Source organism: Zootoca vivipara, chromosome 3 (genome assembly GCF_963506605.1).
Source record: "Zootoca vivipara chromosome 3, rZooViv1.1, whole genome shotgun sequence".
Lineage (NCBI taxonomy): Eukaryota > Metazoa > Chordata > Lepidosauria > Squamata > Lacertidae > Zootoca > Zootoca vivipara.
The window spans coordinates 6,155,759-6,296,668 of record NC_083278.1 but is presented as its reverse complement, the minus strand read 5'-3'; the positions used below and the strand labels follow the sequence as shown (position 1 = coordinate 6,296,668).

General features: G+C 43.2%; 5 protein-coding genes across 7 annotated transcripts; 1 reads left to right on the top strand and 4 right to left on the bottom strand.

The window, feature by feature from the left end:
• Window positions 1-23: 23 nt before the first annotated feature.
• Window positions 24-12,526, bottom strand: LOC132591873 (dynein axonemal assembly factor 10-like). Its single transcript, XM_060272370.1, has 5 exons — window positions 12,219-12,526; window positions 8,236-8,336; window positions 6,660-6,790; window positions 2,775-2,876; window positions 24-2,288 (listed from the first exon to the last, which is right to left on the bottom strand). Exons 1-5 carry the CDS (start codon window positions 12,411-12,413, stop codon window positions 2,080-2,082), a joined length of 738 nt encoding a protein of 245 aa, XP_060128353.1. The 5' UTR covers window positions 12,414-12,526; the 3' UTR covers window positions 24-2,079.
• Window positions 12,527-19,684: 7,158 nt separating this feature from the next.
• DNAAF10 (dynein axonemal assembly factor 10) lies at window positions 19,685-35,831 on the bottom strand. 2 transcript variants are annotated; one of them, XM_035110284.2, is made up of 8 exons: window positions 35,530-35,831; window positions 31,547-31,647; window positions 29,971-30,101; window positions 26,086-26,187; window positions 25,484-25,599; window positions 23,172-23,306; window positions 21,872-21,969; window positions 19,685-20,376 (listed from the first exon to the last, which is right to left on the bottom strand). In XM_035110284.2, exons 1-8 carry the CDS (start codon window positions 35,722-35,724, stop codon window positions 20,169-20,171), a joined length of 1,086 nt encoding a protein of 361 aa, XP_034966175.1. In that variant the 5' UTR covers window positions 35,725-35,831; the 3' UTR covers window positions 19,685-20,168. The 2 variants fall into 2 exon arrangements, with proteins under 2 accessions (XP_034966175.1, XP_034966176.1); XM_035110285.2 differs by having other exon boundaries at window positions 35,639-35,831.
• Window positions 35,832-37,393: 1,562 nt separating this feature from the next.
• Window positions 37,394-50,453, top strand: PNO1 (partner of NOB1 homolog). Its single transcript, XM_035110286.2, has 7 exons — window positions 37,394-37,656; window positions 46,007-46,156; window positions 47,222-47,305; window positions 48,156-48,216; window positions 48,726-48,843; window positions 49,420-49,490; window positions 50,189-50,453. The coding sequence occupies exons 1-7, from the start codon at window positions 37,429-37,431 to the stop codon at window positions 50,254-50,256; spliced, it is 780 nt and encodes a 259-aa protein (XP_034966177.2). The 5' UTR covers window positions 37,394-37,428; the 3' UTR covers window positions 50,257-50,453.
• Window positions 50,454-51,503: 1,050 nt separating this feature from the next.
• On the bottom strand, window positions 51,504-94,327 carry PPP3R1 (protein phosphatase 3 regulatory subunit B, alpha). 2 transcript variants are annotated; one of them, XM_035110288.1, is made up of 6 exons: window positions 93,907-94,327; window positions 62,887-62,926; window positions 59,597-59,773; window positions 56,494-56,553; window positions 54,852-55,036; window positions 51,504-53,651 (listed from the first exon to the last, which is right to left on the bottom strand). In XM_035110288.1, the coding sequence occupies exons 1-6, from the start codon at window positions 93,907-93,909 to the stop codon at window positions 53,604-53,606; spliced, it is 513 nt and encodes a 170-aa protein (XP_034966179.1). In that variant the 5' UTR covers window positions 93,910-94,327; the 3' UTR covers window positions 51,504-53,603. The 2 variants fall into 2 exon arrangements, with proteins under 2 accessions (XP_034966179.1, XP_034966180.1); XM_035110289.2 differs by lacking the exon at window positions 93,907-94,327 and adding an exon at window positions 78,120-85,380.
• A 26,193-nt stretch (window positions 94,328-120,520) lies between these two features.
• On the bottom strand, window positions 120,521-133,591 carry CNRIP1 (cannabinoid receptor interacting protein 1). Its single transcript, XM_035110291.2, has 3 exons — window positions 133,217-133,591; window positions 130,399-130,543; window positions 120,521-122,070 (listed from the first exon to the last, which is right to left on the bottom strand). Exons 1-3 carry the CDS (start codon window positions 133,393-133,395, stop codon window positions 121,906-121,908), a joined length of 489 nt encoding a protein of 162 aa, XP_034966182.1. The 5' UTR covers window positions 133,396-133,591; the 3' UTR covers window positions 120,521-121,905.
• Window positions 133,592-140,910: the final 7,319 nt, after the last annotated feature.

Here is a 140,910-nt window from a genome sequence, read left to right as displayed (position 1 = left end):
AGCATCAAGCAAGCAAGCATTAAGACTTCAGCAGAACTGCAGGGCAATCCTAACTCTGTTTATTTAGAAGCGGACACTGAGAAAGTGCTCAAGATGGAAGGCATGCAGCGCAATCCTATGCACATTTAGGTATGCCTGGACACAATCGCTAGAATCAAAGTGATGTTTCTGGGGTATAGTTATATATACATATTATTTATTTATTTATTCATTTCATTTATATATTGCCTTTGGTGCCAAGGCACCAAAGGCAGCTTACAATTTTAAAGGACCAAAATAAATGATACAACATGTAAAGTTGACTGGGGTGGGGTAGAGTGGGAAGACAGTCCAGCTGGAACAGGCCCTGAGTTTGTGCCTGCCCTCTTACCCTCTTCCTCCTTCTCAAAGGGGATTCACAAGTTTTGGCTGGCTGTAGCAGCCAACCCAAACTACGCAGTCTCTGGCATCCTGACCCATTTCCAAGGGTCCTTCCCCAATTGTCACAGTACAATCCAGGGTTATGGGCAATCACCTGCTACCCTCCCTGACTCTTTAAGTTTGGAATAGGGAAGAATATTCCTGAATTGTAGGGCAATTTAAGAAGCAGCCTCATAAGCCAACACAATGCTAGGATGATGCCTGCCCCATGCCTTGAATTCCAACTGTAGACCAGGCTGGGGCTTATTTTCTTCTTTAGCTTCTCAGGTGATTGGAGCAGCACAGAAGCGTAGAGGCAAGCATAACAAGTCCAGCCTTGCTCATCAGCTCAAAATGAAAAGAGGGGGGCTTGTCATTTTTTAGGTGTGCTTCTGTGCTTTCCTTTCCTACCATGGAGATTTTCACTGCGGTTGCACTGCACTCTGCACTGCACCTCCAAAATACAGTGCAACAGTAAAGACAACCTCAAGCTGTTTCTCTGGCTACACAATTGGGAATTTCTGACAGGGGGCAGCAAATACACTTGCCAAGGGAAGTGTAACTATAGACCTTGGAGCAACCCAAAAGCTTAGGCATGCCTAGTGGGATTCCTGTTAGAACAGCAGGCCTCCATGATCAACTGTAATCTGGCTTTTGAGACTACAACAGTTTCAGGAGTGGTTTGACATGTAGCATGGGGGCTTGCCATTCCAGAAACACAGGCCCAAGATCCACTGCAAGATTTTTAGGGGAAAGGAGGGAATCCCAGCCAACAGGATTGGGTACCCTGAACTCTGTATAGAACTGCACTTTTCATTTAGTGAAGTACCGTACTTTTCCGTCTATAAGACACCCCCATGTATAAGGGACCCCCCCCCATTTTTGAGACTCAGTTTTAAGAAAATAAGGAGAGATTGGCCAGAGTTGTTGAGCTTCTCCCCCCACGCAGCTGTGGGCAGGAAACACTTCCTAGATCATTTCCCGCCAGCCAGCCGGTTGGCTGGAGCGCAGCTTCCCCCGATGCTGCTGCGCATAGGAAACACTCTCTAGATCAGGCACCCCAAACTTCGGCCCTCCAGATGTTTTGGACTACAATTCCCATCTTCCCCGACCACTGGTCCTGTTAGCTAGGGATCATGAGAGTTGTAGGCCAAAACATCTGGAGGGCCGCAGTTTGGGGATGCCTGTTCTAGATCGGTTCCCACGCGCAGCAGCATTGGGGTAAGCCAGCCAACATCGGGGGAAGTTGCCAGCTGCGGGCAGGAAACACTCCCTAGATCATTTCACGCTCGCTGCAGCATCAGGGGAAGTTGCGCTCCCGCCAAACGTCTGGCTGGCGGGTGCACCGCTTCTCTCCCCCCCCCCCATGCCACTACCCATGTATTGGATGGCCCCAGTTTTTTGACACGATTTTTTTGTTAAGAAACCTCATCTAATACATGGGAAAATATGGTATATTTCTCATTCGCACTGTGTAGATCTAGATTCCTTTACAGATCCATGCCTTGTAACAAAGACATCCTTTAATGTCATTTCAAAAGCCTGAACTACAAAGTATTGAGGAACAAAGGTAAACTTAGCAACTTGTAATGACTTCTGTCATACAAAAAGCAGTATTTTGTTGCCATACCAAAAAAAAGTGAACAGAAAAAAATAACTAAATCTGCAGCTTAATTTTAATCAACTAAGCATAATTTCCAGACTAGAAGTATCTGTATTGCAAAAATAAAATAAAAAAGATGGACATTTAGACATACATTTGTGAAACATTACCCCATTCTTGATGTTGGTCTCCCACCGCAATGTCATGTTCCTAAGGTCAAACAACTTGACGTCCCCATTGTCATAGCCGGCACATACAACACGTTCCTCTTGATTATAAGCATTACCTAGTTAGAAAAAAAGAGGCACTGCTTAAAAAATCATCATATGCCCAACTATTTTTATAACAAGTCACATTTGTGCACCTATTCTGTTATAAAATAATAATGCATTTCAGGTAGAAAACCAGTCCTGGAATAACGAGTTATTACTATTCCTCAGATTCAAGAAGAGGCATTTAACAAAAGACAAGGGCAACAGCTGGAAAGATTTAGTGCAAGCTACTGCCTGTATCATTTATTTTATTTAAAATGTCAAAACTGCTTTCTTGGAGATAGAAGCACTTGAATCGGTGCTTCTGTAACAGAAAGGTAGTACCTGGAGAAGATCAAAGAGAAAAGGAAGCAGTTGGAAGCTGCATTTCCAGAAGACTCCATTTAGTATAGAGTCATTTAAACTCCATGTTATGGTACAAAAGCGACGGGAGCAAAGAGAAGTTCCATGATATATGTTTGTCTGCCATCAAAAATCAACCAGCTCAAGAGAGACCTTACCAAGTGCAACTGTCCAGCAGTCTCTCTTGCTCTCTCCTTGGGCTGGTTCCATATTGGCAACAGGAGTGTCTTTTTGTCTCGGGTCCCACACCTTCACAGTCCCTGCAAAAGTGGATAATGGATGGTTATTTTACTGATCAAATACCTGGTGGCATTTATTCTATCACTTCGGCCCCAGCAACTTGCTTAATAAAACACTATTAATGCCCCCCTTAACTCCTATTCATTTTTAATGTAGTTCAACAAAACAAATAGAAGAGTTTGTTTCAATGCTTTCACAATCTGATAGATGAGCTGTTATGTTTCATCCAATGAGCAGACTAACTGATAAATTAAAGAAGATGCAACTCAGCTAAAATACTAGCTTCCGTTTCCTGGAAGCTGTTATCTCCATTAAGAAGACAGGCCTAATAATGCCATACATTTTTACATGTAAATTATACAGATCTTTCTGCAATTGCCTTGCATTATGTTCTTCTTTTTGTGTCTTCATATATGCAGATATTCAGTTTGCTACAGCCCTCTAATGACTTATGTGGAAACCCTGTTCTATGTGGGACTCAAAATAGAACATACAGCATATGTAGATCTGATTGCAGTACCCTTGTAACCATATCATATGGCAGCTGAGGAGGAACCTAGAATGGAAAAAGGCTGGCCAAGACTGCTGTTACCAAGTATATACTCGCTGGGGGGGGGGGGAGAGAAGACAACTATGGATAAGCAGTGATAGACTGGACTAATCAGTAGATGTAGTCTTATTAATTTAAGCTGTAAGAGCGTCCTTTTCCAAGTCTTAAAAATCTCCTGACAGATTTTAGTTTTTAGATTGCTGCTTTGCTTTTTACCATATCCTGCTCATCCCACCCCGCAAAAGGGCCTGGTCCTCATTTGACATCCCTTTGAAACAGAGTAATAGAAAAAGCTTCTTTATAGTATAGGCTTATAATTCAATGTTTTAATGAAAGTTCAACATGATAAAAGACTTTTCTTATTTTCATTCTTTTTTATTCTCCTATTATACCTAAATAAACTTGATTTGCTCTGACATCTGGTGGCAATCTATTAAATCTATTAAAAACGAGAGATGTTGTGCCACTAACTTCAACAGGGCCTGGAATGTACACAAGAAATGGACTTATTTAAAACTATCAGTTAGTAGTTTATAGAATAGCTAATGTGCCCAAGCATGTGCAAACACTGTAAGACAGCCACAAATGCTCAGTAGAGATATTAGTCCTCAGGGGACCTCTTAGTTGTAGCAATGCCCATGTTGATCTACATCTCTGTAGATACTGTGGCATTTCTGCTTGCCCAATGAGATACAGCCATTGCTCCAGCTGTTCTTTTTTTAAAAAAAACACAATGCACCACCACTGACCTATCTTAAGCTAATGTACTGCACCCTCTGGAGCACCTGATATCAGACAGGATTTTAATGGTCTGCGATTGCTGCCACTCACCTCCCTGGTCAGCCCCTGCTAGAGCAATAGAACCCTCCACCTTTTTTGCTGCACATAGGCACGGCTCAAAACATCATCATCAGTATGCGGATGATACCCAACTCTACCTCTCTTTCAAATCAGAACCAGGGGAGGCAGTGAAGGTCCTGTGTGAGTACCTGGAGGCGGTTGGAGGATGGATGGCGGCTAACAGATTGAGGTTGAATCCTGACAAGACAGAAGTACTGTTTGTGGGGGACAGGAGGCGGGCAGGTGTGGAGGATTCCCTGGTCCTGAATGGGGTAACTGTGCCCCTGAAGGACCAGGTGCGCAGCCTGGGAGTCATTTTGGACTCACAGCTGTCCATGGAGGCACAGGTCAATTCTGTGTCCAGGGCAGCTGTCTATCAGCTCCATCTGGTACGCAGGCTGAGACCCTACCTGCCTGCGGACTGTCTCGCCAGAGTGGTGCATGCTCTGGTTATATCCCGCTTGGACTACTGCAATGCGCTCTACGTGGGGCTACCTTTGAAGGTGACCTGGAAACTACAACTAATCCAGAATGCGGCAGCTAGACTGATGACTGGGAGCGGCCGCCGAGACCACATAACACCGGTCTTGAAAGATCTACATTGGCTCCCAGTACGTTTCCGAGCACAGTTCAAAGTGTTGGTGCTGACCTTTAAAGCCCTAAATGGCCTCAGTCCAGTATACCTGAAGGAGCGTCTCCACCTCCATCATTCTGCCCGGACACTGAGGTCCAGCACCGAGGGCCTTCTGGCGGTTCCCTCATTGCAAGAAGCCAAGTTGCAGGGAACTAGGCAGAGGGCCTTCTCGGTGGTGGCGCCTGCCCTGTGGAACGCCCTCCCAACAGATGTCAAAGAGGAAAACAACTACCAGACTTTTAGAAGACATCTGAAGGCAGCCCTCTTCAGGGAGGCTTTTAATGTTTAATAGATTACTGTGTTTAATTTTTCTGTTGGAAGCTGCCCAGAGTGGCTGGGGAGACCCGGCCAGATGGGCGGGGTATAAATAATAGATTATTATTATTATTATTATTATTATTTTACTTTAGAACTGCTGCAATTAAGAGCTATTCACTAGTTCCCCATCCTACAAGCTGCTATGCTTGTAAAGTGATTCATGGGAGCTTGTAACTAGAAAGCTAAAGGCCACACCCCTGGCATTAAATAAAACAAGTGCAAGTGAAGACCCATCAGAAAATGAACTGCCAGTAAGATGGGGGCAGAGAGGAAGTAGATGTTCATTCCTTTGTCCTCCACAAATTCAGGCACATTCATGTTCTCCCACGTTTAGAGGGACAAACCAGTCTCCACTTGCATCTCTCTCTCCCCTTCCCTTTCCAGTAAATGAAAGAAGTATTGGCCTCCCCAACTTTCTCCACTGAGCAGCTCTGGGATCTGTTAGGCAGGAGGATGCAAGCCCATGATGCTGCCCCTAATGTCATACATCAGGTGAGCGCTCAGCCAATTCCAGTTCCCAGAAAAATACTGGGACCTTGAGTTAGCAAGGCAGGGACAATGCCCTTCTCAGCTGCTGGAGCTTAGAACCCAGTGGCCCTCAAGAAAGTGCACATGTACAACCCTTGACCATGCGATGCTTGGGACATGCAAGATGTTTTGATCTACAAGTTTTTAGCAAGAGTAGACCATCCCCCGTGATTCTCAATCCGCTCACTTTCCCATTCTCAATATCCCTATATAGTTGATCGAGTTTGAAAAGACAATGTTTTAGAATTGCCAAGGTCTCAGGAACTATCTCATGGTAAAGACAGGTGACAGAATCCTGGGCACGTTTACTTGTAAGTTCAACTGTGTTAATCAGGCTTACTCACAGGAAAGCATGCCAATCTCCACTGGGAGTAAGCCCCATTCAGCTGAACAGTAAGGTAAAGGGACCCCTGACCATTAGGTCCAGTCGTGACCGACTCTGGGGTTGCACGCTCATCTCGCATTATTGGCCAAGGGAGCCGGCGTATAGCTTCCAGGTCATGTGGCCAGCATGACAAAGCCACTTCTGGCAAACCAGAGCAGCACATGGAAACGCCGTTTACCTTCCCACTATAGCGGTTCCTATTTATCTACTTGCATTTTGATGTGCTTTTGAACTGCTAGGTTGGCAGGAGCTGGGACCGAGCAACGGGAGCTCACCCCGTCACAGGGATTCGAACTGCCAACCTTCTGATCAGCAAGCCCTAGGCTCAGTGGTTTAACCACAGCGCCACCTGGGTCCCCAAGCTGAACAGTACTTACTTCTAAGTAGGTGGAAACAACTTTTAAACTTAGATAACAGGACTAAATTGGTTCATAAGTCTAACATATGAAGACAGAAGAATGGTAATCACTGGAAGCTATTAGCTGGATTTATCCTAACCCACTTCGCTTTTCCTTCTAACCAGTGACACTGGAGTAGATCTAACTCACCATCACGACTTCCTGTCACAATTTCTGGTGCTCCTTCTCCGATTCCTAAGCCACCAACGCCATCAATACTATTGATTATTTCTTTATGTCCCTTCACAGAGTACACTGGGATTTCTGGAACTTCCAAATTCCTAAACACCGGAAAGGAACAATTATTTTTTTACAATTTCCAAAGGGGAAGCCATGTCACTCTGTTGCAGCAAAAGAAAAAGAAAAAAAGCTAAGAGTCTTACAGCAACTTACAGACAAATACAACTATCATGTCATAAGCTGATGTACCTGAGGAACTGGACTTTAATCCATAAAAACTTATGGTATAATTAGTTTGTGTTCTTTTATGGTTCTCAGTAAATTGAATTAGGGATATTTTATACCACAATGGTTAAAACAAACTATTCTCGATTCAGTTTCAAACAGCAGTGATCATTAAAATGATATGCAAAAATTTGTGAAATTTCTGATGCAAAAACCAATACAGAAGTAGTTTTAGGAGTAACAACCCATTAATCAAAATCTGAACCTGCTCAAGGCTTAAGCAGCAACATTTTTTATCATTGGTATTTGTTACAATGACAAATTTGATGCAAACATTTTTTAAAAAACTGTTCTTTCCTTTCCCACCAAAAACTGATGGAATTCCAGAGGTTCAAGAAACACCTTCACAATCCAAACTACAAAATTCAAGGTTACAATTCAACTTTTTGATTGGTATGTGAGGCCTACAAAGGCCCAATTCACATGCAGTGCTAGGTCCAGTCGTGACCAACTCTGGGGTTGCGGCGCTCATCTCGTGTTATTGGTCGAGGAAGCTTCCAGGTCATGTGGCCAGCATGACAAAGCCGCTTCTGGCAAACCAGAGCAGCGCATGGAAACACCGTTTACCTTCCCGCTGTAGCGGTATCTATTTATCTACTTGCACTTTGAGGTGCTTTCGAACTGCTAGGTTGGCAGGAGCAGGGACCGAGCAACGGGAGCTCGCCCCGTCGCGGGGATTCGAACCGCCGACCTTCTGATCGGCAAGCCCTAGGCTCTGTGGTTTAACCCACAGCGCCACTCACGTCCCTAAGCCAAATCATAGCTTAGTGCAAATAAGCAAATTTGCAGGTTCCTGGAGGATTCCCCCGCCCAGTCCTGTTGCTGCTGTGCTTGTATCTGGTACTGAATCATGTACTACATGAGAATGGGTTCAAATAGTAAGAGCTAATAAAAATGTAAAAGAAAAGGGGATAACGGAGGTTGAAATATGTCCCTTTAACTTTTTTATAGCTTTATCATAAGGTTGGGTGAAATCTTAGGGAGGGGAAATTCAAAAGCAAATAACTTTTGCCTGAGTATTAGCTGCTGACATCTAGGAACATCTGAAGTTTTCTAAAGTCACAAAACCATGCAGACAGAGGTGGCATAATGAACTACATTTTCTATATAACTGAATTAGGTTACAACTGCCTAAAACCTTTGTGATCCTAAACTAAGATGACTTAAATGAAGTGTCAATTTTGAATTAGCTGCGAACAAAAGAATAGATGAAGTATGAAATAGAGCTTTAAACAGTATTAACCAGCAAACACTTTCTTACCATATGTTTAAATTTCCACCAAAATCTCCTGTAGCTAGGTATCTTTGTTGCAGAGAAGAAGCACCAAAGGTTCCACATTTAATAGGCTTTGATTTTTCAATCTGGAAAGGGAAAAAAAACCTAGGAGGGAGGCCTAATAATTTTACATTTATTATCTTGTCCAATCTAATAGACTGGTTCTGTTAGTATTAGTGCTGGTAAATGTCAAAAGTCAGTTTCTCTTGTTTGAAGAGTTACTGCTGGTAGGCTTTAGCAAAATTCAAATATGTACCATGAAATATTGATATTAACAAAGACAAGTCACACATTTTAATCTGATTTTTGGTTATGAAATTTCATTTGTCTAAGTGAATGTGGGAGAGATTTGTCATTAATAAGTCTATTTTAAGTTGTTGTGGCTGCGATCCCATTCACATTTGCCTAGGAGTAAATTCTGCTTGAATTCAGTTGGGCTCATTCTTGGGTCGGCATCCATAGATTGAGCTGTCATTCTTCTTTCCAATTTATTTCGGAGATGTCCATAGTTAGTTAACCTAGTAATCGCTGATAGTTTGCAAACATAAAAGTAGATCGCAACTTGCCTATTATTTTCTCCTTCCCCCTTTCATATTTTTCAAATTGGCAAATATCAGAACTAGTATTATTTATAGACTACGTTTTGGGGATAGGATTGCGTAACTAAAATCAGATTATAAAAAAATTATGAGCTGCATCCACTTATGTCATCCTTCTGGCACAGAGTTCTACCTGCGCAATGAGATTCCTCTCCTCCTCCTTTCTCCGCATTGGCGGGGCACAACGAGCCACTAAGCCCTATGGCTCTGCCACCGCCGCCGCCACCTCCTTCTCCCTCGGCCGCAAGAATCCCTTGCTTGCCGAGCCGCTGTCGCCTGAGGGAGCAGTGGGAGCAGCGGTGGCGGGAGTGGCTCCCGAGGGGCCTCCTCCACGTCACCGGCGCCCGCTGCCCCACCACCACCACTCCTGGGGCACAGGCAGCGGCATGGCAACCGCCTCCTGCGCCTTGGGCCACTGGACAGCAGCGAGAGCGCCAGCAATACTTTATCTACTCCTCAATGCATAAGAAGGCCAACATTGTTCTTCTCCTACATTGCTATAGCTACAGCAACCAAAGCTGTGTGGGAAGCAAAGGGCTGTGTAGACAAGCAAAGCTAGTGGTTATCACCATGGTGATCAGCATGGTTTTCCCCATCATTATTGGTTTCTAAACTGTGCTTGATTACTGAACGTTAGTTTGCCAAATGCTGAGTAAAGCAAACATTACATTGCTTCATTTTATCCATGCCAATCCATACATGATTCTCTTATTATTTGATCCTGTTCTGGGATATGCTTACAGTTCCCTATCAATCTTCTTAATTAAAAGTTGAAACTGAAATTAGTTATCATCAACTTTTTAATATTTACAGTTCTTCACCCATCTCTAAATGTGTCTCTATTTATTATTACTGTATTTTGCATTAATATATTTATACATATCCTGTCTTTGTGCCCAACAGGGACTCAAGGTAGCTTTACCTAAGAATGTGAGTGATGAGCCCAATTCAAGTATCATGTTAGTCACAAACTAACTTAGCTGACTTAAGGCACCTCACTCACTGAATACAATTAGATTACTACCGGTACAGTACTTACAATGGCCAGAATGTGATACATGGGAGTGAAGAATGGTGACCAACTATATTAGTCATATATAGCAGGGGTCAGCAAATTTTTTCAGCAGGGAGCCGGTCCACTGTCCCTCAGACCTTGGGGGGGGGGCGGACTATATTTTGAAGGGGAGAAATGAACAAATTCCAAGGCCCGCAAATAACCCAGAGATGCATTTTAAATAAAAGCACACATTCTACTCATGTAAAAACATGCTGATTCCCGGACCATCCGCGGGCCGGATTTAGGTGATTGGGCCGGATCCGGACCCCAGGCCTTAGTTTGCCTATCCATGATCTATCTCTTCTGGACACGTTCCAGACAAGCTGGAACGTGTCCAGAGGAGGGCAACCAAAATGGTCAAAGGCCTGGAAACGATGCCTTCTGAGGAACGGCTTAGGGAGCTGGGTATGTTTAGCCTGGAGAAGAGAAGGTTAAGGGGTGATATGATAGCCATGTTCAAATATATAAAAGGATGTCATATAGAGGAGGGAGAAAGATTGTTTTCTGCTGCTCCAGAGAAGCGGACACGGAGCAATGGATTCAAACTACAAGAAAGAAGATTCCACCTAAACATTAGGAAGAACTTCCTGACAGTAAGAGCTGTTCGGCAGTGGAATTTTCTACCAAGGAGTGTGGTGGAGTCTCCTTCTTTGGAGGTCTTTAAGCAGAGGCTTGACAGGCATATGTCAGGAATGCTTTGATGGTGTTTCCTGCTTGGCAGGGGGTTGGACTGCATGACCCTTGTGGTCTCTTCCAACTCTATGATTCTATGATATATAGAATGATAGAGTTGGAAGGGTCCCTAGGGTCATCTAGTTCAACCCCCTACAATGCAGCAATCCTGCCATATCCTCTTTCAGGAATCTTTTTGTCCAACAGTGAACCTGAGATTAAGAGTCTCATGTTCTACTGACTGAGGGGCTTTACTTCTGAATAAACACGAGTAAGACTAGGTACCCTGTGACTCCCTCCCCCCATTTCCCCTTCCCTTTTTTAAATGGGGCTGAGGAGGGGTACGTCTTTGGAAAGAGAACCACAACTTACGAAAGCATGTCCAGGTATTGACTCCTGTTTCCCAGGTAATACCCTGAATTGGCATGCTTCAGTTCAGGGTGAATTGTAATTCACAAATGCATAGTTCCTAACATTTTCTGCCTTTTCCTTGTTGCTTATAAGCATGAATCCACACTATTGTCAACTCTTCATATAAATCCTGGCATGAGAAGGCAAATTGGACTTCTTCAAAGGTGGGGGAATCTGTGGCTCTCCAGATGTTTCTGGTGCGTAACTCCCATTCCCTGCCCTCTGACCATTGGTCATGTTGATGGGAGTCTGGCAACGGGTTCCCAACGCCTTTGCCAACCAGCACTTGCTAGTTCCTGAGATTATTACAAACAATGCTCTACTAGGTGGATTTTGCTCTCCTTGCATTTCTAAGCAAAACTTAAGAGGACCAGAGGGTGGCAACACAAAAACAGGCCTATTCTGCAATGGCTCCCTCCTTCTGGAATGCCCCCACCCATCCACTCGGGAGGCTCGCCTGGTGCCTTCATTACATATCTTTAAGCACCAGGTAAAAACTTTCCTCTATTAGTCCTTTGGCGAATTATCACCCTATATACCAGGGGTCAGCAACCGTCTTCAGCTGTGGGCCGGTCCACTGTCACTCAGACCATGTGCTGGGCCGCGCTATATTTTTGGGGTGGGTAATGAACGAATTCCTATGCCCCACAAATAACCCAGAGATGCATTTTAAATAAAAGGACACATTCTACTCATGTAAAAACATGCTGATTCCCGGACCGTCTGTGGTCCGGTTTAAGAAGGCGAATGGGTCGGATCTGTTGCCTACCCATGCTATATACCCTTTTAACTGGGTTTTGGGACGGGGGGATTATCAGTTTGTTTTTGTTCTTATTTTTATTATGTATTTTGTGTTTATATATATATACACACACACACACATATACAGTATATATAGTAAGTGTATGTTGTGAACCGCCCTGTAAACTACAGATGAGGGTGTAAAAATTTAATAAATAATTATTGTGAATAATAGTAATAATTTATTAAATTAGTACACCTTCATCTGTACAGGGCGGTTCACAACATGGGAGACGAGCACGATCAGAGTTGATGATGGTGGTGATTATTATTAATATTATGGCAGCCCATTCAGCTGTGATCGCGCTCGTCCCCCATGCTTCGTTCACTTTCCCTCCCCTGAATAAACACGAGGAGGACCAAATCCCCCAGGAGAAGCAGGCGAAAGGCAGCGGGAGCCCGCGCTCCGTCCGCCCGGCCTCACTCACTTCGCGGAGCAGGTGGAGGCGGCCGCCTTGCAGCTCGTAGAGCTGGACGACGCCGGTGCCCCGCGGGAAGCTGCCCAGGCAGACGAGGCGGGCGCTGCTCGGCACCCACTTGCACTCGAAGGCGGTGTAGTTCAAGCTCTGCTGCGCGTGCGCGATGATCTGCGGCTTCTCCAGGGGGCCTCCCGGAGACGACATGGCGGCAGCAGTGCCGCAACGGCTCCCCGTTCAAAGCGGACGCGTCTTCGGCTGCCCCCAACAACGGAAACATCCGGGCCACCGGGCCGCGGAGAGGAAGTGGGTTCCGCACGGAAGCACGCAGCGGGCGCAGCGCCGCCCTCCCCGCAGCTCCTCATTGGCTTCCTCATTGGCCAATAAGAGTTCCGTCAGCTGCAGGGACTCCAACTCCCGTCAGCCCCCGGGGCAGCGCGGCCTATTCTCATGGGGGACGGGCGTTGAAAGGCCGCAGCTTCCCCCAAGTAGGGCTGGGTGGGGTTTGTGTGTGTTGCCAGGTGCTTTCAAACTCAATTCGTGGAAGGCGCATTTTCTGAGTGGGAAGGGAATCGGTTTCACATAGGGGGGCAAACCACTCATGTCAGAATCACAGCATCATAGAAAAGGGAAAGCTGCATGTGTTAGACTCATACAGTTGTAGAGCTGGAAGAGTCGTCTCGTCCAACCCGCGCAATGCAGGAATCTAAACCAAAGCATCCTTGACAGGTGGCCATCGAACCCCTGTTTTAAAAACCTCCAAGGAAGGAGAATCCACCATCTTCTGAGGCAGTCCATTGCACTGTCAAACGGCTCTTGTCGTCGAAATGTTCTTTTTGGTGTTGAGTTGAAATCTCCTTTCTTGTAATTTGAAGCCATTTGTTCGAGTCCTAGCCTCCATGTGACACCCCTTGAGATATTTGGAGATTCCTATCATATCTCCTCTCAGCCCCCTCTTTTCCAGGCTAAACATCTCCAGCTCCTTCAAGCGCTCCTCTTAAGGCTTGGTTTCCAGACCCTTGATCACCTTGGTTTCCCTTGTCAACATCCTTGAACTGGACACAGTATTCCAGGTTTGGTCTGACCAAGACAGAATAGAACAGTACAATTGCCTCCCTTGATCTGGACACTATGCTTCGGTTGATGCAGCCTAGAATAGCATTAGCTTTTTTTGCTGCTGCATCACACTGTTGACTCCTGTTGAACAGGAGTCTTCCAGCCTAAGTGCAGAACTTTACATTTGTTGCAATTAATTTTGTTAGTTTGAGCCCAACTCTCTAATCTGTAAAAATCATCTTGAATCCAGATTCTGTCTTCTGCAGGATTAGCTATCTCTCCCAGTTTAGTGTCATCTGCAGATTGGATGAGCACCCCATTTGTAACCCCCCCCCCAGGATTATGACACACCATTACTGACCAATATTTGGGTTCAGTCAGTCAACCAGCTACAAATCCACCGAACAGTTACCTCAATCAGTATATATATCCCCTTTTAGATCGGCATAGAAATTGGATGTTGTTGTTAGTTAATAGCAGGCATAGGCAAACTCGGCCCTCCAGATGTTTTGGGACTACAACTCCCATCACCCCTAGCTAACAGGACCACTGCTCAGGGATGATAAGAATTGTAGTCCCAAAACGTCTGGAGGGCCGAGTTTGCCTATGCTTGGTTAATAGCTTGGTTGGTAGAGCAAGAGACTCTCAGGGTTTTTGAGCCCTACTTCGGATTCCAGATGACCATCATGGTCTCTTGGAAATGCATTGTTGTTAACACGGGGGAAGGACAGGCCACAAGACGATAGAGAGCGCGAAAGGGGACACTAGAGCGGCGGAAGTGGCGTCGCGGGCGTGATGACGTTTCCCGAGGCCGCCGCCCCGCCTCTTCCTTTCGGCGTGTCCCGCGGACTCGGCATGGAGGTATCTGCCGGCGAGAGCAGGATCGCGGAGCCCCCCGCGGCCATGGAGGCGCAGGCTGCCGGGGAGGGTGGCGGCGGCGGCGGCGGCGGCGGCGGCTTCACGCGTGTCCGGAAGCGGAAGCGGCGCGCGTGCGAGCGCCAGGAAGGCGCCATGGAGACGGCCGAGGGTCCTTCGGCCAGGAAGCGGCCCGATTTCCCCCCTCTCCGCGGAGAGGCTCTCGGGGTGAGTCAGGGAGAGGCTCTTGCTGCCAGTCGGGCCCTCCAGGCCCTGCGTGGGCGGCTTAGGGGCCAGGTCCCGCCTCTGCCGTTCTACGAGTCTGGCTTCGTTTTATTTTATTTTTTATTTCTATGACGTATTTATTTGCTACGTGTATAGGCCAGTGCTTCGTCCACGGTGCTTCGCGTGGCTTTCCTCCTCAGGGAATCCTCCCCAACCACCCTGTGAGGTTGGTCAGGCTCAGAAGTAGTGATTGGCCCCATGTCACCCAGTGAGCTTCATGGCTGGGGGGGATTCGAACCCTGCTCTCCCTAGTCCGACAGGGACTCAAGGCAGCTTTACCTAAGAATGTGTCTTCATGAGCATGGTGTTAACCATAAGTGACTGTGGAGGCCAATTCTGGATCCACATGTCCTTCCACAGTGGGGACATAGTTTTCCAGACGGGAGTTGATCACGGTGACGGTTTGCCAAATTTGCCTTCCTCTTAGCACCTTTCTCCCTTTCATCCTGAGTTTGTGTGTCTTCAAAGCCCATGGCACCTTTGGTAAAGGCTGTTCTCCGGTTGGAGCACTCACAGGCCAGTGTTTCCCAATTGTTGGTGTTTATACTACCGTTTTTCGCGGACCATAACACACACCTAGAGTCTTTAAACCTTTTTTGTTGACCACCAGCACCCTTTCAGTTCATTTTTAAGTTTGGAATAGAGTACAGTGGTACCTCTACTTATGAATAACTCTACTTACGAATGTTTCTACTTACGAACAGAACTCCGTGCACCATCTTGGATGCGGTTTAGATAGGATTTTTTCTACTTACGAATTTTTAGATAGGGTTTCTTCGACTTATGCATTTTTTCTCCCAATGCATTCCTATGAGATTCGACTTATAAATTTTTTTGACTTACGAATGTGAGTTCGGAGCGCATTAAATTCGTAAGTAGAGGTACCACTGTAGTTGCTTTGGAAGGCGACAATCAGGCATCTGCACAGCATAACCAGTCCAACAAAGTTGATGTTGAAAAATCATTGCTTCGACACAGGTGATCTTTGCTTCTTCCTGGCATTGTTTCCCTGTCTTCCCAAGTGATGTGTAAACACCATTGATGGAATCTTTCAAAGAGTTGGAAACATTAGTCACTGCAGTACACTTTCTGCATGATGATCATACAAGAAGATCTTACATCATGTTATGGGAAATCTTTGGGTATTGCAAGTCCTGGGTGAAGCTATCATTTTCAAGTGAAGTACAGTCAGTTTTTCCCACCCCACCTTGTGCCAGGAGTCATACAGGTCTGGAGGCTGGCAACACAAGAACAGGCTCCCCATCTGTGGAATTCTCTCTCCAGGGAAGTTCGCCTGGCACCTTCATTATGCATCTTTAGGCGCCAGGCAAAAACGTTCCTTTTTAACCAGGCCTTTGGTTAATTTGAGTGACATCCTATGCTCTTTTAAAATGTGGGGTTTTGTGAGGGGAAGTTATTAGGTTGTTGTTGCTTTTATTTTGATTATGTATTTTGTGGTTTTATATTTTGATTTTATTATGTGAACTGCCTTGCAACATGCAGGTATAGGGCAGTATATAAATTCAATAAATAAAATAGATGGCCCCCTGGGTACCTCCCAACTCTATAATTCTATGATTCTGTGTTTTGAGATGTAACAGGCACTTGTATCATAGTGATATACTTGACACGGGGTACTGTGATTAGACCTAGATTTGGTTCATTGCTCGAAAAAGATGTGACAATACAACTCAACACTGACATTGCTTAACAATGCTAATATTAGTCCGGTTTTATTCACTCTTGGATCTAGATTTATTTTTTTATTCATAGGTAAGGTAAAGGTAAGGGACCCAGGTGGCGCTGTGGTTAAACCATTGAGCCTAGGGCTTGCTGATCAGAAGGTCGGCGGTTCGAATCCCTGTGACGGGGTGAGCTCCCGTTGCTTGGTCCCAGCTCCTGCCAACCTAGCAGTTCGAAAGCACATCAAAATGCAAGTAGATAAATAGGGACCGCTACAGCGGGAAGGTAAACGGTGTTTCCATGTGCTGCTCTGGTTCGCCAGAAGCGGCTTTGCCATGCTGGCCACATGACCTGGAAGCTATACGCCGGCTCCCTTGGCCAATAATGTGAGATGAGCGCGCAACCCCAGAGTCGGTCACGACTGGACCTAATGGTCAGGGGTCCCTTTACCTTTTTAAGGTAAAGGTAAAGTGGCCCCTGACCATCAGGTCCAGTCGTGTCCAACTCTGGGGTTGCGGCGCTCATCTCGTTCTATAGGCCGAGGGAGCCGCCGTTTGTCCACAGACAGCTTCTGGGTCATGTGGCCAGCATGACAAAGCTGCTTCTGGCGAACCAGAGCAGCGCACGGAAACACCGTTTACCTTCCTGCCGGAGCGGTCCCTATTTATCTACTTGCACTTTGATGTGCTTTCGAACTGCTAGGTGGGCAGGAGCTGGGACCAAACAATGGGAGCTCAACCCGTCACAGGGATTCGAACCGCCGACCTTCTGATCAGCAAGCCCTAGACTCTGTGGTTTAACCCACAGCGCCACCTGGGTCCCATATGAAACACAAAAAGCAATGCATTGCAGCTACAGTGGGACCTCGACTTACAAAGTACTCGACACCCGATGCTTTCGACTTACGAGCGAAAAAAGTGGCTGCGCGTTTACGATTTTTTTCAACATACGAACGGAAAACCCGTTCGCGGCTAGACTTGACTTACAAATTTTTAGATGCGGTTTCCTCGACTTACGAGTTTTTCCGTTTCCAACGCATTCCTATGGGAAACCGCTTTTCCTATGGGAAACTCGACTTACGAAGTTTTTGACCTACGAGTGTGCATTCAGAAGGATTAAATTCGTAAGTCGAGGTCCCACTGTATTGGAATTCCCAGTGGGAGTGAAATACCCATTTTATCTTAGAGAGGGGCATTCAAGATCTAGACTTGCCTCCACACTAGGCTGCCTAATAGTTTATGCAGCTGGTCCCAGACTCATATTCACTTACATTTTCGGACACATATCTATTCTGTTTACTATGAGACATGCTGCTGGAATTTGTATGCCACATGTAATGTAACTCTTACAGGCCAGTTGGCCAAACTGGGTTGGCATTTTGTCATTTCATGCTACAAGCTTGCATAACATTGGGGTGGACATATTATGTACTAGTTTTCTGTAAGCTCGGTTTAGAGACACTTTAACATTGCAGTCCTGATCTTCATTGCAAGGGGGATGAGGACATGTTGGAAGTGCCCCTCCAGCAGCAGTGGGGGGGGGGACCTCTGCCACTGCAAAGTCCCCCACTGTGTTTAGCTGCATAGGAAACTACTGCTGGCAGTTTTCTGCAGAAAGCCCTGAAAGGAAACGATACCTATAGACTTCTTGATAGGACCTAATCCTTGGGCCCATCAGCAGAGGCAGTTCGGAGATGGCACAGTGAAAACACGAGGAACCTGTCCCCACATTCCACCCTGGCCAGTACAAGAGGCAGGGCTTGAACCGAGGCCTGCTGTTCCCCAGGTGGTTTTAGGATTTCTAGCTGTAAAATGCCTATTGTCTTTGTCCATGGAGTTTTCTTGGCAGGGATACTGGAGTGGCTTGCCAGTTCCCTTCTCCAGGTGGATCACGTTTAGTCAAAACTCTCCACTATGACCTGTCCATCTTGGGTGGCCCTGCATGGCATAGCTCATAGCTTCTCTGAGTTATTCAAGCCCCTTCGCCACGACAAGGCATTGATCCATGAAGGGGCCACCTCATGAGAAGAGAAGACTCCCTGGAAAAGACCCTGATGTTGGGAAAGATGGAGGGCACAAGGAGAAGGGGACGACAGAGGACGAGATGGTTGGACAGTGTTCTCGAAGCTACGAACATGAGTTTGACCAAACTGCAGGAGGCAGTGCAAGACAGGAGTGCCTGGCGTGCTATGGTCCATGGGGTCACGAAGAGTCGGACACGACTAAACGACTAAACAACAACAAGCTGTAAAATTGGCAGTCCTCCATATATCTTAGGATTCAGTTACTGAAACTCTCAGCTCTGCAGTGTTAAGATTAAAACAAAAAGGCTTTGAGGCACTTTAAAAGTTGACATACGTTTGTCTCGGGAGACAATGGAAGAGTGCGCCTTTGGGGTTGAAGTCAAACCGTTGGGAGAGTTACGGTGCCTGGTTGTGCTGTGGCAGATGCAACGGGTTTTTTTCCTGTGCTCCTCCCAGCGGTCATTTCTTGTCTGGAACTTCTTATGCCTGCGTGCCTATGCACATCTCACTGGGAGTACTTCCTCTTGAGTTCAGTGGAATTTATTTCTGAGTAGACATGCATGGGCTGACACTACACAGCTACAGTTCTGTGTACAATTTACTTTGTAGACCCTTTTTTAACTCAGTGGGGCTTACTTCCAAAACAAGCAAGATCCACGCTGCACAACACAGAAATCAAGATGTTTGACACAAAGTCATCAAGTAGATCATTCTATTGGCCTGGAATATGATGCAGTAATAATGTGGTCTTTTGAGAAGTTCTGGAAATCATAGTTTTACCATTCTTTTGCTTCATCTGAAACTTTGCAATACATTTCTACTGTACAATTTATTTATTTTTAATGAACATCTTCAAGACTGCGAACTATTTCACAGGACTGGTCACACATATCACTTCTACAACAGAATACTTTCTATTTATTTTTATTTATTTTAAAATTGTCCACATTTGTATCTGGTTAAAAAATATGTCCCATCACAGCTTCACACAAGGCAAGCATCCAGTTCTGGCTTGTGTGAATTTTTCCAAACTTGTGGAAAATCATGCTCAAAGTGATCCTCGGTGCACTGTATATGCATACTTTGGGAACTTAGATGTTTCTCACTTAATCAAAATAAAATTTGACTTTGAATCCCTTCAGTGATTCAGATGTAAGGCCTCTTCTGTGCTTTTAAGACCTGCCATTTTATATTATTTTCTGCTGATCTGTTAAACCTTTCAAATTATTTTGCTTTTATCGTTTATAGATTTAGATTACATTGATCTTGAAAAAGAATAAAGGCTTGTTCAAAACACTAGATGACATATTTTGATGCAAGGAATTAATTTGATTAATACAGTATTTAACTGCTTTCTAAGCACAAGCACAAAATTAGTTTAAGCCAATTTTATCTTAAAGGTAAAATGCTTGTAAATTGAGCAAAGTTTGTTTTAATATCAAAATGGAGGTGTGGTCAAACAGAAACCCATCTTTCTGGCCGGAGTATAGCGAACTAGACTCAAAATTATAGTATTATTCCATTCACGTATATATATCATATTTTAAATAAGCAGCCAATAACTGAAAAACACCACTATAAACATAAACCTTTATTACATTAAAACACAGCTATTCAAATTTTAAATGCAGAAAATAAGTGCAATCCAAGCCATTTTGGTGAACATACTAACAAATGCAGTACTTTAAAGGACAAACACTTGCTGGTTCTGGAAGTTGGTTTCTAAGATATGGTTTAGTCTTGTGGGCAACAGACACACAAAGTAATTAAAAATGATTTAAACAAATGTCAACAAATTGTTACTGCTGTACAAAAAAAAAAGACCACAACCATAAGATACTTTGAACTTAAGTGTGTCCCACACAAACAGGTCTTAATGTGCTAAAACTGAAGGCACAGGGTGTAGAAATGTATGCTACACTTCAAAGTGGTAAAAAGTACCCCAGACAAAATGTTTCACATTTTGTTCTGTAGCATGAGGTCATGAAGAGATTCCATTACATTTCTAAAAGGTTCTTGCTCTGGAACACATACATTTTTTTCTCTTTAGAAGTCCTTTGTCAAATCCTGTTCAGTTTAGTGACGATGAGTACTCTCAGAGTCTGATCAAAGGCACTACAGACACAGAGACCCATTTTGTCAGGGCTCCAGTCAAGGCTTGAAATAGGTTGTGTTGACAACGTCACATTCTGTAAAAGGCTAACCGAACCTGCTACTCCCATCTCATTTCCCTCTGAATCTTGCTTAGACCGCTGTGCAGGATACTCACTGGAAAATAGATCAAAAAAGGTATGTGAAAAGCCTGTTATAAGCACACACCACATGCTTTTTTATATATCAATATTTCCACCGAAGAGTTCAGGGTCAGTTACAACTTATGTTATCTTCACAACAATCCTGTAAGTTGGTTTAGGCTAAGAGATCGTGACTTGCCCAAGGTCACTCCATGCATCTCAACCTGGTTTCTTCACATTCAAATCCAACCCCCAGAAACTATATCATACTGACATTGGGAGAGACGGGAGATATCACAAAGGAAATTCCATAATTTTAATAATCCTAAATTACAGTACAATCCTATGCACATCTGTTCAGAAGTCCTACTGAATTCAATGGGACATAATCCCAGGCAACAGTATACTGCAGCCTTAGGCAAACCAGAGCTCAGAAGGACGTTAAAAATCAAGGCCAGGCATAGGCAAACTCGGCCCTCCAGCTGTTTTGGGACTACAACTCCCATGATCCCTAGCTAACAGGACCAGTGGTCAGGGATGATGGGAATTGTAGTCCCAAAACATCTGGAGGGCCAAGTTTGCCTGATCAAGGCTGTGTCAATAAGCTTTCTGTTCTATAAAGCTCCTTGGTAAAATATAAAATATATAAATATGTATGCTGAAATTTATTTATCAAGATGTGTATGCTACTTACAAAAAAACCTCTAGCTGGAGTAATTTTAAAAACAGTGATAAAGACGGACATTGAAAACAGAAGATGTATGCTATTCCTGAATTTTATTATATTCAGTACAGGTATGTGCTCAATATAGCCATTTAAAAGTCTCTTCTCTTGTCTGTCCCACCCAAGAGCAGAATAAGTTTGTGGTTCTGTTCAGAAGTTAGTTTTAAATGACATCTGTGCTGGAGCAAAGCACACTGCTTCTGGAGTAAGAAGGCTCATATAAACATCAAGCCAATTCACAGACTGGAAGAGCTTGGCAGCTCAGCAAAACTTTCCCCCTAAAACTCTAGTTCTAACTAGCCACCCTTTAGTAAGGGAGAATGAAAATTTGTCAGTTTATAGGAGCTAGGCAGAGAAGAAACAAAGGGCTTAAGCCATCAGACAGTGTGTTCCCTGTACAGAATTACAACCTAGAAACAAATCTGTGTTGGTTAAGTATTATTTCAGGGACTTGTTAGCATTAACATATTACAGGAGGACAGTCGCTGTTAGGAACACTAGTAAGGTACTCAATTTATGGAACAAAGGTAATATATTTTCATTTGGCAGAGGAATGTACAGCTGTGTTTAAACACAAAGTGATGGCAAAATTATTCAAGTTTCCTGCAACATATATCCGCTGCCAAATAAATGTTAGGTTGCAGATGCAAAGCTAAGCCACTTCTAATAATTCGGTCTTAACAGCAAGCTCTCCTACGACATGAAAAGCTACCATCACCGTAACTGAATGTACAGAATTAGGGCTACTCAGACAAACCTGGTCCTACACCCCTGCCCCCCACCCGGATGAACACTAAATACTTACTATTTCCAAAGGTGAAGGTTTCCAGCTCCTCCACTAGTCACAAATATATCTCTGTTCTGTGGAAGATGCCGAACTTGCCACATGGTTGATTTGTGGGCCTAACAACAAAGTTATAAAAAAATTGCACATACATTAGTCTAGTCCAGTGGTTTTCAACCCGTGTGCCATGGCACCCTGGGGTGCCTTGAAGGATGGTCAGGGGTGCCACGAGCAACACTAGCCTCTGTCCCTCTTTCCTTCCCTCCCTCCTCTGATGCCCTATCGCATCTCTGCCTCCCAAAGGCTTGTGTGATTGCTAGCTGCAGCAGTCCTGGCAAATGGTAGCTCTGGGGCTGGCCAGGGGGTGCTTCCCAGGCCCCTGTGGGGCAGTGTGAGGAGGCACCTCCTTTGGGGCAGGGTGGGGCAGCTCAGACATTTGGCACTAGCTTGGCTGGAAGAGCTGCTGGAAGGAGGCGGACAAGGCACCACCCAACCGCCTTAAGGACTGCGCTCCAAACTTAGCCGTTTCTTCTCCCAAAGATGTCCCACAATTTATTTCACAACATTTACTGTATATATGACTGGGGGCAGCACCGGTGCTAGGGCTTTTTGCGCCCTAGGCTAAATCACCTTCTGGCACCTCCCCCCGGCACATGCGTCATGACGCGTGCGTCGCGCGTCATGATGCACGCGTCATGACGCGTGCACAACGCCGCTGAGTCCCATCCATAGGCGGGAGGGCGCTGAGCTCTCATTTTGGCTCGCGTGCCTCCCGCCTATGGAGGGGACGCTGTGAGCTCTTCAGCGGCAACGGCGGCAGCGAGCGAGCGGCGGCAGGAACAGCGCCCATAGCTGAAGGCTTCAGCTACGGGCGCTGCCGCCACTCGCTCGTTGCTCCCGGCGCTGGCGGCAGCGGCGGGCAGGCTCGCCAGCACCCCCTCCATTTCAGGGGCGCAGCCAAGCAGCCACCCGCCAGGCTCCGGCGACGCGCGTGGAGGCGCCAGCAGTTGGCGGGCAGGCGGTGGGCACCAGGCAGGCTTGACAGTGCCCCCTCCATTTCGGCGCCCTAAGCCATGGCCTGACTGGGGGGGGGGGAGAACTTCATAGAAGTTTACCAAAAAAATCCCCACTGCAAAGAAGTTAGTTGACTAATGCGCCCTTAGAGTGTTCAGGGAAAAAAGTCTTCCAGAGGTTTAGGGCCCCAGTCATAGTACCCTTATGAGCATCTCTTCAACTTAAACTTTTTGCTTTGCCTCTTCCCCATGGCAAGAGTAGCATATTTTCTGTCAGAACAATGAACAGCCTGTGTTTCATACCGTACCTTCTCTGAAACTGAAGCAAAACCTTTAGTTGGATGCTGAGTCCTCATGTCAAAAACATGAAACTTTCCTTCAAGTGATGTTGCTACCAGTTTGTTCATGTTTATATCTTTCCTGTCAAATTCAACACTGCAAACCTAGGAGCATCAAGCAAGCAAGCATTAAGACTTCAGCAGAACTGCAGGGCAATCCTAACTCTGTTTATTTAGAAGCGGACACTGAGAAAGTGCTCAAGATGGAAGGCATGCAGCGCAATCCTATGCACATTTAGGTATGCCTGGACACAATCGCTAGAATCAAAGTGATGTTTCTGGGGTATAGTTATATATACATATTATTTATTTATTTATTCATTTCATTTATATATTGCCTTTGGTGCCAAGGCACCAAAGGCAGCTTACAATTTTAAAGGACCAAAATAAATGATACAACATGTAAAGTTGACTGGGGTGGGGTAGAGTGGGAAGACAGTCCAGCTGGAACAGGCCCTGAGTTTGTGCCTGCCCTCTTACCCTCTTCCTCCTTCTCAAAGGGGATTCACAAGTTTTGGCTGGCTGTAGCAGCCAACCCAAACTACGCAGTCTCTGGCATCCTGACCCATTTCCAAGGGTCCTTCCCCAATTGTCACAGTACAATCCAGGGTTATGGGCAATCACCTGCTACCCTCCCTGACTCTTTAAGTTTGGAATAGGGAAGAATATTCCTGAATTGTAGGGCAATTTAAGAAGCAGCCTCATAAGCCAACACAATGCTAGGATGATGCCTGCCCCATGCCTTGAATTCCAACTGTAGACCAGGCTGGGGCTTATTTTCTTCTTTAGCTTCTCAGGTGATTGGAGCAGCACAGAAGCGTAGAGGCAAGCATAACAAGTCCAGCCTTGCTCATCAGCTCAAAATGAAAAGAGGGGGGCTTGTCATTTTTTAGGTGTGCTTCTGTGCTTTCCTTTCCTACCATGGAGATTTTCACTGCGGTTGCACTGCACTCTGCACTGCACCTCCAAAATACAGTGCAACAGTAAAGACAACCTCAAGCTGTTTCTCTGGCTACACAATTGGGAATTTCTGACAGGGGGCAGCAAATACACTTGCCAAGGGAAGTGTAACTATAGACCTTGGAGCAACCCAAAAGCTTAGGCATGCCTAGTGGGATTCCTGTTAGAACAGCAGGCCTCCATGATCAACTGTAATCTGGCTTTTGAGACTACAACAGTTTCAGGAGTGGTTTGACATGTAGCATGGGGGCTTGCCATTCCAGAAACACAGGCCCAAGATCCACTGCAAGATTTTTAGGGGAAAGGAGGGAATCCCAGCCAACAGGATTGGGTACCCTGAACTCTGTATAGAACTGCACTTTTCATTTAGTGAAGTACCGTACTTTTCCGTCTATAAGACACCCCCATGTATAAGGGACCCCCCCCCATTTTTGAGACTCAGTTTTAAGAAAATAAGGAGAGATTGGCCAGAGTTGTTGAGCTTCTCCCCCCACGCAGCTGTGGGCAGGAAACACTTCCTAGATCATTTCCCGCCAGCCAGCCGGTTGGCTGGAGCGCAGCTTCCCCCGATGCTGCTGCGCATAGGAAACACTCTCTAGATCAGGCACCCCAAACTTCGGCCCTCCAGATGTTTTGGACTACAATTCCCATCTTCCCCGACCACTGGTCCTGTTAGCTAGGGATCATGAGAGTTGTAGGCCAAAACATCTGGAGGGCCGCAGTTTGGGGATGCCTGTTCTAGATCGGTTCCCACGCGCAGCAGCATTGGGGTAAGCCAGCCAACATCGGGGGAAGTTGCCAGCTGCGGGCAGGAAACACTCCCTAGATCATTTCACGCTCGCTGCAGCATCAGGGGAAGTTGCGCTCCCGCCAAACGTCTGGCTGGCGGGTGCACCGCTTCTCTCCCCCCCCCCCATGCCACTACCCATGTATTGGATGGCCCCAGTTTTTTGACACGATTTTTTTGTTAAGAAACCTCATCTAATACATGGGAAAATATGGTATATTTCTCATTCGCACTGTGTAGATCTAGATTCCTTTACAGATCCATGCCTTGTAACAAAGACATCCTTTAATGTCATTTCAAAAGCCTGAACTACAAAGTATTGAGGAACAAAGGTAAACTTAGCAACTTGTAATGACTTCTGTCATACAAAAAGCAGTATTTTGTTGCCATACCAAAAAAAAGTGAACAGAAAAAAATAACTAAATCTGCAGCTTAATTTTAATCAACTAAGCATAATTTCCAGACTAGAAGTATCTGTATTGCAAAAATAAAATAAAAAAGATGGACATTTAGACATACATTTGTGAAACATTACCCCATTCTTGATGTTGGTCTCCCACCGCAATGTCATGTTCCTAAGGTCAAACAACTTGACGTCCCCATTGTCATAGCCGGCACATACAACACGTTCCTCTTGATTATAAGCATTACCTAGTTAGAAAAAAAGAGGCACTGCTTAAAAAATCATCATATGCCCAACTATTTTTATAACAAGTCACATTTGTGCACCTATTCTGTTATAAAATAATAATGCATTTCAGGTAGAAAACCAGTCCTGGAATAACGAGTTATTACTATTCCTCAGATTCAAGAAGAGGCATTTAACAAAAGACAAGGGCAACAGCTGGAAAGATTTAGTGCAAGCTACTGCCTGTATCATTTATTTTATTTAAAATGTCAAAACTGCTTTCTTGGAGATAGAAGCACTTGAATCGGTGCTTCTGTAACAGAAAGGTAGTACCTGGAGAAGATCAAAGAGAAAAGGAAGCAGTTGGAAGCTGCATTTCCAGAAGACTCCATTTAGTATAGAGTCATTTAAACTCCATGTTATGGTACAAAAGCGACGGGAGCAAAGAGAAGTTCCATGATATATGTTTGTCTGCCATCAAAAATCAACCAGCTCAAGAGAGACCTTACCAAGTGCAACTGTCCAGCAGTCTCTCTTGCTCTCTCCTTGGGCTGGTTCCATATTGGCAACAGGAGTGTCTTTTTGTCTCGGGTCCCACACCTTCACAGTCCCTGCAAAAGTGGATAATGGATGGTTATTTTACTGATCAAATACCTGGTGGCATTTATTCTATCACTTCGGCCCCAGCAACTTGCTTAATAAAACACTATTAATGCCCCCCTTAACTCCTATTCATTTTTAATGTAGTTCAACAAAACAAATAGAAGAGTTTGTTTCAATGCTTTCACAATCTGATAGATGAGCTGTTATGTTTCATCCAATGAGCAGACTAACTGATAAATTAAAGAAGATGCAACTCAGCTAAAATACTAGCTTCCGTTTCCTGGAAGCTGTTATCTCCATTAAGAAGACAGGCCTAATAATGCCATACATTTTTACATGTAAATTATACAGATCTTTCTGCAATTGCCTTGCATTATGTTCTTCTTTTTGTGTCTTCATATATGCAGATATTCAGTTTGCTACAGCCCTCTAATGACTTATGTGGAAACCCTGTTCTATGTGGGACTCAAAATAGAACATACAGCATATGTAGATCTGATTGCAGTACCCTTGTAACCATATCATATGGCAGCTGAGGAGGAACCTAGAATGGAAAAAGGCTGGCCAAGACTGCTGTTACCAAGTATATACTCGCTGGGGGGGGGGGGAGAGAAGACAACTATGGATAAGCAGTGATAGACTGGACTAATCAGTAGATGTAGTCTTATTAATTTAAGCTGTAAGAGCGTCCTTTTCCAAGTCTTAAAAATCTCCTGACAGATTTTAGTTTTTAGATTGCTGCTTTGCTTTTTACCATATCCTGCTCATCCCACCCCGCAAAAGGGCCTGGTCCTCATTTGACATCCCTTTGAAACAGAGTAATAGAAAAAGCTTCTTTATAGTATAGGCTTATAATTCAATGTTTTAATGAAAGTTCAACATGATAAAAGACTTTTCTTATTTTCATTCTTTTTTATTCTCCTATTATACCTAAATAAACTTGATTTGCTCTGACATCTGGTGGCAATCTATTAAATCTATTAAAAACGAGAGATGTTGTGCCACTAACTTCAACAGGGCCTGGAATGTACACAAGAAATGGACTTATTTAAAACTATCAGTTAGTAGTTTATAGAATAGCTAATGTGCCCAAGCATGTGCAAACACTGTAAGACAGCCACAAATGCTCAGTAGAGATATTAGTCCTCAGGGGACCTCTTAGTTGTAGCAATGCCCATGTTGATCTACATCTCTGTAGATACTGTGGCATTTCTGCTTGCCCAATGAGATACAGCCATTGCTCCAGCTGTTCTTTTTTTAAAAAAAACACAATGCACCACCACTGACCTATCTTAAGCTAATGTACTGCACCCTCTGGAGCACCTGATATCAGACAGGATTTTAATGGTCTGCGATTGCTGCCACTCACCTCCCTGGTCAGCCCCTGCTAGAGCAATAGAACCCTCCACCTTTTTTGCTGCACATAGGCACGGCTCAAAACATCATCATCAGTATGCGGATGATACCCAACTCTACCTCTCTTTCAAATCAGAACCAGGGGAGGCAGTGAAGGTCCTGTGTGAGTACCTGGAGGCGGTTGGAGGATGGATGGCGGCTAACAGATTGAGGTTGAATCCTGACAAGACAGAAGTACTGTTTGTGGGGGACAGGAGGCGGGCAGGTGTGGAGGATTCCCTGGTCCTGAATGGGGTAACTGTGCCCCTGAAGGACCAGGTGCGCAGCCTGGGAGTCATTTTGGACTCACAGCTGTCCATGGAGGCACAGGTCAATTCTGTGTCCAGGGCAGCTGTCTATCAGCTCCATCTGGTACGCAGGCTGAGACCCTACCTGCCTGCGGACTGTCTCGCCAGAGTGGTGCATGCTCTGGTTATATCCCGCTTGGACTACTGCAATGCGCTCTACGTGGGGCTACCTTTGAAGGTGACCTGGAAACTACAACTAATCCAGAATGCGGCAGCTAGACTGATGACTGGGAGCGGCCGCCGAGACCACATAACACCGGTCTTGAAAGATCTACATTGGCTCCCAGTACGTTTCCGAGCACAGTTCAAAGTGTTGGTGCTGACCTTTAAAGCCCTAAATGGCCTCAGTCCAGTATACCTGAAGGAGCGTCTCCACCTCCATCATTCTGCCCGGACACTGAGGTCCAGCACCGAGGGCCTTCTGGCGGTTCCCTCATTGCAAGAAGCCAAGTTGCAGGGAACTAGGCAGAGGGCCTTCTCGGTGGTGGCGCCTGCCCTGTGGAACGCCCTCCCAACAGATGTCAAAGAGGAAAACAACTACCAGACTTTTAGAAGACATCTGAAGGCAGCCCTCTTCAGGGAGGCTTTTAATGTTTAATAGATTACTGTGTTTAATTTTTCTGTTGGAAGCTGCCCAGAGTGGCTGGGGAGACCCGGCCAGATGGGCGGGGTATAAATAATAGATTATTATTATTATTATTATTATTATTTTACTTTAGAACTGCTGCAATTAAGAGCTATTCACTAGTTCCCCATCCTACAAGCTGCTATGCTTGTAAAGTGATTCATGGGAGCTTGTAACTAGAAAGCTAAAGGCCACACCCCTGGCATTAAATAAAACAAGTGCAAGTGAAGACCCATCAGAAAATGAACTGCCAGTAAGATGGGGGCAGAGAGGAAGTAGATGTTCATTCCTTTGTCCTCCACAAATTCAGGCACATTCATGTTCTCCCACGTTTAGAGGGACAAACCAGTCTCCACTTGCATCTCTCTCTCCCCTTCCCTTTCCAGTAAATGAAAGAAGTATTGGCCTCCCCAACTTTCTCCACTGAGCAGCTCTGGGATCTGTTAGGCAGGAGGATGCAAGCCCATGATGCTGCCCCTAATGTCATACATCAGGTGAGCGCTCAGCCAATTCCAGTTCCCAGAAAAATACTGGGACCTTGAGTTAGCAAGGCAGGGACAATGCCCTTCTCAGCTGCTGGAGCTTAGAACCCAGTGGCCCTCAAGAAAGTGCACATGTACAACCCTTGACCATGCGATGCTTGGGACATGCAAGATGTTTTGATCTACAAGTTTTTAGCAAGAGTAGACCATCCCCCGTGATTCTCAATCCGCTCACTTTCCCATTCTCAATATCCCTATATAGTTGATCGAGTTTGAAAAGACAATGTTTTAGAATTGCCAAGGTCTCAGGAACTATCTCATGGTAAAGACAGGTGACAGAATCCTGGGCACGTTTACTTGTAAGTTCAACTGTGTTAATCAGGCTTACTCACAGGAAAGCATGCCAATCTCCACTGGGAGTAAGCCCCATTCAGCTGAACAGTAAGGTAAAGGGACCCCTGACCATTAGGTCCAGTCGTGACCGACTCTGGGGTTGCACGCTCATCTCGCATTATTGGCCAAGGGAGCCGGCGTATAGCTTCCAGGTCATGTGGCCAGCATGACAAAGCCACTTCTGGCAAACCAGAGCAGCACATGGAAACGCCGTTTACCTTCCCACTATAGCGGTTCCTATTTATCTACTTGCATTTTGATGTGCTTTTGAACTGCTAGGTTGGCAGGAGCTGGGACCGAGCAACGGGAGCTCACCCCGTCACAGGGATTCGAACTGCCAACCTTCTGATCAGCAAGCCCTAGGCTCAGTGGTTTAACCACAGCGCCACCTGGGTCCCCAAGCTGAACAGTACTTACTTCTAAGTAGGTGGAAACAACTTTTAAACTTAGATAACAGGACTAAATTGGTTCATAAGTCTAACATATGAAGACAGAAGAATGGTAATCACTGGAAGCTATTAGCTGGATTTATCCTAACCCACTTCGCTTTTCCTTCTAACCAGTGACACTGGAGTAGATCTAACTCACCATCACGACTTCCTGTCACAATTTCTGGTGCTCCTTCTCCGATTCCTAAGCCACCAACGCCATCAATACTATTGATTATTTCTTTATGTCCCTTCACAGAGTACACTGGGATTTCTGGAACTTCCAAATTCCTAAACACCGGAAAGGAACAATTATTTTTTTACAATTTCCAAAGGGGAAGCCATGTCACTCTGTTGCAGCAAAAGAAAAAGAAAAAAAGCTAAGAGTCTTACAGCAACTTACAGACAAATACAACTATCATGTCATAAGCTGATGTACCTGAGGAACTGGACTTTAATCCATAAAAACTTATGGTATAATTAGTTTGTGTTCTTTTATGGTTCTCAGTAAATTGAATTAGGGATATTTTATACCACAATGGTTAAAACAAACTATTCTCGATTCAGTTTCAAACAGCAGTGATCATTAAAATGATATGCAAAAATTTGTGAAATTTCTGATGCAAAAACCAATACAGAAGTAGTTTTAGGAGTAACAACCCATTAATCAAAATCTGAACCTGCTCAAGGCTTAAGCAGCAACATTTTTTATCATTGGTATTTGTTACAATGACAAATTTGATGCAAACATTTTTTAAAAAACTGTTCTTTCCTTTCCCACCAAAAACTGATGGAATTCCAGAGGTTCAAGAAACACCTTCACAATCCAAACTACAAAATTCAAGGTTACAATTCAACTTTTTGATTGGTATGTGAGGCCTACAAAGGCCCAATTCACATGCAGTGCTAGGTCCAGTCGTGACCAACTCTGGGGTTGCGGCGCTCATCTCGTGTTATTGGTCGAGGAAGCTTCCAGGTCATGTGGCCAGCATGACAAAGCCGCTTCTGGCAAACCAGAGCAGCGCATGGAAACACCGTTTACCTTCCCGCTGTAGCGGTATCTATTTATCTACTTGCACTTTGAGGTGCTTTCGAACTGCTAGGTTGGCAGGAGCAGGGACCGAGCAACGGGAGCTCGCCCCGTCGCGGGGATTCGAACCGCCGACCTTCTGATCGGCAAGCCCTAGGCTCTGTGGTTTAACCCACAGCGCCACTCACGTCCCTAAGCCAAATCATAGCTTAGTGCAAATAAGCAAATTTGCAGGTTCCTGGAGGATTCCCCCGCCCAGTCCTGTTGCTGCTGTGCTTGTATCTGGTACTGAATCATGTACTACATGAGAATGGGTTCAAATAGTAAGAGCTAATAAAAATGTAAAAGAAAAGGGGATAACGGAGGTTGAAATATGTCCCTTTAACTTTTTTATAGCTTTATCATAAGGTTGGGTGAAATCTTAGGGAGGGGAAATTCAAAAGCAAATAACTTTTGCCTGAGTATTAGCTGCTGACATCTAGGAACATCTGAAGTTTTCTAAAGTCACAAAACCATGCAGACAGAGGTGGCATAATGAACTACATTTTCTATATAACTGAATTAGGTTACAACTGCCTAAAACCTTTGTGATCCTAAACTAAGATGACTTAAATGAAGTGTCAATTTTGAATTAGCTGCGAACAAAAGAATAGATGAAGTATGAAATAGAGCTTTAAACAGTATTAACCAGCAAACACTTTCTTACCATATGTTTAAATTTCCACCAAAATCTCCTGTAGCTAGGTATCTTTGTTGCAGAGAAGAAGCACCAAAGGTTCCACATTTAATAGGCTTTGATTTTTCAATCTGGAAAGGGAAAAAAAACCTAGGAGGGAGGCCTAATAATTTTACATTTATTATCTTGTCCAATCTAATAGACTGGTTCTGTTAGTATTAGTGCTGGTAAATGTCAAAAGTCAGTTTCTCTTGTTTGAAGAGTTACTGCTGGTAGGCTTTAGCAAAATTCAAATATGTACCATGAAATATTGATATTAACAAAGACAAGTCACACATTTTAATCTGATTTTTGGTTATGAAATTTCATTTGTCTAAGTGAATGTGGGAGAGATTTGTCATTAATAAGTCTATTTTAAGTTGTTGTGGCTGCGATCCCATTCACATTTGCCTAGGAGTAAATTCTGCTTGAATTCAGTTGGGCTCATTCTTGGGTCGGCATCCATAGATTGAGCTGTCATTCTTCTTTCCAATTTATTTCGGAGATGTCCATAGTTAGTTAACCTAGTAATCGCTGATAGTTTGCAAACATAAAAGTAGATCGCAACTTGCCTATTATTTTCTCCTTCCCCCTTTCATATTTTTCAAATTGGCAAATATCAGAACTAGTATTATTTATAGACTACGTTTTGGGGATAGGATTGCGTAACTAAAATCAGATTATAAAAAAATTATGAGCTGCATCCACTTATGTCATCCTTCTGGCACAGAGTTCTACCTGCGCAATGAGATTCCTCTCCTCCTCCTTTCTCCGCATTGGCGGGGCACAACGAGCCACTAAGCCCTATGGCTCTGCCACCGCCGCCGCCACCTCCTTCTCCCTCGGCCGCAAGAATCCCTTGCTTGCCGAGCCGCTGTCGCCTGAGGGAGCAGTGGGAGCAGCGGTGGCGGGAGTGGCTCCCGAGGGGCCTCCTCCACGTCACCGGCGCCCGCTGCCCCACCACCACCACTCCTGGGGCACAGGCAGCGGCATGGCAACCGCCTCCTGCGCCTTGGGCCACTGGACAGCAGCGAGAGCGCCAGCAATACTTTATCTACTCCTCAATGCATAAGAAGGCCAACATTGTTCTTCTCCTACATTGCTATAGCTACAGCAACCAAAGCTGTGTGGGAAGCAAAGGGCTGTGTAGACAAGCAAAGCTAGTGGTTATCACCATGGTGATCAGCATGGTTTTCCCCATCATTATTGGTTTCTAAACTGTGCTTGATTACTGAACGTTAGTTTGCCAAATGCTGAGTAAAGCAAACATTACATTGCTTCATTTTATCCATGCCAATCCATACATGATTCTCTTATTATTTGATCCTGTTCTGGGATATGCTTACAGTTCCCTATCAATCTTCTTAATTAAAAGTTGAAACTGAAATTAGTTATCATCAACTTTTTAATATTTACAGTTCTTCACCCATCTCTAAATGTGTCTCTATTTATTATTACTGTATTTTGCATTAATATATTTATACATATCCTGTCTTTGTGCCCAACAGGGACTCAAGGTAGCTTTACCTAAGAATGTGAGTGATGAGCCCAATTCAAGTATCATGTTAGTCACAAACTAACTTAGCTGACTTAAGGCACCTCACTCACTGAATACAATTAGATTACTACCGGTACAGTACTTACAATGGCCAGAATGTGATACATGGGAGTGAAGAATGGTGACCAACTATATTAGTCATATATAGCAGGGGTCAGCAAATTTTTTCAGCAGGGAGCCGGTCCACTGTCCCTCAGACCTTGGGGGGGGGGCGGACTATATTTTGAAGGGGAGAAATGAACAAATTCCAAGGCCCGCAAATAACCCAGAGATGCATTTTAAATAAAAGCACACATTCTACTCATGTAAAAACATGCTGATTCCCGGACCATCCGCGGGCCGGATTTAGGTGATTGGGCCGGATCCGGACCCCAGGCCTTAGTTTGCCTATCCATGATCTATCTCTTCTGGACACGTTCCAGACAAGCTGGAACGTGTCCAGAGGAGGGCAACCAAAATGGTCAAAGGCCTGGAAACGATGCCTTCTGAGGAACGGCTTAGGGAGCTGGGTATGTTTAGCCTGGAGAAGAGAAGGTTAAGGGGTGATATGATAGCCATGTTCAAATATATAAAAGGATGTCATATAGAGGAGGGAGAAAGATTGTTTTCTGCTGCTCCAGAGAAGCGGACACGGAGCAATGGATTCAAACTACAAGAAAGAAGATTCCACCTAAACATTAGGAAGAACTTCCTGACAGTAAGAGCTGTTCGGCAGTGGAATTTTCTACCAAGGAGTGTGGTGGAGTCTCCTTCTTTGGAGGTCTTTAAGCAGAGGCTTGACAGGCATATGTCAGGAATGCTTTGATGGTGTTTCCTGCTTGGCAGGGGGTTGGACTGCATGACCCTTGTGGTCTCTTCCAACTCTATGATTCTATGATATATAGAATGATAGAGTTGGAAGGGTCCCTAGGGTCATCTAGTTCAACCCCCTACAATGCAGCAATCCTGCCATATCCTCTTTCAGGAATCTTTTTGTCCAACAGTGAACCTGAGATTAAGAGTCTCATGTTCTACTGACTGAGGGGCTTTACTTCTGAATAAACACGAGTAAGACTAGGTACCCTGTGACTCCCTCCCCCCATTTCCCCTTCCCTTTTTTAAATGGGGCTGAGGAGGGGTACGTCTTTGGAAAGAGAACCACAACTTACGAAAGCATGTCCAGGTATTGACTCCTGTTTCCCAGGTAATACCCTGAATTGGCATGCTTCAGTTCAGGGTGAATTGTAATTCACAAATGCATAGTTCCTAACATTTTCTGCCTTTTCCTTGTTGCTTATAAGCATGAATCCACACTATTGTCAACTCTTCATATAAATCCTGGCATGAGAAGGCAAATTGGACTTCTTCAAAGGTGGGGGAATCTGTGGCTCTCCAGATGTTTCTGGTGCGTAACTCCCATTCCCTGCCCTCTGACCATTGGTCATGTTGATGGGAGTCTGGCAACGGGTTCCCAACGCCTTTGCCAACCAGCACTTGCTAGTTCCTGAGATTATTACAAACAATGCTCTACTAGGTGGATTTTGCTCTCCTTGCATTTCTAAGCAAAACTTAAGAGGACCAGAGGGTGGCAACACAAAAACAGGCCTATTCTGCAATGGCTCCCTCCTTCTGGAATGCCCCCACCCATCCACTCGGGAGGCTCGCCTGGTGCCTTCATTACATATCTTTAAGCACCAGGTAAAAACTTTCCTCTATTAGTCCTTTGGCGAATTATCACCCTATATACCAGGGGTCAGCAACCGTCTTCAGCTGTGGGCCGGTCCACTGTCACTCAGACCATGTGCTGGGCCGCGCTATATTTTTGGGGTGGGTAATGAACGAATTCCTATGCCCCACAAATAACCCAGAGATGCATTTTAAATAAAAGGACACATTCTACTCATGTAAAAACATGCTGATTCCCGGACCGTCTGTGGTCCGGTTTAAGAAGGCGAATGGGTCGGATCTGTTGCCTACCCATGCTATATACCCTTTTAACTGGGTTTTGGGACGGGGGGATTATCAGTTTGTTTTTGTTCTTATTTTTATTATGTATTTTGTGTTTATATATATATACACACACACACACATATACAGTATATATAGTAAGTGTATGTTGTGAACCGCCCTGTAAACTACAGATGAGGGTGTAAAAATTTAATAAATAATTATTGTGAATAATAGTAATAATTTATTAAATTAGTACACCTTCATCTGTACAGGGCGGTTCACAACATGGGAGACGAGCACGATCAGAGTTGATGATGGTGGTGATTATTATTAATATTATGGCAGCCCATTCAGCTGTGATCGCGCTCGTCCCCCATGCTTCGTTCACTTTCCCTCCCCTGAATAAACACGAGGAGGACCAAATCCCCCAGGAGAAGCAGGCGAAAGGCAGCGGGAGCCCGCGCTCCGTCCGCCCGGCCTCACTCACTTCGCGGAGCAGGTGGAGGCGGCCGCCTTGCAGCTCGTAGAGCTGGACGACGCCGGTGCCCCGCGGGAAGCTGCCCAGGCAGACGAGGCGGGCGCTGCTCGGCACCCACTTGCACTCGAAGGCGGTGTAGTTCAAGCTCTGCTGCGCGTGCGCGATGATCTGCGGCTTCTCCAGGGGGCCTCCCGGAGACGACATGGCGGCAGCAGTGCCGCAACGGCTCCCCGTTCAAAGCGGACGCGTCTTCGGCTGCCCCCAACAACGGAAACATCCGGGCCACCGGGCCGCGGAGAGGAAGTGGGTTCCGCACGGAAGCACGCAGCGGGCGCAGCGCCGCCCTCCCCGCAGCTCCTCATTGGCTTCCTCATTGGCCAATAAGAGTTCCGTCAGCTGCAGGGACTCCAACTCCCGTCAGCCCCCGGGGCAGCGCGGCCTATTCTCATGGGGGACGGGCGTTGAAAGGCCGCAGCTTCCCCCAAGTAGGGCTGGGTGGGGTTTGTGTGTGTTGCCAGGTGCTTTCAAACTCAATTCGTGGAAGGCGCATTTTCTGAGTGGGAAGGGAATCGGTTTCACATAGGGGGGCAAACCACTCATGTCAGAATCACAGCATCATAGAAAAGGGAAAGCTGCATGTGTTAGACTCATACAGTTGTAGAGCTGGAAGAGTCGTCTCGTCCAACCCGCGCAATGCAGGAATCTAAACCAAAGCATCCTTGACAGGTGGCCATCGAACCCCTGTTTTAAAAACCTCCAAGGAAGGAGAATCCACCATCTTCTGAGGCAGTCCATTGCACTGTCAAACGGCTCTTGTCGTCGAAATGTTCTTTTTGGTGTTGAGTTGAAATCTCCTTTCTTGTAATTTGAAGCCATTTGTTCGAGTCCTAGCCTCCATGTGACACCCCTTGAGATATTTGGAGATTCCTATCATATCTCCTCTCAGCCCCCTCTTTTCCAGGCTAAACATCTCCAGCTCCTTCAAGCGCTCCTCTTAAGGCTTGGTTTCCAGACCCTTGATCACCTTGGTTTCCCTTGTCAACATCCTTGAACTGGACACAGTATTCCAGGTTTGGTCTGACCAAGACAGAATAGAACAGTACAATTGCCTCCCTTGATCTGGACACTATGCTTCGGTTGATGCAGCCTAGAATAGCATTAGCTTTTTTTGCTGCTGCATCACACTGTTGACTCCTGTTGAACAGGAGTCTTCCAGCCTAAGTGCAGAACTTTACATTTGTTGCAATTAATTTTGTTAGTTTGAGCCCAACTCTCTAATCTGTAAAAATCATCTTGAATCCAGATTCTGTCTTCTGCAGGATTAGCTATCTCTCCCAGTTTAGTGTCATCTGCAGATTGGATGAGCACCCCATTTGTAACCCCCCCCCCAGGATTATGACACACCATTACTGACCAATATTTGGGTTCAGTCAGTCAACCAGCTACAAATCCACCGAACAGTTACCTCAATCAGTATATATATCCCCTTTTAGATCGGCATAGAAATTGGATGTTGTTGTTAGTTAATAGCAGGCATAGGCAAACTCGGCCCTCCAGATGTTTTGGGACTACAACTCCCATCACCCCTAGCTAACAGGACCACTGCTCAGGGATGATAAGAATTGTAGTCCCAAAACGTCTGGAGGGCCGAGTTTGCCTATGCTTGGTTAATAGCTTGGTTGGTAGAGCAAGAGACTCTCAGGGTTTTTGAGCCCTACTTCGGATTCCAGATGACCATCATGGTCTCTTGGAAATGCATTGTTGTTAACACGGGGGAAGGACAGGCCACAAGACGATAGAGAGCGCGAAAGGGGACACTAGAGCGGCGGAAGTGGCGTCGCGGGCGTGATGACGTTTCCCGAGGCCGCCGCCCCGCCTCTTCCTTTCGGCGTGTCCCGCGGACTCGGCATGGAGGTATCTGCCGGCGAGAGCAGGATCGCGGAGCCCCCCGCGGCCATGGAGGCGCAGGCTGCCGGGGAGGGTGGCGGCGGCGGCGGCGGCGGCGGCGGCTTCACGCGTGTCCGGAAGCGGAAGCGGCGCGCGTGCGAGCGCCAGGAAGGCGCCATGGAGACGGCCGAGGGTCCTTCGGCCAGGAAGCGGCCCGATTTCCCCCCTCTCCGCGGAGAGGCTCTCGGGGTGAGTCAGGGAGAGGCTCTTGCTGCCAGTCGGGCCCTCCAGGCCCTGCGTGGGCGGCTTAGGGGCCAGGTCCCGCCTCTGCCGTTCTACGAGTCTGGCTTCGTTTTATTTTATTTTTTATTTCTATGACGTATTTATTTGCTACGTGTATAGGCCAGTGCTTCGTCCACGGTGCTTCGCGTGGCTTTCCTCCTCAGGGAATCCTCCCCAACCACCCTGTGAGGTTGGTCAGGCTCAGAAGTAGTGATTGGCCCCATGTCACCCAGTGAGCTTCATGGCTGGGGGGGATTCGAACCCTGCTCTCCCTAGTCCGACAGGGACTCAAGGCAGCTTTACCTAAGAATGTGTCTTCATGAGCATGGTGTTAACCATAAGTGACTGTGGAGGCCAATTCTGGATCCACATGTCCTTCCACAGTGGGGACATAGTTTTCCAGACGGGAGTTGATCACGGTGACGGTTTGCCAAATTTGCCTTCCTCTTAGCACCTTTCTCCCTTTCATCCTGAGTTTGTGTGTCTTCAAAGCCCATGGCACCTTTGGTAAAGGCTGTTCTCCGGTTGGAGCACTCACAGGCCAGTGTTTCCCAATTGTTGGTGTTTATACTACCGTTTTTCGCGGACCATAACACACACCTAGAGTCTTTAAACCTTTTTTGTTGACCACCAGCACCCTTTCAGTTCATTTTTAAGTTTGGAATAGAGTACAGTGGTACCTCTACTTATGAATAACTCTACTTACGAATGTTTCTACTTACGAACAGAACTCCGTGCACCATCTTGGATGCGGTTTAGATAGGATTTTTTCTACTTACGAATTTTTAGATAGGGTTTCTTCGACTTATGCATTTTTTCTCCCAATGCATTCCTATGAGATTCGACTTATAAATTTTTTTGACTTACGAATGTGAGTTCGGAGCGCATTAAATTCGTAAGTAGAGGTACCACTGTAGTTGCTTTGGAAGGCGACAATCAGGCATCTGCACAGCATAACCAGTCCAACAAAGTTGATGTTGAAAAATCATTGCTTCGACACAGGTGATCTTTGCTTCTTCCTGGCATTGTTTCCCTGTCTTCCCAAGTGATGTGTAAACACCATTGATGGAATCTTTCAAAGAGTTGGAAACATTAGTCACTGCAGTACACTTTCTGCATGATGATCATACAAGAAGATCTTACATCATGTTATGGGAAATCTTTGGGTATTGCAAGTCCTGGGTGAAGCTATCATTTTCAAGTGAAGTACAGTCAGTTTTTCCCACCCCACCTTGTGCCAGGAGTCATACAGGTCTGGAGGCTGGCAACACAAGAACAGGCTCCCCATCTGTGGAATTCTCTCTCCAGGGAAGTTCGCCTGGCACCTTCATTATGCATCTTTAGGCGCCAGGCAAAAACGTTCCTTTTTAACCAGGCCTTTGGTTAATTTGAGTGACATCCTATGCTCTTTTAAAATGTGGGGTTTTGTGAGGGGAAGTTATTAGGTTGTTGTTGCTTTTATTTTGATTATGTATTTTGTGGTTTTATATTTTGATTTTATTATGTGAACTGCCTTGCAACATGCAGGTATAGGGCAGTATATAAATTCAATAAATAAAATAGATGGCCCCCTGGGTACCTCCCAACTCTATAATTCTATGATTCTGTGTTTTGAGATGTAACAGGCACTTGTATCATAGTGATATACTTGACACGGGGTACTGTGATTAGACCTAGATTTGGTTCATTGCTCGAAATTCCTCAGGCTCCAGTTGCATTTTGCAACTGGTATGGGTCCATTTGCTCCCAACAAGTGAAGATGTCTTGTCACCAGTTTTGGCAATGGCCATCTCCATCTGGCTGGTGCGTTTTCTGCTTCAGACATGCCCCCCACATGTCCCAGCATCAAGAGACATTACTGCCAGCCTTTGGACATCTATGGAGATGTCTTGTCGTTATTTTATTGCACTGTAACAAAATCATCATGTTCTGTACATTTAGCTTCTAGAGGTTTTTCATTTTAAGATGTTAAGCTGGTTGAAAAGGGCAATGGCATTTTCATGGATCTTAAAAACCAAGTGTAGGCTCATTATTTGTTTTATTTGATGTTTTAATGTGTTGTAAAACACTTTTTTTCTCTCTTTAAAATATAAAGCAGAATAGAAATGAAATTAATAATAACAACAATGTCCATAAGCTTTAATTAGCTTGTGTTTAAGTAAACAAAGTTACCGGTCCAGTCACGCTTCCAGACGTAAATCTTCCCTTTCAGCAGAGCTTTTTAGCACAACGGCAAAGAGTAAGGTGAGTCAGCAAGAGTTAATTCAGGAACTCTGGAGCAGGTTGCAAACTCAAAAGGCTTTATTTACAAAAACGTAGCCAGGAGATAAGGCAGACATTCTTCATCTCTGGCCAAGTAAAAACTTAAACAAAACTGTGCCTCAGTGCACAAACTTGAGGCATCACTCCTACACACAGCAACCAAAACTAAGAGATAACACTACTGAGAGAAAAAACGCTCCTAAGAGAAAGAACACATCAAGGAACTGACTATTTATACAGGCTGTCTTACATTCCCGGATGCTTAATTAGGTTCAGCTGCTCAGTGTTTAGAGCGACTAGTATAACTTAACCCTTTAATACCAACACCCCCTCTCGCTCGTGACACTGAGCTGTAACAAACTTAATTCAAATTCAGACCTGAACAGAAATCTTGATGTGATTGCAAACTCAACGCTTTTGTAAAACCATCTGCGAGATTATCTTTACTCGGGCAGTACTGTAGCTTAACCAAACCTTGTTTTACACTTTGATAAACGTTTTGATAACGGATGTCAAGATGTTTCGTATGTGCCTTGAATTGTCCTGATTCAGCTAATCTAATGCAAGGTTGATTATCTTCCCATATTCTGATGGGTAGAGGACATTCCCCAAACAATTCCTGAACCAGTTGTTTATAGAACTCAAGTTCTCTGCAAACATCAGACACTGCAGTGAATTCCGATTCAGTGGAACTTAAAGCTAAGAGTGATTGCTTTCGCGATCTCCAACCAATTAATGCATCTCCAAATTTTATAGCCATTCCTAAAACTGATTTTCTATCTTGTCCAGCATCTGCCCAACTGCTATCAGCCCAGCATTCAAGTTCTGTGCTGCCCTCTGCTGACAGTTTTAGGCAAAGACTTTTGGTAGTTTGGAGATATCGCAACACTCTTTTTACTCCTTGCCAAGCATGAGTGGATGGTTTTTCAGCTTGTCTACATAACATATTCACAGCATACGTAATGTCAGGCCGAGTCCACTGTGCAATGTGGAGTAGACTGCCTATTGCTGACTGGTAAACCTCGGGGTTACTGAACTCTGCTTGTTGCTCGGCTTGAGCATCTTTTACATAACTTAGTTCCATTGGGGTTTTTACACCAGCACATTTATCCATTTTAAATCTTTCTAGTAATTGTTGGATTTTAGCCTCTTGGCTGAGCCAATAACTTCCTTTTTCATCTTGCTGTATTTTAACTCCTAGATACACGGATACAGTGCCTAGAGATTTTAGCTTAAACCTTTTCCCAAGTGTTGTGGCAAACTTTTGTGCACATTTATCATCCTTTCCACAGTACAATAGATCATCAACAAATATCAGAACCGCTTCTTGCTCACAACCAGCACTTTTTAAGTACAGACATGCGTCTGCCATGCTCTTCTTGAACCCCATGCTCTCTAGAGCATCAGATAAACAGACATTCCAGTTGCGGGCAGATTGTTTCAGCCCATAGATGGATTTGTGTAGACGCCAGACCTGGTTTGGCTTGTCTCCCTCAAAACCTGGCGGTGGCATCATATGCACTTCCTCCTGTAAATCTGCATTCAAATAAGCCACATTGACATCAAAATGAAATAGCTTGTTTCCCTTCTTAGCTGAAGAAGTTAAAAGCATTCTTAATGTCTCTGACCTCGCAGTAGGGGCATAGATTTGGGAATAGTGTATGCCTTTACGCTGCGAAAACCCTTTGGCAACTAGTCGGGCTTTGTATTGCAGCTCACCAGTGGTTGTGGGCTTTATACGATATACCCATCGACATCCCACTGCTTGTTGGCCTTTAGGAAGTTCAGTGGATGTAAACACACCAAGAGACTTCATAGAAGCCATCTCTTTCTCCATCGCTTCCTGCCACTTTGCAGCTTCTGAGCTTGAAAGCTGTTGTACCTCTGTGTAGCTTTCTGGCTCACATTGGGCTAAATTCACATATACACTTGTCACTTTAAACCTCTCTGGTGGTTTGCCCTTTGTGGTGCGTTTGGACCTACGCAATTCCACCTCTTGTTCCCCCTCTGACTGTTGGCTGTCAGAACCTTTCTCAGACTTTAAATCTGGATGCGCCTCTAGGGATAAAGACCTTCGTTTAGATAATTCCCTTGGGCTTGGCGTTGTTGGCGACCTGCTGCGCTTTTTCTGCCTGCTAGGTCTACCTGTGGGCGATGTCGGAGCACTCCTAGACTCAGGCTTCTCTGCCTTAGGAGATGTTCCTTGTGCATGGTCAGAGTCTACATCTGAACCCTGTGCACCATCATCCTGTTCTGGTTCACCACCCTCTGGATTTTCCTCTCCAGTGTGAATTCCTAAATCATCCCTCAAAATATCGGGGTTACCATGCAAGTGAGTCCAACCAGACTGCTCACAAAATTCAGCGCTCCTGCTGATGACCACTTTGGTAGTATCCCCATCTGGATTCACGAACCTCCAAGCTTTAGAGCACGGTTCGTACCCACAGAAAATGAGTTTCTTTGCTCTTGGACCTCCCTTTCTCCTTAACGCTTTTGGAATGAGAACATAGGCTGGAGATCCAAACACCCTAAAGTAATTCACTTTGGGTTTCTTGCCATATAAAGCAAAATATGGCGTGGTTTCTATAACAGAATTATAAACGCGGTTCAAAACATGAGTGGCCGTCATCCAAGCTTCCGCCCAATAACTCTGAGGTAGTTGTGCATCGTACAGCATAGAGTTTGCCAACTCTTGCAAAACTCTGTTTTTGCGTTCGGCTACGCCCCCTTCTTGGGGTGAGTAAGGGGTGGACAGACGATGCTTAATTCCCTTTTTCTTAAAGAAATTTTGCAGCACAGACCCGGTGAATTCCGTACCGCGGTCCGACTGAAAAGCAAGGACTCTAGTACCAAATTCAAGTTCTACTGCTTGAACCCAATTTTTAACTGTTTCAGCAGCATCCCCTTTTGTCTTAATTGGAAAACACCATGTGACCTTTGTCTTGTCATCTGAGAGACAAAGCGCAAACCTTGAACCTCCGAAGCTAGCAGTAGGCATCGGACCACATAAGTCCATATGCACAAGCTGAAACGCTTTGTCAGATTTCCTATCTGACCTGGGATAGCTGCACCTGTGAATTTTCGAACTTTTACAAGCAGTGCAATCCAAAAACTTTGTACATTTGTTTAGCTTACACCCTTCAGATAGTTCAGGCTGTCTCTTAACGTATTGGAAGTTAATGTGTCCGAGACGCCTATGCCAAAAATGAACGCAATAATCATGAGTGGGAGAGTTTATACAGCCAGCTTGGACCTGTTCAACTGCATCAGAATTAGTCTCAAAGCTGTATAGTCCATTCTTGCACTCCACCTGTAAAAGAGACACACCATCCTTGGAAATAGTGCAAAACCCACTTTCAAACACAGTTTTAAACCCATCTCTGTCAAGTGTTGATACAGACAAAATACACCCTTTCATCCCCTCTAGCACATAGGCATCAATTTCTGTGTTCAAACAGGTCAGGAACACTGTGCCTACGGATCCTAGAGAACGTGTGGATGAATCAGCCATCTTGACAATTTTGGGAGTTTGAAGTTGCCTGCAATTTTTCAAACGAACACTAGATGGTGCCACCAGGTGATGGGATGCACCACTGTCAATAATCCACCGTTGATCACTCTTGCAGTCACGAGCTCCCCTTAAAGCCATAGCTGAAGCTATGTGCTGTGAGCTGTGGGCTTGGCCACGCCCTCCTCCTCGTCTCCGCCGTCCTCTGGAACTCCTTATCTGGTAACTAGGGGCAACGGCTTTGAAGTTGTCCTGGCCTGCATCACGTGGACAATTCCTAATTAAGTGGGAGGGAGAACCACAGCGGTAGCAGCGTCTAACTGCAAAGGCATTCACTGTGTTCTCAGGCTCTGCACCCCCACTCCTGGGCACAGCACAGCCTCCCCTTTCATACAAGCCTTTTTCTCTTTGTCTCTTATCCTGTTCATCAGCAAGTCTAGATGAAATATATTCCAGCGTTAAGTCACTGGCTTTCATGCATTCCAGAGTCAGAGCTAGAGTCTGGTAACTTTTATCAAGAGAGGACAACAAAATATATGACTGCTGCTCCTGTGTAAAAGGAATGTTGAGTTGTCTTAATTGGTTAAAGACAGAGACCATCTTGGCAATGTGCTCTTTCACACATGCTCCCGGCTGCAGACGTAACTCAAACAGAGTCCTCGTGGCATGGATCCTGGCCCCAGCAGTGTTTCTGGAATTTAACCGCTCCAGGGTCATCCAGACCTCATGCGTGGACTGTAACTCAGCTACATAAGGCATTTGTTCCTCGCCCACCGCTAACGTTAAAAGACCTTGAGCTTTACGATCACGTCTCTTTGCAGCTGCAGCTATAGCCCTGTCTGCTGCTGAAGCGTCTTCTGCAGCCTCTACAGGAGATGCCTGTGTACAGTCCCATAACTCTTTAGCTTGCAGCCAGACCCTCACCCTGGCCTTCCAGTCCTGCAAATTTTTCCCATTCAGCCTTGCAAAGGGGACTATAAAACTTTCCTGGGGCTGTGCCATCCTCCCTGGGGTTTAGGAAAAATACTCACACACTTGTAGACTGCTTGCTTGCTTCCCAGCTAATGAGGTGGCTCCTGCAGGCGTCTTCCAGCGAGTTCAAAACTGCACAGTGCCTCTTTAAAACTTTCAGCACATTGCAGGACTCAAGCTGCTTTCTTTTGCTTTCCCCTTTGCTGGCAACCTCTTATTGGCTTCACTCCAGTCCTTTCATAAATCACTCTGGACTTCAATCCTTATCTCTTTTCACGCACTGGGCCCATAACCTGTCCATAAGCTTTAATTAGCTTGTGTTTAAGTAAACAAAGTTACCGGTCCAGTCACGCTTCCAGACGTAAATCTTCCCTTTCAGCAGAGCTTTTTAGCACAACGGCAAAGAGTAAGGTGAGTCAGCAAGAGTTAATTCAGGAACTCTGGAGCAGGTTGCAAACTCAAAAGGCTTTATTTACAAAAACGTAGCCAGGAGATAAGGCAGACATTCTTCATCTCTGGCCAAGTAAAAACTTAAACAAAACTGTGCCTCAGTGCACAAACTTGAGGCATCACTCCTACACACAGCAACCAAAACTAAGAGATAACACTACTGAGAGAAAAAACGCTCCTAAGAGAAAGAACACATCAAGGAACTGACTATTTATACAGGCTGTCTTACATTCCCGGATGCTTAATTAGGTTCAGCTGCTCAGTGTTTAGAGCGACTAGTATAACTTAACCCTTTAATACCAACAAACAATAAACCTTATTTGGGGGGGGGGGATGGCGACTAAACAGTATGTTGTGGCAACTGTAACCTGTTGATTAACTTTTATTTCTTAGTTTCTGACACTGGTTTGGTTCTGCATTCTGATGTAAATCCCGCTTTGGCCAATGCAGAGGTCACTCAATGGGTTATGATCAAAACTTAAAATTCTTGGCTAGGTTTTTGCTGCTATTCTACCTCCCCACTTCTGAATTCATGGGTGTTGCAGGGAGATAAATTATGGTTGAAAATTGTCATTTTGGAAGGATCCAGCATTCAGTATGTGAATATTCCCCAAACTTTAATCTTGGTTAGAGGTAGGGGAAGTGGTAGCATGTACTATGTGTGCTCTAAACTTGTTGTTATACAGCCTTGTTTCTCAACTGTTTGATCTTTCTGAAGAAGTTCTGTCTTCACTATACTATTATGGGATGGTTTTCCTTATGTTTCTATACTGCTTGTTAGGTCAGTATAAACTTGGTTACCAATTCTGAACAACAACAACACCTCTCAGACTTAAAGTAAATGTTTCTAGCAAAAATAAGTCAACTGGGCTTACTAGCCACAATTTTCCTAAGGTTATTGAAAGCAAAACATTAAGATAATCATTGAATTGAATACTTAGAGGAATTTTACTTGTCAAGCGATTTAGATTCTGGTGCAAAGGGATCTTATTTATTTGTACACACAGGAACTTATATACTGCATTTTTTTAAATGGTTTCTCAAGGAAGTTGCAGTTAATATAATTAAAATGCTTAAAACCAACATTTCTTTATTTCTTTTCTTTCTTTTGGTCTTTTATTATAGGGCGGAAAAGGTGAAATGAGGAAGATTTCTGTACCACCAAACAGATACACACCTCTGAAAGAAAACTGGATGAAAATTTTTACGCCTATTGTAGAACACTTACAGCTTCAAATTAGGTTTAATTTAAAAACAAGGAATGTAGAGATAAAGGTGAGCTTGTAGGATGTTTTTTCCTCGAACATATAATGGTACGCCATCGTGATCAAAGAGTGTACAGGGGCACAATGCTCATTTGTGCCTGCCCCCTCCTTCCTCCTGTGTCTCCCCTCGCCAGGAGGAATAATTGATAGGAAAGACTTGAAAACCTGACTGCTGAACTAATTCCATTCTAATTAAACTATGAGTTAAGGGACAAATTAGTCACAAGCAGGCAATTGACTGTCCCAAATTCACCAGGCCCTTTGCTGCCCAGAATGTGTTGAGCAGAATTGATGGTAGCAGAGAGGGAGGTGCTACTTACTGTACTGTATGAGGTCTTTGGCCCTGGGATGAGGAGAAGTGCTTGCAATCGAGCAGCCTCTCTTCCCATGCCATGTTATCTGGTGCTTTGTAAAGTAGGAGGACCTAGTACTTGCTATTTAATGAAAGCGTGCCCCCCCCCCAAAGCAGGGTGGGAGACAGGGTCAGCCCCTAGTTCCTAGTGAAAAAGTTCAGCAGGTAGTAGTGGAGCTGGATTTAAGCACTGTAGTCTCAGCAGGGCCATTTGGTGGCTGGCATTGGAGCAGTTGGGGGGGGGGTGGATCTCAGATGAAGCCAAATCCAGACAGGAAGGATTCTCCTGTTTAACTAGCTAAATTAAATAATGAGGCCATTGGGGCAGAGTCATTGAGGTTAGTGGACAAATCATGTCCAGAGTGCTCTGGAAGTTCCATTAATCTCAGGAGAACCTCACTTATTTCTTAGTAACACAAAGATATAACAATTTAGACCTGAGCCATTCATTGTGGAGAGTTAACTCTCAGTGTGGAATAAAACAGTTTGAAATTACCTTACAAAATCATTATGTATTGTTGCAGAGTGTTTTTTGTAAGGGTAAATATAATACAGATTTAGGAATGGGTAAAATTAAGGTGAAGACCATTAGGAGTTGTCAGTTGTGTTAATGGAACCACAGAGCTTGGTTTTTAAGTTGAATGTTGTAGAGAAGAGCATCGTGTATACTAAATCCCCCAGCGCTCCATTGCCCCAAAATTAACAACTTATTTTCTCTTCTAGACTTGTAAAGAAACAAAAGACGTAGGTGCTTTGACAAAAGCAGTTGATTTTGTGAAAGCTTTTCTACTTGGATTTCAAGTTGAGGTGAGTTGCTTGTTTTTAAACAGATTCTCTGGCATGCATAGGGTAAAGGATTTATTTTGTCTTTTGGACAATGGAGATTTAACAATCTGTTATCCAAACGAAAAAAATTGACTTTGTATTGTTGTGCTGTGTTCCAGCCATCCATGCACTGAGATTTGCATGCTCGACTTTCCTGTATAATTTCTGTTTTAGAATTTATTAAAGATGTTTTCTTTGGGGTGCTTTGTAGTCAAAAAGGGGAATATGGTATGCCATGGGTGTTTCCAGGTTTTTAAAACAAAGATGTAAAGGTGATGGTTTAAAAATAGGAGCAAAGGTACCAGATTAATATTAACTTTGGAAAGTTTTCCTTAATCTTTGCCAATATACCTTAATCCTCCTGTTGTGGAACTTGTATTTTTAAAAGCTACGAATGATAGCCAACTGTGGTGTCCTCCATGCAGTGGGCTTTTGGTAGTGTGGCATCCCTTCTTCCTCCTGCATTCTACATGCCCACCCACCCCAATACAAAATCTGTTTAAGGGTTGAGGAACCCCACAGGACAGATTGGGGGAGCAAAGGAAGAAGTCCCATCACACCTGCTGTGACATCGCCTTGCCCTTTTATATCCTGGGTTCTTCAACCCTCCGTGAGCCATTTTCACAGGACTGTCAATCACTGGATGTCACCCACGTCAGGTGACCCATTTTAGCCATGCTACAAAGGAAAATTCAGAAGCCGCTGCCAGTCAGTTCTATTTTTCTGTTCTGATTGTCATACTGTCCCTAATTAGGTTCTGTGCCTGCCCTGTAAGATTACTGTATTTCTTTGTTTCTTATACAAAATTTCAAATTCCACAACTCTCTTACAGGATGCACTTGCTCTCATCAGATTAGATGACCTTTTTTTGGAATCCTTTGAAGTAACAGATGGTGAGTCTTCCATTTTTAAGGTCTTGTTTTTTTCAAAACCTCAGAATAGGTGCATCTTTCAGTTACTGAGGGATGTGTAAGCACTTAAGTAACAAACGCTACTGCTCATTATTGAAATGAAAGGCTGTTTTAAATATCATTTTCCTCCCCTGTTAGAACAACACATAAATAAAACGATCTCACAGCCCGTGTGTCCTTAACTTTAGTTGTCTGATCTCCCTGTTAAAGCTTGCAGCCTTAGTTTTAACATTTAACAGTTCTAAGTGTTAATTTCAAATACCTTGCTTCAATTTGATTATTCATTTTGGAATAAACATTTAAAAGTATTTCATTCTCATGTGGTTCTCAGTAATCTCCTATTCAAGAGATTTAACTCGGTTCACAGCTACTGAGCATTAGTTGTGCAACATCGCATTCACCCATATCCTTCATTGAGCCCAGAACAAACTTATTTAGGACTGGGTTGGAAAAAATTGGACAATGAAGTAACATTGACCTTTTCTCTTTAGTCAAGCCATTAAAAGGAGATCACCTTTCTAGAGCAATAGGAAGAATTGCTGGGAAAGGTGGAAAAACAAAATTCACTATTGAAAATGTGACCAGAACACGAATAGTTCTTGCAGACTCGTAAGTAACTGCAACATTTTCTTGTATGAATATGAATTGGTGTACTTTCCGTGTAGCATTCTGCCTGGACAAGACTTTTTAAAAGTGATTGTAGGGGATCCTGAATAGGCAGTAAGATGCTATCTGGCTATGTCTGGCTGACGAAACCTGTAGATATATTTTCTAAACAATTTCAAATAGCTGTATGTTGTCTTGTGGCAGTTATTCCTCATGAAACAGCTGTATTGTACAGCATTAGGTCAAGAATGGATTAGCCGCCCCGCCCCCCTCGGTGTGCTACGGTAGATGGTGTGCAGCAAATTGGATCTGAAATGAAGTAGATGAGGACAGTACAACGCCATGGCTACTTTTAATGCTTAGGATTTGGGAAAAGCGGAGCATCTTGATAGATGACCAAAATCTCCCCTTATGGAGGCACAGTTCAGTCAGGTGCTGATTTTACCAATGTGAGAAGTGCTAAACAAGACTGGTCCTTTGGGGTCACTAAAATGATTCCCCCCCCCCCAATTATTAGTCAAACATTCCTAAATACAGTACACTTCACATGTAAAGTAAAACCTCTTATTTTCATTACAGGAAAGTTCATATTTTAGGGTCTTTCCAGAATATTAAAATGGCACGAACAGCAATTTGCAACCTCATCTTAGGTAAGCCTCTTTTAACAAAAGGAAATTTAAAGACCCCTGCTTTGTGCTACGACTTTTAACTGGCTTTGCTTCTATTGATGGCCGAGAAACGGCATTTCTGAGCAGAAATAATTTCTTATGACTTTAATAATCTGGAATGGTAGTAAAAGCTAGGTATAATCATTAGTACCCATATAGAAGGAAATTGGGTTCAGAGGCAGCTTTTGTACTACTTTCTACAGGGCTACACATCTCTAAATACTTGTTTGAAAGCTGCTTCTTTTATATACCGTGTTTCTCATATTATAAGACACGTCTTATATTTATTTTTTCCTCAAAAAAACACACTATGGCTTATTTTCAAGGGATGTCTTATTTTTTCCTCCTCCTCCTGCCACGGCCGGCATTGCTGCTGCGCCTATCACTATGTCTTATTTTCAGGGTATGGCTTATATTCCCTGAATGCTTAAAAATCCTGCTATGGCTTATTTTATGGGTATGTCTTAAAATATGAGAAACAGGGTATATATTGGTACTCGTGGTTATATCTATTTTAAATCATTTTTCCTATTCCTTAGTAGCATGGCTTTTGTGTGCATGTTCATCTTGTGTTTTAGGATTATTATGTCTAGTAAGATCAATATTGGTATCATTTATATTTTCATTTTAAGCTCTGAATTTCATTATAAGCAATACTAATGCTTTGCTTTCTTCTACAGGAAGTCCTCCATCAAAGGTTTATGGCAATATTAGAGCAGTGGCCAGCAGAGCAGCAGAAAGGTTTTAAGACAAACAATGCTTGATTTGAAGCTAAATGGATTTTCTGTACAATGACTCGTATACAGAAACAGTGGGACTGACGGAAAAAGCCTGTGGCAACTCTTCACTCCAACATGGGTGCAGAAAAGAGTGTAACTGTGTTCTCAAGCAGATGTCTGATGAGCATATGTAATAAAGATGGCAAGCAACTTGCCTAACACCTCAGTTTTTCAACGTGAATGTCCAATTTGATAAGCTTGCACAGCAGGGTTGCTAATTCTGTGCAGTGATCCCACAATAGTACTTGTATCCTAGCAGTGTTCGGTAGCAGATGTTGGACAAGGGAGATGTGTGTTGACATGGAACACACACAGATACCCCTCAAATGAGAAACTAGCCATAGTCTTTTTTACTGTATTTGGGCTATGACAGTTTTAAACACTGCATTAGATGGCTAATTTGCATCTCCTCTTAATAGGACACAATGCACCAGTGGAACTAGTTGAAAGGTTATTCTATAGTCCACATATTCTCATATAAACTACCCTACAATAATTCTTCACACCCTAGTTTAAGTATTGTGAATACAAAAGATACTGAGCTTTAAATGACAAGACAGTGAATACTCATTTTTGAATCACCTCAACTAATTTGTTGATGCAGCAGTTAAACTCCCACCCCCCTAAAAGCTTTATGTAAAATACTGAACACGGTTTAAGTGGTTCTAACAGGGATTGGTTACCATGCTGAGGGGTACCGATCTCACTCCTGTATTGGTGTACCCCCCCCCCCCCGGGCTGCAAACAGTGCTTTTCCATGGGTGCTGAAATTGGTCTTTAGGCTGCGTGCTCAAAAGCCCAGTCAAGAGTGTAGGAACTACTATATAATGGAGCTCAGGAGAAACGTGTCCTATTCTGCATTTAGGAAGTGCTTTCTGCTCATGTATGAATGTCATTGCATCCAAGCCAGTATTGATGGCTGGTTGGTGTGTACATTAAATTGCAGTCCAAATTCAAGCTATGATTAAGGTTTTACATCCCATCTTATTAGTAAGATTGCTACAAGTTAGTTTTGTTCAGGAAGTTTTAACTCACACAGTAGCATCCCAAGAAGGTAAGTCAGAGGCAGCTGAATACCTGTCACTGATTATGTGGTGAAATACTGCTTGGGATTTATGCATAAACACATAACTGGCATATTAAACTTGAAATCAGGGGAAATGTTTTAGTTTTGCATTTACTTGCCTGTTCTATAGAAGCTTCAACAATCCTATGGTAAAGTTCAAATATTTTATTTTTTATTCATACAGTATGAAGGTTCCTATAAGTTCCAACAGTGTATGATGTAGCATGCAGAGGAAAATCTAAACATTCAACATAACACATTTTCCACACACAAACTAAAAACAAAAAAAGGCTCATCCCCCAATAAGAAAGTAATGTTAGCACTATTTTTCTATAACGCCAGCCAGGATATGCACAAGCAATTAAGAAATAGAAAGCATTTGCTAAAATGTTTGTAACAAATACTTATGTACAAAAAATTCACAAAAGACTACTGGTAGTTCCCCCTTGAAGCAGAGCACATGGCAGTTGACACTGGAACAGATACCACCACTGGCTGGGATTCTAAGCCACGGACTGATCCAGAGGAAGAAAGTTACATGTAGTGGAGATTCTCTGTTTTTAACATTTACCAAAGTTTGGCAACATTATCTTTTTAAATTATGCAAATCATGTAAACAAGAGGAACGTTTCAAATCGATCTACATGCAAAACTTCATGTCATGCAAGGACACCAAGCACCTGGATTTCTCTCTCACAGACAGAGCCCATGATGTGCAGCACTCAGTTGAAGGAACAGCTATGGCAGGCAGGCAGGCAGGCAACTGATTTAAGTTCATACAACCTGCCCTTTCCATTGCCAATTATAAAAACCTTTTAAATAGGAAAAACTGCTACACAGGAAAGGGTGCACTATCCTAAAAAGTCTAATGAATGTTTTTCTTCTAGCCAATAGTACCATTGCAGAAAAGGAAAGGGATGATATAAAGTTGTAGAACATGGCTCGCTACTTTTATATCACACATATATAAAGTTACTATCCATTACAAGTCATGATATGGACAAATCTAGAAAGAAAGAAAAAACAACCCTCTCCAAATGCTGGAGAAGAACAAGAGGTATAAATTTAGATAATGTGAAGCTTTCCTCCTTCCCTATGGCATTGGTTAATGTTTCCCCCGTAATATCCGTAATAATCGTATATACACATATATAAAATATTACCAGTTTATTTATGCAACTTGGAACTACTACATTAAATGCATAAAAGAATCTATATGGTTGGGACATAAACATAACTTAATGGCAAGATAGGTTTTATAGTCTCACTGTGCAATGGGAACTCTATACAATTGTCTTGTTAATCCTAAATTCTTAATTAAGCTAAGTGCTGAGAAAGAAATGCAAATACTTCCAACTGTTCTATCTAGACTTAATGGATCACAGCTGATGCTTACTAAGGGTATATTATGTGCAACTGCAACCATTTGGTGAGTGAAGGGATGAAATGGCCATAAGCATCTTTTAAATCCTATTTGCACACAAGGACTAGTTCTTGGCATTAACATTTAATTACATTTTCTCATCCTATTAAGTAGAATTGTACTGAGAGCTATCAAGCAAAGATGCAGTCCCTGGTAATATATCAACAGGTATATAAACAAACTTCAGTTTCCTGTCTTACAAAAATTAATTAGGGAAATTAACAGGAAACAATGCTTTCTCAGCCAGTCGATATATAAATATTTGAAATAGTCACAGGAAAAAGGAAAGAGTTGACCTTACAACCATTTAAAACTTTACATTCTTCTACTATATATATATAAAACTGTGTGACATAAAAGTAAAGATGTATATCCATATATCGAACTGTTAATGTTCTGCTTGGCACTTTGTACTCTATTTTTGTTTCTGAATCAAGTATATTAAATTAAAGCCCACTTAACTACTACATATAGAAAGCTACATATATATCTATATATAAATACACACACATATATATAGATAGATATTTTCTTGTTATAAAAGATGAGAAAAATAAATTAAAAAGCCAACCCCCTTCCCTTTCTCCACCACACTGATATGCTCTTTCCATCTTGCTGTCCTTCAGACTTTAAAGTGCTACACTTGAGTTATTGAGAGAATAAAAGTTCAATAACACTTAGTTGGCTTCATGAGGCTCATGTTGGAAAATGTGGCTTCACAGAGAAAAATACTTCCATTTAAATACACAGAGAGCGTTGCTGGACGTCTTGAGCAGATCTTCAGAGATGGAGAAGAAAGCAAAAGTGTTGGGTGGTGTCCTAAAGAGTCACACATCTACCACCATCTTTTTGTGGATATCTAGGCCTCCTACAACCTGAAATGGTGATATAGGAAGATTATATGAGAATTCGCAAGAGAGTAGAGTATCGACTGGTAATTTAAATCAAATGATTCTGATTTGCTCTTCACAGAAATAGACTCTCACCTCAAGAAAGGTCTGTTTCCATAAATTTAGTGTTGTAGTTGTGGAACAACTTCTGTTCACACAAATATACCTCCCTCTCCTCCCACATGCCTCCAGCGTGCACACCCCCAAATCTGCTCTGGGGTTTCCCCCCAACCCTTCAGGGCTTATGTGGGCAAAAGGAAAGGGAGACAAAGTTCCGTGCATGAGCAGAAATCTTCCTGCAGAAGCAATGACTTCCTTGGCTACAACCCTCAGTAATGAGTTAAAAACAGTATGCAAGACAGTTATGGCATTAAACGTTTGGCTCGCGGGCCTAATTGGGCCTTATATGGGTGCCAATTGGGCCAATGATACCAATTTGCGATACCCTGTGCATAGTGGGGAACTCCAGTGGACTTTAAAGCCACTGCCTATCTGCTGACAGGTTGAGACTTCAAGCCCACCGGACAGGCTGTACGACTGAGTTCTCCATGGGAACATGGTACAGGAAACTGGCTTGGAGCCACAGCCTATCAAGCTGTTGAGCAGAAACTTCAAGCAGCGATAAGCTTGCATTTTCTTCTGTAGTATGATTTGCATGCTACAAAGGAAAAATTGCTCACCTTGTTTCATAATGACACCAGCAATTGACAGGTGGGCAGTCAAAGTGGCCTGCCAACCCCGAATTAAACCAAGTGGGTATAATTAGCACAGATTCAGCTTAAAAGAATGAAATTACAACTTAGTTTTACAACAGATTTTTGTAGCCAACCTAATTTTTCTCACATTTGAAGACCTAAAACATTTGAAGGAGGGGAAGCTTTAATCTATGATAAATGAAGCAATCACATTAGTAGCAGAAGGATAATTATGTCAAAATTATGTCCAGAATGACCATATGATGTGAATGAAAAGAACTGCCAGAGGACAGTTGAGTCAATAGGAGTCTTAAAATGGGAAGGGCTTAAAGCAAAATTAATACGTTATCCTGTAAAGAATTTTAGAGGAATGTCAAAGAAAACTATGGAATAAGTTAAATGGGTTATTCTCTAGGAAATAACGACATCATCTGCAAAGTTGAAAATGAAAAATGTGTATATAAACACACTTTACTAAAACTGAACTTACAGCACAGAATTCCTCAAAGGATATTCTTCCATCACCATCTTTATCTGCATTTATTATGGTTTTGTCTACAATTTGCTGCAACTGGGTATCTTTGAGATTGTTCCCAACCATCATCTTCAGAACCTGGAAGAGCTCCCCATTGGAGATATAGCCATCTTTGTCCATGTCATAGATACGGAAAGCAACTGCAAGGTAAGAAAAGCTCAGTAGCAAATATGACTTCTGTGGCCCATTCAATGTTTTCTTTCTCTCACACACTGGTGATACCCTTTCTCCTTTTTCTGTAGTGTTTTCTACTAACACAACAGACTTATTCTGTTTGTTTATAATAACCTCTGAGCAGTTGAATGTTCATAAATAATTCTTTATCTTAGCAGCTAAGTCAATGAGTATTTGTAGTATTTATTTATACAATTCATTCGGTTTTCTAATTGAAGCCAAGGCTTTTACTTTCACCACTTAGTGGTGTTTCAGGTATTTTTAAATTGTTATATGTTTAAATTTATATTTTCTTTGGAAGAGTGAAGAAGAGACTTGGCAGGAACATTTTACAGCCATATCGGATATCACAGATATATGAAAAAATAGCTTCTATCAGATCAGCTGTGCCATTTCAGTCCTAAACACTGGTATAATTTGCCTTCAAAGTCACCGTAATTAACAATTTTTACTTGTTATCAGATCCCTACACCACCTCCCACACTGTTCCAGAGGGTTCCCCAACCCTACAAAGCAGTTTTTCAGAGAGAAGGAGAAACTGCTAAAGCCTTCTATGCTAGGACAGCTTTAAGTTTGAATTCTCTAGTGGGATGTAGATCTTTATGGGTGCCTGCAGGGTGGAGAAATCATTCTATGCTTTATTATTGGCAAATGACACAATATTTGCAGGCACAGTATTTCATTATGTAAAAAACAAAAAGGGCCAGAAAAGCTTTAGTGATGCACCGACAAATCTAAAACACCCACTAAGGTACTTTCAATTACAAAAAAAAGCAACTCCTAACACAAGGTCTGTGTATTTAACCTTGAACTGTACAAAAGATTTAGTACTGTATATACTTGAATATAAGCAGACTTTTTCAGCACAAAAAATGTGCTGAAAAAGCTGCCCTCAGCTTATACTCGAGTGAGGCGGGCGGTGGTGGTGGAGAAAGGCACAGAACCGGGGATTTGGAGAAGCGCTGCGCTGCGACTCTCCGAACCCCCGTCCTATGCCTGCTCTATGTGAGGCAGCGGGGAGGGAGAAGCGGTGAGCAAGGGATCCTTCCTCACCGCTTCTCCCCCCACCCTGCCAACAACAGCTGGGAAATGCATAGCACGGTATTTATTTTTATTCTTTAAATTTACCAGTAGTTGCTTCATTTCCCACCCTCGGCTTATACTTGAGTCAATAAGTTTCCCCAGTTTTTCAGGTAAAATTAGGTGCCTCGGCTTATATTCGGGTCGGCTTATACTTGAGTATATACAGTATGTTGATTTTCCATTCTTCACATAATTAAGGATTTTCAATTGATATTCAAGTTATTTCAAAGTACTGTTTTATTACAGAACAGACATCTCAATGATTATTTTCTTCTCCACCCCCCCCCAACTGCCCAATTGCAAACTTTATTTGCCAGCTAAGGAAATATCTGATACTTACACCTTAACTTCTGTTCCTTGTCACCTTTGACACTGAACTGGGAGACTCCTTCTATAAATTCTACAGAATAAAGGCAAGAAGAACATTTATAAAATATTTTACATATTACATAACATACAATCACCCACCCACCCACCCCGGTGGACTTCAGTAATGCATGTCTAGCATGCTCTCAAAGTAAGTTAATCCTGAATGTGGTCTGCCTAGGTTGGTCAATGTTTTTGTGTGCTACAGTGTCCTGTGGGCTTCACAATACTCATAAAAATCTCAGCTTTCATTTAAGATACAGTCATACCTCGGGTTAAGTAAGCTTCAGGTTGAGTACTTTCAATTTAAGTACTCCGCGGACTTTGACGTGCTTTCGAACTGCTAGGTTGGCAGGAGCTGGGACTGAGCAATGGGAGCTCACCCCGTCACAGGGATTTGAACCGCCGACCTTTGATCGACAAGCTCTAGGCTCTGTGGTTTAGAACACAGTGCCACCCGCATCCCTCTAAAAGCCTTAGTTAGGTAAATTAACAGTCTTAGACAAGACCTCAGTATCAATTTATGAATAAAAACCAAATGGAAATCATTACCCCCCTCCACACACATCCCTGCTTTCATTTTGCCCATTGTGAAACAAGCTAACACTTATCATGTTCACAATTGTGCTCTTTTGTACTTCTTGGATTTCTTTTTAAGGTGTGTGTGCACACAGGGATAGGAATATCTGTATGCATGACCAGGACAAAAAAAAGGTAGCAAAGGGCAGGGAAATGACTGGAGGAAATGGCAGAAAAGCAGTCTACATATGGTTTCATCAAGCTCTGCCCACTCATGTGGACGGCAGGTGGTGTAAAAGCAAGGAATATCATGACTGAAAGAATGAGAGTGTGTGGATAAGGTGTGCCCATTGCACACTCAGAAAAAATGGATCTGAATAAGCAGTTTTTGAAGTAATGCCCCCAACTAAAAGCACCCATAGTTTCCAACTCACAGTTAGAGGCTTGATAAGTCCCCCCACCCACTCTCTCCAAGGTAAAGAACATTCTACATTTTAAGAAGGGAGGCAGACAAGCATATATTTATAGTTACTATAGTTTGGCATCAGTCAAATTCAGTAAAAAAAATATGTAGAAAAACTGCATGTGAGCAGCAGGCCTCTAACTATTAAACATAATGTAGTTTTTAAGTGCTGAGGTCATCCTTCTAATTTGTAATATTGTGGCTTTTCATTTGAAAGCTGCACACAAATGATATTGGTGCTTTAAATGCAAAACCTAACCTTATCAAAAAGCTTGAAACTATGTCAAGGCTGAATTAAAAGTAGGTGATGACTTAAAATATAAAAGTCCTGCAATATAAGAACATAACAACCAAGGGGCTTCCATAGTTATGCACATCTTTAATACTTTCTTGGGTGGAAGAAAGTGCAGAGCAAATCGGTATAGCTGGGTTGTGCTCACTGGAATATCTAGTTGTAGAGTATTAGGACAGACAGAACCATCTTCAAATGTGAGGCTATTGTTTACCATAGCTTGCATGCTTTCCCTTTAAAACTGAAGGGAGAAAACTTCCTGAACTCCTTGCTTTATATTGCTTCCATAGTTTTATTTGAACTGTTTGTCTCGTTTGGGAGTGGTTGTGTGGTCTGTTCTGGATAGTGTTGCGTTCCTCCTGAATGATCAAGTTCATTGCTTGAAGGTGCTATTAGATACAACCCTATCTCAGGAGGCCAAAGTGTCTTGATAGTGCAAATAAGTGGAATATAAATGCTTAAAATAAAATATACTCCAGGTTATTATTTCTCTTCCCTTGTTTAGAAGGGGAATTTTTTTGGATAATACTGTTCAGGTGTATATATGGATGGAAGGATAATCCTATTAAGGCCCCAGATATCCACATTACCCAGGTACTCTGGGAAATAACTTGAGCCAGTACTAGTATGTAGGAAAGCTGGTCATCCCTAGACCCTGCCCTTGGGATCTATGCTGCAAACAGAAAAATTAGAGTTAAGATTTAAGAAAGGAAACAATGGCATAAAATGATTACTACGATGAGATTATAAATTGCATATTATGAACTCACAGAACTAAACCACTATCTGTATACATGCACAAAATCTAGCCATTGTTTGCAGAAAAATTGTCTTATTTCAGTGGAGCAGCTATTTATGTTTTTGAAATTCATATCCTAGTTAAGGTCAGATATCGACCAATTTTAGAATTTGAAATAAGAGCTGTAATGATAACATTCTAAATTTTGTGTGTCAAACCCTGTAGTGACAAGCAATGACCAGATTACTGTATAGCCAAATGTGAGCTAAGTTTCTGTCATGTAATATACGGTATTCCCCAAATTAGGACTGGTATGAAACCATTGCAAAGCTCCTTTAAGTAATATTGCATTAATGGGAGAATTAAGAAGATGTTTAAAATAAATTGGGGGGGGATTGCTGAACTTTTGCTGGATTGTGTCTTTCTTCAAACAAGCCTAAGTAAGTGGAAGCCAAAATAAGTTTTTAAATATGTTCTGGCAGTTAACAGCCTCACATAATTTGTCAGCATTCACAATCGTATGCATGCCTACTCAGAAGCAAACCCCTCTGGGTTCAAGGGACTACTCCTAAGTATGTGATAAAACTGCAGCCTTAGTCACAAGTTAGATCTTAAGGGAAATGATCTTACATAATACCATTATTTAAATTGGTATGTTCCCTATAATGCTATAGGAAATACAACTTTCTATGCACTTGGAAAATTAGAGGTCCTTCATCAAACAACTGAGCAGCAACATAAATTTCACAAAATAGTACCCCAAAATGGTGAATATTCCATTTCCTCCTCCTTACTAAATGAACCATTTCCCAAGCAAAAAACCAAATTATCACACATATTCTGTGAGGATGTACTAATTCAAACAATGCCTGCAATCCTACACACATTTACCTGGGAATAAGTCTCACTGAATTCAATGGGACTGAAAAAGCAGACATGTATAGGATTGCGCTGAAAAAATCCAAAAAGCCAAGTTTCAGGAGAATGTTCTAACTAGAGTCCAAGTGTAAACACACTGCTTTCACATATTAAATTTAATATATCCAGAGAGAATGACTTCTTACCTTTGAAGTCTACCTCTCCATTCCCATCTGTATCGAATATATCTATTACTCGTTGTACCAGTGGATTCTGTTGTAACTCAGGCAAAGACATGAACTCTTCCACACTCAAAGAACCAGAATTATCTAAATCAAGCTTTTTAAACCTCTTTCCCAATCGTTTAATCTCATCTGCATCAACTGGGATAGAAGGAAAGAGAAAAAAAGTATATTGTTAGAAACAGTTCACCATAACTATTTTATATGAAGCAGTGACTTACTGTAATGCAGTGGTATTTCTTTAAAAGTATATAGTAACTCTACATACTACTATACAAAAGGGTTAGCTTTAAACATTACCAATTCAAATTGCTTACCATTTTTCACAGGGCATGCCATGACACATTTAACCTTACAGCTCACTATAAACTACTGTATGCTGACTCAAATGTTCAAAGGAGTGATAATACTAGCTAATTCTAGTCACGTGGCTGCTCAACTATATAAACATCCATCTGGCTTTATCATAGACTCGCTCTGTTAAACCGTAAATAACATTGTCAAGGATCTTCAAAAAGGAGGCAGCTAATATTCATTCAAAAAGAAATTCAATCATTTAAATCTCTTATCAATTTCAATTCCATGTGATTAGGTGGAAATAAAACAGGTGCTATTCAGATACTAGCTTATATTGCATTGGAGTGAATTCACCACAGCTCTCTTTTCTGCAGGAGAGAAGAAAATCAAATCTGTTTTCTTTATTGATGGTCTCATTCCAGGACCTCGTTTCTGAATGAGTACTGAAAAACTTTTAAGTCTGGCTAAAATTTTCCCTCAAAAGGTGGAACACAATTGATTTTTTAAAAGTTTGTTTAAACTACAATTCTTACAAGAAATCAGCACCTGAAAAGTTGCAGAGTCACAATGAAAGGCAGAGTAAAACAGTTTAGCTTTACTTGCCACGCATCTAACATGGAAACAAACCCAAACCTGCCACATATCAGTTTGTAAATAACAATGGCTGCAGAAAATGCTTTATATTTACAGTTTTACTTCTCCTTTGAACAGAATTCAAATGCGTTTGAGAGTAAACAAGGAATTCTCATATTGGAGAAGGTAGTGTGAGAGAGAGCAATTCTAACCCTCTGGTGTTTGTTTCTGGGAGTAAAATGAAGCCTGGGCTCACGACTGATGGGGGAGATGTTCCACTGCAATGGAGGTCCAATCTCCACCTGTCAAAAGGGGTCTGATCTGGGGCCCTCTGCTGCACGTTGGCACCACTCCTCAAAACATCCCCCCATTTTTTACCCAGGATTTTCAATGTGATGTGGTGTGGCTCAGCTGTTCCAATCATTCCCTAGATAAGGGTTAAGATTACTCTGTCTGAATATGGTCAGAGTAGTAATTCCAACAAAACTTTATTCTGGAATTTTCACATAAGAGTTACGCAACATTTTAAAAAAAGATTAAATGTATCAATTCATGCAAATAATTAAAAGTGCTGTCAAATGCAGACAGCTGTAATAAAGAAAACCTCATACTGCCTTCAGAAGACACCCAGCTTTAGGTGTCTAAAGTTGAAGTGTAATTTGGAGCTGGGAAACCGCTCACCTCTTTGTATTTTTATGCTGTTCAAAATTTATGAAATTCATGTGCAGGAGTAACCACTATGATGAAGATACAACTTGCTAATTTCTTGTTTCAAATCAAAACATAATACAGTAATGAATTCACTGGTGATTTTAGGCAGACCACCATTTGTGAAAAGATGAGCAATGCCTATAGGAATATTGTAGGAACTACTGTGAAAGATGCATTCCTGCACACCATTTCACTTCTAAACTGCTTGATTTCAATGATTGTGTCAGGACACAGGAAAAGAAAGTGATCCCTCACAATATGTAGAACTTCTTGAATCAAGACCAGAAGACTACAAGAAACCAGTGCAAAAGCTTGAAACCTAGATAGTGCAACTTTGTGATTATAAATGACAAAAGGCAAGATGTAACCTTTTTTAAAGGTTTACAATTTTGAAAATGTATCTTTGATAAACTGGGAAGTAGGAGAGAACTCAAAGGAGATGGGCCTGCTGGCTAAAGACTGAAAGGCCGCCCAATAAAACTGTTCTGTTCTTTAGTTACATTCTTATGCCATAGAATCATGTCATATTCAAGAAACCCAGAAGGGTGTCTTAGCCTAACAACTGGGGCTGTGTAACCAGTTTGTGCTGTGCACGGGGTAAGGGTAGCCTCCGAGATCTAGAGTAAAAGCAGATATTATTCAAAAGCCCAAATTCACTGTTCCCTAAATGCTGAACAGACATAAGAATGTTTGAAAATGTTGGTGATCAGTTAGTTTGGTGGTTTTGTTAATATTTCAGCTTGTCTGAGTTTCCTCTTGTCCTTTCCAGCCTTATACCCAGGTTGGACTGGGGAAAGAAAGGATGGAAGAAAACCAGCAGTCCCATCCTCTTATTTTAAAAATAATAATTGATTCTTGTCTGTCTTATCTTATTTAGGGCAGTGTCACACATTCCTCCAATTTTGGCCCTATTTTTGAAAGCACAGCTGTTCTCTTGGTGCGTGTAATTCTTTCCTATACTACCAGGCCCTCATTCTATTAGCAGTGGTTAGTTTATTGTCTTGTCTCTCTTTTTTTTTGTTTAGTTTTTCCTGATCACCATCTCAATTCTGGAATCAAGTCAGGATCACCCCTGGGCCAATCCGGATTACCAAATCCAAATTGAAATGGATGGGGGGGCATGAACAGCCCTACTAACACTGTTGTGTGTATGTGTAAGGTGTCAACATGAGCAGAGGGGGCAGGGAAGAGTCTTGGCGTGAAAAGTGTGTCTCCCTGTGAGGTGGAAGCCCTGTCTGGCAAGATGATTCTTTGTGGAGGGCAGATACATTCACAGGTCTCAGGATATATAGGAGGTTTCTGAACAGCTAGCATGACACATGATGTACTAGAATAGATGCACGTTCTGCACATTAGCATGGGTTTTTAATTGCTGGTTTAGACTCTACCATAAATACTTAAGGGTGCAATTCAATGTTGTGCAAGTGTACTTCCACTTACACAATGGGATTTCATTTCCCTCTCCCCTCCCCACACAGCCCCCCTCCCACCACACCACCAAGATCTGTTCACTTGAAGAAGTATACATTGTAAGAAAGCAAGAACTTAAAAACTGCACTAAAACATACTTCATACAATTACGAAATAAGTTATAAAGATGTTAAAATTACGTTATATACAGCCTTCAAATCATAGCTTAGTAGAAAAAAGTGTTAACATAAGTTTGAACTTACAATGTGAGCACATTTCCAGTGGGTAGCTTGCCTCATTTCCCTGGGGAAAAAGGGGGGGGACACAGTTAAAAATGCACCTTTATAGACTCTTTGTAAAGTTACATAATAATCTTTTATATACCTATTTTTGTTTCCTGTTTTCATTTCCAAAACCACATACACCAGATATTTCATTCTAAGTCATTAATAGGTAGTGGTGCCACCTCTCGTTGCTGCCATGTTGGCACAGATCTGCGACAAGGCCTTATTCTCTGTTTGTGGAATCCCCTTCCTTTTAAGCTGTATCCCTCATTATTGACTATTCAAAAATATCCTGTTTACTTAAGCATTTGATGCCTGATAGTTACTGGATATGGCAACCTTGAAATTAATAACTGTGAGGTACATTATTATTTAAATGTTTTTAGATGCTCTAAATGATTATTTTAAAATATTGTTAATATGCTTATTTTTTTTACTTAAAATTGCATTGCTTTAACATTTTGATGTTTGTCACCATGGGCTCCTTTGGGAGGAAAAGTAGGGCAGAAATACAATAAATAATGATTCCTGATATACTGAATTTATTCCCAGGAAAAGCATCAGCAGCTAAGAATAAAATTCCTAATAAAAGATTAAATCAATTTACATATAAAATATGTAAGAACAGAACAGGTCCAAGTCTAAATACATCTCAAGATTTTACATGCTACCCTGTTTCCCTGAAAATAAGACATACTCATAAAATAAGCCGTAGTAGGATTTCTAAGAATTTGTGCAATATAAGCCATACCCCGAAAATAAGACATAGTGATAGGCGCAGTTCTGGAGGGCACCAAGGAAGAGGTGAGACTGGACGCATAATAAAAAATAAGACATCCCCTGAAAAGAAGCCATAGTGTGTCTTCTTGAGGAAAAATAAATATAAGACAGTGTCTTATTTTCAGGGAAACACGGTATTTATGGAAAAAACACCCTGAAACACTATGAGTACTAGCCAACCAGGTAATACTCAAAGTACTCACTGAGATCAATGGATTGCAGTAACAAGTCTGTTTATTTCATTGTGTGCACTGTGTGAATGACTTAGATTGATGTTATTGTATTATGTGACATTTCCAGAGCTGTTTTTCATCAGGAACTCACCAGAACTGAGTTCTGGCACCTCTCAGGTGGGTGCCATTGTCATTGTAAGAGAACAAGGGAGGTGTTCATGGTGAGTTCCTGCACCTCTTTTTTTTTTAGAAAAATAAATGTTCAATAACCTTTATTGAACATTTGTACAGTATCCTTTCAGCTGAGTCAGAGCAGAATGCATAGAGTTCACGGGTAGTCTTGTAACAAAAAAAGAAAAAGACAGAGCTCTTGGCTCCTGAAAAGAATTCTATTCAGATAATCATTTGATTTAACTGAATCCTCAGGTGTGCTTTTTTCCAGGGGTAAAAAGGTAAAGGTAAAGGACCCCTGGACAGTTAAGTCCAGCCAAGAGCGACTATGGGGTTGCAGCACTCATCTCCCTTTCAGGTCGAGGGAGCCGGCATTTGTCCACAGAGAGCTTTCTGGGTTATGTGGCCAGCATGACTAAACCACTTTTAGGGTACAATGCTTGTGGTTCTAAAGGTTCAGGTTACTTCTGAGCTCCTGGCTATTTGGGGTCACTTGGGTAATGGAAATAATCTGGGCCTTTAGAACCAACTAACAGTGCTGCCTTTGAAAAAGAGTGCAAGCTTGAAACACCTCAATCAGGTGAATTAAATAAACAATTCTGTAAATAAACTATCAGCGCATAAAAGGTATGCCTTTTTCCCTTTTTTGTCACCATTTTGATGATGTCTCTCTACGATCTTCCCAGCCCAAATAAATACCTATCCAAAAAACTGACATTTTGGTGGCGATACATTTTTCCATCAGCTAACAAGTCTTCACATACAAAATTCACAACCTAATTCACAGCTCGAATCACTTCTAGCTGCTAATTGCAAAGAACATGGAGGTGGGTCAGAAGAAAAACACTGCTTTTTCAGAGTACAGTTCCCAAAGCCTAATTACGTGCTGAACCTGGGTATACAAAGCTACCATGAGCATGCGCCTCCCTTAAGTCATCTTTGAGGCTTTTAGCACAGTAACTGGTCAAAGTGAGAGTCTAGTCAGTGATTTGGATCCAAATATACCCTTCCTGCAAATATCAGAGCTCCTTTGATTGGTGGAAGGGTCTCTAGGAGAGGCTCTCACTGGAGGAAGGGTGATGGTTTTGACCTAGCACCCCTTACTCCTGCAATTCCTCCTCCATGCTATCTCCCACAGTATTCCAGAGGGTCCTTTAACCCTTTTGATTGGTGCCTCTCTCTCTCTCTCTCTCTCTCTCTCACACACACACACACACACACTAACAAACTAGAGTGGTATCTTGATTCTCAAACTTAATCCATACCGGGAGTCCGTTCGAAAACCAAGGCGCAGCTTCCGATTGGCTGCAGGAGCTTCATGCACTCAAGTGGAAGCAGCTTCGGACATTCAGATTCCGAAAAACGTTCACAAACCGGAACACTTACTTCCGGGTTTGCGGCATTTGGGAGCCGATTTGTTCGACAACTAAGCTGTTCGGGAACCAAGGTTTGACTGTATAAAAAATACAACATACCAATAATGGAACAGCCGAAACCGAAATCCAATTAAACACACAGAAACATCTGGAGTAAAAACTCAAATAAAACCAAATGAAATCTAGTATTAATCCCAAGCACCTGCTTATCACATTGTCACAACAGAGTAGAAGTGCTCATACCCCCTCTTTTACTCTCTGTCTAATTTGCAATGATTTGGGTTTGGGATTTTTCACTCACAGAGAAACTGCAAAGGATGGCACCAAGAACATTAAAAGTCACTCAAGGATATAACACACCTATTTCTACAAACACCATAGCACAACTCGGTTATTCTGGCATAACCAAGTACATAAGTACTGAGAGAGAAAAGTGCAGACACTATCAAATCTATACAGCTTGTAATATACTAGGAGCATAGCTGCCAAGTTTTCCCTTTTCTCGCGAGGAAGCCTATTCAGCATAAGGGAAAATCCCTTAAAAAAAGGGATAACTTGGCAGCTATGACTAGGAGTAAGCCCCAATGGATTTAATAGAACTGACTTATGAGTAGGCATGGTTAGGATTATGCTGTAGCATGTGTCATTATGGCCAGATCTGCTTTCTCTTGGTGGACACAATTCATGCACCACCCCAAATTGAGCAAATGCAGGTGTGCCTACCATATAGTTGTACATTGCTTAGCTAGAGTGTAGACCAGTGACTATGTTCAAACACTGTGCGGTTTTATTCCAAAAAATCCATATTGGGGAAATATTTTTTATAAAACCAACCAAAATATCACAAGATAGGGTGCAAGCTTTTGTGTTCTCCGGAACTCTTTATCAGGTTAGATCAGGGATGATGAATTCATTTCAGCCAGAGGACCTCATTGCCTCATGGGCAACCCTGCATGGGCCCCATACCAGCAGTGGGTGCAGCAACAGATGTGACTTCTATCTATCTACGGTAAGCTATAGTTCAGCAACAAACTCAGCAGTTCCTACACTACATCTCTCTACCCAGGCAAGGAAAATACATTACTACAGTGCAAAGACACAGTACAGTCAAGGTAAAGAACCAGACAAGAGAGGGTGGCAGTCTGCATTTGGTCCCCAGGCCTGAGGCTCCACACTTCTGGATGAAATGGTAAACAGAGCAATTGAGGGCAGTGGGGGGAAGGTGAGATAAAAAAATAAGTTGATATGGAAGCCCTAGAAACTGCATCTGGTCACAGTATTAAGATAGAATGGGAAAGGATATTACGGACTTCAAAGGTATTACTCGTACCTACGGGACCGCCTCTCCTGGTATGCCCCGCGGAGGACCTTAAGGTCCACAAATAATAATATTCTGGAGATCCCGAGTCATTAGATGGCTAGATTGGCCTCTACTAGAGCCAGGGCCTTTTCAGTACTGGCCCCAACCTGGTGGAACGCTCTTTCCCAGGAGACCAGGGCCCTGCGGGATTTGTCATCTTTCCGCAGGGCCTGCAAGACAGAGCTGTTCCGCCTGGCCTTTGGGTTAGACTCAGCCTGACCCCTGTGTTTTTCTCCCTCATGGCTTGGATTTATGGCCTACTTGAAATGAGGCTGCACTTTAAATTTTAATACTGTATTTTAATCTGTATTTTAATTAATTGTTTTTATGTTTTATTGTGGTTCTGTTGGTGTCAGCCACTTATGGCCTACTTGAAATGAGGCTGCACTTTAAATTTTAATACTGTATTTTAATCTGTATTTTAATTAATTGTTTTTATGTTTTATTGTGGTTCTGTTGGTGTCAGCCGCCCTGAGCCCGGTTTTTGACTGGGGAGGGCGGGGTATAAATAAAAATTTATTATTATTATTATTAAATGGGGTTCTTTAGGTGCAATGCATGTATCAGGTTGTAACGAGGTCCTCTGAAAATAAGAAGCATAATAATGTTCAACTCTCCAGACTGGTAATATAGCAAGCTCAGAAAAGTGCACAACTAATATCATGTTTTTATTTTTCTTCTTAATGACAGAGGACTCTGGTCAAACTTTTGAGGGAAGATGAAAAAGGAGACTTCAAGCAGTGAAGATTTTCTAACCTGATACTGAAAGGTTAGTATTAAGATCACTGAAAACCAGAGGACAGAGAGAGGTCTACAGCTGACAGACACTTAACCTGGGGAGCAGTTGTCTATGACTCACTAACTATTTATAGTCATGGAGAGGAATCAACTTAAGACTTGGCTGTAATGCACAGATCTAACACAGCAGTAGATCTCAGGAATGGAGACATCAGAGTTTAAATCACAGGCCCTTAAAATGTTTAACCATTTAAAAGTATTTACTTTCAACACAAAAACAATGTTCCTCTGAGCTATTTTGCCCTATTATCAGAAACAATGAATGCTAAGGCCTACACATCACTAGGCCACTGTAGTCCAAGAGATGTTTGATTGCCATGACACTTCTTAAAAAAAAGTGGAGAGAAAGAGAATGTGGTCCGCAAGCACGCGGAGAGAAAAAAGTTATGCAACACAAATATTTTAATTTGAAAACTACACAGCAGTCTAACCTACGTGCAATTCAAAAATAACAGACAAAATAAGTTCAGGCAGGGTGGCTAATGAACACAATGACCTGCTTGACCAACCTTTAGTGAAAAGCAATGCTAAGCATATAGAGAAATATCAAACATACTTTTCATTGATTTGGAGGTGATGTGGTCTACCAAACCATGTTGCTTTTTGGAATGTGCTATTACCAACAACCCATGGGGTAGGAATGAAGTTGTACAAGTCAAGTAAGACAGACACCTACAGTCTTCTGCCTCAAAATAAAATGTTTCATTTTACCTCAGCATGACTAGACATAAATTTAATAGGATTCAGTTGGTAAGAGAATCACATTTTGTTCCAGAGGTAAGTTATACCTCCACACTTTCAAGCAAATTAGGACCTGTGTGTAGTGGAGCATCTGCAACAGGGGCAGTGCAGCATTAAGCATGAAGAGTATATATAAAATTAGTCGTGCTTCCTCCTCCTTATAATTAAAGTACTTATTTTCATGCTTTGTACATCAGATAGTGCAGCCAAATAGATGGGTGCCAGCAGCATCAAGAAATCTGGCTGTTGCCGTAAAGATGTGACCTTCAAAATTAATCTTGAGTTTTACTAATGTAAGGTATTACATTTCTCTTTATTTGTCTTATCAAAGGAGCTGCCAAGTTCAGATTAGTGTTAAAGAGATTCAAATACTGCTGGTTTTATAACCTTTAAAAGAAAGGAGAAAAAAGGCACCACTACTTTGCCCCAGTATGCTTTGGAGCAACCTGTGAGATTTTGTAGTGGGCATAAATCTAATTAGTCTGCAAAGTGAAGCATCACCTTAATATTATAGAAGAAATTCCAGCACACCATTTCACAGCAATCTTTTCTCTTTTAAAATACACTGACCCCGAGGAACCATTGTGTGAAATTCAAAAGTGAACTATTTTCCTATGATTGCTTAAAAGAGAATGGTATAAGTATATTGTCCCTACACACACCCACACCCACTTACTCGAGGGGAGTATTAAATTGTAGGTAAGAGAGAGATCAATGAACCAACAGAGAAGAATGTGGAAAGGAACGTGGAAAACATGGTGCATGGCAAGAGGCAGCTTTGAAAAACAGGTCATAATATACGTGAAATTTTCATTTTTACTATTTTACTGTTTCAATGAAATTAGGAAGAAATGCTCCACCTGCTCAAATTACAGCCAAGGAAGTAGAAGCAGTTGACTGGTATTAGACTGGAGTCTTGGTTTCCTAGAATTGATGGATGAGTTAGCATAGTAAAATGACAGTGTCCATCTTAGTGGATATTGTATTGACATATTATCTCAAGGGATGCGGGTGGCGCTGTGGATTAAACCACAGAGCCTAGGGCTTGCTGATCAGAAGGTCGGCGGTTCGAATTCCTGCACGGGGTGAGCTCCCGTTGTTTGGTCCCAGCTCCTGCCAACCTAGCAGTTTGAAAGCACGTCAGAGTGCAAGTAGATAAATAGGTACCGCTACAGCAGGAAGGTAATGGCGTTTCCATGTGCTGCTCTGGTTCGCCAGAAACGGCTTTGTCATGCTGGCCACATGACCTGGAAGCTGTACGCCGGCTCCCTTGGCCAATAACACGAGATAAGCGCCGCAACCCCAGAGTCGGTCACGACTGGACCTAATGGTCAGGGCCCCCTTTACCTTACTATTATCTCAGTCAAAATGAATCATTCTCCCTCTGCTCCCACAAGAAGCGCTACAGTAAAATTACCGTACACTTTGTTGCTTCTTGGAATTGAAACTTGGCAGAGAGAAAGTAAGGTAAGCTATTGCCAAAAACAAAACAAAGGAAGTATGTAAGATAATAGTTTTGCCCAACACTTAAGTATTCTTGCATCAAATAACTTACAAGCTTAGTGTGTTTACCGTGTTTCCCCTTTTTTAAGACACCGTCTTACAACTTTTTTTTCTCAAAAAAACACAGGGTGTCTTATTTTCGGTGGGGTGTCTTTTTTTTTAATTACCTGATGATGATAAGATATAGTTTGCATTTCTGTACATTACATTTCTGTACATTAATTAATGATGATGATAAGATATAGTTTGCATTTCTGTACATTACAAACAGGGAAGAAAAAAAGAAGAAAAACTGGCTTAGGTGGTCCGCCCGGCCCGGCAGGGCGCTCCAAGCGCTTGGCGCTGCGCCGGTTCTGGGCGGCGGGGAGGCAGGTCTCCTCGGCTGGGTCAGGCGGAGACCGCTGGCTCGGGCACTCCGCCCGGCGCGACAGAGCGCTCCAAGCGCTCGGTCTTGCAGAGCGCTCGATGCGCTCCACGCTGCAGCCGCCGGATCTGGACGGTGGGGAGGCAGGTCTCCTCGGCCGGGCCAGGCGGAGGCCGCTGGCTCAGGCGCTCCGCCCGGCCCAACAGAGCACTACAAGCGTTGGGTCCTGCGGAGTGCTCGACGCGCTCCATGCTGCAGCCACTGGTTCTGGGAGGCAGGGAGGCAGGTCTCCTCGGTCGGGCCAGGCGGAGGCAAGACCGCTGGCTCGGGTGCTCTGCGCGCTCGTCGCTGCAGCAGCTGGCTCCAGGCACCGAGCCGGCAGGCTTCCTCCTCCTGCTGCTGCAGCCAGCGTTCTGAGTCCCGCTGGCTGGTTGGGGCGCTCGGCGGTCTCTCTCCACATGGCATGGAGGTATGTCTTATTTTTGGGGTATGTCTTATGTTTAGCAAATGTTTAAAAATCCTGCCATGGCTTACTTTATGGCTACGCCTTTAAAAAGGGGAAACACGGTATATGCCTATCACCTTCAAAATAAATTTTAGTTTGTATATCATGTAAACACCATACTTGTCTGCCGATAATAAGAACTCATTTATGGGTTAAAAGGAAGAAACAACACTACCCTCAGTCCAGACATGCAATCTAGAAATTCCAATTTCTGAAAATGTAAAGCAACAGTCTTTACTGCTTTTGGACATTCAACAGAATTCACAGTTATAGACTTCACAAAATGGATATTATATAATGCCTTTCTTGGAGACATTCCTTCCATCCACAGAAGGTTTTTTGAGCTAATGAAGGAATCTCACCGGTGAAGAGGGTTAAGCAACTTTTGCCAATTTCCTCAGCCCGCCCCATCTGAACTTTGCCATTTGTCTCTATTGCTTTTTTCCTAAATCTAGTAGCATATAATGTCATAAATACTACTTTATTAAAATATATACCAAAATGTATCAAATCAGTTCACAACAGTAAAAATAAAACAAAACTACAATAAAAGCATAAAATGCTAAAAAGTTAAAAAGTTAAAAAAGCAAAGTTAAAAACAAAGATCAGTAACCCATTGTGGGAGATACCTAGATACCTCTTCATTGTCTGCATAGGCCTGGCAGAACAGAAATTTTCAGCCAGCAATTTAGAGGGAGATTTCCATCTCAACAAAGCAAAGCTTTTTGGAGATGGGGGTTTGTTTGGGGGAAAGTTCTCTCTAGAGGGAGGGAGGAAGAGATGGCAAGGTAGCTGAGGGTAGTTCTGAGCTGGCCAGATAGTCTGCAAGTAATTTTTCCCAAGGGGAGAAATTAATGACATCCCTTTTCTGAACTTGCTACAATTCCTAAAATGCACATTTGACCAGACAGTTATGATCTACTCCTAATGTTAATTTCAATGTCTGTTCTCAGTCTTACAAGAGCTTCTTTTTGTCAAAAGCTCATCCTAAATTATTCCTCCCCACTCCAGAAGCCAGGCATTCCCTTTAAAATCCTGATTTATAAACTCTCGATACAACAGTACAATGGTTTGAAGGACTGGGAAACAAGTCGTGAGCTCACACACTCCCTTTCCCCATGACTGCCTGTTTAAGGCTCCCCCTAGTTTGTTGTGGCGGCAAAACATGAAACCATGAGCATCGCTTGTCCTCTGTACCAAAGTGGAAACTTATTTCAGAACTATGGTTTCTGCTGATGGTTTGGAAAGCAAAGCAAAGGCTAATCTATAGTTTTGAAACTCAGATGCCACAGCAAACTAAACAGAAAAAGAGATGGAAGTTGTGTCTGTTAATTATTTAGAGCAGTGGACGGCAGCAGTAGCTGCCCAGAGGACTTCCAGGGAAAAGGGGGAGGAGGGGAGACTGAGGTAACACTCCACAAGGGAGGGTGTTTGAAAAAGGGTGAGAGCCTGCCAGCTCTGCAAGCAAGGGGTGACATAACTGGGCCATGCCGCAGAAAGAATGTAGTTGGTCAAAGGAGCAGTGGACTCCAAAGGTTGAAAACCTCTGATTTTGAGAATAATTTAAATTAAGATACCATGTTTAGGCAAGATCTGAGGTTTAAAAAATGGAAAAGCTGTATATAAAGAGAGCCTCCTGGTAGAGAGTTTAGATTAAACAATCTCATGCCAGTCCAAATTTAATGGTTATGATTTTCACCAATAAGTTAAAATAAGTGACCTTCTATAAGTGACCTTCAGTACTAAAGGAATTCAAATGAAGATTAATACCTCTTGAACAGAGCATTTAAAAATGTAGACATCAGAGATAATGAACCAAGGCAAAGGGGATTGCAGGATTTAGGATTACAGCCAGGATCAGGTCAGGTTAAAGCTGTTACAGCATTCAGCCAGTTACGCTTCAGCACCAATGATTTTTAGTCTAGTTGTGATCATAGCATATTTTATTGAACTAGAACAGCTTTTCTACTTCTTCCATTTTATTCTTAACCACTTTCCTAAAATAACTGGCAATGCCAAGATCAACAGGGGTTTTGTGGGAGCCCTAGAAAACAAGCATGATGGAGGAGGAGGAGGAGGAGGAGACACTATTTTCAGTAATCCCACCCTCCCCTCCAGAGCAGGGTTTTTTTGGGAGGGGTTAGAGGGGGCACAGGAAGTAATCACCAAAATCATCCCTCCAATCAGTTACTGAAGTTGAGTCTGGATCCCACCCAGGGTAGTTTGAGAATCTTAACAGTAGTGTATAATAAACACAAGAGTAGCTGTATTGCAGTTACTTTTCAAAACACTTCTTTACAATCCTCTTATGATATACAGTGTATGTGACTCATTTTTGTCTAGGATTAGCTCAAACCAACTAGCAGCTATTTTAAAGGAAACACTGAACCCCTATTTCTGCCATGTATTTTGGGCCACCTAATGCAACTCCTGCTTTTATACAAACTACACTTAATTCAGTGGCTACTGCCAGGAATTTTGGCTCAAGGAGGATGGAAGAGATAAAACATAGGATTGTGCTTCTCTCCCTTCTAATTTACTATTGCAAGAGCCTAAGAGCAGGAATCTGTCTTTTTTTTGCATATGCTACTCTGTAAAGTAACACGCTAATGACACATTAATTTCACTATTAGGTAAAAGTAAAAGGTAACTTACCTGACTCATTTCCAGAATCAGGTTTAGTTTACCCCATATTGAATCACAGGTGTATAGTTGTGGGTTGTTGTTTTTTTACATTTTGTTTGTTTTATACACAAACCAAGTTGAACATTAACAATAAAAATAGCAATAGAAAAGGTACAAAAACATAAAATAACATTTTTCACTGTATTATAATTTCTTGTGTATAAGATGATTACTAACTTATTTTATCCTAACAAATCCTCCAAATTCACCATGTGACTAGCTGAATACCTAGTTAAGCTGATTTCACCTACAACAATGCTCTTCCCCCAAAACATGAGCTTACAGACACCATCTTTTGCACTAAGCAAGATTGATAAATATTCTAATAGCAGGCTCTGGTAACAGAAAATGAAGGCTTCCACAAAGCTGCCACTTACTGCAGCCTTTGGACAATAAAGTGATTAAGTCAGAAAAGGAAGCCAGAAAGCATGCATTCAGCATGCTCCTATATTTAAAATGGAGATGCTTACCTGTGCTTTCTCTCATCACTGGGTGAAAAAGGTCAGAGGAACCAATTCATATATTTGCATTAAGAATGTACCCTTTCTGAGTTGAGCCAAGTTCAGTAACATGGGCTAAAACCATAATATTCAACAAGCTTTTCTCACATGGTTAACTCTGCCCAGACCCACATGGGCAATGCTTCACTTCTCTGACCAACTATGTATAAGCGCAGTATGCCTAAAACCACAACATCAGGATAACAGAGTGCCCTAGCTCTCCCTGACTGAAAAAGAACTGGAACTCACAACTCCAGTTTTGCTGAAGGTTTTTCTTTTCAGATCAGACTGGTACATAAGGCAAGTCACAGGTTACAGGAGTCAGTGGGTATAAGAGAGTCAAAAGGCATAGCTAAGCATGAGCTAATATGTTGAACCCTTTGAAGAGTGGTGCAAGCACAGCAAACAGCTGAGTTCCTAGACTGGACAATCAGTCCTTCTACTGGGTTGGCTGGGTGAGTTTTGAACATGCCAGAGATTCTGTGTTCTAAGCAATGGATAAGGGGTAAGGGCCGGCTCAGCACCTGAGAGACTCCCAACTACCTCCTCAGGATATGGCTCTTGTGCAACCAGGGGAGGTACGAGAGGCAGCTGTTTGGCTAGCAATGCTTGGGCAGGCATATCTGAGGAGTTGGAGACAGTGATTTCTTCTGACAGATTGTGGATCTCCACCCCCAAGCCCACTAGCATCACACACCTCTAGGGTTTAGCCACCATGATCGCAAACACACCAGGACCCTCTCCTGTGGTCCTGTGCAAGTGCTAACTTCTCTCCTCCCAAAACTTTGTACCAGTTCTTTCTACTAGAGTGAGTCTGTAGTTCTACTAGCACTGAAAAACCAACAACACAATACTAGTGATAACTGTCTATCCTAGCACTCTCCGTATTTTCTGGGGAAATGTGAGTGCACTGTCCCCCAAAAAGTATATTCTTCCAAACCTGTGTGAATATGCAGGTATACATCCATCACCATATACATGCTTTTAATAATACATTCCAGGCTGTGAAGTGGTTTTTACCCCATAAAACAAAATCAGAATGCTTTCTTCAATCTACCCATACATTTTCAAGAGCGCTCTGATTAGCAAAGGAGTAAGATGTACTTGCATCAAAACTCTCATGGTTCTAACTCAGAAACAATAGGTGGACTTGTTCATGCAACACTAAGCCATGGTTAACCACAAGTTAACTCATAGATGACCAAAGAAACTGCAGCTTGCTTCATGCATTTTTTTTGTGGTTGTCTTCCAGATGCTCTAGCCTTGTGCCTTGTGACTTAATGAGCATCCAGGATGGGTGGCCAAACAATCTACAGTTAAGAAAGGAACAGTGCTTTGCACATAATGCCAAGCAGTAGTTAAAACAAACTAAGGTTTTTAAATCAACAAACAGTGAGTTTAAATAAGTTTTTTGACAGTAAACAAACCTAGTTAAGCCACTAGAAAAAAAATCAAATGATTAAACATAGCTTAATAAACCTTTACTTAAACTGCAATCCTAACTCCACTTACTTGAGAGTAAGCCCCATTGAATTCAGTAGGACTTACTCTGAGTAGACATGGTTAGGATTGCACTGAGTGTTGTATGCAAACAACATACATATTCTCTTTCAGATAACCTACCTCAAACAGATTTTGAGGGTAATATAGGATAACCACATGTAATGTAAGCTCCTTGGAGGAATGGTAGGGTGTAATGTGATTAAATAAATGTGTGGTAGAGCTATGGGATATGGTGGTTCCAACAAAGCCTAGAAACCAGTGTTGGAAACTCATATATACGCAAGTGCCAAATGGCTTCTTAAACTAAGGTTGACGTCGCCAAAACAGAATGTATACTTGCCATTTGGGGTAATATGGCTCTAAAGTCTTATTTTTTCAACTGATGGGCCTGATTGTGATTATCAGTTAAACATCTGACAACCTTCAGCTAGATTAAGAACTTTGAGAACTTTAAAGAAGAAAAGTCTCTTGATCCAGGGACAGTCCACACACACACACACAAACCTATTCCTACCTCTTTTTCTTAATGGTGACCATTCATAATGTAGGAATATTCTTCACAACTGTGAGCAGGGCAGTGGGGTGGGATGAGTGAAGGCAAGCTACAACAATCAACTATAAATTTTTTCACGGCTCCTACTCAGGCTGCCCAGAAAAAGCATTTTGGTTCCCGAAATTCATTCTGATTGTGCATGTCCCCAAACTACAGCCTGGGGGCTGCATGCATGGCTCATTTATGCGGCTCACAACACCCCCCGCCACCTGTTCTTACCAGCGTGGTATAGCACGGCTGCCCACTTCCGGGTCAGAAAAGCGCTGGAAATAGCTTGCACGCATGCGCAAGCGTCATTTCCGGGTTGGAGGAGGCCCATGCGCACAAGCTATTTCCGTTTCCAACCCAGAAGTGTGCCAGAAATAGCGTGTGCGCATGCGCTTCCCTCACCCTCCGGCCCGCCACGCGATCAGCGCTGCAGGCACCGGCCCGAAGCCAGGTACGTTTGGGACCCCTGGTGTAAAATATAACTGATAGAATTCTACAGGATGGGGTATCAGTGTGTGTCAAGATCCAATGATCCCCAGGCATGCATCTCCAGATGGCGGAGATGTCAAGTGCCATGCTATCACCCAGGCATCTTCACTTGGTTGCAAGTGGCCAATATTTGGGTGCAAAATGCACCTGGCGCCTTGTTAATTTCGAACACTGCTAGAATCATCCCTGAAGTCCACCTAGAAACCTCTGTAAACAGGACAAAACCTACCACTCTCCTATTCATCTTTGTTTTTGTTGAACAAAACTGAACAGGCACACACGATTCACTAGAAAGTTAGCTAGTGTGAGATGAAGTGCCTGGATGGAACACCATTGGATATAAGCTGTTCTGATGTCTCTTAAAGAAGAGTAAGTAACAAAATGAGCAAGGTACACAAGATTAAAGAAAAATGATCTCAAGCTGGAGGTCCACACTCCATGATAAAAACAAACAAACCAGATAGGTAAATTAACATAATTTATCAGTATTCCTAAGTGGCTAATTTTTATTTTTATTTTGAAACAGCCTTGTATTTAGGCACTATCCTGACAACCACAGGCAAGTGCATGGCAAATGAACAGGCTGGTGGAGAAGGAATGTAGCACTTCATTCTTCCCTTGTGCCTAGTACAGAAACTGCAATGTTCTGCTGCTCTTCTGTAAGCCCTCAGAAGGCAAATAACATATAACTATAGACATGTATTTAATGAATTTAGTATTACTTACAGACTTAAAAACAAAAACAATAGTGCTTATAAAGCTAGCCCAAACTGTGAAAACAAGTAAAACTGCTGCCCTAGGCTCCTTTGCGAGGAAGGGTAGGTTAAAAATTTAACAAGTAATACAACAGATAATAAAGGGTAGTAAGTAACAAATGATATCCGTAACATCAAGTGTCTTCTGCCACTGAAAGGCAAGACAAAGTACATTTAAACTCCAAACATTTACATAAAATTTGCTAGAATATTGATCTACAAAAATAAAAAAGGCTTTAAGGTACAAAATGCATTTGTTTTGATGCAAAAGGATAATGTAGTATTTTTTAACTCCCATTGAAAACTCTAATGCATGTGATGTCTTGTTAGGTTCTTCAGTTTTGAATCTATTAAAATGTGGCTAAGGCTTGGAATTTCAGTGCTCATGCATCAAATATAATACACTTTTGGAGTTGTGCTTTTCTAGATTTTTGAACTTTGCTCCCATCTAAACATTACCCTGTACTCTTAGCAGCTAAAGTTTCCTGATTTTTTATCTTTCTTAATGATCAGTTTTAAACAGTTAAGACATAAATGCAAGACCAAAAATAGACCTATTCCTAATTCAAAAATATGAAAAAGTTAATGGAATTATGTCATATCTGAGGCTTTAAAATTCAGTTCCATATGAAAAAAATCTACACTCAACATCTATTTTCCTCTTCAAGTACACTTCAGTTTGGTATTAATTCCTTATTGCAGTTTTATTCAGGTTGGTCTAATTTGAGAGTCAATGAACAGAGACCTCGACTTTAATCTAGAAGATAAAGTCCCATCTCAGCTACAGACTCCCTATAAATGTGACCCTTAGCCGCAGTTCTGTTTGAAAAATGGAAATAATAGTAGTCTACCTCCTCATAGGACTGTTGAAAGGACAAACATGATAGTAGTAAATTAAAAGGAATATGCTACTTCTGATTCTATTAAACTTAAAAGGAATATGCTACTTCTGATTCTATTAAACTCACAGAAGAACGGTGCGGCTGCTTGCTGGTGCCGGACCTGCCTGGTACTGGTGCCGGACCTGCCTGGCGTTGCTGCTGCAGATGTAACATAATAGAGATTTTACACTTCTTTTCCTCTATATAAAATATGAGCCATGTGTTCATTTAGAAAGTGTCTTTCCCCCAACCTTTTATACAGATCAGTTTTCCATTCGCCACTACTTTGATTTAAAAACCCAGCCTTCCATTATATTGACTAACTAATAATTTACTGTGGCATGAGCTTTCTTAAGGGATACTTCATCAGATCTTTCAATGCCATTTAGAATTACAAATGGATCAACATACAACCAGTTACCTTTCCATGTAGGCTAGCAAATATGTCACAATTTACTAGACCTTCAGAAATACCACTTGCTTATAATGGAAGTAGTTGCCCTGTGCTAGTTCCTGTGATTATTTTGAAATAATCACTCATAGTCATTCACATAATAACTGGAAGGTTGGAGGGCTTAGTTCCAAATCATGTATTTAGAGCCAAAACCTAGCCATAAAAGATATGTGTCTCTAAGCATGACAGAGTAGCTTTTCTTCACCATAGAGCAGTAATGACCAGCCTGTACATTTTTAGAAATAATATAAAGTTATGCACCTTAGAACAGGGATAGAGTGACATCATTGTTTTCTAAATCAGCATCTATTTAAATTTCATCCTTTGCATTGGAGAAATGACCATCAATATTAATGCAAACAGAAAGATCCTCTTTTACAAATTGAGCCTGCCTTAATCCCACTCAGTTCCAAAATTTGCTACAATTGCTGGCAAATATGTAGCTCAGTTTTCTTAAGAGTGTTGCATTTTGCAATATACATGCCTATTTCAGAGCTTGCTACAAGCAGCTATATGCATGCCTACTGTGGACAACAACTGCCTTAAAAGAGTGCATGTGACCAGAAGAAAAGCACCAGAGTGGCAGAAAAACTCAATATACACAACATAGTCAAGTGAAACTTGGGAAGCTCTTCAAAGTTAGGAAATAATTTCCATCCACAGCAACAGAAAGGGTGCTTCCAACACATACCCAGAAGAAAAGCAATTTTCACATATTTCCCCTCCCTCATGTAGCAACTTGAATCCTCAAAAAATCTGCTCTCAAGGTTTGGGGGACTCATAGGAACAGCATGTGAGATAGTGTCACAGATTAAAAGAGTAGTATGATATAGAATGGAGGAGCCAATTTTAATCTAAGTGGAAGCTTCCATTGGATCAAAAGCTCTTCCTTTCACTGAAGGAATACTTATGTGCATGGAAGGGCACCTGGAGACCCAATCTGTTTCCTTCAGAAATAAATAAATTCCAAAGTTAAAATGTATTTAATACAAAATGATTGCCTGAATTGTGGAAGGTTGCAGAAATGGAGGAAAAAATACTACGTTGCACGACACTTTAAAATGTAACCATACAAGGTGATACCTTCCAAAACCAATTGTGTCCATTAGTAGTCTAAATACAGTAGACAAAAACAAGTAGGGTCCTGTAACAAAATGTTGCAATGTAGAATGCTTCGGTTTAGGGTTTAAGTTGCTTCACTCCATTCCTCTCCCCCTTGACCACAATAGCCAGTATTCTGTGCCCACTGAGGATGCTACAACATATCTGTGTGCATGCTAGTTCAAAACAGCCGTGAAGCATCTCAAATTACAATTATAGGTGTTTAGCCAAACCCTTCCCACAGATTTGTCCAGATCTAAGTAGCTCCAACAACGCTATGAGCAAATAATCAATAGGCCATGTATTGATTGGCGGCTTTCATACATAGGTAAGAATACTGTATTAGGAACATCATTATTATTGATACATACCGGTAGTGGCTAAGGTGCAATGGGAATTTATAACAGTATTGTGCTTTGGATTTGTTGCTGCATGAGCATAGACAATAAGTATGGTAGGGGCATTAGTGGAAGGGAATAGATTGATGGATTGGCAGCTAGCTGGCACTTACAAGAATTCCAACTTGCCAAGGACCAATTGGAAGTGCATTGCAATTCTAACTTGCCAAGGACCAATTGGAAGTGTATCATGTAAGGTGTGGGGGAAATGGTGAGATTTGGGGAAAACAGCCTCACAGACCAAATTACGACCCCTGCCAGACCAAATGAAACCTGCAGGCCAGAGGTTCCCTACCACTGCTCTAGTAGCAGAGTTGGGTGACTGAATGCCTATCAGTATGGAAAACTACGACAGACTTGTTTGAGTTTCTCCAAAACAGTGCAGCAATCATCTGTAAGTTTCCAAGGCTGGGGGACTGGAGTTAAGAAAACAATTTATCTAATTGTCTAGTGGGGGGGACTGTCAGGTTCACAGTGAAAGCCAGAGACAGAACTCTGTGTTTGCTGCTACTTTCTGTATGGTAATGTGGGGTGGGAAGACTCCGCTGTCCCCTCATAACTACACTAAATTCCTGGATTTCTCCATTGTTGTCTATGGTCAGATCTCGCTTTTACCAAGTGGGTTGGGGGGGTCTAAATTAGGAGTTAAGAATCTGTGGTCTTCCAGATATTATCAGAACCTCAACTCTCAATAGCTGCAGCCAGAAGGGCTATTGGAGAGGAATGATAGACCATGTAGTCCAACAACACCAGCAGGGCCAGAGATTCTCTTCTTTGGTCTAAAAGGAACCAGAGGTCAGTTGCAGGGGCATTGGGAGGCATCAACACAGCTCCATTACACAAGTTTGTATAAAAATACCTATGTTAATTTCTCTTTAAAGATACAAATTTAGCCTGACTCTTAGGAATATACTCCAGTCACTTGAAATGAGATTTATTCACTAAAATATCCTTTGCTTTTCATGAGAATGATAAGGATTTGATCCAAAACATGTCAGGTCCACACATATTATAGCAGAGAGAAGCATATCTTACCTTTTCAGATGTTACATCAAAAAGTACAAAACACAGATGCATACTAGTATGTTGGAAATCAAGCAATTAAAGAAAATACTTGTACTAAACTAAAGAAACAACAAAAACCCTTCACTGCCTGCAGCATAATTTTGGGTCCTATACATGAACTCTAAAAAGAATATATAATAACTCCACTTTTATAGAGCAGACACACCTGGAATATTTTATTTGCTTAGTGGTAAAGAGAGAGAGAAATGCCTTAACCCTCTCTACAGACATTTAAACAGTAGCATATTTAAAAGCCAGCTTGGACTGTGATGTTGCCATAGCTCAATTCATTTTCTAAAGGAGGAGTGGGCAGAAGTGGGGTTGGAATCTATCTGAAGGTCACCAGATGATTTGCAACAGATCAGCACAAAGTTTGATTCCTTATTGTCAAATAACAAAGAAGCACTTCACTTAAATTTTAAAGTTGATAGCATAGAAAATGGAAACCAAAATCCCAGGCCAACTTTGGTTTATCTTAACTGGAATTAAGACAAACACACAACAATCTCCAGGGCAAAGGCATTATGAAAAGTTGATTACCAATATATGAAACCTTTTAAGGCAAAACAGTCACATTATAAAAAAGGACAGGAACAGCTCTTATACTGTTAACTTAATACTTGATGAGAAGTGCCCTTCCAAAACCACAGCCATAAGCAGAATTTATAATTTTCTATAAAGAAGACTATACATTCTGAGCATTTCCAGTCAAAAGACTAAAGTTATGTAGCAACAGTAGTAGTACATGTTCATTATTAAAATTGCTTTTGATGACATGTGGGGGGAATGGCTATTTTTTTAAAAAAAATGTTTCTGTATATATATGCACACGTAGGTAAATCAGGGGACCACTAACACTGCTATATAGTAGTAGGTTTGCTACTAATGTTGTGCCTCTAATATTAAATTGGAAGCAATGAGCACAAATATTTGCTTATAAATTGGAATCATCCAAATGTCATCTCTGTTCCACAAGAGCTATCCAACTCAGGTGCACTATCCAGATAACAGCATGCCAAAGGAAAAGGTACAGCGCAGAAATGGACCTATGTAGCAGTACAGTATACACGTCAGCAGCCAATTAAGAAAACCTAAATCATATTGAAGGGAGAAGGAAGGAAGCAAAATCTGATCCAGACCTTGGAAAAACCAGTGAGATTACTAGTGATAATTTGCTACATACCCATTATGCCTTTGTTCATGAAACAGTATTCCATGAAGCCATAGCAGGTAAAATTGATGCCCACTGACTAACTAGGGAACTTTATTGAGCATTTATTTTCCCCAAACCTAAGTGTCACTAGTAGTAAACCTCTAGTATTATAAAAACTGTCAAAAATGACTTTGGATAAGATTTATGACTCTACATGCTGTCAGAATTAAGGAATAATAACAGCTTGTTCATATATACAGTTAATTAGTACTGCTGACTATTAGTAAAAAGTTATACACAGAGCATAGAACACAGATCCGGATCCAAAGAAGCATGAAACTAGTTCCAAGAGTCCAAAGGGATTTTAGGTTTCTTTTGCCTGTCCAGAAATCCCCTTGCTGTGTCAAAACAAATTGAACAAGAAGCAATACTTTCTCTATATAAAAAATCAGTTTATAAAAAAATACAAAGTTTCTCTTAAATAATAATTTGTTTAATTATCAAATCATCTATATAAAAGCATGTTAGCCCTTGGGATTAATGCCTCCACCAAATACATCTTACACAGAAAGATTTTTCTATGTAAAAGCTGAATCAGTCTGGCGATTTCTCAGATATGAATATTTATACTCTTACTGTACTTACAAAATGTAAGAATTTCATTTCCACCTGATGAAATCAACCTCTTTGCCAAAGAACTATCAGTCATGAGCATTTTATCTCTTGTTTGCCACCTTCTTTTTATGAGGCTAGGCTAAGGCAAAGTGAAACAGAAATGAAAAATATTGAAAAGATGATAACATCATCCAGGGTTCAGGTTCGGTATATTCCCATACTTCCCATCTTTCAAACTGTCAAGGCTACTCATGTTAAGTTTTATAAAATAAATATATTAAGGACACTGGGTTGCATACAACACTGTCTACAAGTGAGCTTAACAGACTTCTGTTTGCTCAGTGGAACTTTGCAGTCATCCCCCCCCCCATCCTACAGTCCTCTGTAAACCCTAAACATCTACTCGAAACAGATTTTGGGGCAGTGCAGAAGGGAATTCCTGTTGTGCAAACAGAAATCTATTCACACACTTGTTTCTACCCATTCCTTCTATTGTAAAAAAAAGGAAAGCCTGCAAAATATATAGTGTGACACGCAAGACTATTGTGAAAGAAACAATATAAGCAATACCCTAATTAGTTTTGCTTAATATTCAATTTGCACCACTGCTTAGGAAATATATGAAGTAATAAACAGGAAACATGATTAAAATTGGCATTTCCCCCGTTTATTTAAATTGCCTTGATTTAATTCAATCCACAAAGCCTCGCGGCATACTTGAAATGGAGGGATTTCAAAAGCGGGTCAGTACTGATTACTTATTTGCAAATCTGCCAACAATGGACATAACAGAAAAGTGAACATAAACCCCTATTAAAGTTATTTATGCATGTACATCTGATCCAAACAACAACTCAGCTTAGAAACACTAATCCCACTTTGCTCTCATCCTAAAAAATATGCATCTTTGAAGTTTTTAATGTTTACTGATAAACTGAAATTCAAAATGATGGGCCATAGGAAACATTATGAAAGATACAGCTTTCATTTTGGACTCACAGCTGTCCATGGAGGCACAGGTTAATTCTGTGTCCAGGGCAGCGGTCTACCAGCTCCATCTGGTACGCAGGCTGAGACCCTACCTGCCCGCAGACTGTCTCACCAGAGTGGTGCATGCTCTAGTTATCTCCCGCTTGGACTACTGCAATGCGCTCTACGTGGGGCTACCTTTGAAGGTGACCTGGAAACTGCAATTAATCCAGAATGCGGCAGCTAGACTGGTGACTGGGAGTGGCTGCCGGGACCTGCACTGGCTCCCAGTATGTTTCCAAGCACAATTCAAAGTGTTGGTGCTGACCTTTAAAGCCCTAAATGGCCTCGGTCCAGTATACCTGAAGGAGCGTCTCCACCCCCATTGTTCAGCCCGGACACTGAGATCCAGCGCCGAGGGCCTTCTGGCGGTTCCCTCGTTGCGAGAAGCCAAGTTGCAGGGAACTAGGCAGAGGGCCTTCTCGGTGGTGGCGCCTGCCCTGTGGAACGCCCTGCCATCGGAGGTCAAGGAGATAAAGAACTACCTGACATTCAGAAAACACCTAAAGGCAGCCCTGTTTAGGGAAGTTTTTAATCTGTGATATTTTAATGTATTTTGGTATTGGTTGGAAGCCGCCCAGAGTGGCGGGGAAAACCCAGCCAGATGGGCGGGGTATAAATAATAAATCATAATAACTTGTTCTCCTGTTCTTAATTATTTCTTTATCTAAAGGAATTTGAACTGCCCTTACAGCTGTTCAATTAATATTTCTTGGAAGCTTTTTGATTAGAAATATATTGATTAAAATATGGAGTAATAACATGTAGGGGACACTAAATAAGCTGACAACTGGCATATGCCAAGAAACTGGCACATGCCAGTAAATTTTTTGCAAGGTTTTACTTTAGACATATTTTGTGCTTAATTGCACACATAGACTAATGTGGTGCTTCAGGGCAAAGGAGGACAAACTGCAGTAGGACTCCGGCTCCTGCACAGCGTTTTTCCTCCTCTGCTGCAGCCATGAGGAGCTCAGAATTGTTTGCTTTCATTTTTACTAACCTCAAATTGTGATGTTTAATTGTATTTTAATTATTTTGTTTAATTGTATTTTAATTATTGATTTTCCTATGTTTTAAGCAGTTTTTGCTTTTACCAGTAAGCTGCCTTGAGTCTCATCAGAGGAAAAGGTGTGGTATAAATAAATTTGTTGCTTACTATTTATTATTGCTATTTATGATGATGATTGAACCAGGATAAACTGCAAATAAGACTTAACAATGAATAGGGGAAAAAAACCACAATTTACAAAGCTGGCTGATTCTAACTGCATTCACCATCCATGTATGAGACAACCCTACATTTTTGATAAATTTTTTTAGCAAAAAACCATAGAATCATAGAATAGAATCATAGAATCATAGAGTTGGAAGAGACCACAAGGGCCATCCAGTCCAACCCCCTGCCAAGCAGGAAACACCATCAAAGCATTCCTGACAAGTGGCTGTCAAGCCTCTGCTTAAAGACCTCCAAAGAAGGAGACTCCACCACACTCCTTGGCAGCAAATTCCACTGCCGAACAGCTCTTACTGTCAGGAAGTTCTTCCTAATGTTTAGGTGGAATTTTCTTTCTTGTAGTTTGAATCCGTTGCTCCGTGTCCGCTTCTCTGGAGCAGCAGAAAACAACCTTTCTCCCTCCTCTATATGACATCCTTTTATATATTTGAACATGGTTATCATATCACCCCTTAACCTTCTCTTCTCCAGGCTAAACATACCCAGCTCCCTAAGCCGTTCCTCATAAGGCATCGTTTCCAGGCCTTTGACCATTTTGGTTGCCCTCTTCTGGACACGTTCCAGCTTATCAGTATCCTTCTTGAACTGTGGTGCCCAGAACTGGACACAGTACTCCAGGTGAGGTCTGACCAGAGCAGAATACAGTGGTACTATTACTTCCCTTGATCTAGATGCTATACTCCTATTGATGCAGCCCAGAATTGCATTGGCTTTTTTAGCTGCTGCATCACACTGCTGACTCATGTCAAGTTTGTGGTCTACCAAGACTCCTAGATCCTTTTCACATGTACTGCTCTCAAGCCAGGTGTCTCCCATCCTGCATTTGTGCCTTTCATTTTTTTTTGCCCAAGTGTAGTACTTTACATTTCTCCTTGTTAAAATTCATCTTGTTTGCTTTGGCCCAATTGTCTAATCTGTTAAGGTCATTCTGAAGTGTGATCCTGTCCTCTGGGGTGTTAGCCACCCCTCCCAATTTGGTGTCATCTGCAAACTTGCTCAGGATGCCCTCAAGCCCATCATCCAAGTCATTGATAAAGATGTTGAACAAGACTGGGCCCAAGACAGAACCCTGTGGCACCCCACTAGTCACTACTCTCCAGGATGAGGAGGAGCCATTGATGAGCACCCTTTGGGTTCGGTCAGTAAGCCAGTTACAAATCCACTGAATGGTAGCATTGTCTAGCCCACATTTTACCAGCTTCTTTACAAGAATATCATGGGGCACCTTGTCAAAGGCCTTGCTGAAATCAAGATAGGCTACATCCACAGCGTTCCCTTCATCTACCAGGCTTGTAATTCTGTCAAAAAATGAGATCAGATTAGTCTGACATGACTTATTTTTCAGGAACCCATGCTGACTTTTAGTGATCACAGAGTTTCTTTCTAGGTGCTCACAGACTGTTTGCTTAATGATCTGCTCTAGAATCTTTCCTGGTATTGATGTCAGGCTGACTGGGCGGTAATTGTTTGGGTCCTCTCTTTTCCCCTTTTTGAAAATAGGGACAACATTTGCCCTCCTCCAGTCTGCTGGAACTTCGCCTGTTCTCCAGGAATTTTCAAAGATTATTGCCAGTGGTTCTGAAATCACCTCTGCCAGTTCTTTTAATACTCTTGGATGTAGTTCATCTGGCCCTGGAGACTTGAATACATCTAAACTAGCCAAGTATTCTTGTACTGCCTCCTTACTTATTCTGGGCTGTGTTTCCCCTGCTGAATCATCTGCTCCATATTCTTCAGGTCGGGCGTTGTTTTCTTTCTTGGAGAAGACTGAGGCAAAGAAGGCATTGAGGAGTTCTGCCCTTTCTCTGTCCCCTGTTTGCACTTCACCATCTTCTCCTCTGAGTGACCCGACTGTTTCCTTGTTTTTCCTTTTGCTACGGACATACCCATAAAAGCCCTTTTTGTTGCTTTTAACCTCTCTAGCGAGCCTGAGTTCATTCTGTGCTTTAGCTTTTCTGACTTTGTCTCTACACGTGCTGGCTATATGTTTGAATTCCTCTCTGGAGATTTCCCCCCTTTTCCATTTTTTGTACATATCCCTTTTAAATCTTAACTCAGTCAAAAGTTCTTTAGATAGCCAGCCTGGCTTCTTTAGGCACCTTCCATGTTTCCGTCTCATTGGTATTGCCTGAAGTTGTGCTTTTAATATCTCCCTTTTAACAAACTCCCAACCATCATGAACTCCCTTCCCTTTTAGTATTACTGTCCATGGGATTTCACCCAGCGTTTCCCTAAGTTTTCTGAAGTTGGCTTTCTTAAAGTCTAGAATTTGGACCTTAGTATGCTTGGTTGCTCCTTTCCGCTGGATAATAAACTCCAGAAGAGCATGGTCACTCCCACCTAATGATCCTGCCACTTCTACCCCACTAACCAAGTCATCACTATTGGTTAGGACCAGATCTAAAATGGCTGATCCTCTTGTTGCTTCTCCCACTTTCTGGACAATGAAGTTGTCTGCAAGGCCAGTGAGGAATCTGTTCGACCTTATGCTCTTGGCTGAGTTTGACATCCAACAAATATCAGGATAGTTGAAATCCCCCATTACTACTATCTCACTTCCTTTGGAATGCTTGGCCATCTGTTCCAGGAAGGCATCATCTGTGTCCTCAGTTTGGCTTGGGGATCTATAGTAAACTCCCACAATGAGATCACTGTTGTTTTTCTCACCCTTAATTTTGACCCAGATACTCTCAATTTGGCTTTGAAGTTTTAAATCCTGGATCTCTTCACAGGTATACATATCCCTAACATATAAAGCTACTCCTCCTCCTTTCCTGTTTGGTCTATTTCTCTTAAATAGATTGTATCCCTCTATTACTACATTCCAGTCATGAGACTCATCCCACCAGGTTTCAGTGATGCCTATTATGTCATATTTAGTTTGCTGTACCAAGAGCTCAAGTTCATCTTGTTTATTTCCCATGCTCTGTGCATTAGTATACAGACATTGAAGACCGTTGATCATTCCCCCATGTCTCTTATTTAAGGATATTTTCGTCCCACCACTAGGTCTGCATGCTGCTTGCTCCATTTGGTCCTTGACATTTGGATGATCATCTTCAGCATTTGATAGACTCCTACCTTCAGGACCACTGTCTCCCTCCCCCACATAAGTCAGTTTAAAGCCCTCCTGATGAGGTTTTTGAGTTTTGTGGCAAAAACATTCCTCCCAACTTTTGTGAGGTGCAGTCCATCACTTGCCAGAAGTCCATCTTCAAGAAACTGCAGACCGTGATCTAGGAATCCAAACCGTTCCTGTTTGCACCATTTGCGAAGCCAGTTGTTCACTTCCCCTATTTTTCCCTCTCTCCCTGGGCCATGTCGTTCAACTGGGAGGACAGAAGAGATGACAATTTGTGCATCTAATTGCTTCAACTTCCTGCCCAGAGCCTCATAATCATTTTTGATCTTCTGTAAGCTATGGCTTGCAGTGTCATTGGTTCCCACATGCACCAAAAGACAAACCATTGTCTTATACAAGGAAAAAATACAGTAGTTTAGGGTCAGATGCAACACTAAACTGTGGTTAATCCAAACATGGAAGTGGAAGTTCACATTCTCCTTCAGTATTTTTATTTTCTTCTCCAAAAAGAGGCAGGGTGTGGGTATGTGCCTGTAGCAACTTCACAGCACATTATCTCCATCACTTCCCTCTCCAGGATGCTTGCTCTAAAAAGTTAGTTACTTAAGATTATCCATACTGAAATGGAGCAGTACATAGTCTCTGAGTATTGCTTGATTGATTAAAAGATGGAGTTTAAAAGCTCCAGAGAAGGGGAACAAGGGAAGAGCTTGTCCCTCGTTGCTAGTGACAACACATAAAAGATCCAGAAGGCAACACTCCAGCCACACAATGCACTAACAACATTTGCTATCAAGGAGAAGCACAAAAGGCTGTCCTATGAGTCACTCTTGGTCCATCTAGCTCATTATTGTCCACTCTGACTGGCAGTAGTGGTTTTTCCAGGGTTACAGACTCTCCTCCAAACCATGAACTGTTAGGCTATTTAGTACTGTACTATCAAGGACTAACCCTTATTTAATAGGTATTACATTACTTCTAAACTCTGCTCTGGTCAAGGGTTTATAGTCAATGCTCTCTTCAAAGAAGGTGAACACAGGTCACAATCTCAAACACTGAGGACAAGTTGATTATACTACAGAGGGTACTACAGAAGAGGGTCTTTGATTGGCCTGTGAGGAAAGCATTGCACAGGATTGTCTGTGCCTCCTCTCCACCTTCCAGAAGGAAGACGGAGTCCCTGTTCTCAGCCAAGTGCAAACTTTGGTGAGGCCTGAGGAAGTCAAGAGTCATAAATTCAGCAGACATCTCATGGCCTAACTGTCCATCCTGAGCAATGTGTTGTAGGCCTCAGAGTCACTCTCATCTTGGTCCCAGGGACATTTTGGCGAGGCTCAGACTGGGAAATGCCTGTCTGCAGGGATATGTTCTTGTTCACAGTCCTTGGAGAGAATCCCCTCCACATCCAGCAAAATATGGGAGTCATAATCTCGTTCACAGATTTTAATCTCAGTCAAAAAGTTCAGCGAAATACAAAATATTGCAACCTGAATGATGGTAACATATGGTATCCCAGCAACAGAAACTTAATAAGAGAAGACTGCACAATAAATGCACATTTTCTCTACAAACAAATAAAAAATGAATGCCAGCAAAAGTGTATAGAGGCTCAAAATTAGCAAGTGTACAGTATATATGCCTACAAAATATATAAATCAGATGCTTTGTAATGTTTGTATCATCATGGCTTTGAGATCTGAAGACCTGCTCCCTTGCCTTGTAGGCCTTTTTCCACCTCACTCTAGCTGCAGAAGCTGAGGCTGCTAAACAGACTCTTGGGCTGGGATATTATTTAGAGAATTCTATTGGTAATAATTTTGGGGTCTTTATTTTTGTTCTTATGATTTAGGTGGAAATTCTTCAATTTGGTTGTGTACTTTTTGCTGTTTTATTTATTGCTTATTGTTACTTCTTTTTATGTTTGCAATTATGCAATTTTTACATGTTGTAAACTGCCTTGAGCAGGTTTCAACTCTGAAAAGTCAGCATACAAATAAAATTATGTATGATTGTAGTGCAGCACTTCTCAAATAATAAGCCATATCCATCAACTGGCCATGGAATCCCTTTTAAATGGTTGCCAGGCCTGCAAGTGGAGTGGTGATAGTTGTGACAATCAAGGGAACCACAATGCCACTTCTCTGTGACCAGGCTGCTTTGTATTGCTCTACTAGGGACAATTTATTTCAAAAAATAAGTTTGCGAGAGGGCAAGGAAGTCTGCTGTTTTAAGACAAAAAAACCTGTTGGGCATTCACAACTCCTGGGTGTGCTTAATCCCTGGATTAAGGCTCATCATATATGCTTTATAATCTAACAGGCAACAATCAGGATTTAAAAGTGGGATTCTTCTGGTAGACCCCATGAAAATTAAAGGCTTCATCTATTCATCTCTTAACCAGATATATCAACACTTGCATAGAAATACCCTAAACTTAGCTAAATATGAATAGCAATTAACTTGCCAAAACAATCTTGTAACATAATGATGCAGATTTCATAAAGTAGAGAAATCTGCACACCAGAATATTCTTAAAATGTTTATGAACTGCTCTGAGTTTACTTGAACATGAAATGCAATTCTTATACCGAAACCCCTCAAAACTATTTATTCTTAAGGAGTTCTTTTTAACAACCTATCCAAGCCAGGTTTACTAACAACGAAATCTGATTAACTTTAATTGGATGGTATCCAAAATTAGCCATACTCAAAGTAGACCTACTGAAATCAATGTATTTAAGTAACTTGTTTATTGATATTAATGGATCTATTATGAGTACCACTTAGTTGGAATCACTTATTGCAAACACTTTCAAGCATACATACTTAGGATTGAAGCCTTGGGTTTTTGTTTGCTTGTTTGTTTAGGTTAAATCATAGTACATGCTGCTGAACCTTGTTAAAGAGTGTAGCTTGCAACTACCGGTATTTTGAATTATGCTCAACAAATGGCTCACATTTTAAGTCACTTTTTAAAACAGTTAACCTTAATACTGCAAGTTTTTCTGACACACATTTCTAATTCACAATACACAACCATTTCAGCCTTGAAGATATAGTACACACAAGTTACAAATAAGAAAGATTTTAAGCAACTGTCATATTACAAAAATCAAGCTGTGGCATAAAGGTTTTCCAAGTCTGCCCCCCCCCCACGCAAAAAAAAATTGTTACCAAAGAAAAGGCAATAGATAATTTAAGCTAACAAATGTTTGTAGAAAAGGGCGTTGATTCTTGGCACTAGCAGCAAGCAGGAGACACCCCTAGTGTTGACATAAAATACTACAGCAGTAGTACTGCTAGATTTATTTTATAGCAGTGAACAGCAAATTTTGATCGCCATGATTTTTAGGTAGGCAGTTCCTTCCTCATCTTCCTTATCCACTGAAACCTGAATGGTCATGGATGTATCAAATCCTATATTTTGGAGTTAACATTACTTAATTAATCTGAAATACATATTATCAGGAATGCTTTGTGCAAAGGCTATGTGTACTGTAGCATCTCAGTTGAAATATGAAGCTCAAACAATGCTGTACCAAAGCAAAAAAACAAAACAAAAAACCCACCAGCACACTAGAAAAATGTTAATTTTTAAAATCCTGCCTTTATGTTTTGGTGCACAAGACCCCTGAACAAATCTAAGTCACAATTTTTTTAAAAAATTAAAAATTGTTTGTAGAAAGAGGATGTGTACAAGTGGAGGACACATTCCTATGGTGTCGAAAGGGTGGCTAATGTATTAAATGGTGAGAACATGTCTGTTTATTAGCACCTAGCAGAAGGTTGGTAAAGTGGTGGTTTATCTGGATAGTTCAGGGACCACTGAGAAATATCAGTGAATGGGGATTATTTTTGTGGTAGTGTATATGAGGAAATTATGGTGTTGGGGCAATTATAAATAGGATACTGAGGTAAAGTGTAGTCTAGATTAATGAAGGCTACATAAAAAGTATAATAAAATGGTTCTACAGGTTATGGAGATGGATTCAAGGCTTCACATGAAATTAGAATGACCTTTCTCTATGGTTGCTTGTGGATAGTAAAGGGAAAGGAATATGACAGGTAGAGGCAACTGCAAGAATAAATGAATATAAAACTGACCAGGAAATGAAAAATTATGAACACATTTCATTACAGCACAACACAAATCCAGGAATTTTCACTATGTGGAAGTTCAGGCAGAGTAATGGAGTTAAAACAGGATAAAGGAATAGTGTGAAATCTGTGAATGCTACAGGGCAAAACAGTGAAGACAGCTACTGAGAAAGGCAGGATCCTATGCAAGATCCTAGGCACATTTACCTGGCTGTAAATTCCCTGGAACACAGTGATACCAACAAGCAGGCATGCATAGCATCAGGCTGCATATATGCATAGTCAAGATTATTTAATACTGATTTATATAGCAATCTTATTCAGAAGCAAGTCTCACTGTGCTCTATGGGACTTATCCCCAACTAAACATGCACAGGATTGCAGCCTTAGTTACACATCTGATGAAGTGGCCTCTGGTTCATGAAAGCTTATGCCATAGTAAATATGTAAATCTACGAGATGCTGCAATAACCATTTTTGCTGCAATGGACTAGCATAGCTAACCACCTGAAACTAGTTACCCATTAACCACCCTCTTCACTACCAGTTGGGGTGATTAAAAAGACACACTCTCTCTCTCTTAAAACAAAAGCAAATTCTTCCAGTTGCTTCAAAGCATGCTTGTGGGTGAAATACAGAGTCCCACCATCTGTTTTCACCAAGCACCCATAACTGTGGCTGTTATTTGGGATACAGAGGCATGGCCATGTTATGCCGTGTGCCAGATTTTGTATCGCAGTGTGAGCATACATACAGTACAGGCATATATACACACATGTGAGGTGGGAAGAAAGAAGAAAGAGCGCATAGTAGGTGACAGCGAACTATACAAGGTAGAAAAGGTTGCAGGGGAGGGGGGGTGCGCCGGTGCCGCTGCTGTTAAGCAAGCAATGCGAATACGCAAGAGGAGCTGCGTGGGATGAAGAAAATTTGCAGGATTTTTCCTTCACAGGGAGATGAGGAGGAGTTCGGAACAGAAAAGATGGGCGCTTTCAAGAAAACAGTCGCAGGAGGGGAAGGGAAAGTAGAAAACTAACGCGTGGAAAGTGTGTGCGAGGGGGGGGCGTTTAAAGTAATACAGTACATATTGAAGAGACGAATTCTTCGTCAGGGGTGGGGCACTGCAGGGAAGGAGAGGTCACTGCTGGGTGAAGGCAACTACCGGAAAAGCAGGAAAGCCACAGTTAGTAAAGGGGGGGGGGGTGGAGAGAGAGAGAAAAAAAAACACACACACGGTCCTGGTTTTCTGCGTGCGGGGGCGTCGTTTTTTTCCTTTTGCGGGGAGGGTTAGGGGTGCGGTGTCGGGGTTTTGTTTTTTTCTGGGGGAGACGACGACCGAAGGCGCCTTTTGGCGGGTGGGTGAGGGGCGGGTGAGCCCCTTCTACCAGAGGGGGTCTCAGCGAAGGCCTGACATGGAGGAAGCGAGAGAGAGGATTACGCTTCTTCTTATATATGACCACCACACCAAAAGCGGGGGGGGGGCACCCGCTTCATTTCCTTCCTTTGGCGGCGGGGGAAGAGGAAGAGCTCGCCGCCGCCGTCGTCTTCGCTCCCTTCCCCTCCCCCCTCCGCGGTCGGTTGAGAACGGAATCCCCTCGGGGCCTGCAGGTGGCGGGGGGCGGCGGCCGGCGAAGGTCCTTACCATGGTGGCGGGTTGTCGAGAGCCTGCCCGCAGCCGAATCCACCGCCGAGTGCCGGCCTCCTCGTCGTCGTCGTCGTCTTCCTCCTCCTCTCTTCTTCTTCTTCTTCCTCCTCCGCTCCCCTCGTCCGCCTCTTTTCCTTCACGCTCCTCCGCCGCTCGGTCCCTTCGGAGCGCTGCCTCAAGAGCCGCCCTCGCCGCCGCCGCCCCTCCTTTTTATTATTATTATTACTGTGGTTGTTGCCGACGACGGTTTCGCCGCAGTGGGCTCGCGCTGACCCGCAGCCTCGCGGGAGGGGAGGGGGAGGAGAAGGAGGAGGAGGAAAGAGAGACAGAGAGAGATATATAGGGAGGGAGAGAGACAGAGAGAGAGACAGAGACGGGGGAACCGAAGCACGAACGGTCGACAGCAAAGGGGAGGAGCTTTCAACATCCGGGCGGCTACGCCGCCGCTTCAACCAAGGGCTTCATTTGCATACGTGGGAGGGAGGACGTGCGCGTGACGTCACCCGCGCCGGGAGGGAGGCGTAGAAGGGGGGGAAGAGTAAAGCTGTAAAATGGCGGCGGAGGCGGCTTTTGCTGTGAGGGGCGTTGGAAATGGGGCAAGCTAGAGATGATAAGCCCCAGCCCTAAGCTCGTGCTCTGGTTTCAACGCATGAGGAAAAGCTTTGAATTTAAAAGCTCTCTCACACACACACGGAAATAAAAACCCCAAAGCTGCCGCCCCCTCGCCTTGGAAAAGCGAGGCTCAAATCACGTCAGCCGCGAATGGCCGCTGCGCTGGAGAGGGCAGCCATTCCCCTGAATAATGCTTGGCTGCTTGTGTGCCTGGAGCCAAACGGCTTTGCCCCTGGAGGGCAGGTGCAGATGTAAACACGCTTCTGGTGCTTCTCTGCGCCATTAAACGCCCCTGAGGGAATAGAGGCGTCAACACGCCGAAACAGGCATGGCATGGCAGCGCCTGTAAAACAGCATTGGAACCCATAGGCCGTGAAAGTGGGAAGGGACCCCTGAGGGTCATGTAGTCCAGCCCCCTTTAATGCAGGCAGAGGTGTACCTAGGGTCTCTAGCGCCCTTGGCAGGGAGCTGTGTAGTGACACCTCCCAAAAACTCTTTTTCTTTGTTTCACGCTCTGCCAGTGACTGCTCTTCATCACCTTCCAGGCTGTGCCATTGACTTCTCTTCATCGCTTTTCATTCTCTGCCGGGGACTACGACTCTTCTCCAAGCCAAAAGTGGAGAGGCTTTTTTTTTTTGCACCTCCCTGGGCCTGCAGCAACCTGGACAACCCATAGGTATGCCCCTCTGAATGTGGGAGTCTCAACTAAAGCACCCACAGCAGATTGCCACCCAACCTCTGCTTTAAAACATCCATCACAGAAAATAGATTGTTGCATTTCACGGAAGTTTTCAAACTTACCTTGGGAATAAGCTTCACCAATATGGCTTCTGCATAGGGTAAACTGTTAGGAAAAGTGTCGCCTGATAAATTTATTGTGGGAGGGTCAACCCTCTTTTGTATTTCATAATTTAATTTCTGTTTCAGTGTATCTGAAGAAGTGTGCATGCACACGAAAGCTCATACCAATGACAAACTTAGTTGGTCTCTAAGGTGCTACTGGAAGGAATTTTTTTATTTTTTGTTTCAGAATTTAGAGTATCTCTTCCTTTTTATCTGGGGTACGTAGGTACATGGGCCTGTTCTACACAAAATGCTGTTAACACAGAGCACCAAATGCTCTTAACACAGGTCACTATGGTCTTGTCTGGGCAGCCAAGGACCTCCATACATACTGCCCAGGCTCTCGCCCTGGAGAGGTCACTTCAGTGCTACAAATGCACCAAACCAAGGCCACATACACAGAAAAGCATCCCAGAAATTTTATGTTGCAAGATTTACCCTTCTCCCAGTACAGAGCCCATCTGCCACTAGACCAGCTTCCTTTGCCACCTCATCTTCCACCAGTTGTGTACATATAGGGGTATATAGGAGGGTGGGACTACCATTAGAGAAAATATAGTAGATTTGAGGGGCAGGTGTCTTACAGCTGCAACCATATATATATATATATATATATATATATATCCTGTATATATTAAGTAATAATGTGTTGTTGTTTAGTCGTTTAGTCGTGTCCGACTCTTCGTGACCCCATGGACCATAGCACGCCAGGCACTCCTGTCTTGCACTGCCTCCCGCAGTTTGGTCAAACTCATGTTCGTAGCTTCGAGAACACTGTCCAACCATCTTGTCCTCTGACGTCCCCTTCTCCTAGTGCCCTCAATCTTTCCCAACATCAGGGTCTTTTCCAAGGATTCTTCTCTTCTCATGAGGTGGCCAAAGTATTGGAGCCTCAGCTTCACGATCTGTCCTTCCAGGGAGCACTCAGGGCTTATTTCCTTAAGAATGGATAGGTTTGATCTTCTTGCAGTCCATGGGACTCTCAAGAGTCTCCTCCAGCACCACAATTCAAAAGCATCAATTCTTCGGCGATCAGCCTTCTTTATGGTTCAGCTCTCACTTCCATACATCACTACTGGGAAAACCATAGCTTTAACAAGTAATAATGTACATACAGCTTAATTCTATGTTGGACTACAGTACTGAAATATTATTTTCTTGTGAACTGATATTTGAATAATGCCTTTCATTTATCTCAGTAGCTATTGGCCAGATAGAGCACAGGAACCAAGAAACTAACCAACCATACCATATGTTCCAAGAAGTGAACTGAACAATGGTAAACAAACCATTATGTTGCTATTGTTACATAAATGTCCATAGTTACCTTAGCCTTGAGAAGGCTTCTAGATGTCAAAATATGTGTGGGGTTTTCTTCTCACAGTAACTTTTGCTGCCTTAAATAAGAACATTTAACATAAGCAGTAAGTTATATACCAATATTATAACATATTTTAGCAATATTGCTTGAAACTTGACCTTTTGCCTAATAAAATATATGTGCATAATTTATGTAAATTAACTTATTTCACTATAGGAAAAACTTCATTGTAAATAACCTACTGGATTTGATATACCATCATCTTCTATATTGTCTTTTAGAGTCTTGCCCTTTACAATTTCCTCACACCTCTTTCACATCTGTCACTAGCTGCCTTATTTTTCAATGGTAAGTTAACTCCGGGCCTGGGACTCCATCTAATTAACTAATCTTCTCCTCTGACCCTTAAAAGGCCATAAGCAGCTTTTCCTAGCAATGCGGGTGAACCCTCGGGCATGTGCAGTTTCATTCTAAAATGCCTGTCTTTTTTAAACTGCACACAAATAATTCTTCATAACTGTTGTACAAACTCACATTTATTTTTAGAAAGGGTTTTTTAATGTTTTGAGAAATGGTTGTGCTACTACTTCTTAAAAGGCAAGTTACATAGCAGTTCCCAAAACTCAAGAGAAAGAGGGTTACTTAATAAATAAGAGAAATGCCACCCCATGTGTAAAAGTGTTCATGGAAATGTGAAGTTTTCTATTGGTTGCAGCTGAGCATATTTGCCAATGTGAATTCAGGAAACTGGCAGCTTAATTTTACAGTTCCTATTTAGCAAGATGCCATGTGTATTATTTCCTGATGGATGCACACCGAAAAATTGAAAAGAAAACAAGACTAGTTAATTATTTTCTGAACACTTTTCTTGCTTTCTCTGAAGTAGAGCATGGCAAATAAAGCACCATTCTGACACTGGACTGATTATTCGGGAATGCCCTGGGCTTGTTTAAATAAAACCTAGTATTTTTAGGTGAGGAAAAGGTATGTAGAACACAGCGGAAAACAGATAAAATCCAAACCTTTTGTTAATATCTATTCATTACAGTCACAGAAACTGGGTCACTACCATGTCTTTGCATGGAGGACAGATATGGAGGAGGGACCAGGGTCAGAGCAGCCATTAGGCAGGGTAAGGCTTCTGCCTTGGGTAGCAGAAGCCTCCAAGGTGGCGCCCCGATGGCTCAGTTGGCATATGATCTTTCGGGCCTCATCCTTCAAAACACATAAGATCTCACCCAAAATCGATGCTGGTGCTACTTCTCCGCAGGTGGCTTGGTGGTATAGGTGGCAGCAGCAGTGACAGGGCAGGGCGGCACTTCCCATTTTGCCTCTCGCAGTGAAACAGCACACACCACCACAAGGAGGAACACTGCAACAGCTATATAACAAGCACTGTGTGAGCAGTGAGGAACCAGAGGGAAAGAGGAATGCTCAGCGTGTGCTGTCCCTAGTTAGTGATGGGGCCTAGTATTTTTGCTTTCCTGCTTAGCAGCAAGTACTGCTATATTAATCTACTAATCTATTCCTGTTCCAAAACAGGAGTAGACTGTGTGCAAGGGCCCAGGCTACTGAATTCCTAAATTGTATGGATGAAGGTGGTTTGAATGAAAAAGCAGCAGAAATTGTGGGCTCTTATTGCTTACCTTGTTACAACTCTGGGTTTAAATTTGAATTAATACAACTTCAAAGCTATTGCAATTAACTAGAGAGCAGTTAATTTTTGCTATTCTCCCCCACTTCCCTGAAGCATTGTGTGGGCTTAGCATCTCAATAATGCATGCAAATGTGAGCTTAATAGGTAGCCCAGGAAATAGGTGGGGGTGAGAAATGTATTTGGAATATTCTATAGAGAATTTTATCATAATCTACAGCACAATTCTAACCATAGAATCATAGAGTTGGAAGAGACCACAAGGGCCACCAGTCCAACCCCCTGCCAAGGACAAGGGTTAGGATTGCAGTCTTAGGCTTTTTTTTCTTATGGGATATTCTTTCGAATCATTCTAGTAGGTGAACAACTTTTAAAATCTTGTGAAATGTCTTTCTTTTGAAAATTAGCCTGCTTTAATAGGGTGATTGACCTGGGAACAATGACAAACATTGTGGCATATGTCTGAAGAATGTTACAGGACATTGTATTCATATTTGAAGGATGTTTATATTTGTGATCTTACGTAAGTGGTAAATATCAAGAAGCTTTTCAGTGTCTGTTTTGTTATTTTGTTTCCCTCGGGTAAGGAACTTTGACTAACTTGTGTCAGCTCCAACAGAATGTTTTTCAATTAAATTTGTTTTAGCAGGTGTAAAGTAGCCAGACCCTCAAAATGTTATTCAAGTTACTAGAGATGCTACTTTTGCGAGGTGAGAAATAGGAGGCCCTTTACTGTTATTAATTTGTCTGTTGCTATTCATAGAATCATAGAGTTAGAGGGGTCCCCAAGCGCCATCTAGTCCAACCCCCTGCAATGCAGGAATCTCAATTAACACATCCATTACAGATGGCCATCCAAATTCTGCTTAAAAACCTCCAAGGAAGGCGAGTCCCCCACTTTCTGAGGAGTCAGTTCCCTGTTGAACAGCTCTTACCATCGTAAAGTTATTCCTGATGCTTAAAATCTCATTTCTTTCACTGTTGCCACTTTATCTGCAAAAGAGCAAGCCTGTTAAGTAAATTCTTGATTATTTGCTGTCACATTCTCTGAAATCAGTCTACAATCGACAATAGATGTTTTCCATGAAAACAAAATCAAAACCACATTTCAAAATAATTTTCAGTGTTAGTCTTCCCAAACAAATCTGAGAATAAGTAAGGCCACTGAGAGACAATGGTTCTAACAAGCAACAGCTTTTATTTACAATGAGGAAACAATGTTGCTTCCATATTACCTGTTTAATCTGGAATTGCTATCTTCATGCACTCACTTGTAAAGAATACAGGCATTGTTGCCAACATGTTGCATATCACTGTTTTCTGTACAGTATTGTCTTCCCATCTTTTTTCAAGCCTAGTTTAAAATGCAATTGCACCACTAGTGTGGACTGGTGAAGTGTTATGGTAGCTATTCAGGGTTATACCAGTAGTGTGATTATCTAGAAACTTTCTCCCTATGATTTCTATCCTGTATTTGTTTCCTGCTCAGCAGGAATATAGCTTATTTGGTCAGTTCCTGTTCTTAGCAAAAGGCAATTGCTGGTTTCTTCTCATTAATTTTTTTCTTTGCTTTGTAAATTTTAAACACTATCTAGCTATCTTAACACAAAAACAAAAAAATGGAAAAACTATGGAGAATTTGAGTTAGCTAACAAAGAGCAATTATTTAGTACTGTAATATCATGGTTGCTGAACAAGAAGTAATTACAGGGGCAGAAATCACAAAGAGGAAGCTTTTAATTCTAGTTTTACAGAACCATTACCATTACAGAAAGCTTTACAGAACCATCACTGAATGGGATAAACATAGAAGGATATTGCCAGGGCTGGGGGTTGGCATTGTCAGAAAATATAGCAGTATTAAGTTCCACAGGAAATCAACTCTGGCTACTTCAGCTCTGGCTAATTCGCCTGCTACGGCCCCTTTTTGGGCCGAGATGACTAGGCCATTGTACCCCAGATTGGATTATTGTAATGCATTCTATGTAGCACTGCCCTTGAAGGTGACTCAGAAACTAGTCCACAATGCAGTGGCCAGAATACTGGCTGGGGTTCTGTTCAGAGCTCATATAACCCACATTTTAAACAGTTGCACTGGTTGCCAGCTCATTTCTGGGCCCAATTCAAGGTGCTCACGTTAGTGTTTAAGGCCCTAAGCAACTCAGGCCCCTAATACCCAAAATACTGCTCCTTCCCTACACCTTCCCTACCCTCTTGTGTACTAAGATCAGTGGAGGGGGCCTTCTTGGTTGTTCCACCACCCTTAGAAGCTCGGAGGGTGGCACCTTCTGTATGCAGCTTTCAGCAAATGTGCTTTATAAGTGTAATTTTAAGTTATTTTAAACTGTTTGTAATATTGTCTTTTAATTATTGTAGCCTGCCCTAGGACTGTAGGGTGAAGAACAGGTCATAAATTGTAATAATATCACAATCATAATAAATATATGATGGGTATACCTAAACTCTTACAAGCCAGGATTTCCAGCTGTGTCAAAGTACTTGTTCATTTACAGGTAGTAATGTGAATATAACCCCGGGGTTTATAATTCTGAAAAAGGCAAGTGTACCACTCCAAATTTGAGACCACTATTCTTCAAAAGATTTTACAGTGGAAGCCCATATATGCGTACTCAGAAGTAAGTCCCACTGAGTCCAATTGAGCTTACTGTCAGATTACTTGTGTATAGTATTGTTGCTTTATTCAGATACAGTATGGATTGCTGTCCAGGAAAAGAGTTTTGATCCTCCAAAACTGAGAATACAGCTGCCCCCAAATATTGTTTTTTTTAATGTATGTTCACGAGGAAATAGCAAATGTGGAAAGATTTTTTTACTTCCTAAGTATTGGGGGGGGGAACCCACATTAAGTCTCAAATTAAGCTTACAGGTAAAGGAGAGGAATAATAATAATATATTAATAGAGGATATGCTTCCAGATCATGTTATAGCAGGGCATCTATTTTTTGAAATTTAATACTTCTGCAATAGCCAGATATTTTTATGCCTGGTCACATTACTTTTATCTTTCTATATTTGATGAGAACATTGGGAAAACAATAGTATAGTGGGGGCATTTTTAGTTTATAATCTTGGCATTCTATGTAATGATTGAAATAGGTTCCAGAGTAATGGATGAGGGTCTGTAGTTCATTTTTTATGTTTCACAGAATAAGTTATTGCTACAGTAAGTAGGCTGTCAGTGTAATTAAAGATGGCTTGTGAGCTTTGTGTAACCTTAACCCTTGGTTTATGGGTGTATAGTGTATTATGTATAGAGAATTCCAATTCTACCTTGTTCCTGGCAAATATATGAAACCTGCATGTGGTCAAAGAGATGCAATCCTAAATTGGGACCTAGAGTTATATTCTAATATCTACCCAAACAAAGCAACTCTGCTTGAGTTTGGTAAATCGCTACCTCTTTCCCTTTCTTAGCCACACATGAAATAGACATAATAATTACCACCCCCACATGGTTATTTATAAAATATAGTACAATATGAACTGTTCTGTAAATCATAATTTTATCCACCTATATTGTTGAAAGAAGGCTGTAATTCTAAACACACTCCCTGGGGGGTAAAACCCCATTGAACGCAATGGGATTTGCTTCCAAGTAAACATTTTTAGGTCTGTGCTGTCACACTAATTGCCTGATGTTCATTTGCAGCCCCAGGCTTTGGGCCATATGTGGGAACAAAAAGTACTTCCTTGCATATGCTCTGAGGGAAGGAGATCGCCTTGTCTACTCCAACCCTGTCTGCAGCCCCTTGCACCATACTGTCCATTGTGCCAATATTATATTGCCAGAGTGTCTAACAAAGCAGTAAGAAACAAAAGAACAATGAACAAACAAACAACAAAATGATGTCTTCATGCTGTGATTCTTTTTCTGTGCAGTGTTTTCCGTTCACTAGAGCAAGTGATCTTCCACAAATTTGCTGCTGCACTGTTGCAGTACCCAAACAATTAGGTTGGTGTATGTATATGTGTTTGCTTTGCAGTAGTTGGCCTCCTTCCCATGATTCATTAGAACTAAATCCAGGTCCCTTGAACTCCCTGTACTATTATCATAACTATTTAGTAGTCAGTATGGTCAGTTAAAGGGACCCAGGTGGCGCTGTGGGTTAAACCACTGAGCCTAGGGCTTGCTGATCAGAAGGTTGGCGGTTCGAATCCCTGTGACGGGGTGAGCTCCTGTTGCTTGGTCCCAGCTCCTGCCAACCTAGCAGTTCGAAAGCACGTCAAAATGCAAGTAGATAAATAGGAACCGCTACAGCGGGAAGGTAAACGGCGTTTCCATGTGCTGCTCTGGTTTGCCAGAAGCGGCTTTGTCATGCTGGCCACATGACCTGGAAGCTATACGCCGGCTCCCTCGGCCAATAATGCGAGATGAGCGCGCAACCCCAGAGTCGGTCACGACTGGACCTAATGGTCAGGGGTCCCTTTACCTATGGTCAGTTAAATCACTGAAATCATTAAACCTTATAGCCGTTGTACACCATGGCAGATTCAACAGTATGCTAAAAATGTACAAAGTATTCCATCTAGTTTTGTAAATCTTCTTTCTCTTTATGACTTCCACCTCCATTTCAACGGGAATTACCAGTATACCAGTATTTTCTATTTTAAACCAGCCCCACTTAAAATTCCATTCTAATCCAAATTTCCTTTAGTTGCCATCCTTTCCAGCATAACTGTTAGATTTTAAAGCAAAAGTAGGTGCTGAATAATTTGGACTTGCATGCCTGATATTTTGCAGGCTACAATTAACTAGCAGTGACAGCGGATCAAAGAAAGAACATATAAATGTTCTTTTGCCATCTTAGTCACCGACCTTAAGCAACATAGTGCAGGAATTATGCAACTCCTACAAGGTTTAAATGGTCTGGAAAGGCTCACAGTGTAAGCCATTTTCGTAGCTCCACAAACATTGGGCTAATGTTTATTATAATTCCATGTTTAGTGTACGCGTCTCCTGACAACCGGCACAGAGAGTTGTTAACATTCTTTAGAGTTGGCAAAGCAAGATTTGGGCATGGAGCAAGTGGTTCTTCTTGATTTATGTATGTAAAAAAAATACCACAAATCAATAAAAAAAATATTTTGAGGACAAATAAAACAGATAAAACAAACTATGGAACACCAGGCAAACTTTTATGGCAAGAACTTTCCACAAGCAGAGTAGCCCCATGAAAGCCTTTTCCTCTCATCACCACCCAGGTGAGAGGAGAAGCTGGAGGATGGCATCCAAAGGTGATCACTCTGTATGGGTAGGCTTATACTAGAGCAGAATTCTGTGAGGGAAGGAAGGTGAGAAATAAATAAAAGTAAACAAATACATTTTGAAGGCTGCTGAAAAGTTTGGGAAATTAAGAGGGTTATATTCCACCAGCTCCTCTGCTGGCATGTACATTGGGGCTACCAATACAGTTTCTATCACCTTGGTGATGCAAGGTTTCCAAAATGAGGCAGGATATTGTGAGATATGTTGGTCTGCAGAATTGAATGCTAAAGGATTCCCTGCCCGAGCTGCTTCAGGTCGTGTCGGATGTGCTCCTGGAGACACCTAGCTTGGTTGTCTTAGGGGATTTTAACATCCATGCCGACACGACCTTACAAGGAGCCGCTCGGGACTTCGTGGAAAGCATGGCCACCATGGGGCTGTCCCTGAATAAGTCTGGCCCAACTCATAGCCGCGGACATGCCTTGGACTTGGTGTTTACCTCTATGGATGTTGGTGATCTGACATTAAGTAAAAGTGAAACAAAAGAAGTGCCATGGTCAGATCACTTTCTGGTGCAACTGGACTTCTCCGCAACCCTTCCCCTCTGCAGGGAGGTGGGACCGATTCGGATGGTCCGCCCCCGCTACTTAATGGATCCAATTGGCTTCCAGAGAGTGGTAGGGGATGTTTTATCCCATGTCGATGGCCTTTCAGCTGATTCCCTGGTGGCCCGCTGGAATGCGGAGTTAACCAGCGCTATTGACTGTCTGGCTCCGAAGCGCCCTCTCAGATTGCATGGAGCCCGGACAGCCCCGTGGTTTTCCCCGGCGCTGAGGGTGATGAAACAGTCATTGAGACGGCTAGAGCGCCGGTGGCGGAAAACTCATTTTGAATCAGACCGGACACGGGCTAGAGCTCAACTTCGAGCCTACCAAGTGGCAATGGCGACGGCGAAGAGGACCTTCTTCACCGTCTCCATCGCATCTGCAGAAAACAGCAGCAGGAGACTCTTCCAGGTGGTTCGCAATTTAGCGGAACCACCTGCTCCATCCGGGCCCAGTATGGGCCACATGATCTCCTGCAATGATTTTGCAAAGTTTTTTGCAGATAAAGTCGCTCAGATTCGGGAAGAGGTAGACTCCACCGTGGGAGCAGGGCCGGGGCGGGGGAGTGCTAGAGTCCTGTCTAGTCAAGCTTTGTGGGATCAATTTCAATCTGTTACCTCCGAGGATGTGGACAGGCTGCTTGGACGAGTGAAACCAACCACCTGTCTCCTTGATCCTTGCCCATCCTGGCTTATAAAAGCTAGCCGGGAAGGGCTGGGCGATGGGCTTCGCGGGTTGGTAAATGCTTCTCTACATGAGGGAGTCTTCCCAGACCCGCTGAAAGAGGCGGTTATTAAACCGCTTCTTAAAAAACCATCTTTAGATCCGGCCAATATGGCCAACTATCGCCCAGTCTCAAATCTTCCATTCTTGGGCAAGGTGATTGAGCGAGTGGTTGCTGAACAACTCCAGGCACGCCTGGAAGAAGCGGACCATTTGGATCCCTTCCAGTCAGGATTCAGGCCTCATCATGGGACTGAAACTGCCTTGGTCGCACTGGTCGATGATCTCCGGCGGGCTAGGGACAAAGGTAAGAGCTGTTTCCTTGTTCTGCTGGATCTCTCAGCGGCTTTTGACACCATCGACCATAACATCCTTCTGGACCGTCTAGAGGGCTTGGGAGCTGGGGGCACTGTTATGCAGTGGTTCCGCTCCTTCCTCCTGGGCCGTGTTCAGAAAGTGGTGGTGGGGGATGAGTGTTCAGACCCCTGGGCTCTCACTTGTGGGGTGCCTCAGGGTTCTGTCCTCTCCCCCATGCTTTTTAACATCTATATGCAGCCGCTGGGAGAGATCATCAGGGGGTTTGGGCTGGGTGTCCATCAGTATGCTGATGATACCCAGCTCTACCTCTCTTTTAAATCAGAACCAGTGAAGGCGGTGAAGGTCCTGTGTGAGTGCTTGGAGGCGGTTGGAGGATGGATGGCGGCTAACAGATTGAGATTGAATCCTGACAAGACAGAAGTACTGTTTGTGGGGGACAGGAGGCGGGCGGGTGTGGAGGACTCCCTGGTCCTGAATGGGGTAACTGTGCCCCTGAAAGACCAGGTGCGCAGCCTGGGAGTCATTTTAGACTCACAGCTGTCCATGGAGGCACAGGTCAACTCTGTGTCCAAGGCAGCTGTTTATCAGCTCCACCTGGTACGCAGGCTGAGTCCCTACCTGCCCACTGACTGTCTCTCCAGAGTGGTGCATGCTCTAGTTATCTCCCGCTTGGACTACAGCAATGCGCTCTACGTGGGGCTACCTTTGAAGGTGACCCGGAAACTACAACTAATCCAGAATGCGGCAGCTAGACTGGTGACTGGGAGCGGCCGCCGAGACCACATAACACCGGTCCTGAAAGACCTACATTGGCTCCCAGTACGTTTCCGAGCACAATTCAAAGTGTTGGTGTTGACCTTTAAAGCCCTAAACGGCCTCGGTCCGGTATACCTGAAGGAGCGTCTCCACCCCCATCGTTCTGCCCGGACACTGAGGTCCAGCTCCGAGGGCCTTCTGGCGGTTCCCTCACTACGAGAAGCCAAGTTACAGGGAACCAGGCAGAGGGCCTTTTCGGTAGTGGCTCCCACCCTGTGGAATGCCCTCCCACTAGAGGTCAAAGAGAACAACAATTACCAGACCTTTAGAAGGCATCTCAAGGCAGCCCTGTTTAGAGAAGCTTTTAATGTTTGATGGATCTCTGTATTTTAATGTTTGATGGATTTCTGTATTTTAGAATTTCTGTTTTGTTGGAAGCCGCCCAGAGTGGCTGGGGGAACCCGGCCAGATGGGCGGGGTATAAATAATAAATTATTATTATTATTATTATTGTTCTTGGTTTGGCTCTTGCTTGGTCACCAAAATACCCAGAGCCTGCCCATTGGAATTATTTCAAATGCATCCAGTGTCCTAAAACCAGTCCTAGATCACAGTTTAAGATTGGACTTGCTTTCCTAGGTGTGTGATTTATTTATTTTTGCATACAAGACCACTGAAATTGCCATGAGGACTACAGTCCAGCACACGTTTACTCCCCATCAGTTTCAATGGGATTTGAATGCAGTAAACTATGTGGGATTGTATCTTAATGCTGCAGTCCATGCAAATTTATTAGGTTCCATTGAGCAACTTGGGGCAGACCTTCAATGAAAGATGTGTAGGAGCCAAAATTGTTAAATTGTTTAGTGAAGTTGTATTGAAGAGAAACTGCTGGGTGGAAAGAAAATAAGGCCATAGTTGACATGATTGAAAGGGAGTAGGCAAGCTATGTTACATAAGAAAACATTAGAAACATCAGGAGATGGAGAATGCAACACATGCTGTAGCAGCTTCAAAGAGAATTGTAGATTAAGCTCTTGTGCCTAGCTGATGATGTAAAATAGGGTAGCAACAAAGGAGACTTACTGCGCATGTCAAAAGGTGTAAACTGCTAATTGGTTAGTGTCACTAACCAATATACTTTCTGAGTTGAATTAATATAATGAAGGGGTGGGTTTTATGATTTTACGTTGCTATATCTATGCTCGTTTTGCTTCTGAATCCTTTGTAGTGACTTCTGCATAGGGGTTGCCACCTTGGACATGCAATAAATGTTTATCAATTCATACCTCCTTCTTATTGACCTCCAGTATGTGAACTTAGAATTCCCCTACAGATGTACAGGAGTAGAAAGCAGAAGCCCTAAATGTTAGCTGAAACTGTTTAGCTGAAATACTACTTCCTTGCCCACCCATCCCCTTGGCTTGTTTCTACAGGTGCAGATATTAATAGAGGCCAGAAGTTAAGCACAAATGCTTACTTAATGTTCCTTTTAAATTATCAGTTAACACAGGGCGGTTGGGACACAGTGTAATTTTATTGGGTTGACTTTTTAATAGTTGCCCTAGTACACCAAGTCCTGCATTAGAGCACAGCCTCTTCATGTTCATCAGGCTTGCGCTGATTATGTGTGTCTGCTACCATTCATTCTCTTTGTGGGAAATGCTCTATTTAGGTAAATTCCACTTCATGATTTGCATAAGAGGGATGCCTTTGTGGCACCAAAGGCATCACTGATTCGTAGAACTTAGAATTCTATATCTCTGCCAGCCATACAGTTAAGGATATAAAAGAGCAAATATAACTGGAGTATATGTATGCAGAGTCCATTAGGAAGATAAGCGACATAAAAATTAGAAGTCTCTTTTTGGGGTAGGGAACCTGTGGCCAGCCATTATTGGGACTCCAACTCCAGTCAACATGCCTGTTTTAAAGCTACACAGTGTTTCCTGCCTCCCTTTACTTCCCAGGGTAGGAATCATACACATTTTCTTAGTCACATGAAACAGATTAAATATAATACCGAAGTTGCCTTCTTGGCCCCATAGTAATCAACCTCAGGATAACAATGTTCTGTATCTTCCCTTATGTTCTTTCTTTTGTTTTAATGTTTGAACTCATGCTTACTGCACAACCCAGATGCCGTTTTATAAACCCAGTATGTTGAGATTTGTGAATAATCAGACTGCATGTCTGTAAACTCCCTGGGCATTTTCAACCCATAAAACAAGGGTAACATGTAAATACAGAGGAAAAAATTGGACAACCAAGCTTTACACAGCTGTTCCTGCTCCCATTGGGGCCCATTAAATGCTATACAAACAAAGCTGCCTCTCATTTAGGACTCGGCTAGTGTGCTTTTTGTTTTTTGTTTTTTCATAATGCCATGAATTGTTTTCAAGTGATGTCGTCATGATTTTTTGATGTTTACTTTCTATGGGTTGAACTAGAATTGTAAAACAATTTTTATATACAGTGGAACCTCGGGTTGCGGACGTAATCCGTGACGGAGGCAGGTCCGCAACCCACAGCATTCGTAACCTGCAGTGCCGCATCTGCACGTGTGCATGATGCAATTTGGCACTTCTGCGCATGCGCGAAGTGCGATTTAGCACTTCTGCGCATGCGTGAGCGGCGAAACCCGGAAGTAACCTTTCCCAGTACTTCCAGGTTTCCCGCAGTCCACAGTCCGCAACCTGAAAACACATAACCCTGAAGCGTTTGTAACCCGAGGTACCACTGTAGTGTGTAAGTGCAGTTTTGCCTTGAAAATGGATTGTGAGCGAGGCCATTCCTTGTTTCACGTCTCTGATTACATGAAATGAATGCATTTACAGGTCCTAAAAACAGCAGAGTCCCATGGACTGCAAGAAGATCAAACAGCAGAGTCCCATGGACTGCAAGAAGATCAAACCTATCCATTCTGAAGGAAATCAGCCCTGAGTGCTCACAGGAAGGACAGATCCTGAAGCTGAGGCTCCAATACTTTGGCCACCTCATGAGAAGAGAAGACTCCCTGGAAAAGACCCTGATGTTGGGAAAGATGGAGGGCACAAGGAGAAGGGGACGACAGAGGACGAGATGGTTGGACGGTGTTCTCGAAGCTACCAACATGAGTCTGACCAAACTGCGGGAGGCAGTGGAAAGCAGGAGCACCTGGCGTGCTCTGGTCCATGGAGTCACGAAGAGTCAGACACGACTGAACGACTAAACAACAACAACAAAAACAGCAGAACTAAAATACCTTATGAATCAGATTTGGCTTCTCTACCTTTGTTATGGATTTAGGCTACAATCTTAACCCCACTTACCTGGGAATAGGGTTGGGGGAGAAATTTTATTCAGTTTGCATTAAAAGCCAAATTTATCAAATGTGCATTTTCTGAAACAGTACGAGAACCAAAACATAGCCAGCCTTCAAAATTCACAAGTATCTGAATTTTACAATGCAGTTCTTAATCCAGCCAATGCATATATTGAGGGGGGGGGGATATGGGTAAAATGAATATATTAGTAAAAAATACAAAAATGCATTACATTAGGATTATATTGCTTGCAAATATCTGTACATTAGTCAAAACTCCATACTAAATTGTGTTTATTAGGAGGAAGTGTTGAATAATTTTCATTAGGATTTTTTTTAAAATTGCAAATTGATACAGAAACACAGAACACTGAATTTCCTCTTGGAACAGTGAGAAACTGAGGGAACTAAAATTGATAGTTTCTTCTATCCTTACCTGGGAATAAGCACCATTGGTTTTTATAGGGTTTACTTCTGAGTAGACAAGCTTTGGATTGTATTTACTTTCAACCTTGGTATGAAATGGATTTGCTGCATTGATCTGTGTACTGGCAAGCAATATACTAATAAGATTCCTGGAAACCAGTGGTTTTGTTAATCTGTTTTTATGTAGGAATCAAATGCATTTATACAGCGTCTATGATATTTCTGAACCTGTAATGAAAGTAAGGGCATAATATGTAGGAGTGTGTGTGAATTCTGCATCACAGTAGAGATACTGACTGTCTCAGGAGTCCTTACATGTTCTGCTACAATTAGTTGCAATGTACCATCTGTATCCCCAAATTTTAATACGCTTTCCCAGTTGATTAAATGTTTCCATGGGGTTCAAAGTAGACATTATTGGGTAGCCATGCTTCTTCACAGATTGGGTTGGAGATCTTATTTTCACAACATAAGGTGAGTGTCAATGCAGGGAACTGAACTCTTCCCCACCTTACTTTCTGCATTACATTGCTTCAGGCACACATTTCAATATCTGAAGTGAATCAGGTGATGTGAAGTGAGAAAGCAAAATGGGAAAAGATTTGGTTCCCCTTAACATCTTGTCCCTTTTGTTGTAAAAGGGGGGATCCACTACCCCCTTTTGCTTTAAATGTAGATGACAGTTGTTGTTGTTGTTGTTTAGTCGTGTCCGACTCTTCGTGACCCCATGGACCATAGCACGCCAGGCACTCCTGTCTTCCACTGCCTCCCACAGTTTGGTCAAACTCATGTTCGTAGCTTCGAGAACACTCATGAGCAAACAAGCATGTTTGCTCCATAGCATCTATTCTGGTCCAGAATACAGTTAGTACATGACAGATTGCTCCATTATTGGGCACACTAGGACATTCTGCAGTTCTTGTTGAATTGTTAATATTGACTACATCTACCTTTCAAGCACAATGTGTTTAGGAATCCATTTTCCAGTACTGGAAGGGCAAATTGTTCTTCATAGTAAATATATCTGTGCTCCAATGTAAATGAGTTCTGCCTCATGTGTTCTGCCTTATAGTTCATAGCTTTACAGGTCACGGCATAACACAGTGCTCTTTTCACGCATCAACACACCCATCTCAAATTTGAGTGTTTCCTCCTAGTTCACCTCCAGGCCAGCGTCTCTTAGACTAGGGTGGCCCTCTTTGGTTGAAATGTTCTGAGCTCCATGTAAGGCTAGTATATAAGGAAAGGTCAGCTGAAGAATTATTGTAATAAAAAGATGGAATCAACGGCTAATTTGCTAATGAGCTTTCTTTTGGGGGAGGGGGTAACGGTGGTGTGTTTTAAAACCCTTTCCCGTAAACTTCAGAAGTATCTCCATTTGCAGAGGCCTGTCTTCCTCCAGCTGATTCTTGTGTCCCGTGTGACTACATGCCACATACTCACTTTACTAAAAGAGGAAGTGATTACAATGGTAGCACAAAGCAGAAAGTGCAAAATCAATAAGACTGAGACCAACTTTCTCCAACTCTTGTGGTTTCTCATAACACAAGGCTAAAATGAAGACATCTATTATATGGGGAAGAACTGAATACATATGTCTTATTTTTCAACACATAAACCGGGTGCGGGGGTAGCTTATTGTTTTCTTCAGATTATATATACTCGGCCTGCTAACTGAACTTTCTGAGAGGCTCCTCAGTGCCTCTCAGCCTAACTTACCTTCCAGGGGTTGTTGTGGGGATTACATAAGGAGGGGGAGAACCACCTTGAGCTCCTTGCAGGGGAAAAAGGATATAAATGCAGTGTAATTTCCCCCCCATGTATAAGGCATGCACCCCATGTATAAGACAATCCTTAATAATAATAATAATAATAATAATAATAATAATAATAATAATAATGTATTTATACCCCGCGCATCTGGCTGGGTCTCCCCAGCCACTCTGGGTGGCTTCCAACAGAAATATTAAAATATAATAATTTATTAAACATTAAAAGCTTCCCTAAACAGGGCTGCCTTCAGATGTCCTCTAAAAGCCTGGTAGTTGTTTTTCTCTTTGACATCTTGTGGGAGGGTGTTCCACAGGGTGGGTGCCACTACCGAGAAGGCCCTCTGCCTAGTTCCCTGCAACTTGGCTTGCCGCAGCTGCCAATTTTCTGCCCACTTGCCGCAGCTGCCAATTGTCTGCCCGCCTCGCCACAGCCACCAATCACCCATCCAATCACCGCTGCCAATCTCCTGCTTGCTGCTGCCATTAATCCCACGCCCCCCCCTGCATTCACTATCCGTGTATAAGAAGGCACCCAATTTTTGCCTAGTTTTTATATATATATATAGCAAAAAGCATTGTCTTATACACAGAAAAATACAGTAAGTACCGGTAAGTAAGTAAAATCAGTGGTGGGGAACCTGAAACTTGGGGACCAAATACTGTATGAGCCTTCGGGCATCTCTGTCAGCCCCTTTAACTCTCCCCAGGTCATATCCCTCCATGACTTGGCTGCACACCCCAAATGTTTTTGTCTGGCTGGAATGTAGCTTTGAACTCTGAAAATGTATATTGCTTGCCTGGGTGATGGATACAGAGGGGCGTGTGAGTGTGTGTGGAACCTAGCTTACTATAGAAAGATAAAAATCGCAGTTGCTTTGCCCGCTTTTGCCTTTGGCTGTGTCTGCCACCAGCATGCGACTCCCAGAAAGCCGCCTGGAAGGACACGCAGCCCTTGGGCTGAGAACTCCCCCCGCCCCAGCAATAGATAGCCTTACTATGTCCATAATTGCAACAAGAAATGGCTGTCTAAGCAGCAGTCAGTGCTTTCTCACTGAGTTCCTGGCCCAGATGGCAGAGGCAGACGGTGATGGAAGCCTCCCTCAAGGCCTCAGATATTTCAGTCGCCACTCTACAACTCAGTGTTGGTCCAGGCCCATGCAGAGCTTGTCTGAGGCCTGCAGGTGGGGGAGTCTTGTCCACGAAATGTGCCACCGCAGTGGCACCACCTAATCTGATCTGACACTGCACACTAGTACGCAGTAACACAGGTCCAAATCTTACTACTGAAGCATTGCAGTGCATACAAACTGGCATGGGCATATTGCCCATGGTTGTCTAGCCCATTAAGACCCAGGTCAGTTGGGAGGCATGGGGTGTCCTTGACATGACAGCGTGAGTGGCTGCCCGCATGTTCTGCATGGGTCTTTGCTGCTCCCTTACAGGCCAGGGCTTCCTCAATGCTCAGGACTTTCCCATAAGATTCTGGCCCTCTTAGCAGATGCAGAGGGTGCTGTAGCAGCAAAGGTATTAGAAGTCTCTCCCAACCCCCATTCTTTGGTATAATGAGTATCTCATACAAAATATGTTTACTTCGGTATTAGGTCATTACTACTGCTTGAAATCTCAGTTGTTTAGCCTTCCCTGTTGTACAGTTCCCATTAGCATTGCTGAGACTTAACAGCAAGTATCAAGAGGAGTACATAATAGAAACTAGACCAAAGGGAATGTGATGGGCTAGTTAATAGATGATTAGAACAGTGGAGCTTTAAGCCTGATTCTCCCTTGGCTATGTACATCACTGCATTGTGACATACAGAGAGAGCGTCACCTCCAGGGACAAGATTCAGAGCAGTTACTATTAACCTTCCTACTACAGAAGTTGAGGCTTTCTAATTAAGCAAATGGGAGGATTGGCAACTATGCTCCAAGCTGAACTTGCATATTCAACAGTTTGCTAGTTAAAGCTGAGCTCCGTTTGTGGTGATATTGGCGATTACAGAGCTTAATGAAAAGATGCTTTATCATCTAATTCAAATAGGCTGGAAAGTGGGGGACCTGCCACCAAATATTTGGCTGCTTAGTGTAAATAAGGTGGGTGGGGTTGGCCTGCAGTCCTGGAGCTGTACTTGAGGGTGGAGCTAGGGGGCGTAGGGGGCAGGCCGCCCTGGGTTCCACTCGGGGGGTGTGTGTGTGTGTGACATTTGGCGCTCCACCCAGCGACTCCCAAGGCGAGCCCCTCCAGCCTCCCGGTAAAATGCCTGCTCAGCGCAGCGCAGTGCGCCGCGCCAGGACCTGGATCCTGGACACTCCGTTTAGAAGTTGCAGGGGGCGCGATCCCCCTCTTCGTAGCATGCGTGTGCAGCAGGATGCTGTGCATGCGTACAACGGAGAGGGGATCACACACACCCGCGACTTCAAAACAGAGCCTAAATGGAGTGTCTAGGCTCCAGGTAGATAGCCCACTGGTGCTATCCAGGTAGATAGCCTGGACGCTCCATTTAGGCTCCATTTAGAAGTCACGGGGGCGCGATCCCCCTCTACGTAGCACGCATGTGTAGTGGGATGCTGCGCATGCGTACAACGTAGAGGGGATTGCACCCCCGTGACTTCAAAACGGAGCCTAATTGGAGCGTCCAGGCTCCAGGCGTCATTGCGTAGTGATGCCGCGCCTCCCCCCGGGTGCATGGCAATTTGCCGCCCCGGGTGTCATGGCGGCTCGCTACACCGCTGTGTATCTAGACTCCAACTCCCGTCATTCCAGACTCTTGGTCATACAGACTGGGACCAATGGAAGCTGGGGGCCGACAGCACCTGCATAATCATAACTTAGCATGCCCCCCACCCAGCTTAAATTTAGAGGTCAAATTCACACAATAGCAAGTTTGGAGTCTCTTACAACAGCTTCCATTTGATATTTCATAGTATTTCTTACAGTTATTACAGCTAACAATGAAATACAGTTGTACCTCGGTTTATGAACACAATTGGTTCCGGAAGTCTGTTCATGAACTGAAGCATTCATAAACTGAAGCGAACTTTCCCATGGAAAGTAATGGAAAGTGAATTAATCTGTTCCAGATGGGTCCGCGGTGTTTGTAAACCGAAAATTCGTAAACCGAGGTGTTCATAAACCGAGGTTCCACTGTGTTTATATTATGATCAGGTATTTCCCTCCAGAAATACCCATGTCTTCTGGGTGATGAAATTTTGTCCCTTTCAGAAACAATAATGAGATATACTCTGATGTTCTGAGCCTGCATAGAGTTGCCAACTGGCCAGGGAAAGAACAGGTCTTTCCTTTTCTTGTGCCTTTAACATAGGTTTGACATGCATACATCAGCAGGTAGTTTTTTCTTCACATGGAACTAAAGTTTATTTCCTGCTAATTGCTGTTGATCAATCAATCAAGAGAAGATAGCTCCTGGGAGGAAAGAATTCAAATGATGGCATCTCTAGAACTGTGGAAGAACGGACGCACACAGTTGGACATACCTCTGGAGTTCTAGAATAAACAAAAGCTCTACATTGCCATCTGAGGATGGTTGGAGGATGGATGGCGGCTAACAGATTGAGCTTGAATCCTGACAAGACAGAAGTACTGTTCGTGGGGGACAGGAGGCGGGCAGGTGTGGAGGACTCCCTGGTCCTGAATGGGGTAACTGTGCCCTTGAAGGACCAGGTGCGCAGCCTGGGAGTCATTTTGGACTCACAGCTGTCCATGGAGGCACAGGTCAATTCTGTGTCCAGGGCAGCTGTCTATCAGCTCCACCTGGTACGCAGGCTGAGACCCTACCTGCCCGCAGATTGTCTCGCCAGAGTGGTGCATGCTCTAGTTATCTCTCGCTTGGACTACTGCAATGCGCTCTACGTGGGGCTACCTTTGAAGGTGACCCGGAAACTACAACTAATCAAGAAAGCGGCAGCTAGAGTGGTGACTGGGAGCGGCCGCCGAGACCACATAACACTGGTCTTGAAAGATCTACATTGGCTCCCCAGTACGTTTCCGAGCACAATTCAGAGTGTTGGTGCTGACCTTTAAAGCCCTAAACGGCCTGGGTCCAGTATACCTAAAGGAGCGTCTCCACCTCCATCGTTCTGCCCAGACACTGAGGTCCAGCTCCGAGGGCCTTCTGGCGGTTCCCTCATTGCGAGAAGCCAAGTTGCAGGGAACCAGGCAGAGGGTCTTCTCGGTGGTGGCGCCTGCCCCATCAGATGTCAAAGAGGAAAACAGCTACCAGATTTTTAGAAGACATCTGAAGGCAGCCCTGTTTAGGGAGGCTTTTAATGTTTAAGAAATTAGTGTATTTTAATGTTTCTGTTGGAAGCTGCCCAGAATGGCTAGGGAAACCCAGCCAGATGGGCGGGGTATTAATAATAAATTATTATTATTATTATTATTATTATTATTATTATTATTATTACCTTACTTTTGAGAAATAGTTGAACAGCTATAAAGTATTGTTCAACTCCTTGTAATGTCAATATATTATGCAATTTATATGCTGCTGCTGCAGAAAGTGGCATAAATTTAGCGGGTGTGGTTTACAGTTTCCTAAATAGAAGAAAGGAAAGGCAGGATACACAGAATACATAGAAAGCTGCCTCAGACCATTGGTCCATTTAGCCCAGAATTGTCTACACTGACTGGCTGCATCTCTCCAGGGTCTGAGGCAGAGGACATTCCAAGTCCTACCTGGAGATCCTTGGCATTGAAACTGGCACCTTTTGCACTGTTACAGTGCAGTTCCAACCATGTTCATTGCTTGGTAGTTAGATCCAGTGATTTAAGTTACATTTTCTTTCAGGTTTACAGCCTCAGAATGGAAAGGAAGGGAATGTTTTCATGGAGATGAGATCTATCAGTGACTCTTTACCATAATACCGGTACCAGCAGGCAGGAACGGGGGACCTCTGGCCCTCCAGCTAAACCAAATATTACCTCTTTAAAAATCGGAATGAACCACTCATTTATGAAACTGCTCTAAGGTTGCAGTCCTGTGTTCACTTAACCAGGAAGCAAGTTCCGTTGAACATAACTTCTGGCAGTTGCTGCATTTTCTAATTGTCAGTGATTTACTGATACAGTACTGCAGTATGTTTTTGATTGTTTAAAATGAAATCCTGAGCTTTGAGTATATTGCATAGAAAGCAAGCTATAAATGCATTGTTGTTGTTGTTGTTTAGTCGTTTAGTCGTGTCCGGCTCTTTGTGACCCCATGGACCATAGCACGCCAGGCACTCCTGTCTTCCACTGCCTCCTGCAGTTTGGTCAAACTCATGTTCGTAGCTTCGAGAACACTGTCCAACCATCTCGTCCTCTGTCGTCCCCTTCTCCTAGTGCCCTCAATCTTTCCCAGCATCAGGGTCTTTTCCAGGGAGTCTTCTCTTCTCATGAGGTGGCCAAAGTATTGGAGCCTCAGCTTCACGATCTGTCCTTCCAGTGAGCACTCAGGGCTGATTTCCTTCAGAATGGATAGGTTTAATCTTCTTGCAGTCCATGGGACTCTCAAGAGTCTCCTCCAGCACCATAATTCAAAAATAAATGCATATAAATACAAATAAACATGCCTATGATCAGGAACAGAAAAATCTGTGTGTATGTATAAGGAAACCTGGGAGTTCTTGAAGAAGCTAGTACTGTATGTGATTTCTCTTCTCTTACTACCATCTAGTGGGGAAGTAGAACATGTTCTTGTACAGCTTACTGCAGGGAGGGAGGAGAATAACCTGAGTCATGTATCCTAATCCAGCGTTTCTCAACCACTGTTCCGCAGCACACTAGTGTGCCGCGAGAGGCTGGCTGGTGTGCCGCGACGTGCGGCGACGAGAAGGGCGATTTGCATTGTCGTGTGCTTGGCGGCCGCCAATAAACAGCACATAGCCGGCCGGGTCACAACGCGGGGCGAGCGCAGCTCTCAACAGCCACCACCACGGGAGGGTGGTTTTAGACAAACTTAAAGAAGCTGGCTGGATGAGCTCAACCTGAAACTTGCTGAGCAAAGGATTGTGCTGGCAGAGAAATCAGCGGCTTGTGAAGCCTTATTACAGGAGATTGCTACCAACACAGCAATTGGCAAGTGTTTCTTACAGTCATAATTATATAGTCAATATAGGGCGGCACAGAGTTAAATTTTTTAAATTTTTTAATGGTGGTGTGCCTCGTGATTTTTTTCATGGAACAAGTGTGCCTTGGCCCAAAAAAGGTTGAGAAACACTGTCCTAATCAGACCACAGAAATACTTCTGTGACAACCATAGGGGCTTTGATACACAAATATTTCCAGCAGTCCTGCTTTCCTTTTATATAAACTGCTTGTTAACTTGATGCAAAGAAAACTGAGTCTTTGGAAATAGCAAGGACAGGAGAAGGGATTATTTTGTGGTTGTGTAATGGATGACCGGGGGGGGGGGGGCGGTGAGGGGAATACAAAGCCATGGGCTCATGCTGGTGCTTAAGGGGAGCTTTTGGATAGGACGGAAATAAGCAGGAACAGAGGTGGGTTATGGGTGTGAGGAAGAGGAAATGGAAATGAGGAAATGGAAGAGAGTGGTGTCAAATAAAGAATAATAATATCTAAGATTTTTGTTGTGCTTTCAAGTGCTCAAAGCACTTCATATGCATTATCCTGTTGTAATCCTCACAGCAAACCTGAGAGGCAAGTCAGTATTACGATTGCCCATGTTGTAGATGTCAGGAAGGGAAGTGAATAACAACAACAACAACAACAAATATTATTTATACCCTGCTCATCTGGCTGGGTTTCCCCAGCCACTCTGGGCAGCTCCCAATCGAATATTAAAAACACAATACAGGATTAAACATTAAAAACTTCCCTAAACAGGGCTGCCTTCAGATGTCTTTTAAAAGTAAGATAGTTGCTTATTTCCTTGACATCTGATGGGAGGGCATTCCACAGGGCAGGCACCACTACTGAGAAGGCCCTCGCAGTGAGGGAACTGCCAGAAGGCCCTCGGCACTGGATCTCAGTGTCTGGGCTGAACGATGGGGGTGGAGATGCTCCTTCAGGTATACTGGACCAAGGCCATTTAGGGCTTTAAAGGTCAGCACCAACACTTTGAATTGTGCTTGGAAACGTACTGGGAGCCAGTGCAGGTCCCAGCAGCCACTCCCAGTCACCAGTCTAGCTGCCACATTCTGGATTAATCCCAATTGGTGGCCATAACTACTTCTTGTGGAAGGGAAATGCATAGTTTTAAGTATGTGCTGTGTGAAGACATACAGTACTGTCCTTTCACTGCCATGAAGCTTCCAACATTCAGCTTCATTGGATGGCCCTAAGTTCTAGCATTATGAGAGGGACAGAGACATCTCCCTTTTTCTCTTTCCCCAGACCGTGCATAATTGTAAACACCGCTATCATGTCCCCTCTTACTCCCCTTTTCTCTATACGAAAATCCCCAAATGTTATAACCTTTATTCTAAGATTATCTTGCTCATTTTGTCTGTTTAAGCTCTTTTATTGTAAACCGTCCTGTGTTTGATTTTATCACAGGCAGGGGGTGGGATGTAAATGCCCAAGGGTTGTATTTGATGCTGCCCACGCATGAGCAGGATGAACTCTTGCAAAGGTATTTCACCTACCTTCCCCGCCATGTACCCTGAAAAATTGCTCTGGGGAGTTGGGGGGGGCTGGGCAGGGATCTGCAGGATGGAGAAAAGAAAGAAGAAATCCCATTGCGCAAGCAAAAGTCCATTTGTGAAACGTCAGATTCTACCCGTAATAAATGAATAAAAGCACATTTGGCAACTTGCGGGGAAATGACTGGAAAAATGGGGCAACTAAATAATTAAAGACATAGAAATCCCTGGTAGGGAAAAGTCAGTGATGGGTACCTGAACAAGAACTGAGCACAATTCTGCCACTGCTGCAAAGGGAAACTCTCCTTTTAACACTCCAGCAACTGCTGCTAATGAGATAGGGAGAAACACTGCCAAAAGGCATACAAAAATGTTGGCTAAGGGCTGTCAGATTTTCGTTTTATGAGGCCTCGTTCAAAGGGGTTTCTTCTGGTAAAATGCTTTGATTACACAGCTCAGGCTGTGTTGATGGCTAATGAAATTATTTATTTAGATATATAAATGATTCATCCTACACTACTCTGCTGTTACAGGGTTTGTTTTGGGTTTTTTTTTTATCAACAGCATTGAAAACTACCTTTTCAGGCAGAAACAAAGCAGCTCTTAATTGTACAAGTGAAACCTATACGCAAGTGGTCATCATTATTAATTATCATTAATCCCTTTGAATGATGCAAGACAATGGCTTGGTAGCAGATCGTTTTTATAGTGGCAGTCTAGTCTGCTCATAAACTTGTTTTTTAATGCCATAGAGTTGAATCTTCTGGTGTTTGAAGGATGAGCATAATTCATCAAAGGTTCATGTAGGGAATTCTAAAACATGATGAATGTTATCCTTGGCAGTATTCAAGCTCATGGGGGTTATTCTTTGATCTAAGATAAATAACAAGACACTTCACAACTAACCACCACACTCACTTTTCCAAGTTGAGGGGATCCTATTTTCAGGTGCTATGCAGATACCAAGACTTCAATCCTGCAAACGACATACATGGGGACCTCACCTTATTTTTTTCATAAAACAATTGGGAGGACGTGACGTGTTTACCTGATTTTGTTTCCCATGCCAGTCCCACTAAAAGCAATAACCCAATGTTAATGGGTCTACTTTGAGTATGACACTCAATATGGCATTGAATATCATAGAATCATTTAATTGTAAAAGTTAGAAGGGACCCAAAGGGTTGCTTTGGGTGGGCAAATATTTCCCAGAAAAGTTGTCTAGAGTTAAAAACAAAAAAGTGGCCTTTTAAAGAAAATTAATGATAAAAATAAATAAATTATAAAAATGTGATGGCAAAAGAGCTTGTTTTAAAGAGGCAACATTGCTAATTTAGTATATTTGAAGTACAATTTGTACAAGGATACCTATCCTTAAAAAGTTCACATATATTAGCCTATTGACATGAATGTCAGTTAAGTAAAATGTGACAAAACCTAGGCAGAAAACACAGGTTTCCAGCTCCTTTATTACAAAGGTCAAAAGATATAACAATTTCAATTATTCACATGAACATGAACACAGCTGGTATGCACGGTTAGGTTACACAGACACGGGACCAACTTTATTCCATGAGCGAAGCAACTTTCCACCTATTTTATTAGAGATAAGAATGTGCTTCCCATTTGTCACAGCTTTGTAAACAGGTTTACATAGGACATAGCACCGGAGTTCAGTCCCCTGCGCAAGCTTGTGCAACTTTCCTTTTACTTTGGAAAGAGCTCTGTTGTGATTATGTTTAACCTGAAAGGCTGTCTGTCATTCAGTGCAACAGGGCTTTTGCAGCTCAAAAGTGACGAGCAGCCCAGTTTCATTACATTTCACATACAAAAATATCACTGATAACCTGAAAACTCAATGGGCTTGATACATGACCATTATACTGAATTACTGCATATTCAGGTATTAGCATTATACACACACAAAAAACCCTCAAACCATGGATGTATCCTTTCACCACTCTCTTACACACTTCTCAAGAACTCCATCACTGCTGTTGGTTTTAAGAGTTGTTTCAGAGACTAGGAAACAGGAAAACAGCACCTCACAGGATAGGAAAGGTTTTACAACATCCAACAACCACACTCTCCTTACCCCCTCCCCCGGAACAACCAGCTTGATTAGGGCTGTGTGACTATTGTGGTACCAGATGTACCGTCATTGGGAATTTGCATTCTTCGTGTGTACCAGGGTAGAAAGAGATTACTGGGAAGAGGTAGGTAGGTAGGTTTATTGAAGTTTATGGCACGTGGCAAGCAGGCCACACTGAAGCGCCTACTAACTAGGGTGAAGGAGCACAGTGATTTAAACAAAAAGCACAAGAAGCAGCCACCAACATATTGCAGCATGGGATAAACATAGCTAGGAGCCTTCAGATAGGGTTGCCATATGTCCTCTTTTTCTAGGATAATGTCCTCTTTTTCATGGGTATGTAAAATGAGAGTTTGTCATAGCGATCCATACTTAAAAGCCGAAGTTGGCATATGTGTCCTCCTTTTTTGCTCTTCAAAATATGGCAACCCTACTTCAGACCTCGACGGACACACCTCCAATGTTCATTATAGCGAAGGTGTGGGAATGGTCAGCTTGGGGAAGCGGATCAATGTCAAAATCCCAGTAACACTGATGTTAACGCCCATGATCTGGAACACATTCACTTGGAAACAAGTCCCATCGCATTCAAAATAAGCTTATCCCCAAGTGAGTGTGTGCTTTGAAGTCTCATTTCTCAAACAAAAGCATCTATACAGAGCGCCCCTGTTAAGGCTTTGTACTGGTCTGAGGACAGGTTCTTTCAACCAGGAGATTGTTCTTTTGCATCTACCTCACTTTGCTTCAGAAGAAGGTTTCTTTGTTGATCCACATGAGGCTGCGGGTCTCGTTTGGCTTGCACTCATACTCAATGCAGGCAAAGCTGTTTCCCCATTGGCAATGGTCTCGCTTGTGGTAGTTGTAGAATTTGACTTGCCAGACTGTTTCAAAAGCACCGATGTCAGTGACCTGGAGAGAGCAAACCCATTTCACTTCTTGTTAAGAGCTGCAAAACCATTATTATTATTATTATTATTATTATTATTATTATTATTACTACTACTTTTATTTTATTATAAGAATTTCATTTGTAGAAGTACAGAGTGAGAAAAATAAAAAAAAGTGAGATTGAATGATAAAATGGAAAATACAGTATTTTTTCTTTTCCTTCTTTTTTTTAAAGAGTTGCAAAATCTGCACGACAGCAGATTAAGATGCCCTGTAGCCCAGGCATCCCCAAACTGCGGCCCTCCAGATGCTTTGGCCTACAACTCCCATGATCCCTAGCTAAGAGGACCAGTGGTCAGGGATGATGGGAATTGTATTCCAAAACATCTGGAGGGCCAAAGTTTGGGATGCCTGCTGTAGCCTGACAAACACTAGCCTAAACAACTGTATCAGAATTAACAGAGTTGCTGCACGTTAAATAAAGTAAGTTTTTTTGAAGTAAAGCTTTCGCAGGACGGTGCTCGCTTAACTCTGTGGCATGAGTAGCAACACATTCCTATGCATGTCTAATCAGAAACAAGTCCCACTGCATTCAATGGTATTCAATTCCCTCCTCCAGTCTGCTTAAGTTTGAGGTCTAAGCCCCGCTGAACTTCAGTGTCATCGCAGAAGCTTCACGTAGGGGGAGGACCGTAGCTCGGTGGTCGAACATCATCTGCCTTGCATGAAGAAGGTCCCAAGTTCAATCCCTGGCATTTCCAGCTAAGGCTGGGAGGGAGACCCCTTGCCTGAAACCTAGGCAAGCTGGTGCCAGTCATTGTAGACCAGGCATCCCCAAACTGCGGCCCTCTAGATGTTTTGGCCTACAACTCCCATGATCCCTAGCTAACAGGACCAGTGGTCAGGGATGATGGGAATTGTAGTCCAAAACATTTGGAGGGCCGAAGTTTGGGGATGCCTGTTGTAGACCATACTGAGCTAAGGGGACCAATGATCTGGCTTCCTTTGTTTACATGCCGAAGGACCCATTTTCAGTCCTTGGCACCTCCAGCTAGAAGGATCCTTTAGCAGGTAGCAGGGAAGACCTCTGCCCCAAATCCTGGAGGGCCACTGCCAGTCAGAGTAAGCAATACTGGGTTAGATGGACAAATTAGACCCCGTGTGGGACAGCTTTCTATGACAGATACTTATGCCACAACAAAGTCAAATCTGGCTTCATTCCACAACAACCTAGATTGGGCGTGAAGATGCTTTAAAAATTGTGGTAGCTGAAAAAACCACACAAAAGGCACCCCTCTAGGATCAGACACCACTTACCATATGGACCTGCAGGTGGGCCAATTACCAGACTATTGTAAGGGTATCCAGATACTGTACACGGTTGTGCTTAATCTCCTGTTAGCTTACTGCGGATTGCAATTGCTTTTAAAGCATTTTGGTTACTTTTTAAACGGTTTTTATTTATAATTCAAATATTTCTTATAAACCACTTGTTACAAGCTGTGTATAAATTTTGCTAAATAATAAAGTAATAATACATCTAAATTCTCTTACGAAAGAAAACTGAATTATCCCACCTGAATAAGTTACAAATTAAGGAAACGTGCACACGGGTCTCAGGCTAGCACTCGGGAGACCAGGGTTCAAATTCCCCACTCAGCCATGATGCTCACTGGGTGATCTTGGGCCAGTCATAGGCTCTCAGTCTAACCTACCTGACAGAGTTGTTGCAAGCATAAAATGGGGCAGGGCCAAAACTAGACTTTCTGTCACCCAGGGCAAAGACTCAGTTCAGCACCTCCCCCCACGTGTGTTTGCATGCACGCACGCACACAAAACAAAACTCAACACATTTGTTCATAAAGGGCATAAAAAGTAGTTAGAGGCTGGAGAAAAGATAGTCTCTCCAAATAGTAGAATTGTCTGTGGCTTTCAATCAACCTTAAGTAGATCTCCTCAGAGAGTTGTGGTTCATTTGAGGAATTCTCAGACTGTATGACCAAAGGGAAAATGAAAAAGTAAGAGTAAATTGTTTGTCAAAAGTAGAGCTTCCATGTGCAGCAATTGATCTTCTGGTTTCTATATACAGTGGTACCTCGCAAGACGAATGCCTCGCGCAATGAAAAACTTGCTAGACGAAAGCGTCTTGCGATGTTTTTGGTGACTCTCAAGACGAAGATTTCAATGGCCGCGCTTCGCAAGACGAAGTTTTTCAGTGGTTTTTTTTGCTGCGGCAACCCGCGCTTCGCGAGACGAAATTATCGCTAGATGAAGCCACTCACGGCACGAATTAATTTAGTCTTGCAAGGCACCACTGTTTCCTGACAAATACAGTTCCTGTTAGCCAGGCTGAATTGAAAAGGTTTGCACAGAACAACACGACTTTAAAATACCTGGGTGTGTTTGTCTAACTTATCCTGTTTTCCTAAGATCCTGTTACCTTTACCTTTTTTAGCCACAGGATGGTTTGTTTGTTTGTTTGTTTGTTTTTTAAGGGAGATGGGTAGTTACAGATATGCTGAGTGAGATGTGTGTGCCTGGCCCTTGACACCTTGTTGATCTCTGTTTTCTTGTGGGGAAAGAGGGGTGGGGACACTGAAAAGGGAAGTTCTGAGACATCTGGCATTACAATGGAGGTTTTTTACTCATTCAAGACACATTTCTAGATACAAGATATCCACTCTTTTGCCTAGATACGTTTTTACATTCAGAAATCAGGAGTGTTACTGGGGCGAAATAAAGCAATCAAAACAAGGACTATGTTTCTTTTGCTTTAGTTGCCATATTTAACTTGTTTGAAGTTGCAATGGCAGCCATAGGGGTGGAGTTATGGGGCTGGGGCTCCCTGTTAGCTTGATTGTCAAGCCATTATTCCCTTGTTACCTGGCTTTTTACTCATTGAATGCTCTGTCAAGGAAGGATTAAGATGAAATGGTTATCTCTAGAAGCCGCCTGCAGGTCCACAGGTGGGAAGCCTGGTGCCCTTAGGAAAGCATCAGGGGCAGGGATACTGAGCAAAGGAAAGGTGGAATATAAATGTAATAAAATATGTTTCGGAATGTGACTAAGTTTTATTCAAAGTAGATGCATCAAAATTAATGAACAGGACTATGTTAAGTCCATTAATTTCAATGGGTCTACTCTCAGTTAAAGCCCCCCCCAACTATCAGAAATCTTGTCCTATATTTCAGCTGCAATTGCCTGTGTGTCTTCTAGTACAGGAGCAGCCTAATACATTTGGCTGCAAATTGCCCCTGCATCTCTCCAGTCAAGATGCACAGTAAACAAGGCTGGCCTTGCACCATAGACAGAAAAGCTCATGAGCAAAATCTTTCCTTCCAGAAGTATAAATATAATAATAAACTAAACAATTCACTCCCATTTCATGACACTACACGCTCCATGCTTCTACAGAACTGTGGCAAAACCACAACCCTACTGCAACCCCAATGAATTACTTTGTGAATTTCCACCCCTTCATCGCTTAGTGTTTTTTTTGTTAATTTTTTTTATTAAAATTTCCAAATAAACAAAAAACAACAACAAAAAACTAATTACATTTCATCTTAAGTTCCCCCTTTCAACTTTTCGCTCTGCCGAGCTGTGACTTCCCTCCCTCCCATCATTCAGCTTTATTTCTCACTCTTTATTTTCTCACTCTTATCTCACAGTTCCTTTTTTATAAACATGGATAAGTTCATGTTTATAAAAAGTTTTAGTTTTTTCACCTACAGTTAAGTCTCTTGCGTTAGCATATAAAGTAGAACCTGGTGCAGCCTGGTTGCACAAATAAAATGCACAGCAGGGGAAACATCAGCAAGAAATTAGCTTGCTTCAAAAATACACATAGGCAGTGACCACCAATATAGTTTTGAAATAGCTTCATTTATGTCCACTGAAAATGATGACCTGGTATGACTTGGACTACTGCAATGCACTCTGGGTGGGGCTACCTTTGAAGGTGACTCACAAAATACAACTAATTCAGAATTCGGCTGCTGGACTGGTGTATGGGAGCAGCCACTAGGGCCATGTAACAGTAGTCTTAAAGGATCTACACTGGCTTCCTGTATGTTTCCGAGCACAATAAAGTGCTTTGATGGTGTTTCCTGCTTGGCAGGGGGTTGGACTGGATGGCCCTTGTGGTCTCATAGACTCTATGATTCTATGATTCTAAGTGTTGGTGCTAACCTTTAAAGCCATAAATAGCCTTGGCACAGTATACCTGAAGGACCATCTCCATCGTGCAGCCTGGACACTGAGGTCCAGCTCCAAGGGTCTTCTGGTGGCTCCCTCACTGTGAGAAGCAGGGCTGGTGCACCCATTAAGGCAAACTAGGCCACTGCCTAGAGCACCAGAATGGAGGGGGCACTGAACAGCTCACCCCCCCGCCTGCCAGCTCACCCCCCGCCGCCCGGTGCTGCCTGGGGCCGCCTCCCGGAGGCGCGCGGGAAGTGCGAGCCTGGGGCTACCTCACCGCGCCTCTTCTCTCAGCTATTCAGCGGAGGCGGGTGAGCAAGCGGCGGTGGTAGTGGCGGCAAGCGCCCGCAGCCGAAGCCTTCAGCTATGGGTGCTGCCACCGCCGCCCGCTCAGGAGCTCACAGCGTCCCCTCCATAGGCGGGAGGAGCGTGAGCCAAAAGGAGAGCTCAGCGCCCTCCCGCCTATGGAGCTCCCGAGCGGCTGTGGTGAGCAAGTGGCGGCAGCGCCCGCAGCTGATCAAGAGCTATGGGCGTTGCCGCCGCCGCTGCTTGCTCGCTGCAGCCGTCGCTGAGGAGCTCAAAGCGTCCCCCTCCACAGGCGGGAGGGCGCCAAGCTCCCCCCTTGGCCCGCGCTCCTCCCGCCAATGGAGGGGACGCAGGGGCATCAGTGGTGTTATGCATGCATCATGACACATGTGCCCGGGGGCGCGCGCCAGAAGCTGTTTTTGCCTAGGGCGCAAAAAGCCCTAGCACCGGCCCTGGTGAGAAGTGAAGTTACAGGGAGTCAGGCAAAGGGCCTTCTTCGTAGTGGCGCTGACCCTTTGGAATGGCCTCTCATCAGATGTCAAGGAGATAAAGTATACAGCTATTAGAAGACATCTGATGGCAGCCCCATAGCTGCCAAGTTTTCCCTTTTCTCGCGAGGAAGCCTATTCAGCATAAGGGAATTTCCCTTTAAAAAAGGGATAACTTGGCAGCTATGGGCAGCCCTGTTTGGGAAAGTGTTTAATGGATGATGTTTCGTTATGTTCTGTTGGAAGCTGTACAGAATGGCTGGGGCAACCCAGTCAGATGGGTGGGGTATAAGTAATAAACCATTACTGTATTGTTGTTGTTGTTGTTGTTGTTGTTGTTGTTGTTGTTGTTATGATTATGATTAGGCCAGGAGCAGTGGAAAACAGAAACTGTAAAGCACAACTGACAAAGACTTGTTGCAGCTACATTCAATTTGCTTAGATCAAAAGGTCTTGAAAGATGGGGAGGATAGAGAAAGAATTGAAAGCAGTTGGTCATGTTATTACTGACAACTAATCTTTGTCAAGTGCCTTCATCCCAATGATCAAGAGCTGCTGACCTTTGCTCATCTAAATGCATCTAAGATTTTCCAGACCAGTGACTATTGTAAGCAAATTCCAGGATGACTTTTCAGCCTAGTCAGAATCAGAAGCTTTGGAGTCTTACCTACGAAGGGTGTGCTTGCTTGTTATTAGATTATATAGTGGCCCCAGGGTACACCTCTGACAGAATAACGAGAGAGATCTCTGTCCCAAGGAACTTACAGCTGAAATTAGCAACTGTTAGCCTCACAAGAAGAGAATGGTAGAAAAGGGGAATCAAGGGTTAACCAGGATGTACATGACTTTGTCCACATTTCCAACTGTAAAACCTATGAGCTGAACTTATACACTGCTTGATGGTAAAAATCCTCAAAGCAGTTTACAAAAGATAAAACAGCAGAATGGAGAAAAATTGCAACTACCATATTGACCCAAATATAAGCTGCATCTGAATATAAGACGCATGTTTAAAATTTGGCGGGGGGGGGGGAGGGGAAAAAACCCAAATTTAAGCCGCTCCATTCCTCGCTGCTCCTGGCTGCATACTGGGGCCAGGGAGCCGTGCTGCATTTCCCTTCCTCACTCTCTCCCTTCCCGACCTGGGGGAGAGGATGGGGGACTACGTGTGGGGAGGGCCCCGCTTTGCTGCACTCCTGCTGCTGTTTGCCCTATGCTCCTGGCAGGCATCCCCAAACTGTGGCCCTCCAGATGTTTTGGACTACAATTCCCATCTTCCCCAACCACTGGTCCTGTTAGCTAGGGATCATGGGAGTTGTAGGCCAAAACATCTGGAGGGCCGCAGTTTGGGGATGCCTGCCTTAAGGTCACGAATATAAGCTGCACTTTAACTTTTCATGGTTGGAATTTGGGGGGAAAGGTGAGGCTTATTCAGGCCAATGTGGTGATACAGATAAAAATTAACAAAACTTTTAAAGCATCTGGGCAGGATTGTCAAAACAGGAATGTTTTTAGCAGGTGCCAGAATGACTACTGTGAAAGTTCCTGCTTGATCTCAATAGGCAGGGAGTTCCAAAGTGCAGGTGCTGCTACACCAAATGTTGTATGCTAGGCTTTCAGCTACTGTGCAAGACAGCAATGCAATGCTTATTTGAGCCCAACTCCCAAACCATGATGTTTCTGCCACTACAAATATGTTAAAATCGGTCCAAAGGCTGGAACTCCGCTGTGCCATCTGCTCTCAGGCTTGCCAGGTCAGCGTTCTCCCCGCAGAGGTGCATCCTGTGCCTTTAGCACAAAACTGAACAAAGCCAGGAAGGAAAACCTAGACTTGCAAGGTACTGGTTTCTACATGTCTCCTGCCTGTGTGAGTTGTTACCACACATGGCAGGTGTTCCATTCTACTGGTCTTACTATGCTATGATGATAGCAATCATCATGGTTTATATGCATACACCTTGCAGTCTTGCAGTTTGTGGCTATCTGATGCAGTGAGCCAGGAATCCTGCCCCCCAACACCCTCCATTTCTATTGACATGCAAATCCTGAAAGGTGGTCTCCATTTCACAGTTATGAGAATGCAAGGCTTATGAAATGCAGAAGCTCTTAACAGAGAAGGAAAATAAGCGATCTATTAAAGGTGTTCACAGCTAACAGAGATGCAGATGGCTTGCAAAATGGAAAGGGCTTTACTCTGGAGTGTGTGGGTATTACAGCCAAATATGATAGATGATATAACTAACACAAACAACACCTTAGAGCTGATGTGTTGACAGAGGATGCAATAAGATGAAAAAATGCAACTCAGAGGGATTAAATAACTTAAAGGGGCACAGTTTGGCCAAATTTGGTAGCTTTTGCTATGTGTCTATATGGCAAAGATTGCTCTTTCAGTAGGACGAGATGGGTGAGCATAGATCCTACACAGCTTACATTGCTGCAATAGCACAACACAGCAGTAAAAGGTTCCTTGCACCTCACCACCAAGGATGGCAGGGGAAAGGAAAAGCTGCATTCCTGTGCTCTGGATTCAAGAACCCTGAATGGAGTCTCCCAATAAAGATCAAGAGGTGATGGAAAACATGAGAAATGCTAGCACGTTAATGGTCAGCCACAGCTAATTCTGAGTCTTTTAGCCAAGGATGCATATCTTTAAACTAATGCCTAAGCCGGAAGAAGCCAATATGGTTCCCTCTAGAAAATGTTGGACTCCTATCAGTACCAGCCTGCATTGTGGCTTGCCTCTGAGTGGCCCAGTTTTGCTGCAAGAATATGTCTAGTCACAGATGACCATGTGTCGCTCCTTAAACCTCAGGTGAACTGGAGCGATGAATGGGTCAGCTGAGGTCATGGACTCTGCAGAGTAATGGCCAGTCAGCCTTTGGAGGTTTATGCTGTCACAGATGCTTAAAAAGATAGAAGTCCAAGGTAAAGGGGAACAACAACAACAACAACAACAACAACAATTTATTATTTATACCCTGCCCATCTGGCTGGGTTTCCCCAGCCACTCTGGGCGGCTTACAACAGAAAAATGAAATAAAACAATTAAACATTAAAAGCCTCCCTAAACAGGGCTGCCTTCAGATGTCTTCTAAAAATCTGGTAGCTGTTTTTCTCTTTGACATCTGATGGGAGGGCGTTCCACAGGGCAGGCGCCACCACCGAGAAGGCCCTCTGCCTGGTTCCCTGCAACTTGGCTTCTCGCAACGAGGGAACCATCAGAAGGCCCTCGGTACTGGACCTCAGTGTCCGGGCAAAACGATGGGGTGTATCTTAAGTGTATACCTTTTATGCACTGCCCATGCCCAGACAACATCACTTATGCTACCCCACACCCAGAAAAACACACTACCTGTATGTTGATTTGTATGGGCTGCCTCTCGCCACTTTTAGTGTGAGTTACGCCTTCTGTATCGTAGATTCCGGTGTAGGTAACAGCTTGCGGGTCTCTTGACTTCTCTTCCAGGGGAAATGTTACTCCCCCTATACCCATAGTCCTGAAAGAGTACAGTAGTTAATATTCTTAGCAAGCCTCTCTTCCAAAGGTGGAGAGAGGAAGTAAGGTTTACAAGCAAACATCTGCCATGATTATAACCAGCTGCCTTTAGTTTTCTGTCCATACATCAGAATGTAACAGAGAAGGGAAGGGAGAACAAATGCCATGCTACGTTCATTCATGATCCGGGGGGGGGGGATACACTGGACAGATACTCTCAAGAAACAAAGAAGTATTCAGTTCCACCACCTTCTGTTCAGGAGGCCATCAAAAAAAGATGTGCCTCCTCTATGTAAGGCCCAGAGCGTGGCAACACAAGAACAGGCCTTTTCTGCAGTGGCTCCCTGTTTGTGGAATGCTCTCCCTGGTGGAATGCTTGCCTGGTACCTTCATTATACATCTTTAGGCTCCCAGACCTTTGAATGATTAACATTCTATGTCCTTTTAAATACCCTTGTGGGAGAGAGGGTTTTGGGTTTGTTTGGTTTTTTGCATTTTTATTTTGTATTTTATGCTGTGGACTGCCCTGAGATAAATAATTATACTCTCTCCACCTCAAGGGATGCTCTAAAAATATGCTGGCTACTCTTTTTTTGCAGATACTGGTATCTGTCTATGTCAGGCATCTCCAAACTTCGCCCCTCCAGAGGTTTTGGACTACAATTCCCATCATCCCTGACCACTGGTCATGTTAGATAGGGATCATGGGAGTTGTAGGCCAAAACATCTGGAGGGCCGCAGTTTGGGGATGCCTGGTCTATGTCATACAGCTGCAATTCAAAACAATTTGATTATGTGCCACTAATCTCAATTAATGCAAATGAGTAATTAGTTGAACAGTTTGAACCGAAATGACACAAAAGCCAAAGAAGAAAAGTGGGCTGTAACAAGGAGAAATTGGAGGGGTTTATTTTAAAGCCTGCCTTTTATGACTCATAAGAAGATACCTCTGTGTTTGTCCTATGGGTGCCTCAGAACATAGCAAGCGACTTTAAACCAAGGCAGACCATTGGGTCTGCCTCTAGCTCAGTATTTTCTGCAGAGATTAGTCCAGGATTTAAGACGGGATTTCCCCAGCCCTACAACTCACTTAGGAGCATAGCACCACCATCACTTCGGGAATAAAAGGACCTTCTGCCGCCTGATGCTCCACAGAAGCAATTCATATTTAATTCAATGGGTTCTGCTCCCAGCTACAGTGACGGACTTTGGGCTTTCAAATTTCAGCAGCACCTGTGCAACACCAAAATTCGATGGCATCTTGCCTTCCGTTCTAAGTCATTGTTGTGACGCCCCCTGCAGCACCCTCTTGGCTCAGCACTTAGTGTGGGCGAACCAGCAGCACTCCCCTAGATCCAGCTCTGGCAGGTAAGTGGGGAAAGCTTTGCAACTTCACTTGGGAATAAGCTCCATTTCACTGTAGAAAAAGGTAATACCTTCTTAATGTAAAAAGGAAAGAAAAAGGGGGGACCTCAGACTTTGGGGGCCCATTAGCTTGCTGCATTTTAGCTTCCTTATTCAGTTCACAACAAAATGAGAATGCAAAATTAAACAAAAACAATCCACTAACCTCAACCTCCCCTCCATTTAAATGGCCATAGAATGCTAGTCAAAGGCCTGGTTATAGACAAACGTTTTCACATTCCACAAACGGGGAGTCACCCTCCGGGCCTCTCAAGGAGGGGGCAAAGAAGAAGGGCCTCAGGTGATGATAGCAGGGTCTGGGTTGGAGAGAGGCTTCTTTGGACGCTGCGGCATGTATTGCTTTAAGGTCGTGATTTTAATGAACTTGTCTTTTGACATTACCTTAATACCCCCCCCCAAAAAAAACCCAGTTTGAATGGAAGGCAGAAAATGAATGTTTTAAATAAATATCTCGCTGGCAAACGTGCCCCCCTTACAAATTCCGAAAAAAAGAGAAAGAGAGGATGCTGCAGAGGCCAGGATCAGTCCCGGGGGTGCACGCCCCTGGCGGTCCAGGAGTCAACCTTAGGGCCATTTGCTGCTGCTGCTGCCCCTCCTCACCACCTGCACCTCTGCACGAGGTCACTGGGCGGGGGACTGGCTGTGCCCAGGACCCCCACCTCCAGCAGCGCCCCTGATTTCCAGAAGCCCTGGATCCGCCCTGCTTCCAAGACACCCCTAGAGGTTGCGCGCAGGAGGGGAGGCCGGTTACATAAGCAAAGCCGGAGCGAGGAAGCCGAGCAGATCCGCTCCATTGTCCTCCCCTCCAATGCCCCATCCCCTATGCATCGCCCTCCTCCGGGCTCCAGCGCCGCACCTCGCCGGGCCTTCAAGCCCAGCCTCTCCAGTCCCTTCCCTTCACCCGCACCGGCCCTTTTCTGCTTTCAGGGAGCGGGGCGTTTGCCTGCAAGGCTGGCCTTCGCGAGCAGGCTGCTCGTCGCTTGATTCCTCGGGCGCAACGCAGCAAGGGAGCTCGCTTCCTTTTTGGCCAAGGTCCCGTTGGCACTGCGGGTCCAGTTGGCCGCTGTGGGGGTCAGAGAGAAGCGAGACGCATAGATGCCGAAACAAAATGATAAGCATGGGAATAAAGATGGAAGCCTGTCTGTCCCTTTGCCAGGGAACAAATCTGGGCGGGCAGGCGCGTTGCAAGAAGCAGAAGCTGCTCTAGGGAGGGGAAGGTGAGGAAGGCAGGCAGGTAGGTCCCACTTACGTGGCCTGGATGGCTCCGGGCTTAATGGCCACCTCGACTTTGTACTTGGCCCCCGTGAGCAGCTTGATGGTCCGGTTCTGCCCGAACCTCTGGCCGTCCACCTTGAAGTAGACGGGCCCGTCGTTGGGCTGGATCTTGAGCGAGATCTTGATCCGGACCACGGTGGGCACCTCGGCCATGGCTTCGTCTTTGCCCTCCGCTCCCTCGGCGAGGATGGAGGCGCCAAGGGAAGAGGAGCGGGAGAAGGAGGGCAGGCTCTCCGCCCGGTGCTCCCTCGCCGCGAGTGACGGTCGACGGAGGCCCCCTACACGCTCCCCCCCTCTCTCGCGCGCGCGCTCGGGTGCGGACGGAAAGAGCTATGAAGCGGGCGGAGCGCGCGCGCGCGCGCCGCTGGGTCTGCGCGCAGCCCGAGGCGCGGAAGTTAATCCCCGCTGGCCTGATTCTGGGCCGCCCCCGAGCCAAGCCGGGCCCCTCCCCGCGGACGCGGCCAGCGGCCAGCGGCCAGCGAGGCTCGGAAGACGCCAGCGGAGAAGGGAAACCTCCGGAGCGCCTCGCGGGTAGGGCTGGTCGCTGTTCTTTTACGAAAATCAGTGCGAAGGGTGGCGGCTCCGGCTCGGATTTACTCACTCCGGGTGGAAACAGCTGTCTGCCGAGCATCTTCTCTCGGGGTGGCACCACGAAGAAGCTGGGCTTTGGGTGCCGTCGTTGGAAGGGGTTCCGAGGGTCATCTAGTCCAACCTAGGGTCATCTAGTCCAACCTCACATAGAAGGTCCTGTGTGAGTGCCTGGAGGCGGTTGAAGGATGGATGGCGGCTAACAGATTGAGGTTGAATCCCGACAAGACAGAAGTACTGTTTGTGGGGGACAGGAGGCGGGCGGGTGTGGAGGACTCACTGGTCCTGAATGGGGTAACTGTGCCCCTGAAGGACCAGGTGCGCAGCCTGGGAGTCATTTTGGACTCACAGCTGTCCATGGAGGCGCAGGTCAATTCTGTGTCCAGGGCAGCTGTTTATCAGCTCCATCTGGTACGCAGGCTGAGACCCTACCTGCCTGCAGACTGTCTCGCTTGTGTGGTGCATGCTGTGGTTATCTCTACCTGGGGCTACCTTTGAAGGTGACCCGGAAACTACAACTAATCCAGAATGTGGCAGCTAGACTGGTGACTGGGACCGGCCGGCGAGATCACATAACACCAGTCTTGAAAGACCTACAATGGCTCCCAGTATGTTTCCGAACACAGTTCAAAGTGTTCGTGCTGACCTTTAAAGCCCTAAACGTCCAGTATACCTGAAGGAGCGTCTCCTCCCCCATCGTTCTGCCCGGACACTAAGGTTCAGCGCCGAGGGCCTTCTGGCAGTTCCCTCGCTACGAGAAGCCAAGTTACAGGGAACCAGGCAGAGGGCCTTCTCGGTAGTGGCACCCACCCTGTGGAACACCCTCCCACCAGAGGTCAAAGAGAGTAACAATTACCAGAGCTTTAGAAGGCATCTCAAGGCAGCCCTGTTTAGGGAAGCTTTTAATGTTTGATGGATTTCTGTATTTTAATATTTTGTTGGAAGCCGCCCAGAGTGGCTGGGGGAACCCGGCCGGATGGGCGGGGTATAAATAATAAATTATTATTATTATTATTATTATTATTATTATTATTATTATTATTACCCCCTGCAATGCAGGAATCTCAACTAGATCATACACCCAGAGGTGGTCTTTGGGAATATGGTGCCCTGAGCGAGGGCAAAATATGGCGTGCCCTCCCTAAATATTTTTTATTTTCAACAATTCATTTTGGTACAGTTGCTTTTTAGGGTCTTCTCAGTAGGTGCCCATATAAATATAGGTTTTATTATGATCTTCCATACTTGCTGGACAGGTTTTGATGCTGGGTGTTATCAATGTTACCTCTCTCCTTAGGTCCCAGCAAGGTAGTGAGGTCTAGGTGTCTGAGGTTGGTGGTGATGGACTGGATGAGGCCTAACAAACTGAAAGTTAAGTCAGATTGGTTGGTGGGAAGCCATCTGGTTGATCTAGGATCAAGTGCTGAGCCTGTTCTGGATGGGGTTTCGTGCACCCATCCTTGAAAGAGAAGATTTGCACCTTAAAGGTGCTTGTGAGTTTGGCTGTTACAGGATGATGAACCAAAGGTAGCAGCGGCCAGTCGTTTTGCCTACTACACCAGTTGAACAAACTTTTAGCCTCAGAGATGCATACCACAGGAACCTCAAAATTAGACTACTGCAATGCATTCCACGTGGGGCTGCCTTGGAAGAGAGGTCAGGATGCACAACTTGTCCAAAATACGACAACAAGGTTCTTGATGGGCTTCTAGTTTGTATCACACCTAGTCTCACACATCTGAATCACTTACCAGCTTGTGTCCGGGCCTTATTGAAAGTGCTGTTTTGACTTTCAAAGCCTGAAATGGTCTGGAACCAAGCTATTGGGGGAAAGTGTGTCTTCTTACATATTCCCCTACTGTTACACCATCTTGGGTCACTTACTATGCTGACACATGGACAGTGAGAGCCAGAGCCACATCACAGGCTTTCTCTGTGGGATTCCTTCTGCAGGAGGATGCATCTGACTGACCTTTGTGAGTTTTTGGAGGGCAGCCAAAGCTTTCACATTTAGGATGGAAAGCTTTCATACTGCTGGACAAGAAGATATGATTTTGTTTTTATCTTGTAGCAGCCTGGAAGGGGCTCCTCAGGCTTGGATTTAGCAAGTCCTCAACCTTTGGGATGTCTGGTTCATCTTCTGAGGACTCCATGTCTGATACCTAGTCAGAGTAGTAAGGTAAAGGTAAAGGGGGCCCTGACCATCAGGTCCAGTTGTGTCTGACTCTGGGGTTGCAGCGCCCATCTTGCTCTATAGGCCGAGGGAGCTGGCATTTGTCCGCAGACAGCTTCTGGGTCATGTGGCCAGCATGACAAAGCCACTTCTGGCGAACCAGAGCAGCGCACGGAAACACCGTTTACCTTCCTGCCGGAGCGGTCCCTATTTATCTACTTGCACTTTGATGTGCTTTCGAACTGCTAGGTGGGCAGGAGCTGGGACCGAGCAACGGGAGCTCACCCCGTTGCAGGGATTCGAACCGCCGACCTTCTGATCAGCAAGCCCTAGACTCTGTGGTTTAACCCACAGCGCCTCAGAGTAGTATTGCAATCTAAATCCTTCAGTAGCACCTTAAAGACCAACTAAGTTTATATTTTGGTATGAAATACCAAAATAAAAACTTAGTTGGTCTTTAAGGTGCTACTGAAGGAATTTTTTTATTTTGTTTCGACTCAGACCAACACGGCTACCTACCTGTAACTAAATCTAAATCCTGTTTACTTGCAAGTAAGCCCCATTAAATTCAATAGGTCTTGCTTTTGAGTAGACAGAGTTGTTCTATTAGTTTTTAATTAAAGTTCGAAAGGAAAAAATAGAAAGGTTAATATCAAATATGAAATGGTCTGGATGATAATTGGGTCGCGAAGAGTTGGACAGGACTAAACGACTAAACGACAACAAAACAACAGTCCTCTACTGATTCCCTACCCCAGGACTAGGCAACCTGTGGCCCACCAGATGTCGTTTGACTTCAGTTCTCATCAGCCCTAGCCTGCAAGGGTAATGGCCAGGGAAAATAGGAGAGAGTAGTCCAGAGGTGTCCCACCTCCCTGCCCCACCTCAGGTATTCAACCTGACTATGAAACTCACCCACTGAACCCCCCTACATTTGCCAAAATCACAAATAGAATGCACTGTTTTGTCTCAAGTGTTTCAAATCATCTAGTCCAGATGATGGATCCTGGTGGATCTTAATTTGTCATCTCAGATTCTTTTACTGATGTCACTTAAATCCATACTGCTAACACCACTACAATCTCACACCACTGGGCTGCTGTATTCTATAGTTTAAGCCATTATGTGTGCCTGCAGTCTCTGTATAATGGCTAAGTAGATAATGGTACTAGATTCAGGTAGGTAGCCATGTTGGTCGGATGCGGTCAAAATAAATAAAAAATTGTCCAGTAGCACCTTAGAGACCAGAACAAACTTAGTTGGTCTCTAAGGTGCTACTGGACATTTTTTATTTATTTAGATAGTGGTAATTAGTATGTAGGACTTTGATGGTTTGAGTTAAATACATTTAGATCTGGCAGGAACATTCACATATTTACCAGCTTCCATGGCGGCGTCAAGACATGCAAGGGTGGGTGTTATATATATTTGGATGATACTGCTAGCATCTTTATATCATAAAGATATAACAGGCCCCACAAGAATGGCAAATGAAAATGATGGACTTTATGGAACTAGCAGAATTGACAGGAAGACTCCGAGACCAAGCAGATGAGAGAATGGAGGAAGAGTGGAAAAAATTTAAAGTATATTTAGGGAATTACTTTTGAATATAAAAGGACTGAACGTCTAGGGGAATATTGTTGTTAAGGCATTAGGGAAGAAAGAAATGATTGTAAAATAGATAAATGAATTAAAATTAAAAGATTGAGGTAAAGATGGATGAAGCAAAAAATATGATGATAAACATTAGAAGTAATGAATAAGAAACTGTTAAAGATGGTTTTAAAAAGAAAATCAGTTAGAGGGGATTTGGGGAAGTACAAGTGACAATGATTTAAAAGATTGAAATAAGTTGATATCTGTTTGATTGTTTTTTATGTCTATTTTATATTTTGTATTTCTTAAATATGTGTTTGTTTTCCTTTTCTTTTTTTGTATGTTTTTTCTTAATATTCGTTTTATATGTTATAAATGGTTACATAAAATCAATAAAAAATATATTTTTAAAAAAAGATATAACAGGCCCATGCCTAAAACATAGGCCTCTATTCTTGCATTATTTGTTTCTCATTTTTTTAATGTGCTGAATTTGGGATTTCAATCCAGCGTGTCTTTTTCTAAGATTCAAGCAGATTTTTATCTATAGATTTGACTCTTAACCTGGTGCCTGGTGAAGTTGTGTTTATTCTTCTTTTGGGAGTTTCTAGAAAAATGCTAGAGCAGAATCTACTGCCAGGGAATCCAATGTAGTGCCCTTCAGATGTTGTTGGACTCCAATTTCCATCAGCCCCAGCCAGAATGGCTGACAACCGACAACCAGGGATGATGGGAATCCATCCACATCTGGAGGGCACCATGTTGCATATCCATGATCTACCTCAATGTTTTGAGTACAGAACCAATGGCCAACTTGTTCGCTTCATGCTCTGCTTTGCTTGAATCCTTTTTCCTGAATCTGGTCTTTTAATTTCACATAATTAGAAGGATAGTTTCACAGTAACCTTCATTTTCTGCAATCAGCTCAGAGGGACTGAAGGTCATTTGGGAGACTAGTAAATCCATCCTTTACTTTTCCTGTTTCTTGAAGTTCAAAATGTTAGTAACACGCATCTATATTAATGCTGTCTCAGTACTGGTAGTTTTGAGAGTTGGGACATTGAACTAAAAAGCAATCTAATGTGAATTGTAACATGAAAAGTGTGCGTGAGAAAGGGGGAAAGTGTGCAAGTATCAGCTATTTTCAAGAGTGGACTCTACATTTGCACTGAATTATTTCCCCCCACATTTACCTAAATTCTCAGAGTTTTGGGGTGTATGGAAAATCCATTGTACTGTGTTGATCAGAAACAGTACAGTTAAAGGCCTGGAAACAATGCCTTATGAGGAACGGCTTAGGGAGCTGGGTATGTTTAGTCTGGAGAAGAGAAGGTTAAGGGGTGATATGATAGCCATGTTCAAATATATAAAAGGATGTCATATAGAAGAGGGTGAAAGGTTGTTTTCCGCTGCTCCAGAGAAGCGGACACGGAGCAATGGATTCAAGCTACAAGAAAGAAGATTCCACCTAAACATTAGGAAGAACTTCCTGACAGTAAGAGCTGTTCGACAGTGGAACTTGCTGCCAAGGAGTGTGGTGGAGTCTCCTTATTTGGAGGTCTGTCAGGAATGCTTTGATGGTGTTTCCTGCTTGACAGGGGGTTGGACTGGATGGCCCTTGTGGTCTCTTCCAACTTTATACCACTTTATATCACATGATGAGGGTGAGAAGGTGGTCAGGATATCATCTTGAATTTGGGGCTCATTCTAAATGCTTGTCAGTATTACATTTTCATATTGTTGCACCTGCTTACTGCTACAGCTATTATTATTTGAACTTATATTTTAAATGCAAAGTTAGTAGATAGATAGATAGATAGATAGATAGATAGATAGATAGATAGATAGATGCCCAGGGAAAACAGAGCAAATTGCTCTTTTACCACTCACTGATCATCCTGGGCAATTAATGCTGTACTAAAGAAAGTAGGTCATTTGTGCAGAGTCATCCTGAGAACACACCCTTAGAACACTTGCATAATCATAGGTGAGAAAGGCATCTGGCTGCGTCATACCAACATGATAAATTGGCCAACAAGGAAAGTTAATACTTCTCAAAACAGATTTGGAGAATCAAAGGCACATGGGGCAGGGGGTGAAAATACCTGGCAAACAACAAGTACAATACTGTTGCTGGCATGTGAGAAGAGGACTAGAGTTAAGAAAACAGCAATGATGGGATCGTTCCGATTATAAAAATGTTTAACTTAGCTAGCTCTAAGTATGTCTTAGCAATGTAAATTATTTACATGGGGTTGAAAGTTGCTCATGTCTAGACACCTAGGGTTCTTTCAGCACCATAGATGTGGACAGTTACCAACTAAGAAACTGCTAAAAGACGGCTACTTGATGTAAACTCCCTCCCCCTAGCTATTTTAATTCCTACAGAGCCCAAACCTCGTGAGTTCCAGCTAATCTAACATTTCATTATCCAATTGAGGAGTAGCAAATGATAACACAGGAAGGTATATGCAAAGAAACAAATAGTCAAACTATTAGCAGAACTAATAGCAGAAGGCAGAATGCCAGAACATTGGCTAGCACATTGGCTAGAATGAGCAATCAATTAGAACTCTCGCTTGAGTGGGGCATATCATGCCTGGGTAAATTGTGTGGAGCTGAAAGTATTGATTTGAATTTGCTTTTCTCCTAAACAATAGGCTGGATCTATAATGAGTTTAAATCCATTGCCAGCCTTTTATAACGGTAGTTATTCCATTTGAACAGCTTTATGTAGACAAAGGAAGAGTGGCATTTTCCTTTTCTTGTCCTGGGAGTTTTGCAGCATAATTTGTTGTTGTTGTTGTTGTTGTTGTTGTTGTTGTTGTTGACCTACCGGTACTCATGACTCAACAATCCCATGTTACATGTTTTGTTGCAGCTGCAGCAGATGACAACAGTTTAAGATAACTTACAATTACAAAAATGGTGTGGATCCTGAAAATACATGTCTCAAGTGTTGAAGACCAGGATTCAGAAGTGCTTTCAATGAAATCTGTGTCATGAAGGTGCCAGATGCACTACAGTGGAGAGGGAGTTCCACAAATGAGGTGGTCCTTCAATGAATGCCCTCTCCTGGGCCAGCATCTCCCCAGGTTTCTTAGAGTGGTAGAGCTACTAAGAGGGCTATCTATCAATCTATCATCTATCTATCAATCTATCAATCTATCAATCTATCAATCTATCAATCTATCAATCTATCTATCTATCATCTATCTATCTCTATCATCTATCTATCTATTTATGCTGCAGGCTGTGAGCTCAGTTGTGGCATTGCAGGGTTTTTTTTTATTAGCTCATTTCATACC

Bases quoted from the DNA above. Each gene is read 5' to 3' on its own strand.
- LOC132591873 (XM_060272370.1), bottom strand. From the start codon at position 12,413: ATGTCGTCTCCGGGAGGCCCCCTGGAGAAGCCGCAGATCATCGCGCAC. The intron at 8,337-12,218 runs GTGAGTGAGGCC...TTCCCTTTCCAG, and splicing joins GCCTCCACCTGCTCCGCGAA to ATTGAAAAATCAAAGCCTAT. The intron at 2,289-2,774 runs GTAAGGTCTCTC...TTTTCTAACTAG, and splicing joins CTGCTGGACAGTTGCACTTG to GTAATGCTTATAATCAAGAG.
- DNAAF10 (XM_035110284.2), bottom strand. From the start codon at position 35,724: ATGTCGTCTCCGGGAGGCCCCCTGGAGAAGCCGCAGATCATCGCGCAC. The intron at 30,102-31,546 runs GTAAGAAAGTGT...TCCGGTGTTTAG, and splicing joins GGTGGAAATTTAAACATATG to GAATTTGGAAGTTCCAGAAA. The intron at 20,377-21,871 runs GTAAGTATTTAG...TCTATTTTCCAG, and splicing joins AACCTTCACCTTTGGAAATA to TGAGTATCCTGCACAGCGGT.
- PNO1 (XM_035110286.2), top strand. From the start codon at position 37,429: ATGGAGGTATCTGCCGGCGAGAGCAGGATCGCGGAGCCCCCCGCGGCC. The intron at 37,657-46,006 runs GTGAGTCAGGGA...CTTTTATTATAG, and splicing joins TCCGCGGAGAGGCTCTCGGG to GGCGGAAAAGGTGAAATGAG. The intron at 47,306-48,155 runs GTGAGTTGCTTG...ACTCTCTTACAG, and splicing joins TACTTGGATTTCAAGTTGAG to GATGCACTTGCTCTCATCAG.
- PPP3R1 (XM_035110289.2), bottom strand. From the start codon at position 78,260: ATGAACACATGGCTCATATTTTATATAGAGGAAAAGAAGTGTAAAATC. The intron at 56,554-59,596 runs GTAAGAAGTCAT...TTTATTCTGTAG, and splicing joins TGGAGAGGTAGACTTCAAAG to AATTTATAGAAGGAGTCTCC. The intron at 53,652-54,851 runs GTAAGTTCAGTT...TCACCATTTCAG, and splicing joins CCTTTGAGGAATTCTGTGCT to GTTGTAGGAGGCCTAGATAT.
- CNRIP1 (XM_035110291.2), bottom strand. From the start codon at position 133,395: ATGGCCGAGGTGCCCACCGTGGTCCGGATCAAGATCTCGCTCAAGATC. The intron at 130,544-133,216 runs GTAAGTGGGACC...GTACTCTTTCAG, and splicing joins CCCGGAGCCATCCAGGCCAC to GACTATGGGTATAGGGGGAG. The intron at 122,071-130,398 runs GTAGTGTGTTTT...TGCTCTCTCCAG, and splicing joins CCATACAAATCAACATACAG to GTCACTGACATCGGTGCTTT.